Raw genomic sequence first — 121,896 nt, forward strand, 5'->3', positions numbered from 1 at the left:
AACTGTAAACACACCTCAGTAATAAATAAGGAAGATGAAATTACCCAAAAAAAAAAAAAGACACAAACAAATCATTCTTGGAAGTAGCAGCAAAAGCAAGTAAACATGGATCTCCCACATTCAGTCCCTGCCCCTAATAAGCCATCTCAACAACTCCCACTAGCTGGATTTCCAGTTTCATATAGGGGGGCACTCACAAGAAGGATCAACTTTGTGGTTTGAACTTATGTGTTCTGGCAATTTTGGTGGTCTGCTGGGGGGAGCAGCATTGGGACTGGTGACACCAACTGTCATGTATCAGCTGTGGCAGGTGGGTTTAGGACCCCGGTGCAGGACTGAACTTAAGCATCAGCTTTATTGCTGGAAAACACAGGAGTGACAGGGCTGGATGGGAGCCAGCAGATCATACTAAGAAACTCACTCAAACAGGAACACAGAGATGGGGGAGCGCATGGCGGACAGGAAGCCTTGGACGACAAACGATGCAACAGAGAACTGAAGAAAACGGAGACAATATAAATACCAAGAAATCGGGGAGAAGGGACACAGCAGGGAATCACAGCTGAGCTGAATCTAACTAACAGGAGAAAGGAAGTAAAATACCAGCAGACAAAACTAAAGCAGGCACACTGAGGGAACACAACAATGCAGGGAGAGACTGACCTGGACATGGAATTAAAGACAAATGAACAATAACTCAGAACAGAAAATGAAACTTAGAAAGCCTGAGTAACAAAATCCCAAACAGAAAGTCAAACCTTAGAAAATTATCCCAGACACAGCATATAAACAGAGCCAGAGTTCAAAAGTCCAAAGCTAGAAAACACCGGGTCCTAGACCCAGGACCACGGCACCAACTCACTGAATAAACTGCATCCAGGGATTTGTGTTGCTTCACTGAGGCAAGCAGATGGTAAGTGTAATGCATAACTGTACACAGCAGCATTACCGAGATTGGTTATGTTTGCTGTGATAAACAGCCTTGCATTAGAGAGAACTACAAAAAAAAAGATGGAGGTGGGCAAGAATCAAATCTGTTTGTTTTTCCAAGGAGAAAAGACAAACATCATATATGTCATAAAAGTGCCAAAATCTTTAATTTCAAAAGATCTTACTTTTCGTTGTTACGCGTTCTTCCAGATTCATACAGATCCTATCAAGGTGTGGGAATGTTACACCTATTAATGTCAAATACCGTGAGTGGCTGTTTCTCCAGGAGGAAGGTCACTGTGTTAGCCAGGTGATGGTGTCAGTGTTTCTCTAGTAAATGTTTCACTTCCTATCAGGACCTTATTTTTAAAAGTGGTTTGATGTAAAGAGTTTGATGATGTAAACTGGAGGTACACGTTTAAGGGTGAGGTGGTTTCAGGCTTTGAGTCATTAATGGCTTTTTTTCTCTTCATAACTCAGTATTAAAAGGTTAATAAATAAAATCCCAGTAAATGAATTTGTAAGTCATTCAGTGCACCAACAATATTAAAAACATGTATAAATTTATAAAGTGTGACATTGCTATTTGTAATTATAAAACTTTGCCCCGTGTTCTTTTCCTGGAATGTATTTTCCTCAAACTTTAATGAATTTTTTTCTCCATATGCAAATTAGGGAACGAGTGTTCAGCTAATCCAGCTGAAAATGAAGCAGTGAGCTATGACTACTGCTTTGGATGTATAAGGTGAGTACTCATACAATGTCTCAAGAAAGCTTGCTAATGAAATACAAAAATATTCATTAAAGGAGCTTCAACAAAATGCAAAGTTATTTTTTGAGTTTATATTTTAAATAAGTAAATAAAAAGAAATCAAAGAGGAGCAGGTGATCAAAACCAAACAAAGCAGAACACAAGAGTGGAAAAAACTCAAGATTTATTTGACAAACACTTTGAACAAAACACCCTACAAACAAATTAGAGCAACTAATAATACACATCAAATGTTTGCTACCAATAAATAAAATCTCTACAGGTTAGTGTCCCCATCAGCTCTAAACGATGGCTGCAGTGTTAAAAGACTCTAACTCTAACATACACATGACCCCACCTGCATCCACCGCCGCCACACTAACGTTTACTTTTGGTCCTTTTGGCAGGAAGAGAGGGTGGACATTATTAATACAGCTCTACGGTTTTCTCTTTTAGCTGTCACTGTGTGTAAATAAAAGACAAGGATGAAAAATAAACTCATACTGTGATTTGAAAACGTGCTCCTTCTGAACTTCAGCCGCCTCTCCCGACCCGTGAAAAAAAAAAAAAAAGCCTGACTGAAGCTCCTCTGTGACCGTCCAGCCTCCACCCGCGTCTTTAGGGATCCCGAGAATGGAACGAGTGTAAAAAAGAGTGAAAAGTTTACGTGGAATAATTTAGAGGGGGATGTTTAAGCTTCATCTGTCTGCGTCTGTTAACCAACCCCCTTTAACAATCACACACTCACACGCATATATCCCACACAACACTCACAACATACACACACGCGCGACACAGACATCCACTACAGTAAAATATTTAGCATCAGGTTTGTCTCCGTCCCTCTGCTCTAACCTGGTGCTGTGAGTGTTACACGTCAGAAACACTGTGTCATAAACGCTTTGTGACGGAGTAAGAGCGGCGCTCCCGGAGCCAGGCTCGGTTATCCAACATATTGATCCCCAGAGTGAACATCACTGACGTCGCTGACCCGAAACAAAAAACACAAACACAACAGCAGAAATGTCGCACATTTTGACCCACTTTTCAGAAAATACTATTTCCCATGTGGACCTCTGTCAACTTTAACCACATGAGGATTAAAAAGACACAGAAATCCTATGAGACACCAGTAGACTGCACATTTTTATGCTCAGAAACGTTTAGAAGAAGTCGGGCTTTAGGTTAGCCAGACAAACTTATTAAGTAAGCTTAAGCTGCTGTAGGTTTAATATCACCTGCGTGACATTAAACCTACAGCAGCAGGTCTACAGGTGAGCAGCCTGATTGCTTCTAAAAACGTTCAACGTTCTTTGTTCAACTTCACACGCAGACGCACGGCGTGCCAGCGAGAGGCAGACAGACACTGACTGCCGACCAACATACAGCAGCACAGACGAGACTCAAACTGTAAAAAGTGCAGGACCAAAACGGAGCGTTCGCCGACATCCAACTCCAACTTCTGGGAAGGAAAAGTTGCATCATTGCCAGTGCAAACAACAGCTGCGGTCATCTTCATCTGCCGCATCAAGGCACCACTTCCTAAATACAACAGGTTTCTGGAGACAGCAAATATTACATATTCATAGAACTAGTGAAATAAAGCCTGGAGTGGTGGCCTAGGGGAGAAGAAGAGGGTTTGTCACTGAGAGGACCCTGGTTCAAATCCTTGGGCTGGCATCACTGTGGGTCCCTGAGCAAGCCCACCCCCCCAGGTTGCTCCCCGGGCGCCCTTTGGCTGCCCCCTGCTCCATGCTGTGCTGTGTGTACTACATACTCCATGTGTGTGATGGGTTAAATGCAGAGAATGAATTTCACTGCATGTAAATGTATGTGACAAATAAAAGCTCTTTCTTCTTCTTCTTCTAAAAAAAAAAAACAGTTCTTGTTAAAAAACAAAAAACAAAACAACAACAATGCATAAGAAACACTAAAACAGTCAAATAATCCCACATTATCAGTAACATAAACAAAAGAAACAGTTGATGACTCAACAGCTTCAGACGTCTTCATATGATGTGTGTGTGTGTGCGTGTGTGTCATAGAGAAACAGAGAGTGAAAAGGGTCAATGATATCTTAGCCCAGAGGTCACTGTTATTGCAATCTGATCGGCCGCTGGCTGGAGTAATGGCGACTCCTTTTAGGACTCCTGAGGCACAACCTCCATCACCTTCTGACACAGGACTGTGCTCGAGTCTGCAAAACACACACCGGACACTGTTAGCCATCACGTAGCTTAAGTTTCCACCCAAACAGAAGTCAGATACAAGGACTGGACCCCAAGTCTCGCATCCCATCATTTTTCTGTTCTGGAAGGACATCTCAATGCTCTTACCTTTGCTCAGAAGAGCTATGAGTGAGGAAAACATAAGCTCACCACTAAAAGGCTTTAACAGGGCCCTCTTTCAGGAAGCAGGTTTAACAAACTGAGTCTAACCTTGAACCCTGAAATGATTAACTCTGAACAGGGAAAACTGAGTCCTCGGTTCCAGAACAGCGGAGCTCACATGGAGTTAGGCATGTGATCATCACTGGAGTTTGAATACCGGTATTCACCATGACAACAGGTAAATGAAGAGCAAAGCTCACATTTTAATGAAGTGAAGCTGAACTATGGAAGTCCATCAATGTACACCAGATCATAAATCTGAAGTCCTACCAAATTTTAAGTTGATAAGACATACCTCACATACGGACCTAAGATACTAATCGGCAGAAGAACAGAGGGCAATACAAAAACATGTGAAAAAGCCAAACTTGAAGAAAACATTTTTATTTTATTTTTATTAAACCTAGCATTAAAACTTTGTTATTATTTTATATTTTCATGGGTAAAAACTCAACTGACGGGTTTATTTTAATGCACAAATTAAAACTACATGTAAAAACTGGTGGAAGAAAATGTTCCAAGTAACAGATTCAGAGACTTTTTAGTCTTTTTAGGAGAGACGCGTGTTTTACTTACGGATTCCACTGAGCAGCCACTTGGGTTTGTTCTGCCACCACACACCGATAAAGTAGACCGGCAGTCCGGTGGCGATGATCCCGAAGCCAATGGCACATTCTTTTGGAGTCTTCCAGAAGGAGACGATGATTAGGAAGAGGCAGGCTAGCACGAAGCTCACTGGTAGCAGGATGTTCACCTGGAGGGAGAGGTACAACAACTCTTAACTGAGAAATAAAGTCATTGGGAAACTGTTTACTGAGAAACAATGCAGCTGTAAGGCACATCTTCCTGTTTCATTTTGCCAGCCCTCTGTTTCATGTGTTGTGTTTAGTTTTGCTTACCTGGTCTCGTTAGTCTCATTCTGTTCACCTGAGTTTCCTGGTATTTCCACTCCACCCTCGTTACCCTTTGTGTATTGTCCATGTCCCCTCCTGCTCTTTGCTGTGTCCCCACCCTCTAGTGGCTCCCCACCCTCTAGTGGTTGTGCGTCTTGCCTGAGGCATCTTGTTTTTTTTGGCTTTACTACTTTTAGGAGAAATTACCTATTTGCTCTGGAACCAAGTATTCAAGTCAAATCAAGTTCATGTACATCTTCTGAGTCCTGCATTGGGGTCCACACTCTGCCTGCCATACAGCCTGTTTCATTGACAGTCTATGCACAGAACCTACAGCCATCTTTTATATACAGTCTCTGTGATACCCCAATAGACAAATTGGTCCATGAAGACAAAACAGTTTCCCAATTAGGTATACTAGATAAACTCAGATAACCACTGTGTGCCCGCAAAATGGGGCCTGAAAGAGCAAGCGGTAGAATCTTTAAATGTGCACAGCCATAGAAAACTGCAGACACAGATGGCGAATGAGGATATCTTCTGTGTTTATATCCCCAAATACAAACTGCTGCAGCGAGTGTGACTGTGCTATCAGGTGCACAAAAAGCAGATTACTTTTGGCTTCACACATATTTTTGTATAATTCCTGCACAGAACTTGGCAATCCCTGTAGCCAGGTTCACCAATCTAACAGAAAGTAAAAATGTTATTGCAGAGGCCTCCAGATACTTTTGACCATGTAGATTCAAGGTGAACGGATGCTGTCAATAGCCTCGCTGTTCCTGAAGCACAATGCAGTCTCTGACAAAAAGGACTCATTAATATATCTGTGTGATTCTCTAATACCCATCAGTTGAACTGGAGGAATGTGACAGGCAAAGAAAGGAGAAGGAAAAAGAGTGGGAGAGTGAGGTCAGCAGAGACAGTGCTGCCACTGTCCCCACCACTCGCTCTCACACAGGGCCGGACCAATACATCCATTTCCCTCTTTTGCTTCGCTGCCTCTGACCAACATGAAACGCAGTCCCAGCAGGAGAATCAGAGTGCATGCGCATTCACGCACACGCACCTAGGACCACATGACGGCCCTAACTGTGAAACCTTTCAACTGAGAATGTATTATTTTACTCAAAGACACAGATTCAAGTCCCCACAACACAGACAATAAAAGTGCACACACGTAACTACCCAGCCAGCCTCAGCACCAGCTGACTAGCATCCAGCTTCCCTTCTCTCCTTTAATCTGTGATCACTCTCTCTGAATGGATCTTTGTCTGTCGCCTGAGACAATGAAGAAACATTTCCTGTTGCCAAAGCTAACTTGAGTGGGAGTCAATGATGGCAAAGACCAAGAGAAGATCTAACGTCCACTCTGACTGCCTGACTGGCTATTTCTCCCTATTATCATCCAGTTTTTGTTTTGTTTTTTTTAAAACAGCTGTTCCTGAGACTGCGTGGAGGCTGACTCACCTTGATTGGCCGCTCCATCTCGGGTTTCTTATAGCGGAGCCACATCATTCCTACGATTGCCATGGCAATGCAGAGCCAGTTGAAGAAGCTGAAGAAGTTTATCACGGAGAAGATGTCATTGGAGAAGGCGTAGAGCAGCGTCATCAAACACTGGACAGAAGGCGAGAGAGCAAGAGGCAGATTACCTCTCTGATTCAGCCATAGCTGCACAGCAGCATCCTGCAAAGTCTGGATAACTGCCTCCATCTTTGATGCTAAGTATGAGATTTTCTGGTTGCAATACTAGAATAAAGTTCTGTTTAATAGCAACAACTCATTAAAGTTTGAGTGAGTAGGTTGACAAGTTAGTTGGTATAGTTTGAATCCCAAAATAGATACTTTTGATAAAAAAGATTACTGTTACTTAATATCATAACCCATCATGTAGTGGAGTGGAGTGGAGTGAAGTGAAGTGGGACCTCACATATCAAAATACTTAAAAGAAAATGTGGACAATTTTTTTAGCTAATAGTTTAGAAGATGCTTTCTAGTGTGTAGCAAATCAGAAAATAAGAAAACATACAGTGAATATAAGTGAGGGGAGTGGGGTCAGTAGAGTGGGGTGGATCATTGACAGCAGACTGGGCAGGTGACCCTCCCGAGAACCCACAAAGAATAACCTGAGACAGATGGAAAAACATGGATACGTGATTAATCATTGTGGGGAAAAAATGAAAAGGCTCTGGGTATTTTTGCAGGTGTGAATTCTTCTTTTTCTAATCCTCACTCTTAACATTTGTTAATTATGTGTGTTTGTGTGAGTGTTACCTGGATGATGTGAACAGTGAGCCGTTGACTGATCCGAAGCAGGACAGGCCGACAAACACCGGGATGATCCATGCCATGGGACCCAGGTAGCAGTTACCAAAATCCTGCAGGCAACACGCACGTAGGAATTTGTGGCAAAGTTTAGCGAGGACTTGCATTCAGCATTCAGAAGTATTCATATATTTTACCTGTTATGCATTTCTGTCTGATATACAGTATTTGAGTCTTGAGCAAATTTTTTTTATTTCTTTAAAAAAAATTACAAGAAGGTCTGGCTCCTCAGAAGCAAAATACGTCTACAGTGTAACCTACATAAGTGACCAGCGACTAGCGGTGGGCGGCTCGATGCAAATATTGATAATATCGATACCAACGTTGGTATTGATATTGCTCAATACCAGTGTAATGAGATCGATACTTTAGCTTCAGTTTCTCTCCTGTAGGCAGTGCTGCAGTTTCATCAAAGATGTGAGCTGACTGTTTAAGTGCTGCTCCTGTCACAGCACAGAGCAGGTACACTTTGCTTCTCCTCTCCCCGCAGTGTTTTGACGTTATACATCACCTGACATGTAACATATTTTCCTAGCGGTCTCAAACTCCCGGCTCGCAGGCCACTTCCAGCCCCCCCCCCTACTTCCGGCCCACGATTTGATGTCAAAAATATAAGACAATTTAGCCCTTTAAGTTACTTTTTTGACATTTTGCTTTCCTCTCCAATTAAGGGGGATTAGCGAAATGTCAAAAAAGCAACTTAAAGAGCCAACCTGTCTTATATTTTTGACATCAAATCATGGGCTGGAAGTAGGGGGCGGGGCCGGAAGCGTAAATGTTGTGTACAGCTTGTTTATTTAAGAAAAAAATTAGTAAATGAAGGGATATTATTTTATTACATTTTATATTATACTTTCTGAACACTCTACCTGAAAAAAACATTTTAATTTGTTCTTGAGTGATCATTTTGTATACTTTATTTAAGAAAAAAATCCAGACATCAATGTATGGGGAAAATTGTTTTGTTACTGTTCTAATGTTTCAGAACAAGAACTTTTATTTTGATAAAGTATTTTCTATTTACCTATAAACTTTGCCCAATTCTGTCCTGGGTTTTAACTAATTAGTGATCCAAAGGGAAAAAAAAAAAAAAAAAAAAAAAAAAAATCACACTTCAACTTCATGAAAACTCTTCATAATTATTAAAAAGTATTGATATCGGCATCGGTATCGGCGATACTGGCCTTGTCTTTACTTGGTATTGGATCGATACCAAATCTTGTAGTATCGTACACCACTACCAGCGACCTTGCCAATTACCAGACCTCCTGAGAAATGTAACTATGTGTCGGTGCAACGTAGTCCACAGCAATCATGATTGGCCAATTCAGCACCATCGTCTCCTCCCATGTATTTCCGGCTACTTTTATGTTTTAGTTTTTTTTAATTTATCAGCGAGAGAACAACAATCATCATCTCAATATGAGTAATAATAATCATAGCATCAATAAGGACTCACAGATATCAGCAAATTCAATTTCTATTCAATGAACAAAGAAGTAGAAAAACTAGAAGGACAAATATGTTCACACCCGAAAAAAAAAAAAAAAAACAGACCCAGGAGAGAAAAAAGAGCCCTGTCATCTTATTTGTTTCTGTCGGCCGCACCGCAGGTAAAACACCAGGACACGACCGCAAGGTAATAAACACGGATTTGTGGCACGGTGGTGTCTGCACCATCCACAACACAACCAATCTGTTCAACCAGCTGAAGCTCAAACTCAGCAGCCCTGCCAGTGTAACCAGTATAACTAGTATTTGTTGTGTCGGCTTGAATAATTCTGACTTAGTCTGAAGCTGAGCATGTTTTCTGTTTGCTCTGTATTCAGCCGGCCAGACTGAAATCAGGTGCGTAGGATTAGGCGGTGGAGATGTCCCTACCAATATTTGCTCTGTGGGTGTAATCAGCACCGCACCCCAATTCATCACTATTTTTGCCTTATATACTGCATTGCCCTTTTATGTCTGCACACAATTCAATAAGTTGCTGCACCTATTTCCCATTTTCCTAGCAAAATCTAAAGAAAGGAGTGGTGGCTCAAGACTTTTGCACAGTACAGTAGCTCAAAGCACTCACCACAGCCACAGCCTCTGAGTTGAGCATCTGATCGGGCGAGAGCGTGGTGAAGTAAGCCAAGTTGGTGAGAACGTACACTACTGTCACTATGGGCAGGGAGATGATGATGGCTCGAGGAAGGTTTCTGAGGAAGACGCACAAACAACAGCAGCCTGATTACAACACAGATCACAACTTTGGACTTTAACCCACTCCACAAGAATGTCAAACAGTTTAAAATCTTAATGGTGGTCAACTCACTTGTAAGGTTCAATCATCTCCTCTGTAACGAAATTCAAATAGTTCCTGGAAACAGAAGAGGCAGCAATCAGGTGTTGAACTGTAACAAAGCAATGAAGATGTACCACATCTTCATTTGCCTAATATGAATTATAACAAAGAAAAAAACATTAATAAGGACTGTATTATAAAAAGCAGGGTTAGTTCAATATTATTTGTAATGAGCAGTTCGTGGAATCTTATAAGATGATTTGTTCCTGACAAAAGTTTGACCCATTTCCTGCCTCCAAGCACCAGGTTTAACATTTGAATGGAAGGAATCCAGATACAGAGTAACCTGATCACACAGCTAAGTCGATGTGAGAACTCACCAGCCGCCGTAGGCAAACAGACCGCTGTAGAGCGCCAGGCCGATGCTGCCGAACTCGTATTTGGACCCCTTGAAGGAGTTTTCTGGAAGAAGTCCATCTGTACCACCTGGAGAAGACAAAAAGATTAGGATTTTTTTTTTTTTTTAAATGCCCCAATCCCCTGTCTGCAGTATTGGTCTGGGGCAGGTTTACCAGCCATTCTGACACAACACATATAACAATGAGCAGTAAATGCACAAGCCAAAGGAAGGAGGAAGACTAATATTCTGCTTAAATCCGTCCCACTATCGGATCAGTGGAGAACTCCAGAATTGCCGGAGTTAAGACTGAGACAGTCAATAGGTGACCCAGACTGTGACGAGGCTCTGCGGGTCAACCTGAGGCTCACGCAACCCATAAAGAGACGGAGCTAAAGGACGAGGGAGAGGGGCAGATAAAAGACTGTAGTTAAAGGATGGTTCCACTTTATTTCAGCCTGCTGTTCTTTCTAATTTATGTGGCTATTATAACATATACTGTATAATTTTTACACAAATCATTTTATATGTGCATTTTTAGCTACTGAGATGCTAATGCTGACACGATGTAACTTGGGGCAGCATTCGTATTTCTCTTTAATTCCTCAGCCGGATTTCCCACATTCTGACTGCCTCTTTTCCCTGACCTTCGGGTTTTCTGCTGGTTGGAGGGGGATCCGTGTCCACATTCCTGCTCTCCATGACATGCACGCGCATTCTCAGACATGGCGACGGTTGCTAAACCAACAGCCCCCTGGCAGTGTTGGTACTGGGAGGGTTAGCCCCGAGCCAATTCGCAGCGTGGGAAACGCCCGATTACTGTGCAGCCTGGTCTGACAGAGGTCTGCTCGGCCTGTGATGAGACAGGAAGTGACCGTGTCGCTCCACCTGATCAGTTCTGCTAACTAAGCACTTTTACTCCAGTAGAAGTTTGAGATGTGATTTAGAGGGTATAATAACATTTAACAGCTGCTTATGCATTCATAACTCAGCAATGTTAATATTACATGGCATGGCAACACTGACATATGTATATCCTGGTTTGCTGCCAATGTTTCTGTACCTTTACTGTATTTTTATGTATTTATAGTGGACCTGTTATGTTTTTCTTTTATTTTCTGTCATATACTACTGTTCCAGAGGTGGATGGTCATAGTAGCCCCTTAACTGGCAAGGGCCCGGTGACGGGCCGTTTGTAGTCCCTTTTATATGGCAGGCTAGACCCTCCCATTTTTATTGACACGTCATTCGGCCAATCATGTAACTGGCTGCACCAAATCACCTGACAAAGCTACGTGACGCCCTCTGAGTATTATTGGCTCTGGGAAACCCATTTCTTAACATGATTGGCCGAATGAGGTGTCAGTCAAAATGGGCGGGTCTAGCCTGCCATATAAATGCACTTCATTCGGCCCGCGGACCAGACGCAGCCGATTAATAGGCTATGAAATGGGTTGTTCAGAGCCAATAATAACCAGAGGGTGTTATGTAGTTGTTTCAGGTGATTTTATTTGCTGCCAGTTAAGGGGTTAAACATGGCAAAGTTTCACAAACATGACACCTGCTGTTCTTGTTCTCTTCAGGAGGGGCAGCCAATCAGAAGAAAATTGGCTTAAAGGGAGTGTTGCTCTAAAGGGCGAGGACCTAAATCAGTGAAACACCCAGTTTGTTCGTAACCTTTATGGCTTTTTATGATGGTGAAGTCTGACTCATCACAGCTCCTTTTATTCTTCTCTTCTGTGATATTTGGTTTTTACATGAAAAAAAAAAAGACATGGCATTTGATGATGAGCTCTGATATTTAAAAAAACAAAACTATCTTTAAGAGGGAAACCAAATCGAAGCACATTTGTGTTGGATCATATCATTCAGGCGAAAGGATTAACAGCAACCAAGCAGGCCTCTTTTCATAGCTAGATGATGTATTTTATTTCAGCTGATAACGCTCAGACCTCCTACTTTCAGGTGAAAGCTTTGAATCTTTGGGCGACCTCTTGTTACCTTCCACCACACCGGTCTGGACCCACTGACCTGCCATCAGCTGGTCACATGATATGGGTACCAGGCAGTGAAAGTGACACACAGTGAAAATTAAATATGCATGAGCGATAACGAACACACACACACACACACACACAACACACGGCTGATAACTTGCCAGCAACGGCTGAATGAACTCAGTTCCTGCCTCTGGTTTATTTGGCTGCTTGGATCTGGGCACAAAGTATTAACTGGATTTCACCTCAGTAGTATAAAATATTTTGGGGAAAAAATGTTTCCTTTTATTTATGCAAAGTTAAATGAAAAGATTAACACCACTCATGTCATACCCATTTCTTAAAGTTCCTATTATTAAAGACATGATGGGTCTGTGACACACGGAGCAGTTAATGGGAAAGGTAACACATGGATTAGCCATGCTGTTGGGAATGACATGGAATGAAGTATTCCCATGGGTATTTGTGTAGTGGGAGGTAACCACCTCTGAATCAGACACTGTAAACAGGCTTTCTAGCAAACACACCTTTCATTTACGGACACCTCGGGGCAGGGAGAGCTGTGCTGGTATGTGAACGATCTGCCGCTTCACCGTATCCGCCATGGATTTGTACAAGAGGTCAGGAAATGCTGGTGCATGAGTGTAACTTTGGGTGTGAGCGCCTGTATTGAATATCTCCTTTTACAATCAAGTAGGTGAAGATGATGACAGAGAGAACCTGTTGCCTCAGATAGCAGGTCAACCGTCTCTCCAAACAGCGTGGGCGTCTGTCAGACTGAGAAAGCGGGACTTAATTGGAGCTAATCAGATTGAACTGCTCTCTAATCTGACACTCCAGCAGGCCTCATGAACAGGCCTCGTGCATAAGGCTTCAGAAGGCGTGGTTTAATCATTCCCATGCAGTCACTAAACGCTTCAATAAAGCTAGAAATACTCGGAGTTGTTGAATCTGAAGGTGCTTTCGAGGTGCACTCAACCAGTCATGAGCCAGGGAGAGCTTTGTTGATATAATCGCAGGCACATGCCTAGTCTTTGTACAAGTCTGCTTTCTGTGAGGCGTCCCAGGTAAACGGTTATTAGAAGCTGAGTGACGATTAAAGATTTAAGAACAGCATCAGAGTGGATCCCAAACCAGAAGTGACACTTAGGAAAAGGCCTATAATAACAAATGAGCAGAATTATTCTAAATGTTAAACTTAATCAAACCAAAACAGCTACAAGGCAGGTGAAGCTGGCACTGAGCTTACAGGGATCAGGAAAGGCGGGAAAAAATAAACTCCCGGTTCTATTAAGGAAAGATGAAGTTTACAGCTCCTTTCAGAAGTATTAATGGGAATATTGTAAGTAACTGAGGTCATTCATTTAAAAAGAAGATTGGAATGTTTTCAACAAATTATTATTTGTCTTAAATTTTATTGTGAAAGCTGCCAAAGGTACATAGGTCAGAGGATGCTTCCTGCAGCTGCTCATATTACAGCGTTTGTTCCAATATGGAATTCCCCAAAGTTAAAAGGCAGCACTGCCACAAGGCTTCATCGGAGCACAGTCACTGGGCCAAATCAGGTTTGCTGACATGGGTACAACAGATAGCAGTAATTTATATTTTTGTCAATTTTTATTGAAAGTTTTGTGTCAGTGCTACCTTTTTACCTTTGGATAATCAATATTGGATCGATACTGTGTGATTTAACGAGCACTGCACAGTGTGTTAGTTTACAAAGATACTGGTTTAAACCTGCACCGCAATCTTTAGATAAGCCGGTGACCCACAAATCCATCTGACCATCAGCTCTGATTAACGCATTCACTCACTCGCATCTGTAATATTTACTAAAGTGCTTGTTTGACAAGGACACGCTCCACACATGTCGCACCAGGTACAGCTAAAGCACTTAAATTTGAGCTCTGCATTGATTCTAATCAACCACCAGTCAGGTGATGCGAGACCTATGACCTCTGACCTGTACACAAACAGACAGTCTGTCATTTTACCAATAAGTCCGTGTGTGTCTGTGTCTCCAGTGGCTGTGGGTGCACCTCTCAGCTCCAGCCAAACTTGTTAAAACCGATTCCAGTTTGGTTCTGATTAATTAATATAAGATGATTCTTTAAAACGGTTTCACGCTCAATTAAAAATTGCTTGTGTATTTAAACAGAACACATTACCAGATGCACTTTCTGCATGCAGCTGTCAAAGTTCTGCACCAACAATTTAGCAGCAGCAGCAGCAACTATTAAGGGATCTTAACACATACAGTGTCCTTAAGAGGGAAGTAAAACCAAAGAGCAGCTGCAGCAGTTCCAGGTAAACTGACACTTCCGCAAAAAAAATGATGAATTTCAAAAGGCAGAGTCAGTGTAAGGTGTTCGGTCAAAGGGTAAGTGTTTCTATGAGTTCTTATGGAGAGAACACCCAGGTTATGATTGTGTGTACCTCACCTAAGCCATGTGAGTTACATAGTTTTCTTTCAAACGCATCTCTCATTAAACAGCAGATTATGTTGTAGCTGAGCAAAAAAAAAAAAAAAAAGAAGGCGATGGCCAAAACAGACCCTGCAATCATTCTCCTTATACTCAGTCGCACCAGCTCATCCACATTCAGCACACAGGCTTGTTGACTTCCCTTTTATTGGATTTCCTTTCTGACCGTTTCTGTCCAGCAGAGCTACTCTGATCTAATGCTAATGATCTAATGCACCCCCGTTTTCTATTTTCCTCCGTCTCTCTCAGAGGAATACGACGGCCGACGTTTCACTGCTGGGAGGAAGAGAGTCGGCCGGGAGAGAGCGCGGTTGGGCTTTAGGAGCCAGCACGGGCAGCAGAGGGAGTAAACTCTTTTAACTCACTGGAAGGGAAGCAGAAGGGTCTCATGCCACCTTTGATATGCAGGCATGCACACCACTATGACACGCTATGTAACTTCCAGTCAGTCTTGGCCGAGAGTGGCACAACCCTCCTCTAACCCTCACTTCCTGTCTGATTCAAACCACGTTAGATTATAGCGAGCAGGGCACATGTTCCTGCTTGTTCAAAGAGACTGCCTAAGCATGAGTGTGACTCAGACTTTTATCTGTTTATGAGTACACGCCCAAATATGTCCTACATGAGAGCCATTATGTGGTTTCTCTGTCCTATATTTACACACCACCGTATCCTTTTAGTTTGTAATCAGAAGCTCGACTCCAAGAAGCCACATTTCTACAAATCACACGTGTGAGGATTAACTCGAGATGGGAACGCGGCAGTTTGATTAGATACAGTGAAAGAGAAGCAAGCGAGAAGGATGAAAGATTTATGTCTTGGCCATCATGACTTTCTTTATAACACGATTATCTTCAGTCACAGCCAGTTTGCCAGTTTTCATTTTAGACTGACTCTGAGGAAATGTGCGCACGAGATGAGACAAAAAAATAGAAATCAGTCCTTCAGATCTTTTTGTGAGGTAGACACAGATCCATTAAGTTAAATAATCCAATTTAAGTATTTCCCCATCAAAATGAGATTATCTGCTTATGTAAGAGGTGATGCTGAGCACGCGCCAGCAGGCGAGCTACTATCTGAATGGAATACACAGCTGGAGTAAATGCAGCCACTTCCCGTTTCGGGTCACGTGACACACAAACTGCTCCGTCAGCTTCCTGAAGGAAGCACTGAATCGACTGCTGTGGCTAGGATGTGAACTCAACATGTAAATGTTTTCTGTCATCTAAATTAATCTTTCACTGTGGCAGTTTCACTTTACGTTGAGCTGGTGTGTAAACCCCAAAGATTTTTTTACAGCTCTTAAAGGAGACCTATGATGCTTTTAATTATTCTCTGTCACACTGTCGCAATGGTGTATGCTCGTATTAAACATGGATAATGTTTCAAATTATGAAGTTAGTGTATGTGTAAGTAATACCCGTGAGCCAGAGAGTTTTTTCTACTAATGTCAATGAGAGCGGATACCCCTAATATGGTCACCTGGGACTGCGGGTATTAAAGCCACACCCACCTGATGTTCAAACCTGGCTTAAGGTGATGGAAAAGGGAGGAAAAACTATGTGACTCATATAGAGCATGAACTGAGGGGCCTGAATTTATGTTTTGAACTATGAATCATGGAGTTGGGAACAATAATGGTCCCCTTTAAAGACACTATGGCAATTTTTAACCTGCACCTGCCCAAACAGGACGGTAGTCAGCGTGTGTGTGTATTTGCATATTTGTGCGCATGCAGTCATAGTTGTGCTGACTACCTTAGCCAGACTTCAACATGTCGGTCATTTGCATTTTAATTCATGGAGGATTTGTAAAGGATCTGCAAAAGGAGGGGGGGGGGGGTGCATTTGTGTGCTTGTGCGTGATACCTTGCCCAATCTTGACAAAACCGATGATTATGATGAGCGCGAGAGCGAGAAGCTTGGCTGCAGCGAAGAAGTCCTGCACCCTGGTGGCCGCCTTCACACTGTAGCAGTTCACAAAGGTTAACAACACTGCAAGAGAAGGAGAGACAGAGAATTAAAACCTCCTCACACTATCTGACTCAAATCCCACAAATCTTAGAGGTATGTTATGTATATTAGAGCTGCTGTACAACTTTACCCTTTTAACCTGTTTTCCCCTCTTCCACCTTTGGGACCTAACACTGAGTGTCTGTGGGTGTGGGTTTCATTTGCATTCACTTCTCTCTACACAATATGAGCTTGATGCAAATTCACAGGAGCGGCAAATTCTTGAGAGAATAAAATCTTTTCTGCTGCTCACATCTGTCTTTTAAATACCCATGTACAGAGCTGGTGACCACCCTCTCCTGCACACACACACACACACACACACGCACTCACAGAGTTGCTGAAGTGGTCCTTTAACCCCCATTAAAAGTGATTAACAAAAGGAGCAAGTCTGCTCAAAGCACCTAAATCAGGTCAGAGCCACAACAGAAAGATGAGACGGCACAATGAGGCTCTGTGTTGGAGGGACCAGGACAAAGGAGAGGGAGGCCGAATACAGTACAAGGCTAGACACACTTTGGCATCCAAACCTACTAACACACACTAATGGCCAATTACTTGTGCATGTAGAGTACATGTGTATTCACAAACTGAAGGGCGCAGACACACACTAATCTGAATTATACAAAGTCCTCCAAACATGAGTCAAACAGAACAATACCAGCGACCCTGACCACCCCGCCACCTACATCACAGGCACGCACACACACACACACACACACACACACACACACACACACACACACACACACACACACACACAACTGAGCCTCTTGGTGCAGGGTTTTATCATGTGGTCTCAGTCAGGATTTAGCCTTCGGTGAACCTCGAGATTATGCACCAAGCTGAGTTACGAACTGGTACCACACACACACACACACACACACACACACACACACACACACACACACACACACACACACATAAACATATGGCACATTTCTAATCTCATGTTCAGGCAGAGATGAAGTGTGTGAGCAGAAAAGTGGCGGGACAGGTGATAAAACAGGTCATAATCCTTTTAAGACTCAAAGAAAAAAAGGGTGTAAAACAGCCCAATACATATTTTATTTTTATCACTGTATTCAACTATCATTAATTCGTGGCTTTTTAATTATCATAGACATGCAACAAATTACTGATGATAAATTACATTTTTTAAAATAATTAAACGAGTGATGTTTATTTTTGCTTGCATTCAGTAAAACCTGTTCATTTTAATTATGCCATTTTTTTTAAACCTGTCTTACTGGTCAAGTCACAGAAAAATGTATTATAAATATTAGGATTTATTGCAAAGCAAATAAATAAATATGTCTATAAAATATAAATTACTTTTAAAAGTCATGTAACCCTGTGCGCATCCTTCTCCATCCCCGCAGCTGATGTAATAACGCGGCATTTTTTTTCCAGCGCGGAAGCGGATTCGCGCGCGTGCGCGTTGACAGTATCACACGTGCTCCATAGGATAACCCTTTGTGTCTCGCGTGTGTGACCCAAGTCGGTTAGTATCTGTCGAGATACCCACGCTGCACAGGTGTTTTTATATTAACGTACAGAAAGTGCACCTACAACCGTCTGCATACACACACACGCACGCACACGCACACTACACTTGAAGTTGCATCATCTCGGCCGGTGGCCGGTGTTTCAGCCCGGTTCGGATACTTACGGATGCAGAGGCAAGCCACTAGTTTGGCCCCGTTCTCCGGCACCGGGCACACGGGGAACAGGGGTTTCAGGAGGTAGGTGGCGAAAACGTAGGCGACGATGTACTGGGAGGACGGCCGGATGATAAGCAACTCGATCCAGAGTTTCAGGAATGCCAGCAGGGAGCCGTACACTTCCAAGATGTAGGCATAGTCCCCGCCGGACTTAGTGATGGTGGTCCCCAGCTCCGCGTAGCAGAGAGCGCCCACTGTGGAGAAGATCCCGCACACCGTCCACACTATGAGGGACAGACCCACAGAGCCAGCCTCCCTCACTACGCCGGTCGGTGTGACGAAGATGCCGGAGCCGATGATGGTGCCCACGATGATGGCCACGCCGTTCACCAGAGTGATGGTTCTCTTCAGGACTACCCCTTCCTCCGCTCCGTCTCCCACAGCGCCGTTCTTGGGGCTCTTGAAGTCGCTTTCTCCATCCTGACCGTAGCCACCGCTGTCACTGCCCGGGGACAGCATCCTCTCGGTGACCTGCCTCTCTTCTTCTCTGTCAACCGACGAATTAGAGTTTCTCTTCTTGACCCCTGACATCTCTGGTTCCTTGTTCTTTCTGCCTCACACAGCTTCCCGTATTGCGGACTCTTGTCCCTCTGTCGCCGGTCTGATGTTCCCCTCACTGTCCGCTGAGAGGTCTGATGCTCAGGCCGGCCTCAGCCACGAGGACTCCACGGAGTGTCTGTTGGTGAGAGTCAGATCAGCGTGTTCTCCACTCTGGCTGTATAAAGGAACCGTAAATTACGACGATCCTCTTACGTCAGGGCCGCCCCCTCACGCCCTGTAGCTGTCTCCGCCCTCTAGCGGCTGAGATCGGTTACTACTCCCGCCCCCGAATCCCTCAGCACCCGCGGCTTCGACGGGCCAGATCACGGAGAGATCATGAGACATTCCCCCTGCGCAAGTGTCCTGCAGGGAAGCAACACAACCGAGCTAAAGGGGACACAAAACAATGGCAAACCATGCTGTGTTTCCAGTCTTTCTGTTCCTTAGCTGTTGTTTTATCTTTGTTCTCAATGGTTTTTCATTTATTCATGTTCATTTTGCAGCTTTTCGTCTCTGAGCATTTTAATTGTATTTTTGGTTTAGTTTTATTTACATTTTTTTTATCTCTTTGTGGACATTATTTTCTTTTAGTTGTTGATGCGAATCTTTTGCATCTGTTGCAGCCTTTTTTTTTTTTTTTAACATCGGGTGCATTTACTTATCAGTGATTTTGCCTTGATTTGTATCTACTCGTGTTCAGTTTTCATCTATTTTGGGTGGTTCTGAGTGTCGGTGTAATCGTCTTACCTCAGACACTAGTCCTCTTATGTCTCATTGCTGGCCTTTTGCACCTCATAGCTGTCATTTTGTGTGTGTTTGCACAGGATTTCAGTTTTGCTGAAGACACCACTTCTATTCAGCTGTGATGCTGTTCTGCCACATGTGCTCAGAGTTATAAATTACCCCAAGCATCTTTTTTTATGTTGGTCATTTTGGACAGCTTATTTGAGGGGGAGTGGTGGCCTAGGGGAGAAGAAGAGGGTTCATCACTGAGAGGACCCTGGTTCAAATTCTTAGGCTGGCATCACTGTAGGTCCCCGAGCAAGGGCCCCCACCCCACCAGGTTGCTGCGCCGTGTGTGTGCTACACACTCCATGTGTGATGGGTTAAATGCAGAGACTGAATTTCACTATATGTATGGGACAAATAAAGCTCTTTATTTGCCACTAATGTTACATTTGTGATAAGTAACTCTTTCTGGTTTTCTTTGTTGTTATTTTGTATCTTTTGTCTACTTAGCAACAGGAAATATTAACTGCAGTTTGAAACAGGAGTTGGTCCGTTCACCCTTTGGGTCCTTGTGCCTGTCCTTTATCAATGACCCATATAACCCTAACTTGTTATGTGTACTCGATGTGTACACACAACAAGGAAACTCAAGTAGTAACCACCTGGCACTTTGATATTATGTTCCTTTCCCAGCAAACCAGCTGGACTGGTTTTATGGTTTTACAGTGCTGTAATTATATATAGAGAAACCAGAACAAGTAGAGTTGTGTATTCACTGGAATGAGGATAGTCATAGCCTAGAGATGAGGAACATCCACATATGCCAGTTTGCATCTCTGTAAGAGTGTATGCACGAGTAAAATACCAGCGCATTTTAATAGTGTTTCCTAGTTATTAATAAAAACTAGTACCCATGTCTTTTTTTTAAGTGCCATCACCTTCTCGATGGGGTGGTTATTAAGTGGCTGTTTGAAGCAAGAGTGAATGGGGTCAGTGTGTACAGTCTAGCAGTCATACAATAGATTAACCTCCAATTTCATAGTTTGCTTTCCAAACACACCAGTTAGGATTCTGTGAATGTGTTTATAATTTACACCCGGCTCCATTTGGGGAACATCGTGGGTGACGTCGTGAAAACGCACTTCTGAATCATCTTCAGCAAACCTGTCTGCCATCAGTCTGCCATGTGGTTTATGATCCAGGATATAAGTGGCATTTGATTGCCAGTAAAGGCATTTTTTTTGGTGTGTGTGTCAAATACAAGCTAAATACCTACACCCATTAAATCCTTCACATATTTAATAAGAAGAAGAACCATAAGTCAGGGCGAGACGTGTGGACGTGCCAAGAATTTGATCTATTTTTTCTCAAGTGCTAGAGAAGAACTGCTGAGGTGGACCTGATGGGCTTTCAAGGTTGGTTGCATACAAGCATGTGGAGAATGAACTCGGCCTGCTGGAGGACTTTTATAAGTACTGGGAGTACATCCAGGCAGGACGACACAGCCCCTGAAATTAGACTTTGCAGCTGACTGTTGTACCTACTGTGTTGCACACACACACACACAAACCAGTTTCATCTCTGCCAGCGCTGTGGTTAAACAAGACACTCAGCTGTGTTTTTAATGATACAAAGAGACACACAAACACAGGCAGCAGACAGACAATTTCCTGTGTTTTAGAGGAAATTCCACATTTATTGGCCAAATCAATCCTAAAGGTGCACTTGCGCATTTGTCTCAGTCCGTCTGCTCGAAGCCTGAAGAATGCCACATCACAGATGCACCATAATCCATGTCTGCTTCATCTGTCTGCTGTAACTGTGGCTGTCTGTCTCAGTTACCCTGAATAACAGCTCCCACAGACCCCCTAGAGACCTGGGAACAAGTGCAGGAGCATCCTACGGTCTTTGCGGGAGGCTGATATTCAGCTAAAAAACCTCTGAGTTGCTTTTTCCCTTGATAGTGATGGGTGAGTTATAATCAACAATATTGTGATCTGTGAACAGGTACGACTCCTTTACTCATTTTGTCTTTAGCTATTTCTTAATTTTATAGTTGATCAGTGAATAATCTTTCTTTAAAACGTCTGGAAAGTTTTCATTGGAAATGGAAAAAATACAAAATGACCGTTGGTCGCTTACGGTCTGGAGCACCGTGTGAGATTGTGATCATGGGGTGAGGATGAGCATGAGAAAGGCGGCGGATCACCCAAAATGCTTTTGTGTGTCCTGAAGATCAGTTCATTCCCACTACTGATAATTCTTTCCCATGTTTTGGTTCATTTGTGGGCACAGAATAAAAATCCTTCCAATGTTTGCATTTATTTGCGTGGTCAGGGTAAAGGTCGGTGTAAAGACAGACAACAGTCCAGCCTTTTTCCCCAAAGTGTTAGAAGTTGTCAAAATATCATTATCACATGAAAAACTGCCTCAACCTGATTTCATGATGCCCGTTTCCTCCTCAGAACGTATTTCCCACAACAAAAAGCACCCATTCTCTGTCAGCAGGTTTCCATCTACATCTGACCTTTTGACTTATTATGAATAGTGTCTCGAAATGAATTTAGAGGTTACTTATTCATGGTGAAATTCTTCACATGGCACAAAGTTGGCTTACAGCGCTGACCACGCATCACAATTATGAAAACAGATTCTGTCCCAGACAGAAATCTCATCGCCCACTTCAAAGGAGTAAAAGGATTTTTTTGTCTGGGAACATAAAGTTGTCCCTTCAAGAGGGAGCACGTCACCGATGGGAAAAGGTTTGGGAAGCAAAGATGTGACAGAGGGCTGCGGGCGGGTGCCTGCTTGGCGGCTGTTTCCTGCTTCTTTTCAAGGGAATCACATGGTGTTCCTGAATTAACATTCAGGAGTTCTATAAAATTAAATCAATGCTTTTAAAAAGTTAGAGTTTAAGTAGTGGCATCCCCCAGGAGCTAGAAGGACATCAAATGCTGAGGTTAACGTGCACATTTTAAACCACCGAGTCTGAAGCGCAGGTCAAAATTGAGTTTGTCTTTGAGCGTGTGCACCGAGCACAAATAATTACCATCTAATTTATAAATGCAGGCTGATTGCCAGCATGTTGCAATCACTCTGCATCAGTCTGCAACTCACCTGTGACACGTCTCTCTGCAACAGGGAACTCGACCCAACAGGTTTCCAGCTGGTTGTATTCCTATACAGCAGCAAAACTGCTGAGCACCTATCTCATTTTGTTAGATTGTAATCATGCAGCAACTACATCACCATTTGTGGAGGAATCCCTGTTTCAGAGCTGGGAGGTTTTGGCTTCACTCTGAATGTAAATAATTAATGTGAATTTTTATGTATGTGGACAGCAACAGTTTTGCAGCAGATTTTTGATTTTCACCAGTTTGGTACAATTAAATGCCATATTATCACAAGCAGACTGCATGTAATTGTCAGCTTGATGCCATTCGATCACAAACTGATAGCAGACCGATGGCAGGAAGGCTGTCGTATCTCTGTTTTGTTGGTGCTTGAGCCACCAGAGTGACTGCGAGTGGTTGCAGACCTGCTGCCTGTCTTCAAATGCAGGTGGTGGTGCATCTGTGATGCGGCACAATTAACAATAGAGGTTACAGCAGGACAGGGGCGGGACATTAACCCAGTGCATCATTAAAATATAACTCCCCAGTTGCAGGAGTCCGGTCTACACTGTTTTCACTTATCTACAAATGCAGCAGTGCATTAGCAGATGCACCAATAAAGAAGACTGCTACCAAAGTAAACAGCAAGTTTTTTTGTTTTGTTTTTTAAATGAGCATCTACATTAGGGGATATACACTGCTCAAAAAAAATTAAAGAAAAACTTTTTAATCAGTTTAGCATCGAGTCAGTGAAACTTCTGGGATATTGATGTGGTCAGGTAAGCAGCAGAGGGTGTTGGTAATCAGTTTCAGCTGCTTTGGTGTTAATGAGATTAACAACAGGTGCACTAGAGGAGCAACAATGAGACAAACTCCCAAATAGGAAAGGTTTTACAGGTGGAGGCCACTGACATTTTTCCTCCTCATCTTTTGTGACTATGTTTTCACAAGTTCTGCATTTGGCTAGGGTCAGTGTCACTGCTGGTAGCATGAGGCCATACCTGGATCCTACAGAGGCTGCACAGGTAGTCCAACTCCTCCAGGATGGCACATCAATATGTGCCAGTGCCAGAAGATTTGCTGTGTCTCCAGCACAGTCTCAAGAGCATGGAGGAGATTCCAGGAGATGGGCAGTTACACTAGGAGAGCTGGACAGGGCCGTAGAAGGTCCTTAACCCATCAGCAGGACCGGTATCTGCTCCTTTGTGCAAGGAGGAACAGAATGAGCACTGCAGAGCTACAACATGACCTCCAGCAGCCACTGGTGTGAACGTCTCAGAGCAAACCATCAGAAACAGACTTGATGAGGGGGGCCTGAGGGCCCAACGTGGGTCCTGTGCTCACTGCCTGGCACTGTGTTTGTTGTTGAACAGTATATTATAGTAACAACTGAAAAATAGCAGGGATGATATTTATGGCACAGACTAAGAAACAAACATCGATCGGTATGATGGATGTTTTATCTGTCTTCTGATTGTTCATTGGGTGTGTGGTTAAAGCAAGACACATGAAACATTTCATTTTTTACCTACATTTTGATGGCAGGTTCATCTTCTTGTTGTCAAAGCATTTTTCTAATCTATTCATCGTTTAACACTTGCAAATGTCTGTGAAGAAACAACAATGGTTTTCAGAGTTTGGCAGGATGTGCATCAATATTTATTTATTTTGACACATTCTCTTTTCACCTTGTGAAATTTAAATTTTGGTACTAAAATAGTTCAAACTATTGTACAGAACATGCAAATAAAAGCCATAAGCTACATTCATGGGTTTAAAAATATGATTGTAGTAAAATTATTTTTTTGACAGAATCACAGCTACTAGATGAGGCTGGTATCAAAATGTAGGTGAAATTAGATCCTTCGTGTGCTGTAACTGAAGTTGGATGCAGCTGTTTGCAAAGCGTTAAAGTGGTTTTCAGCCCAAATTTCCTGTGGTGAGCTGAAGAACTGGAAAGGTTACAAGTGTTGCATGACTTCATTACATTTGCTGAGGTTACTGCACTAAAACAGCTGATTCTGGGAGTATCAGGTAGGAGGCACTGACTATTCATGAAATATCTCTGTTCACTTTTATCAGGCTTCACATCTTCATGCTGCTGAGCTCTTGCAGAGCTGAAACAAAATACCAAAACCCAACAAACCAGTTTAGACCGCACTCAGATCCAAACAAGATCGACGCCCTTTGTCTCAAATATTTGAAACACCAAACAGACACATCAGAGAGGCTGAGGAGCACGCAGGAGGAAGATGAGGAGGAAAAGCAGCTGGCCTGGAGTTCAGAGAGAGAAAGGGGCTCTGGATGCGGGTTCCTGTTTATATCTGCTTCTGTAAGGAAAACTGGAGGGGATTCTGGGTGAAACGATTCCCCTCGAGCAGAGAACAGAAGAACGACAGGAAGAAGAGGCCTTCGACTGCTTCGTTTCGCCCTAAACAGGTCGCTGTGGAGCAAAGTAAACCTGCATTTCTTAGAAGTCGGCCCTCAAGGTTCATTTCAAACTTGGACAGCAAAAGAGGCATTTTTAAAACGTACAATAGATGAATCTTGAACAAATACTACACGTGTGGCGCAGTAAAATATTGTAAAACAACTCATCACCCGTTTAATGTTTCTTCCTGTTTCCTGATTTTGGGCATTTCTTTCATTAGAGGATCCAAAAACGAGCACAAAACCAGATTTTTGGTGAGATTGAACCTGCTTTGTCGTCAGGTCGTCTCAAACTGAGCAGCAGATGCTCTGGTGAAAACTGGCTCTGAGTTTATATATATATGGTGTATAAATGTTCATCATTTATATCACATAAAGAAAATCCTTGCTGTGTGTGCTTTCAAAGTTCTAAAATTAGTCAAGTTCATTCAGAGGTTATGAAATATTTCCACTTCAAAGACACATCCATGCTTACAGTACACACACACATTGTACAGTTCAAAGCAGAGGGGTCTCCAGTCAGTCTGTCCACATTCAAACAATTGTGGGAAGCCCACTTTCAGACTGACTGGTTTGTCCCTGCAGACACAGGCCTCTGCCCCCAGCAGCTAAGCACAATAAACACTTCCAGAGGTTGTCTTTAATCGCCTCCCCTGAAGTTTGACTCAGGTGGAGAAGCTGAGCACACCCACCCATGGTAACAACGTAAACAACCCGCCCTGAGGACCCCAGGCATCTGGGTGGGGGCCAGCAAACATCCCCTCTCTGTATCAGGAGGGCTTCAAAGGCAGACTGAGCCAGTTAGAAGTGGTTTTCACTTGACAAAGGTGCTTCAGACCTGGTTTGGGTTTTTTTTTTTTTTTTGGGGGGGGGGGGTCAAGGAACAGAGGGGGTTGTGTAAATGTATCAAAGACTGCAGCTGTAGATACAAAGCAGAATTTCCAGGAAAGTTGTCAAAATGTGATCTGTGTCGACCATCCAGCCATTCTTTTCCACTTATCCTGTTCAGGGTCGGGGGGGGGGGGGGGGGGGGGGGGGGGGGGGGCAGCTGTCACAGGGCAAAAAGCAGGGTACACCCTGTACAGGTTGCCAGCCTGTCGCAGGGTCAACACAGAGAGACAGACTACCGTTCACACCTATGGGCAATTTAGAGTGACCAATTAACCTAACCTCGGTAACTGCATGTCTTTGGACTGTGGGAGGAAACCGGAGCACCCGGGGAGAACCCACGCAGACACGGGGAGAACATGCAAACTCCACACAGAAAGGCCCGGGGCCGAGGTGCAATCAAAACCAGCAACAGTGCTAACCACCCTGATCCATGTTTAATTGCACTGAATCAAAACAGATTGTTTTTCTCCATTTTTTTAACAAACATACACTCATAGCAGATACACGCAGATGAGACAAAAAAATAATGATTCAGATGAGAGTCAGTATATATTAACCATGTAGAGTCAACACAGCATTAAAAAAAGATATCTAACATTAACACCAGACAATATTGGATTTGATAGTATATCAGGCAATACAATGGTAGTTATTGATTCTGGAGGCTGATATTTCAGTTATTTTGTCATATACATCACAAAACACAGTGGTTACAAGGAGCAATGAAATAAATAAATAAATGACAAAGCAAGTATAATAAATGCAGATGAAGGGTAGAGTATGGTCAGAATTTAAAGTGTAATTATGCGTACTATTAGAATCAATGGTTAGAGAATTCAGAATTTATGAGTTTTAAAATATGGGATTGGATTATATTGGGCGTAAGATAAAGTTTGTATTCTACTGTGTGCAAAATTGCAGGTGTACAGCTTCGTTTTGTAGATTACGCCAGTTCGTTAATTAATTGATCTGCTCTGTCACACCAGTTTTACGCTGGCTGAATGTTCAACATGTGATGAAGAGCTGAAACTTTAAAGCTGTTTAATGAATTTTCATAATGATAATTTGTTTCCTTGAAACAATAAAGGATGTGAATCGGTTACTTTGCTGATCATTTCTATCTGCTGGTTCTCAGTCCATCCTGTATTGTAACGGTTCTTTTTATTGTTAGTCCCTTTTTTTTTTTCTGTATCAGTGTTTTTTCCTCAAAGACAAATCAGCTGTGGCTACAAGCCCTACATGCACCAGTTGCATTTCACAACATGTAACCATGTGTGTGTGTGTTCTTCTTAAATAGATAACTGTGGCGTGAACACAAACTTGCTCATATCAGCACTCAAGCAGAGCCCCACCCGCGTTAAACCAGAAAATAACACCAAGAAAAGATACTGCATCTGAAACGAGAAGCACTCTGAGAGCAAAATCTTCCGCCCATGCAGCTCACTCTCTGGGCAGTACTTACATCTAAGGGGATAATAGTGTATTTTGTATATATTCATTTTCTTTCCTCTTTTTTAAACATATTTTAAGAAGTTTGTAGTGCAGTAAAAACAAGTGCACAGTGCAGGCTTTTGTTGTTTGAACTGCTGAAACCCATTTTTTTATGTGCATGTAGTGCATGCGAAGCATTCATTTCATTGTTTTTTAAGATTTATTTGAATGTTTATTAATAAATATCAAGTAAAAAAAAGGGTTTTGATCACCTGTTTATTTGGTTTTCCAAAAAAAAAAAAAAAACTTATCCAGGAACATTGTATGTATTCAAATTACGACCTGTTAATGTTGATGTACATATCATAATAAAAATAAATTACTCTTGTCTGAAAACCTATTTTAATTTTAAATGTCTCTGTATAGCATTATCATCACTTTGACCTTCAATCTACTGACCTTGAAGGAGAGGTCAGAGGTCATGTGTGACATTTTATATCTTTGTATGGTGCCTTCTATATGTTGACAGTACACCCCACAGCTGGAAGAATCAGTTTCTGTTCTAAGGCTTTCTGGCACTTTTCGACCAAACACTGGTGGATGTAAGCCAAATTTTATCGTTAACATGACCTCACTCTTCTGAGCCGGAGGTGACCAGAGTCTAAATATATGATAAATTATCAGCTACGAGTAGCAAGCTGTACCCACGGTACTTGTGGCTGTTCTCTTATTCCCTGACGGTTGGCTACAGTGGATAGATCCGTATATTTGATTCGGCAGTTTTTATGCCGGATTCTCTTCCTGATACAAACATCCCAGATAAACGTGAACGGTCCTGATGCAGCCTTCCAGTTTATCCGGGCTTGGGGCCAGCATTAGGAGTATACTAACTCATGACCCCGTGAGACTTTGTTTACATCTCCTTAAACTTTCTCAAACTAAAAAAAAAAAAAACACATAGCACAGAAATCCTTATTACATCATATTACACTTTATTGTTTTACAATATTTATTAATGTCAGTTTATTTAAAATCATATTTCCATCGATGCTAGGTGGCTTACAGCATCACCCCGAGTAACAGGAGGGTCTTCCAGCGTGCACTGCTGGACGGCCTAGCAGGTCCCCGCAGGGCAGGAATGTGGGCTACACACACTCAGCAAATAAACAGCTAAAATACGTACTGCACACAGTGTGTAAACTATACACATACACCTGCTAAAACATCACAGGGAGCTACAGAAGAACAGGAAAGTACAACAGGATCTGTAGTACATCTATGATTAGAAAAGCATGTAATGATATGGGGGAAAAATGCAAGGAGAGGAAGACTTTATATGCCTTTAGATGCAATTGATGCAAAAATGTATCATTTTTACCCATCAATGAAAAAAAGCACCGTAAACGGATTTCTAGTGCCCCAAATTTTGATGGAACAATCCATTTAAATAATCCGTTTTCCACTGACTGAACATGTGCATTACAATATGTTAATATTAATAGCACTGTAATTAAAAAAAAGGCTACAACATGAGTAAAAAAAAAGCCATGAAAAACAAAGGCAGATGATGATGAACAATTCAAATACATCTGTACAAGATGAAGGCAGCACTGGGTCCCTTGTCTCCATGTTAGTACAATACATTGAACACAGAAGAAGAAAAAAAACCCAAGAACACAACCTCATCAAATTCCATTTCAACTTCACTTCAGCTTTCTGCGGCCCCTCCAGTGTTTATCCAGCCAGCCTGCAGCCTTCACAACCAGTTAACGTCACCCAGTGCACATCGCATCCTTTCAATGCACATCCACTGAAGCAGTCACTCTGCAGCTTCATGCTCGGCCTCAACCGGGGAGCCGACGGAGGACCCGCTGGGGAGATGGAGCGGTGCGTTTATGCCTCATGTGAGCGTCGCTGCCGGGAGGAGGCCCAGTTTGGACAGTTGCATTGTTACAGAGGGATTATTAAGACAACCGTGACCTCTCGTCTCGCTTCAGCGCAACTGTAGGTCACTGGGGAACAAAACCTTTACACGCAGATGACGCTAAAAGTGGCCAGATATGGTGTAATGTTCGAGCTTCTAATGCAGCATTTGCAGTCCTGAAGTACAACCGATCTCAGAGCCAGACAAGTCTTTGCATGCATGTTTCCTTCTGCCAGAGCCCTCCTTCTAGCTCGTCTTTACCTCAAACTTTCTAACAGTGCTGCACTGTCCGATTCTGCCAGCGTACCGCAGCAGTGGGACATGAGCCAAAGCAGAACTACTGCCAAACCTTTCTTGATGATGCAATGTTGCATTAAGCTCACACCTGATTTCAAAACCCTCAGCCCTGCAGTGAGTCTGTGTAGTTTAGAGCTTTAAAGCTGCTATGCTTTTACTCATATTCTGTCATATTAATGCTACAATAATGAATGCTCATATTCAACATGGCCAGAAACTTACTTCTGGGTCTGGACGATGTCACAGGTGATGGGGCACACAGCTCTCAGAGTGCAGAAGCCCCACCAACCTTCTGGGCAGCCAGTCAGAAGAAAGTTAAGCCCTAAAGCTCTTAAGCAACCTGGCCTGGTACAAGATAAGTATCAATCTGCACCATGAATCACCCAAAGTTGCCCAAGAATTAAAATATGTTGCTGGAAACACCCATAACAGGTCCCCTCTGGATAGAGTACATCAGGTTAAACTCAAATAGTGGAACCTAGATATAGAAAAACAGAAGCATGTTGCAACACTGTAGCCAATATGTTCCCCTGTGGCCAATCCAAACAGCACAGTTTAGAGATTCTGCGTTACATTTCATTGCAAATATAATTGTAACTTTAAACCTGTTCCCCTCTGAAAACAACAAACTGATTTGTTCTATCACTTTAACACAATTAATCCTGTTACAATACAACAAAGTGCACTAGAAGGACCCCCCCACACACACATACACAATGACAGCCTGATTCAGTCAGGAGTGTACGATGAAGCAAGTTTAACCTATCCAGGCTTTTTTGTGTGTTAGCTGGCTCAAAGCATAAAACTCCTGTCAAAGATAGCAGGTATCACAACGGTGATTATAAATTTGTGTTAACCCGGGACGCCTCCTTCAGCTCCTGCGCAGTCACATAAAAAGAGCTGCTTGATGTGTCACTTGACCCTTTTTTTCCAGACAAAATGGATCAATGGAGTGCCAGCCTGCTTTATTTAGAGATCAATAAAAGCAACAGTAATGTTGGCAGTAAGGCCAGAGCCCAATGCTGAAGAAAATCGTTCATTTGAATTCATATGCAAATATATCTTCACGCTAACGTGGCAGCTGCACTTTAGAGCTCTGAAACTTTAAAGCTTTTACACCTGTGCGTTCAGGCCTGACGCCGGCCCACAGCGCAATGAAAGAGACGTGGAGATTTCTGACTGAATATACTTTGACAGACTTGGCAGCTGAATAGGATCAATAATAAGAATATTTATTTTTGTACAACCAACTGAATGCAAGTAAATTCCTGTGACTATGTGGAGCATTTTGCGGCAGACCAGGAGTTCACCGTAAGTTGCAACAGTGACTTAAAGAGCGCTACCTCTCTGAAAACTGACTTCTTGCTTCATAGTACACCTGTCTGAAAGACAAACGAGGTGAGGATCACAGCCTCCACCATTTCTGTGAGTGACCACCAACCACTGTACAATGTGAGAGGTGGGGGTGATGCTCAAAAGAGCAGTGAGTCATAGAGAGAACGTTAAAAGGCACTGTGGTTATGGTGTCCAAGAACAATGTAAGACAGAGTAATGGAAGAGAACTGGGTGCACCAGGCTTGGGACCAGTGCGTGCACCCTGGGTCGATCAGGGTGCACGCATGTGCTTTAGTAACCAGGCATGATTGTGCGTATCAGCAACACAAGTTCTATGTAGAAGAACGAAGGCTTAGAGAGAGTTTTCAAGCTCTCTTGAAATTATAAGATCTCTGAATCAAACACAGGTTTCTAGATGTCAGATGTTCTGTATATAGTATAATCTCTTTGTAACAGCTGAAGACAGCAACCGTTTTAAAGTGTGTAGATGGCAAAAAATAAAGAAATGAACAACAGTAAATCCAACAAATGATGCACAAGAATTTTTAAAAAGTGACATTGTGGTACAAACGGTAAAACACTGATGTTTTACCGTTTTACTGGGGAGGCCCATTCCCCTGACAGTTCGGTAAAATCTCCTGGGCATTGTGTTGTAAACGTACCACAGCTCCAGGCTCCTTATATGGATAAAAACATCACAGCGAGGAGATCTGAGCACTCTCTGCTGTAGTTACGACTGTGGACAGCACACACTGCTGTGGAGTTATTACCTGCAGCTCAGTGTGACTCTCCACACTGAGCTGCAGTAACTGGGGGGAACTGTAACTATATGATAAATACCATTCAGCAAGCATCCCTTATTGGTTAATGGTCTGAAAATGTCAAACCAAAAATCTGAAAGAAAATAAAAACTTTCTGCTAATCAGAAACAGTCTGCCTGCATACTTCCAAACCTGCTTCCAGCATCAGATGCTGATGAGCAGCAACACATTCTGATGGACTGAAGAGAAAAAAAAAAAAAAACAGTGGTCACTGTGTGCGTTACTCTAAGAGAAGACGAAAGGATCCAGCAGCGTCAGTGGTGGCGCTTGTCGCTTTCAGCTTATGGCGCCTCCTGCAGGAAGGGTGTGAAGGAGGAGCGGACGGCGCGCCCCCGGAGAGGCTGCTGCACACGGAAGTTGTTCACCATGCTCTTCTGCGCATCTTCCTCGGCTGAGGTGAACAGAAGGCTCCGGAAGACAGCCAGCTGAAGGGGCGAGAGAGTCAGAGACAGAGACAGAAACTTGTTGAAAGCTGCCTTGAAAGACAAACTGGTGCTGAAACACAAAAACACATCTTCAGAGGTTGGTGTGCAACTGAACTTAAGTTGCACCAATGATTTTTGTCCTCTATGGGGCAGCATTAACTCTCATAGTATTCACAGTATATTTGGAATTGTGTTTCTCCTTAAGATTTAAAGAAGTCCAGTCGCTTTTTTCAAGCTCCAGAGACTACCATGTTTCTCTACAGTGTTCATTTACTTTTCTGTACTTATTTGTGTGACGTCTGGTTCTCGGCTGGATGATGTTTGATGTGAGGTTTAACAGAGGAGGACGGCTCAGAAACACTAAAAAAAAACATATACATGAAAATGTTCCTTTTTCATGTATTGAATATGAAAAACCTGATTAGTGCAGCTTTAATGACATTTTTTACTTTTTATTGATATAACTGTTAAAAACACTGTACTTACCTGGTCATGGCTGACTTCTATGTGCTGTTTCATAATGATCCAGGTGACGGACTCTGTCAGAGGAGGTGTGGTCAGAGAGCCGTGGTACGTCCAGTAGTCTTCAGTGTTGGAGGGTAACAGACAGCCAGGGTCGAACCGGGTAAACTCTACCACACTGCCCTGCAGAAGTCCAATGAAACAATATTCAGCTAAAGGGGACCAATTATCTTAATTTCTGGCTCCACGGTTTCATTTTTGGACTCTACTGGAGTAGCTTTGCATGATTGACAGTTCAGAATAATCACTGAATATAGTTGGCCTTGTGCTCACACCACCAGCAGCTTGAACTGTTAACACCAGTTCCCGTGAATCCATGGACTCTTCTCAGTATCTAACACGACAACCAAAAATTCATAATTAAAGCTGTGTGGGTGTGACGAGCGTGTGCCCAGTGCAGCCTCAGTTTCCTGTTCTTAGTTGGCAGAGTGCAATCTGATGCAATCTTCTGCTGCTCTTACTGCTGCTTGTTTTTTATTTTCTGCACCGTTCTCTGAACTACATTGTTGCAACACTAGAAACACTTCTACATGCCACCTTCATTTAAGTACTGGCTGAAGTGTAATTTGCCTCATCTTCACGGCTCTGGAGACGCAGTGAACACACAGCTATGGATTTAGTCTGACTTCAGCTCTTCTGACTGCTTGGTGAAAAAGGCTTTGACACTTGCGGTATGAATGAAGCCTGAATCACTAGAGGGCACCACCTTCCTATAAACTGGCAACTTTAGAACTGACAGAAATATTTTGTCACAAGAGCAGAGAAAAACAATCGATCACATGTGTGTGTGACTAACCTTGTGTCTGATTGCAGGCAGAGCATCTACCAGTTTCTGCAGCCCCTCGTGTCTCTTTCCTACCTACGCAAAGATTACACGTTAGTCTGGATCACAGTGCAAATCAGCTGGAGGGCCAATGAAATTACACAGCACTCTCTCACATTAACAGGCATCAACCTGCTGCAAGCAGGTAATGTAAAATAAAGGTAGACTAACAGGTGATTTTGAGTAATTATTTCAAGGAATTAAGAGTGTGTGTGTGTGTGTGTGTGTGTGTGTGTGTGTGTGTGTGTGTGTGTGTGTGTGTGTGTGTGTGTGTGTGTGTGTGTGTGTGTGTGTGTGTGTTGTACCTTTAGAAAAACTCCAATGACAGCCAGCCCGTTATCCTCCATCACTGCCTCCTCAAACAGACTGTACTTATCAGAGTTCCAGTGGACCAAGTGGAGCTAAAGAGGCACAGCAAACAAAGACATCATGAGTTTGTCTGCATGTTATTAAAAATGTAACAGCTATAATCTTTCCATCTGTTTTCTGAATGAAAAGATTTTTACAATTTTTAGAATGGTTTTGCTAACTAAAATATGTTGAAATAAAAAAGATGCTACTATGCTATGAATCATAACTGTAACCTGATCCTCTGCGCACACACACACACACACGCACACACACACACACACGCAAAGACTGCTGAGTGATGAGAACCATGACACAGATATATTCCCAACACCACTAACTAGAGCCTGGTGGAGGCCATGCACACACACACACACACACACACACACACACACACACACACACACACACACACACACACACACACACACACACACACACACACACACAGGAACTTCTTGTTACATAAGTGTGCTTGAAGGTAATGGAACAACATGAAAATAGATGCAGGACATCTGTGCCAGTCTGTAAACCCGGCTGCTGAGAGACAAACACACCCTTTATGTTTGCTGCACGCCTCGAACATGATATGCAATATAATACAGACAGGAACCTCCAAAACCAGTTCTGTACAACACTTTAACATTTCAAGAACAAACAATTCCAGCAGGAACACGAGGGCATGTAGAAGGACCACAACTTAAGTTAATATTTGTTCTAACAGCACTGTGGTTGTTCCCTTCCTTCTTTCTCTTTCTGACATTAAACATGTTAGTGACTCAGACTGAAGGCGGCACATATGAGATTACATTAATAAGAATACCTACATGATTAATCTCCATGTGGCCACTTTAAGCTACGAGCGGGGGTGGGCTCAGCCCATCCAAACGGGGGCATCGCCCACTCGATAAAAAAAGTTATGAATATTTTTTTCTACTACTGTGTTAAATGTGCTCTGTAGGCGTGTCGGCTCCTTTTTCGACTTAGTATTTTTAATTTAATCAGCAAGAAAACAATAATCATCAGCTCAATATGAGGACTCAGGATATTCCTGGAAGTAGGTTGCGGAATGTACAAAGTGGAAAAACTCGTGGGACAAATATGGGAAAAAAGTAACCAGAGCAAAGCGTGGGGCCCCGGGAGGATAAAAATCCCACAATTTTATTTGTTTCCATTGTCGCCGCCTGCCCATAAAAAACTGGGACATGACCAGAAGGTAATTAACACCATTCAAAAGCATAAATGCTGCTAACGTCAGCCACCTGTATAGGTTACATTGTAGCCTCTATAAAGATTCACCGCGTAAGTCTGAATGCACTGGCGACCCTCATAACGGGTGTTAGAGGTCCAGCAGAGAAGACTGCCGTAATTTTCAGGTGTGCAGACATCAATTAACTCAAAACACGATAATAAAAACACAGTAACAATAAAAACCTGCTAAAGTTTAATGTAACATTTTTTACTTTGCTCAGGAAAAAAACCCTGTTATTTCTGTTAAACACAGAGGAGACTGTTGCATCTTATTGGCTGCAGGTCACTGCAAGAGGGGTTTCTACTGTGAGTGCATTAACATGTGGGTCATGGAGTTCATTCCTGTGTAGCAGCCTAACAACATAAAAATAAGCTCCACATCTACTAAGCACTTCACTCTGAAAAGAAGTAGAGGTAAACTGAAGTCACTGCACTTTGTTTCAGCAGATATCAATTTTACCCTTTGATTATTTTAATCTTGGCTTCACTACAACTTCTTTAAGGGCATGAATTATAGTTTTAAGTATTAACATTCACAAATAAACTGGGTGAGCTTTTGTTCTGTGTGCATTAAGCCGGCTACAGCGAGAACGTTTGGATTCCTGCACCGGCTCCAGGCTTCATTTTACAGCTAACACACATGAACTGGGAAAAGATCTCTTCTATATCGGTATCTCAGAGATGTCAGCGTCTCTGAGATGGCTCTATTTGGGATTTCAGGGATTCGAACCAGAAACCTTCAGGTTACTGGAGAGCTGCTCTAACTGCCAGTTCTGGTCTTGCTGTTGCCCACCCCAACACGGCAGACTACAATAAGGTCTGATCTCCTTTGTGAATGAACAGCTGTTTCTGTTTTTATATGAACTGATTAATATATTATTAATAATAAAGCACTTTTTTCTATCTATAAGCTTGTGTAATCATATTCTCCAAAAAGTTGGGACACTTTGTAAAAATGTAAATAAAATCGGAGCGCAGTGATTTGCAAATCTCATAAACACATATTTTATTCACAACACACCTGAAAAAATTAATATATTTAAAAAAAAAAAAAAGGTTATTTTGAATTTGATGGCAGCGACACATCACAAAAAAAGTTGGGACAGGACCGTGTTTCCCACTGTGTAGCATCCCCCTCTTCTTTTAACTCGTCTCCTCAGTTCCCAGATGTTTGCCAGATGTTTTCACCTGGTTAAAGGTCGGGACTGCAGGTAGGCCAATTCAGCCCCTGGACTTTTCTACTACGACAACGTGGTGCTGTAACAGATGCAGAAACAGACGTCTGGATGGGAAGATGTTGCTCTAAAGCCTGTATCTCCCTTTCAGCATTGATGGTGTTTTTCCAGATGTGCAAGCTGCCACTTCCACAGGGACTGATGCACCACCATCAGAGATGCAGGTTTTCATCTGAGCGCTGATAAAAAGCCGGATCAGCCTCCTCCTCTTTACTCTGCGGTATCTGTGTTCTCAAAAAAAACATTTCAGATTTGGATTCGTCTGACTACAGAACAGGTTTTCCCACTTTGCTTCAGTCCATTAAGCTTTGGTGGCATTTCGGGATCATGTTCGCATATGGCTTTTTATTTGCATTATGGAGCTTTAACTTGCATTTGTGGATGGCACGGTGAACTCTGTTCCCACATTGATTTCTGGAAGCGTTCCGGAGTCCATGCAGTGATTTCCGTAGCAGAATCACACCTGTTTTTAATGCAGTGCTGCCAAAGAGCCTGAAGATCATGGGTATAAGGATTTTCACAAGAGAGACGATATTTTGTACTGCAGATGATGACTTTACACTGGGGAACATTATTCTGAAATTCTTCCACAATTTGTAGATGCATTTTTTTCCAGACTGGTGAACCTCTGCTCAAGTTTACAAACTCTGCATCTCTAAGATGCTCTTTTTTTATTTTTTATATCCAATCATGTTACTGACCTGTTGCTAAATTAACCTAATTAGCTGCAAAATGTTCCTCCAGCTCATTTTAGCATCACTGACCTTTTCAGCCTTTTGCTGTCCCGTCCCACAGCTCTTTTTGGTAGACATTAATGTTAACCACAGGTTTGTTTTGTTTTTTTTAAAGACCTGCATTCGTCCGACATGATCCTTAATTTTGATTAATGAGCAACTTGTTACACATCAACAAACTGTACATGCTGGCATCAGTGCAGCCGTGGATGCAGTGAGGGGTTACATAAAGATGTGATCATGTAGAAAGTAATTGCAGAGGGTGTGAATTAAGCTCCCCTCTCTCACACAATTACCTGCTTCCTAAGTAATACCTATGTGAGTTTCCAGTCAGCAGCTCAGTTACACAATAACATACACAGTGTGCAGTGTTTCTGCACTTTGCATGCTACATTAATCCAGCAGCTGCAAGCTCAGGGCTTTTTAAGCATGAACAGAGCGTGTGAATGAGAGAACATCGCTGTTACAGGTATGAACAGGCTCATGTACTCGGTGGCGTTTGTGTCTCAGGTGATGCTAATTTAGTGACTACACTGATGCAAGACAAAAAAAAAGAAGCCAATCAAACACAATGGGCGACTTATCAAAAAGTCTTAGCTGCACTGATGCTGAGGCGCATTCATGCTCTCAGTCAGTGTCGACTGATAGATGTGGTTACAAAGTCAACACACTTTTAATTAGAGAGAACTGCAGCCTGAAGTTTGAAGGTAAAGAAGTGGAATATTCTGCGGTGGCTGAGTTAGTTCCTGAGAACAGCTACAGTGACAGACAAACATAACAGCACAAAGGAGGAAACCCGATCTTTGGTGACATCCATGGATTGCCTGCAAAGGATTCTAATCAAAGACTTAAAATTAAGCGACTTCTCTATTAATGTGTTCATTTGGCCCTGTGACATTTAAGCCACTGAAAATAGGGAACTGTGTATAAAAATCTGTAATTTTCCAGCTGTCTGTTAAACCTGCAAGTCTACATTTAACCCCGTCTTTGCTACAGAACAGTAACTTCTATACATTCAGTATAAATAACAATTTCCACGACAGTAACCAAGAGAGCTGCAGTGCACGTACATTTTCTAGATGTGCAAAAAGATTTGCGTTGCAGATTATTAGCACTGACTCTCATGCAGCTTAACTGCACTTTTCTGATTCACGTCGCTGATGTCATCGAGAGCAGGGTCTCTGTGTTTATGTGGTACACAGCAGCCCTCGCACACAGGTTCAGAGACGGAAAATGCACGAACACTTTAAACTAACTGCAAACAAAGTTACTGAGTTAAAATGTTGTTGTTAAAATGTTAAAATTGTGTCTTTTGGTGAGCTGAGCAACTCTTGTGTGTGTATGCTGGTTTGAATTAATATACAAATGTTACTAGTTCCTACTATCCAACAATGGAAATTACTGCAAGTAAGAAGGGGATTTAAATAAATCCATGCTAAAAGTGATGGCTGTGCAGATTTACGTGACCCTGGTTTATGTTTTCCACGTGCCCGTGTTAGTGTACGCAGGTGGCAACACTGAGGTACCTCAGCGGGGAACAGCCTCTTGTCCACAGTGTGCTCAGAGCCCCAGCCGTTGGTCTCACCCCAGTGGAAGTGGAACTGGCAAAGCCTAAATTTGTCTTGCAGGGGGCCCCCTTGTAGCGCTGCACCAGAAAAATCAAAGATCAGTGAATAATAATTTCATTTTTTTTTTTTTTACAGATTTTAGATGTTTGATGAATAAAACACAGGTCCTCCAGAGGAAGCAGCTCATGTGTCAGGAAAGTTTTTTTTTCCTCCTTCAAAAGGTTGGAAATAATCAGACAAAGTTCAGGAACAGGTTGTTCAGGGAGTACCACTGACCTAAAACCATCCAGGAAACATTACAGGGAGAGAGGCTATGAAGTAATGATGTTTTATTGCCCCCGCAGTATCTGAACACTGATAGGATCCCTCTTTATCTATACACCGCAGCATAAATGTTTCTGCGCGTCAAAAATAAATAAAGGCTGAAGCTAATAAAATCCCACTTTATAAAACTGTTACTGTTCTCCTTAAAGCTTTTAATACAAAGCCTGGGAGCATGTGACACCCTTTAAAGTGTGGGCGTTTCTTTTGTTTGGTTTTTTCTTGGCTGCTTTGAACATTTATAATTTCACTAAAATTTTAAGATTTATATTTAGCGTCTCAGTGGTTTGGAAAGTCGGTGTTTTGGCGCGGCCCAGTAATTACACTAAAGCGACACTTTAAAGACAGACTGTGCTGCAGTCGTAGAGGTCAGCAGAAACATGTCGAGTCACATGACAATCCACGCAGCACTTTTAGATGTAGGATTGCTCACTGGATTTTCCTACATACAGAGAGCTCTTAAAGGGGCAGCGCAGGAGAAGATAATCCTCTTGTGTGGACCAAAACATGCATTCCTACAGCTGAGATTTGCCTGTTCCCATCTGAGTAGCAATAACACATGGTACAAACTATAATCTTACTTTCTGCATTTCTATGGTGTAATTATCTGACAAAAATGAAAGGAGTACTTACTGGACTTGTCTGTAGTGTCGTCATACTCGACCAGAAAGGAGTAACCGTTGTTCCAGATTTGCTGGCAGGTCTGTGGGTCGTATTTGGTAACCAGAGGCTTCAGCTCCGAATCGAAGATGCTCTTTCGTACGACAATATCAATCGGAGACTGACGATCCCCTCCTGGTACCGCAAGGGGTCCCTGCCACATGGGATGCACTGGAGAAGAGATTTAAGAGGAGGAGAAGATGAAGAAGAAGCAGTGGCAGGAACTCAAAGAAAAGTTGGTGAGATTTAAGTTGTTTTTTTTTATAGCCAGAGTTAAAATAACAGTTCTCGACTTTGTGTCAAAATTTAAGGGACAGGAAAAAGTGACCAACGAAAAAAAAAGACCAAATCTGAAACTTACTTTTGAAGTTGTACTCTGCTGCTTCCTGCATTTTTATAAAATCCATTTTTTTATATTAAAAATGCTTCACAAAAGATGGTTCAAAGAGTGATAGTATTAGAAAGCCGAGCACAATCCTTCCTCCTCGAACCCTTAAAAGGAACTGAATGAAAGAGGAGCAAGTGAGCAATCATACTTCCTTTTAGTCCCCTTACTTCTTTTTTTTTTCCTAAAGGAAATTACTAAATAAGAGGGAAGTGGGCTGGCTGTACAGAAAGTGACACGGGGAATGTCTTGGCACGCCCCCAGCTCCCCTCCACAGCGGGAGAACCCGACCGGGACCTCTGGCCAGTCAGACTGCACGCTCGGTCCAACGTCTGTCAACAGAGCTGATGTCTAATTACCCAAAGCTCTGCTCACTTTGTCTGGCTCCCTCATTCTGCTTTATGCCTTCTCCCTTGAAATCCATCCAAAACCATTAAAAAAAAACAAAAAACTTTCTACTTAAAGAAAAGAAAAACACACAGTTTAAAAGATGGCTTCCCTCTCTATCTGAACCCAGCTCAACAAGAAAAAGAAAATGTGCAGTTGTCACAGGGCACAAAGGCAGCTCAGTCTATTGTTTTCCTCATCATTCATCCAGCACGGAGCTTAAGGTTTCCACTGAGAGCTGAGCAAGTCCGACTGGGACGTGACCTTCAGCTTCATCGGATTTCAGCAGCTCCTCCCAGGGGACTTGGCCGCCTGACTCTGTTATTTCAATAACAGATAATAACCGCTCGCAAAGCCATTGACGCTCATGCACTGTAATCGTCAGCTGTAACGTTATTCGATGCTCCTGAAACTGCCTCAAGATGATCAGATGTCTAGAATTAGTAAAAGAGGTTCATGTCACCAACAGCCTGAAATTCCTGAACCTCACACTCGAGTCTCTGTTGGTCTAATGTCCTGCTTTTTGTACCACAATTCACTTTTATCGCTTTAAAATCAGGGTGGAGGTACCAAGCAATCATTCAGGTTTTCCTGCTATGCTGACAAAGCACTTCATTTCCTGTAGACGCATCATAATAAAAGCCTCTGACTGTGTCCTGGATGTGAAGCAGCACTGAGACTTGAACCTTTTCAAAGACTTTCAAAACAGTCTTGAGTAACCAGCCTAACACCGTGCTCTGGGCCAATTAGTTTGGTGCAACACGCAGGGGGACCATCACAGCTGAGCCCCCGTCACGCCCGCCATCAAACAGAACTGTTAATTAGCAAACCCTCACTGATAGAAATGAGATAGTAAAGATAATAGAAACTACACAAAATAACCAAATGTGATAATTCATTACATAAATTATAAATTGCGCTCCTCACTGACTGATGGAAGAACCAGTTTCAACAAAAACAGTAAGAAAATACTGAGTATACAGAGAAAACGATATCTCCAAACCTCTGCAGAGAAAACTTTCTGCACAAGGTTCCCTTAGAGCGAGAGCCTCAAAGGAGCTCTGAGCTGAGGCTTTCAGGTGTGCCATCTCTTTAGGTTTAGGTTAACATTAATGTCTACCAAACCAACTGAACCCACCGAGGAGGAATTTTTACCTGACAGGCTCAACTGAGAGAACAGAGAGCACCATTGTCCTGAAGCTGGCATGCTGCAAATGTATCAGTATGCTTCCCTGCTACTCTGAGTCTCTTTTTAAGAGTCTACAAAGAATGAATGCGTCTTTGCACAGAAAAGTGGACAGATGTCAAAGAGGAGGCCGATGTGCTGGCACAAAAACAAATAAAAATCCAGCTGAAAATCCAGCTTCAAAAACAAGCCAAAGAAATGCTTTGGACAGACACAGACGGACACAACAGGCTAGTTAAAGTTAAATATAAACTTTGTTTATTGTCATGGTTGAACTTAAAAGCTCTGCTGGAACAGAAGTTTCCCTGAGCAGCAGCTCCTCGTTTAAGTCTGACCAACTACTTTATTTTTCTCCCAATAAGGAACAGGCTGGCTTTTTTTATTTTACGACCAACAGACGAATAACCACGGCTTTCTTTTTCTTTTCTTCTTCTTAAATTAAAATTCTTATTTATCATTGCTGTAAGTCATTTTTTACATTCTCCAATTTAAAAAAAAGTGTAGCATGCACACAGGATTAACCTGGGACTTTATCCTTTTAATTTTGCCTAACCTCAAACGCAGTGGCTAAACAGACAAACATAAATGGCTACTCACAATGGATTTTTTAAATTTATTTTTTAACCATTTTGAAGCTATTAGGTTGTTACATGCTTTATTTAAATGTGTCTGTCAGATCTGTCCCTCAGATTAATTGACTACTTTGAAGCAGATATGAGAAAATTAAACTCTTGTCCAGCTGTAAGCTAACTAGACCAGATATGCCAGTGTTTTCTCACCACACTTTAAAGGAGCGGCCCTGTGACAGGCTGGCGACCTGTTCAGGGTGTACCCTGCCTCTCGCCCTATGACAGCTGGGATAGGCTCCAGCCCCCCCCCGCGACCCTGACCAGGATAAGCGGAAGTGAATGGATGGATGGATGGACTTTAAAGGAGCTTTCTGGTGAGTGATAGGTCCTTAGAGGCCATCTGTGTCTTCATGACAAGCCTTAAAAATGCATTTAAAATCCTTCGGTTATTAATGTATTATCAGCTTATCTCTTCCTCAGAGATCATCATCTTACGGCGGCTGTAGGTCGCCATTTTTTTTTCCTGAAGAGCTAATTACAGAGCAGGCTCTTTCTCAGGCTGTGTGGATAAACTTGACAATTATGTTCTAAACTGTCACATTTATTTGTGATTACAGCCTCTTTTAGTTGATGACAAACTTTACAAACATCTCCACAGGGATATTGGCCCACTCCTCTTTGCCGGACTTCTCCAGGCGCTCCTCACCATGACCTTGGTCTTTAGTGCTCTCCACAGACTCTTGAAGGGTCAGTGTTGGCTCGACCAACATTCACTTTGTTGTTCACAAACCACTTCCTGCCTGATGCATGTTTGGGATCATTATCTTGTTGGAAGTTCTGTTGCTGCCCAAGATCAAGCTTTTCAGTAGACTGCATGATTTGTTTGTCGAGAATCTTGACATACTGGTCATGTTTCATGATTTCATTAACTTTTACAAGGTTTCTGGGTCCATTTGCTGAAAAACAATCCCAAAGCACTGGATTCCTGCCTCCATATTTGACCTCTGGGGTCATGTTTTTTTGGATCGTGTGATGTTTGCTGCAGTGTTGATCTTAAAATCTGTGTTCTGGAGTGGCTCAGATTCTGTAGAATACTCTTGACTGTGATGCATGGATTGGCCTCCTGAAATCCTAATCTTGGGAGCTTGGATGTCACCTTGGGCTTTTTACCCCATCCCTTCACAGTGGAATACCTTGTACAGGAACCTGGAATCACCTGGATATGACTTTGCAGCTCATCCATGTGAACATTCAGACTATGTGACCCGGGTCCCCATAGATGCTCTACTGCTGACCACGAATTGCCAGTGCTTTACCAACTCCTCACAATTTATAGCCCCCACGAATGTTCTAGAAGGAAACATAGTTTGGACATGTTGTGTACCATTACAGAGACTTCTGTCTGCCTGCCTTTTAAAATACCTGCACTGTGAAAAACTGCATTAATACCAAGGCAGGTATTTATAGTATTTGTATCGTTATGCTAATGATGTTATACTAATGATGGAGTATGACTATTATGGGCATAATTATATATCAGTTATCAATCTTTCATAGATGTATCCATATTGTCATTCATGTCCAACATGTGCTGATATGTCTACCAATGATAAACTGCATAGAAGGGCTTGGTTTGTCACAGTACTACTTCTTCCTCCTCAACACAGTGTGTGGTTTGCTGCCTGGGGCACTTTTATAACAGTTCATGTCGTCTTTTCAGGAGAGTTCCTCGTTTCTTTGTGGATCGTAACGCTAATTAAACCTTACCCATAGAAACCTCTGTGGATTGTGAGTTTGCATGGCATTTATCGCCTCCTGTGGTCAGTTGACGACTGCCAGGGGATGCATGTTGATGACTTGGGAGTTAGTCCTACTATTGAGCTGGCTCCTCAGCATCTGTCTTATCCTCTAGAGGCTGTTTTCTGTGGCTGACCTCCTTAAATACATCCTCAGCATGGTTCCCAATGCGTTGTAAGATACCCAGGTTAAGCCTAAGCCTGCCATCCTGGTGTCTGGTAATTTCACCTTCTTTTTGCCACTATGTGACCACATATTGTCAACCTCTTAAAATTTTTATGGAGTTATTACTCATTCTTAAATCATACCTGCTTACTACTCATGTTTTAATAATAGTTACTTAGTTACTACCAGATTGAGCTAGCACATAAAGCTAAATTCTCCTTTATAAAATTTACTCCATGCATAGCATCTATAACCCGTTCATATTGGAAAGCTCTACTCCACACATATTTTTTGCAAGTTGACTCTTGTCCTTGTTTGGAGACAGCGAACAAGGGAACACTGATGTTACCAGGGCATGGTGAGGAAATTATTAGGCCTCCGCAGACAAGCCTGGCGACATGAAAACAAAGAGAAATGACTCACAACTCTCACAGTTGTGTAACACGCAAAAGGTGCAAACAAATGCTGTCAAAGTTGCACGTGACACATTTGCCAGGGCCATGGGTGGAGCACGTGATATTTTTAAGACTTTTATGAGACCTCAACAGGGATATGCACAGTGGAAATGAGATGAAAGCTCTAACAGGCACAAAATAATCAACAGCGTTTATAGCGAAATTCCTTTCATAAGTAACGAAGTGCATGAAGGTATGTAGGTCAAAGGGCTTCAGAGGGCCCCTGTGTGGGGCACACCGATCAGAGAGATCAATAGGTGTTTGGAAAACCTGGAGTCTGAACACTGCCGAGTCACCAGAGAGGCGACTGATCGAAATCCAGGGACGGTCAGAGTCCGGCTCGAGCTTTACACTGACCCCTCTCTGCACGCGATTGTCAGATGAATAACAAAAGCGACCCACAACCGGTGCTGTGTGAGCCACAATGAATGAAACAAGCCGCCCACTGCCGCGCTGACACACACTCACTGACACTGTGAGGGGTGCATACATGATCACTGTGTGACGACGAGCAGCTCCCCAGCTAACATTACCGCACATGCTTTATAAATACAGGTACTCACTCTGAGACAGCACATATTTGCTTGAGCACGCAGTCAGGTTACATCTTCTGACAGGCGTTATCCGGTGACTCTTGGCTTGCCTGACGAGCTGTCGGTGAAGATGCGAAACCAGAGGTCTAACCAGGGCCGAGAGAGTCACCATTTTAACCGAGTTGGTGTTACCAGCTTCACTTCAAAGGGTTATGAAACGACCAGTATGGCGATTAAACTCTGCAAAAGTTAGCTAGCCTGCTCAAAACAATGTGTCGGCTGGCTGCTCGCTCCGCTCCGTCTGCGCCCTCCTACCGTTTGTCGGGGAAACAACACACATTCAGTGTGACCTCAGAAAGCAAACAACACGCTGTTACGCTTGCAGTGTTGCAATAACGCCAGGACAACACGGCTAAACGCACTTGCTGTCGCCGCAGACCCTCGATAACCGATTACAGGGTCGTTGTTTGCGCCGGAGGGGTGGGAGGGAGGAGGTGGTGCAGAGTGGACCAATCAGCGGCCGTCCTCTGATGGGCGTTAACGAGCACGATGACGTCGAGAGGAAATAACATTGAATCAAGCGGCCGATGTTTTGTATGTGAAGACATGTGAGAGGTTTATGTTGAATAATATTACTTATAGCTTTGAAAATCTATTCTTTTAGTTTCTTAAGATCCAGGACTTGAAAAGTGATACTTTTAATCAACCTCGTGATACATGAAAGTTTTATATCCACAAAACAACTATATACTATTTAATATATTTATTCTCATTTTCTGTTGGGAAACAGTGACGTTTGATCTAATCATACTACATTTTCTTAAGCTTGTTTATAGTAAAGTCTAGTCTCAGTTTTGCATCACAGGGGCTTGTGTCAGGTGCATCACATTTTCTAAAACATTATGAATAAGTGAAAAGTGTTCCAGTCTCTTTTTGTGTATTAGAACACCTGAAATAATACATTTCCAAGTCTTGAACCATAAAATAACCATGCGAAATGCTCTCACGATGATGGCTGTGAATCAAAACGTGCTCACACAAAAAATGACAACACCAGCACGAACTGCTGCTCCCTAACTCACAGGGGATCACCTGGGCAGGTAGCTCCACGTTTGCAGCTCTTCCTGACACAACCCCATAAGGGTTTATGTCTCTACCCAGGGTTATTAGGCAAATGTGTAACCCATTAACCTACAGAGTCAGAATACACCACTACCTTCACAGTAGATGGTCTCACAGATGAGTGCTATTCTACATAATTTCCTGGCACACCCCACAATCTGAATGATAGCAGAAATATAGTGCTTTTTGTATTTTCTTTCATCAAAACTTTTACCAGATATCTGTTGCTCTATATCTAAAGGACACATATGACAGAACACTCAATGTTTACTTTCCTCTCACAAAATTTGCTTTTGCAAAATCAATTTAAATATTTAAAGTTCCCTTTAAAATATATCAAAATGATACCTAAAATATAATCAAATTAAATTAAAAAAAAAAAATCATATTTTCATTCACTGAAATTTTGATTTTGGGACTGCCATCTCCCAAAATAGGATATTATATATATATATATATATATATATATATATATATATATATATATATATTTAATTTAGTACTATTTGAAATAAAACTTTTAAATATATAATAATTAAATCACAATGTGCCATTAATAAATAACAAGGGTCCAAATATTTGTTTTTTAAAAACTGGTACATATTCAGTGTTAACACGGCCAAAATTTCAATCTGGACAGAATATGTACCAGCCATCCCTGAGTTTTCTTCTCCTACTCTTGGCTCTGTATGATGTCATTGAGCTGATATCACCAATATGGCCATCTCAGACATGTCTTGGCTCTGAGTGTGAGAACCTACAGTTCAAACATGTTTGTGGGGTACAGCCGATCAGAAGAAAGCTGGCTTAAAGGGAGGGGGAGGGAAGCTAAAACTGCTCATTTCAGACAGACAAACTAATGAGCTGCACCAAGGCCCTTAATACAGTGAAGCCTATTCTGAACTGTAAATCATGTAACTATAAGAAAGAGGTGGCAGTAAGTATAATCTGTCCCCTTTAAAAAAAAAAAAAAAAAGGATTTAATCATTTGTTTATAGCTCAGTATACATGTTTAACCACAGAAAATCTCCTGATCTGTTTCAGATACGTGTTCATGTCTTTTCCCTCGTACAGGGTTTCCATTAACAGAATGTAATATATTCAAACACAAGACAAAAATAAGAAGCATCTACAATTGTTGAGTTTATTGTCTTCATCAAATTGGTCCAAAGGGCTCTCATAGCTTTTCAACAAGTCAGATCACAATGAAATATGAAATGATGGACAGCGACACAGGGGTCAGACCGGAGAAGACAGCAGGACACAAAGTGCCCGTAGCTTTTATGTTATTCAAGTGCAGGACTTCACTGCTGCCAGGTGATCTGGTTTAAACCTCTGCAGCATCAAACGGGACAAACCGACCAAACCGCTGCTGCGCCCGCTCCGTTTTTAACCATCTCTAGACTTCACTGCTCAAACAGAACCAAGAAAAATAAAGAAACTGTAACATGTTTTACATGAAACTACTACTGCCTTTTAAAGCGCACGGTTCAGTCATTGCCATTTTCCCCAGGGAGCCGTGTTAGCGCCTCTCTGTGGCTGTTTGAGTAACTGATTCTGGATTAAGATTAAGAGCTGGATGTCTCGCTGTGGTAAAGTTACGGAGGGCATGGTTACTTTCTTGCAGCCTGAACATGTCAGTTCTAGAAAAGAGGTAGCAAACTAACACCCCTTGGCACAAACTCTGCAGCAGCGCCTCTGTGCTTTACTGACCCGCACACACACATTAACAGCACCTATAGGCCAGGGCCCCCACCCTCTTCACAACAACTGAGATCAATATTACAACCAAAGAAAAAGTGTTTTGGTTTTTTTTTAACCTTTTTTTTTTTTTAAACTCGACATCAAAGCACAAAAACACCCTGACTTGTGTAGCATGAGAAATACAGTACGTTTATAAAAAAATACAAAAAAAGCACTTGTTTATTTAACCAACAAGAGAAGCAGTTCTTAAAGGACCAGAAGTGACATAACAAAGAGAAGTTTGTGTATTTTTCAAAACCTCTTTTCCGTTTGTTTTTTAATCTAGAATCTATTTACAGCATCATGTTGGAGAGTGGAGGGAGTACGAAAGCACAAACACGTCTGAGGGGGAAACTGTTGAAAGAGAAGCCCGGGTAGTAAACGGTTCTTCATTAAGGAGGTGTTTTATTTAAACCTACTGACTGTCTCGAGTCAAAATGTCGAGCGTTCAAAGAGTTCGCAGTCCCGTAGGAGAAAGGGGAGGGGAGTTAGTCCAGAGCGATTATGTCATCATCATCGTCAGCTGCTGATTGGTCTGTCCGTGGGCGCTTGGTGGAGGTCTCGCCAGTTTCCACGTCTGAGTGCTTCCTCTTCGTGCCGCTGGTCGCTGCTGCTGAGCTGGAAGGCGCCCCTTCCTCCTCGTCGGAGTCCACTATCATGAGGTCATCATCCTTTGAAGGAGCTGAGGTCGAAGAGAAGAAGATACAGATTTGTTTGCACAACAGACAACAGGCCTGAAAACAAACAAACGACTGCCCTTTTAGACTATAGTGCTCAAAAATGTTCCAAATATAATCAGTTTTTTTATGATGAGACAATGAGAGCCCTGACTGCTTATTGAGCAGGTGACCCATATGTCGTAAGGCTAATGCGGAGGCTGGGGTTCAAATCTGCCCCGAGGCCACGTCCCCCTGCCCGTTCTCCACGTTTCTTGTCTTTTCTCCACTGCCCTATCCCAATAAAGCCTGAAAAGCTCAAAAAAGTCTTCAACCCTTCCAGTCACTGTGTACGCAACTGTGTACATCACTTTCTATAGTTATATATTGTAATATTCAATTTCTGACATATCCTACCTAAAAAGATTATGGTGACAGAAGATCAATTTTTTTCCCCACAAAATTTCCCGTATCCTGCCTGAAGGGGTTATACAAAGAAATGCATCTTTGAATTCTGTGCAGGTCATGAGAGGGATGCTTATTGTTAGTGCTGCTTTTTATCCCCAACTGAATAAAAAAAAAAGTATTATATCATCACAATTATAATATCTGTGCCGTCTGATTATTTTAAAGTAGAAAGAGTCCATCATACATTCGCAGTATGATAGTGATAGCCTTAACAGTCCAAAAAGAACATGAGTGGAAAACAGCAGTTTGTATATGGGCAAAGATCAGGTCTAATGTGCTCTGGATGAAGAAACAGAGTTGTTTGGCCACAATAGTTGTAGACTGAGTGCAGACCAGAGGCAGGTTTCAAGGAAAACGCCCTCATTCCAACTATGAGTCATGGTGATGGAAATGTTACTGTTTGGGGTTGCTTAGCTGCATCACTGTGAATCAAATGCCCCAAGTGGACCTTTTTAAATGAATAATGATCCTAAGCAAAAATCCCCACAAAGAACTGAATTAAAAAAAGAAAAAGGTAAGGTTATGGAATAAACTAGTCAAATGTGAGAATCTCAAACCCTAAAACATCTTCAAACTGAAGGAATTTTTCATAAAAAGTGGGCAAAATTTTTCAATTATTATGTTCTCGCTTCAGGTCGTTACACTAACTATGATGCTGACCTTGGGAGGATGTTGACGGCTGGGCGGAGTCCTTGTTGCCGTTGGTGATGCTGTTAACCTCCTCTTGGTTAGTCTGAGGAGGCGGAGCCTTATCCGGGGCCTCACCTACTACCTCGAACTCCACATCCCGCTCTAGGTCCTCACTGCCAACGAGGACAGATAACCACATTTTTCAGCGTTGAGCGCTTAAGAGGCTGACCATAAACTGAATTATATTCACGCACAGAGGTACATATGAGGTACATACGTGTGCAGGACATTAATGAGGAGCGTGTAGTCTTGGAGGAAGTCGTCAGCTTGGAGTCGGCTGCCGTTACGGATCCCAAAGTCGGAAACCAATTTGTTATTGTTGGCTGTGAAGAGAAAGGACAAGTATACTTATAAATGTAAGCAGAATCCATTCACTGATTCACGTTCCTTGAAACCCTAAGATGGTAAACAATACAATTTCTTTTTTTTTTTTAAAATCACCATCTTTTGCATGTCTCTGGAGCTTGAAAAAGGCGACTGGACTTCTTTTTGACCCACGCCCCCTTCACACCTGGGCACATGTGTTCACGCACATGATCAATAGAGGGTCATAACCACCTCCAGGGGACTACGCCCACAGGGGTTTAAATACCTGGGTCTCTCCACCATTTGGTTGAGAACTGAAGAAGCCTTTCGGATGAGAGGTGAAACGTCTTCAAGAAACAAAAAGAAGTCCAGTCGCCTTTTTCAAGCTCCAGAGACTACTATGACCTGGATGACTGAGAATCTACACAGACATTTTGCATGAAATTATTTTAAACTATAATAATGTGCATGACACTCGAGTCATTTCAAATAATATATCAGTTTTATGCTTAAAGAGCTTACAAATTAAAAAGGAGACCCAGCTTGCTAACTGAAATGCTCTTTTACCTATAGACATCCTAACAAATGCTGTTAGAGCGCCCTCTTCTGTCCACATGTAGAGGCACTGATTTTTCATTTGCATTTAAGGAAAAAAATAACGCAAATGAGCTACGTCTCTATAGGCACAGATTATTTTTAGCATTATTCTCCTTCGGTCAAAGCATAAAGTGAAAATTTGTTTCACAAAGAGCAAAAAAAAAAAAAAATATATATATATATATATATATATTAGGGGTGGGACTCAATTAAAAAAATTAATCTAATTAATTAGGAGCTTTGTAATTAATTAATCGAAATTAATCACATTTTAATCACATTTCAATATTTAACATGATAAACATTATTTAAGTTTGGTTGATGAATGAATCAATATACATAAGCTTAAACTTCAAAATTTTGTTTATTTTCCCACCAGTCTACTAATGAAGGGTGGAAGTGCTCCTGTGATAAGCAAACTCCTGAAATTAAAGTTAAGCATCATAACTGGATAGTTTTATTCACTTGTTATAGTTGGAAATTAATCATTCTCTCAGCTGTATTCCTTGATGTTGAAATGTGTTATGCTTGTTTTAACAGCTTATTTTGAATTAAAGATTTAAAATTAAACCACAAAAAGGAGAAAAAGTTCGTTCTCCGTTTAACAGCTGATTTTACACAGCTGTGCTTCGCACTCACTGTTGCTAGGCGACATGAGCTACGCAGAGGTGAGGGCAGGTGACGCTGATATGAAGGCTAGCCGCTCACTTCCGGCCTTTGTGGTGTTCGTGGGCTGCGAAGGACGGGCCGGGTCCTTCGCAGGATGCGGCCGCTGAATTTGTACATTGTGCGTTGATATAATCTGTATGCCGGGAACTCGTGCACTGAGAAACGTTCCACAGTGCAAAGTGCGATTAAAATGCGTTAAAATTTTTAATTCGTTATTTTCCCTGTAATTAATTAATTGAAATTAACGCGTTAAAGTCCCACCCCTAATATATATATATAAAAATAAAAATGATGAATTGCACTGCTCCTTCCTCCTTACCCTCCGTCTCTCCTTCCTCTGAGGAAATGAGGATGGTTCCTTTTCCATCTTCTATCTGAACATCTGGAGCCACCATACCAAACCTCTCCTTCAGAATCTGAAAAGAAACATAAAAAACACAAAGACAACAGACACATTTAAACAGCATCCAGTCATGTCAAAAAGAAGTTTTGACAGGACACTCAGCAGTCCTGTGAAAACCCCAAGAGCTCCATCTCAGACTCTACAGGCCTCAGTTAGCATGTTAAAGTTCATGACAGCACAATTTAAAAAAAAAACAAACAAACTTCCAAACAAGCTCGGCTTGCACATGGCAGCACAGCTTAGATTTGCCAAGTTGCATCCGACCTGACCACAAGACTTCTGGGACAATGTCCTTTGGACAGACGAGATCAAAGTGGACATATTACACAGCACCGCGCTTGGAGAAAACCAAACACAGCAGAGCAGCACAATTTGACCATGACCACCTCTGTACACCAAAGTATTCTAGAGTCAAATGTGAGGCCATCAACAGCTAAAGCTCGGCTGAAATTGGGTCATGAACCAGGACAATGACCCCAAATAAAACAGCAAATCTGCAACAGATGACTGAAAAAGAAAAGATTCAAGGTGCTGCAGTGGTCCAGACCTCCACCTGACTGAACTCTTTTAAGGTCCGGCTACAGCATTTCAGTCAGGTGGAGGTCCAGTCAAAGTCCAGACCTCCACCTGACTGAAATGCTGTATCCAGACCTTAAAAGAGTTCATAAACAAATACCCGCAAACATCACTGAACTGAAGCAACACTGTAAAACTATGTTAGACTGAAAATCATATACCAATGATTACTTCAATTATTGCTGCTGAAGGTGACTCTACAAGCTACTGAATTATGTGGCGTAGTTGATTTTTCATAGGAGTCTTGCTCAGCACATTTATTTTGTCGTGTGTATCCCAATCAATGCCAGTGGCGGATGCTGGTCTTTCAAGGAGGGGAAGCTCAATTTCGGCCTACATCATAAAATGTGTCGTTTTATTTATACGTAAATTCTACCCTCCGTTCCTTTTCAAGAAAATGATCTGTGACCCTGTCGTACCAACAATGAGTCTTTTCCAGGGACTTGACTAGCGTCCTCTCAATGACCAGCAGAGCTAGGCTGCTTAAACGGCCTTGGCCCATGGTGTTGCGGGTGTAAGACTTGAGCCGCTTTAAACAGGAGAAGCTCCTCTCTACACCTGCAGATGTAGCTCCAGTCATTGCCACTAATGACAATAGTTTGTACACCTGAAGCATTGCACTGTCCAACGCTCAGCGTCCACACTGTTTAAAGCGCTGTGAAGCTGCGGGAATGAGTGAGAGGAAAGCCGCGTCGTTACCAGTGACAAGAAGCTGATTCTGAACAAAAGTTGAGCGCGTTGTAGCGCATATTTAGTCAATGACATGTACACACAACAGTATATATTTGATCACTTATTTTTTGACATTTAAGGGGAAGCTGAGCTTCCCTTGCAGTCTTAGAGCAATTGCCTCTGATCAATGCAATAACCTTGGATGTGCCAACATAAAACCTGACACATTAACTTCTGTGAGGTTAACACGTATGACTACACAGCGCTCTGCCAGCCGTTGAGTTCCAAACACTGGCTTAGTGGTGAAGCTGGCAACCACATACGTATGTTGCAGTGCGGGCGGCATGGGTTCGAGTCCCAGCCCTTCGCCAATTTGCCCGCGTGTCTTCCCCTGAATTTTTCCCCCATTTCCTGTCTCTCTCCACTGCCGATAAAAGCTGCTGTGGCCAAAAATGCAAGCAAAAAAAAAAATCATGCTGATATCTGCACCAAACCGGTTGTGCTGAACAATGTTACAGGCAGCATTATGTTCTCCACGGCTTCTCCAGACCCTTCACGTGCTCAGGATTAACCTGCTCTCATCTGTGACAAGCACAGGGCTCCAGTGATGGACCTGCCAATTCTGGTATTCTATGGCAAATGCCAACCAGGCTCCATGGTGCCAGGCAGTGAACACAGCGCCCACTAGAGCAGAGGTCTCCAGAGGTCCGTAATCCACGTACTGATGTGCCATCCTGCAGGAGTTGGACTACCTGTGCCAACGTCTGTAGGGGCAAAGTATTGCCTCATGCTACCACTAATGGCACTGACCCCAGCCAAACGCAAAACTAGTGACAAAACAGTCAGGAATGGTTTTATAGGTGGAGGACACTAACATTTGTTTCCCAACCTCACCTTTTCTGTCTGGGGGGGGGGGGGGGGGGGGGGGGGGGGGGGGGGGGTTGTCCCATTGTTGCTCATCTAGTGCACCTGTTGTTAATTAAACTGAGTCCAGCTTCATCTATTCAGAAAATTTTAAACTTTGTTACTGACTGACTAAGAAACTGGTTTTTAAGATATCATGGTCTACATTTAACAGATTTCATATTCCCATAAGCCAGTGAATTAAAACGAAGGCTACACTCTTTGTTTGCCTGTTACCACAGTAAATAAAGGTACTGGAGCACTTTAGTGTAATCAGATATGATCTATTGGTGGGTCTTTGCAAGATTTTATGACTCTACAAAGGCCTAATCTGACACAACGACCATTGTAAACTGTGTAAACTCTGAATAAGACAAAGATAGGTGCCTGAAAGGATAATAGATGCTCTAGATTTTTATGAATTACACTGACATCACTGTCTTCCATCCTGGATGTGCGGTAACATTACCCTGTCCTGCAGAGAGATGACCGTGGTTTTGTGAACGTTGAGTTTGACTGTGACTTCAGGTTTGCTGGCGCAGACGTAACAGTTAGCGCTGGGCGGGTCCAGGATGCATGGGACCAGCAACTTCTTCCTGAGATTGGGACACTTGTTCAGGAAGATCTGAAGAAAGGTAAAATAAGATGAATGTGGAACGAGGTGACAGGAAAGATTAATTTTCTCTACTGAAGTGGCCGCCAGCGTAAGCTTGACGCAACCAAGGTTGTGCTCCAGTTATGACAAACCTGTGAAATATGCTCCCTCACACTAGGCTACTTCAGCAAATCATACAACAGTAAACAAACGTGCTGCTGGTAAATGGTCTTCACACCTTATAAGAGGCCTATTGCTGTGGCACACCCCCGTTTCTGCAAACACCTGTGGGTGGACAACATGCTGGAAAACTTTTCCATCTAACTGTTCCCTCTTGCATTAAATCTGGCATGTCTAGCCAACCAAAACATGTGATATAAATTTGGATTTCAACACACAAAAATAACACTGAACTAACCGTGCGACAGGATTCCAGTTCCCCAGACAGGATCTTGAGTCCCTCCAGCACGATGAGTCCGGCGATAACGGCATTGGTTGTGGCAATAGCTGGGATGATGTTGCCCGCCATTGCTGAAAGAAACCAACCAACAAATTAAAACTTTTGACAGATTTCTGAAAACCTAACTTCATTTATGAATAAAACTGCTGACATGACGGTTTGTTCCCAAAGAAATCTGCTTCCTTCCCGACTTCATAACTTACACTTGACATCAAAGCGACTCTTCATGTTCATGCTGAAGATGTGCATACGCAGGTTGGCTGCTGCAGTAACAAAGTCCATGGCTGGAGGGTCATCCTGACAAGAAGAGGATGGAGAGAAAGGATTAAACTCAGGCAGGTATTACAGCTGCAGAAACCTTCTACTGGAGCACATTAAACTGCTTGTGAAACAGAAGCTTTATTTTTAAGATGTTCTCTCCGACTTCGTCTCTACCTACGTTTGGCCTCATCATACCGTGTTCTGATTTTGAACCAATCAGAACAAAGTGTTGATTTTTTTTTTTTTTTAAATTGTCACAATCATTGGTTTGCTCGCCGATGAGTTGTGTGTGAAAGCACTAATATGGTGAAGCACATATTAAATGTGTAGCTAAATCAGCAGTCAACTGTTCTCACAGTCAGCTGCTCTGAGCTTTCAATAATGCGTTGTGGCGCTGCAGTTGGGTCTGTTGGGTGTTAGGTTGCGAAGCTACAGTATTCAGATGCATGTAGCCTTACTGTTGTAACATACCAAATGCAGCAGCGAGTCAAGCTCAGCAGCCAGGGTTGGCTATTACAATGTGTACTCATTCTGGCAGCCAGTAGAGGGCAGCTCTGCACTTAGAATGCACACTCCAGAGTTTCACCTCCACATATGCCAATGATCATTCACTGTCTAAAAAGGTCTTTACAAATGACACAATGCAGAGAAAACTTAAAGAAGGCATTTACAATCTCATATTTTAATTCTTGGACTCTAGAGTCCAAGAATTAAAATATGAGATCTTCACGGTCTAAAAAAACAGGCCACTTTAGCTCCTCTCCCTTCAAGCCAACTTCCTTCTGACTAGCTTCAACTTGAAAAAATAGATCTAAACAGCAACTGTGCGCACTTCCAGAACTGTGTTCCTAAAATGACCATATTAGGGAAATCCACTCTCACTGACATCACATAGAGCCAAGAGCTGGAAAAAAATTAAAGAATATCCAGAGCAATCTGAGCCTTTGTAATACAATCATCCACTATTGTACTATGGAAAATTAAAGGAATTAGCTTCCCTTAAAGCAGTGGTTCTCAAATCCAGGCCTCGTGGCCCAGTGTCTTGCAGGTTTTAGATGTGTCCCTGATCCAACCCACCTGAATCAAATGGCTGAATTACCTCCTCAGTATGCAGTCAAGTTCTCCATAGTCCTGCTAATGACTTCTATATTTGACTCAGGTGTATTGAAGCAGAGACACATCTAAAACCTGCAGGACAGTGGGCCACGAGGCCTGGATTTGAGAACCACTGCCTTAAAGCAATGGTCCTCAAACGTTTTCCATCATTCCCACTTTGGGAATGATGCCTTCACTGCCTTAAAGTTACATTTGTGATTTTTATTCTGAATAAAAGTCAGAAGACTTTGTCTCCCCCTCACATTTCCTTCCTTTAAATTCAGTTTAGTCGAGAACGTCTTGTCTTTACCTTGTCCCAGACCAGCTCAGCACCCTCGCCCTTCTCCTGCAGCTGTGAGCGGAGTGTCTCCACGCTGTGCTGAAACAGCTGGCAGTAACCCCAAACACCCAGAACCTGCTGGTCCTTCAGACCTGAAGCTGGACTCTCCTCCTTAGTACACTCTGAATCACAAAAGACACACACACACACAAACTATTGTGGTTAATAAAGCCTTTAAACTAGTGACCCTTTTGTAATTAACGTGCATCTGACATCTTACAGTTATATTTCATGTGTAAGTGAACTATAAACACGAGTAAATTCCTCCACTGGCTGCACGCTGTGCAAACAGCTGTTCTTTTTCACACGTGTCACCTGGTTGTGTTGACACAAAGAATAATTGTTTATGCTCAACTTACAGCTAATGTGGAGCTCAGTATTATCCTGACAATGACAACTTAGACATGTTTGGTTATTCTGAAGAAAAACTGATACACAAGTAATACATTTGTAGCTAATATTAGGAGTTGTTTTCTGTGTCTCCCTGACTAAAACATGTTTTAAATATGGCCCCTAAATATCAGTGCACCAGCACAGGTAATGTCAGGTGATGCTGAAAGCCTACAAGGAGTTAAACTCTCCGTGTGTTTAAAAGACATACCGCTGTTCTCCAGCTGCTGCCAGTCCAGAGGTGTAGGAGCTTTCCTCTTCTTCCACAGCTTGTCCATGGTCAGAAGGTACATGATGTCATCTTTGAACAGCTGGAAAGAAGACCCAATCACAATCAAGCCTGTTAGTGTATGTATGTGGTGATACTATGCTAAATGACTACACTTGGGGGGGGTTCTCAAAATTTTCGTGCAGCCCACATAAGGAAAGAATGCTCAACTTCATTCACTCTGCTTGTTTACAACTTCATTCACAGAGATTATTTTCTTAATAAAGTAAGAATAATATGTTAACCGAACTAATAATTCTGGTCCCGACTCAACAAACTAACAACACTGAAAATTTTACTCAACTACTCATGCACATCCTTATTGCACTTTTGTCTAATTAGTACCTTGTTGAAGAGTTTGGCGGGGTCGTACCCGGTGGAGCGGGCCCATTCCTTGGTGGAGACACGCTTGATGTCTCCATCCTTTTCTGAGGCAGTGGCGCGAGCCGCCGTCTCTTCAGGATTCCCTGTTAACAGCATTCACAGCTTTCACACACACCACTTTTCTTCTTTGTTTTTTTTTTTTTATTTAAACCTATGTCAGTATTCATCTTGCTTTGTGTATCAACAATTAAAAATGCCGCGCTCTCACTTACACGCAGCCTCTGGGTCTGCCGTGTCTGGCGACACCTCTTGATCTGCATCTTCCTCTCCAAACAGCTGACTAAATTACAACATACGAACACGAGAAGACGGACATTATAACACAGCCTAGTGTCCTCTAATGTTTCTGAAGGACTGTATAGTAATTCCTGCTGTTTTAGTAACATCACATCTAATCCCAAAATCCAGCTTTAAAATTTAAGCTCCATATACACTGTAATACACTTGGAGAATTCTTGAACTCAGTTATTAATAAGAACAAGCCTTACTTGAAGAGATATTTGGCCCAGACGATGCAGTGAATGGGCTCAGACGGCGTGTTTCTTATGGTGCATCCCGGAAAGGTCTTCTGTGCTGGTTTCGGCTGGCACTCGTAGCACTCCGTCATTCCCTGGGGAACAAAGATAGAAGAGACACAGATGTTCACTGCCCACACAGATGTTCACTGTGGTCTGCAAAGCAACATGAAATCATGCACAGTATCTGAAAGCTAACAAGCTACCCAACATACAAAGAAAGAAAAAGGAAAGCTGATATTTCAACAAAGATGTGATGTCAAATTTGTGGTTTTCGGCGTGGAGAGACAGATCTGTGTGCTACCTTCTTGATGACCGTGACCTGTCCCAGGTATCCAGCAGTGCCACTCTCTATCAGAGGGATATCAGCTGCCAAACACATCCTGTTCACGTGGTTACGGGCAGCTGGGGAGACAACAAATGTTGTTATTTACCTAATTTGAAGGTGTTGGCTGTAAAAGAAGATACCTCAGTAATGCTGTCAGGTGAGGATACCTCTGTTATCCAGAGCGTTCATCACGAGCATGAACTTTCTGAAGAACTCCACGTTGTATTCAGGGCTGTTAAGGAAGAAACGAACCACGATCAGTCCCATATCTGCACATTCCTGATTAAGCTAACCTCAGTATGATAAAACTGCACCAAAAAAAAAATAAAAAATTAAGAAAAAAAAACTTGCTTCATGATGCTGTCATGGTATGCGGTGATGTTGGCACTGGGGCAAAACTGCAAGGCGCTCTCCTTGGCCACCTGCAAGGCAGAATGTTTAACGTAAGAGCTCAGACAGAACTTAGCAGCCTACAGGACCAGAGGTGAGTTCCATACATGGTGTTACATACCTGTGCTTTAGACTTGCCTACATGCTTCTTCTGAAAGAGGAACTGACGGTTCAGGTTGCTGACATCAATTGTGTCCAAGTCAATCTGCCAAAATTAACAGGGTTGTAAAGTCAGTTGATTTCAGTCTTTTCTATTTGTTTGAACAGAAATGTTTTCTAGGTCACAACAAACAGGAGTGAGTCGCTGCAGCAATCACACAAACTATTTAAAAAGGGGCAAAGACAAGTCTTAAAGTCTTCTGGTTATCTTTTATTTTACTGTCAACATCTCGGTACTCTAGGTTTTGCTTAAGATAACACTGTAAAACTGTTTCTGGTCACCAAGTGAATTAGTAATGTAACAGTGGAAGGGAGGGAGAAACATGTCTGCTCCCTTTAGGGGCCAACGCAGTGGATGATCATCTGCCTCCATCTCACCCTATCCCTGGCGTCCTCCTCTGTCACACCAACCCTTCACTACATCCATGAATCTTCTGAGGTCTTCCTAATTTGTGTCCTGCCTGGCAGCTCCATACACAGCATCCTCTCAGTCTTGCCTCTCTAACTTCCAAACACCTAACATGTAAAATGCATCAGTGCAACTCTAAAATACTTAAAATGTAGTATAAAAGACAAAGACACATTCAGCAGAGAACTAGTTCTCCCTCCTAAACTGATGGAAGTCTGCGGAGGATGTCAGATGACAGAAAATGAAAACTTCTGAAGATAGGATGGACTCTGCCATCTTTAATAAAATGCTGCAGTGCCAGTTATTTTGCTGCAGACATTAACTACTGTACTTTAATGAGCAGATTTTCATGTTTGACTTTGGGAGACTGATATTCGCAGATAAGAGAGAAAACAAGCACAGGCTCAAACAATGTCATCCAGAGTTTCCTGAGACAAAATAGACACTCATGGCTTTTCTAGTGTACCATGTCAATGTCACTCTCAAATGTCTCCAAAATACCCCAAATGTAGGCGCATTTTGTCCGATAGCTAGGGGGCCGTATCTATCCAGATGGATTTTAGATCTACCAGTGTGGGTCAAATCCAGGAAAATGGCAGTTTTATGGAATCATGAAACTGTTCATAACACGTCTGTGTGTATTTTTTAATGGGACAGTGGTGGCACAGATCAAGGGAGACCTTGACACTGTCACAAGAAATGTCTGTGTTCCCACCACATCTATCAGATTCCTGCACAGAAAGGCACTTGCCGTGGCCATGGGGGAAATCTCAAAACAATAAACAGTAATTTTTAGTTTCTCCTTTGGGCTTGCAACAGTGGGAAGCTCCACATCATTTGATCTGACCAAACTGGGGATCAATTGCTTATTAGGCAAATGTTCAAAACACTACACTATGGAGTCACTGGGGAATCTTTAAACCGTAAAAGAGTATAGGAGTAATAATACATTGTGCACATAAGTGCACTATGCACCTCAGCATCCACTGACCTATTATATTATATTACGTGGCTGTGTTGCTGTTGTTTCCAATCACTTCCTCTTTGTTATAATACCACTAACAGTTGACTGTGGAATATTTAGTAGCATAACAGGACTTGCTACACAGGTAGTATCCTATAGCGCTACCACGCTGTAATTCACTCAGCTCCTGAGAGCGACCCATTCTTTCACAAACGCTTGTACAAGCAGTCCACATGCCTAGGTGCTTGGTTTTATACACCTGTGGCTGTGGAAGTGATTTTAAAGTGTGACTTGGACTTGCAAGCAAAATCACTTAATCCTAATCAAACTAAAATTAAAAAGGGACCTGTGCTGTCATTTCATGTTCAAATCCCAAACATACAAAGTCTCCTACCACTGTTTTGAATGCACAGACTAGTTTGGAATGAGTAACGTTTGTGCTCTCATTGTTAATTAATATTGCCTTAATAATTCTTAATTATAAATGGGTGTTGTGAGGATTTCTATGATATAGCAGTGAGTTGCAATGGTTATACATGACTAAATAATAAATCCCAACAGTTCCAGATTGTTTTTGCCATTTCCACTTTCAATAAAATATATTTCAATCATTATGGCTGTTATGTTTTCATGGCTTAGGTAAAACAGGACATGATACTGTGATGGGTGCAAAAACAAGTGCTGTCAAACCTAAAAAAGAAAAATATCCTTCTCCCTGCTCTTTGAAAAATTAATTAAGGATTAATGCTCCATTTATTGATGTCACGTACGCCATTTATGCATTCTGTAGTTCAAAAACTGGTATAGACATTTTTAAGGGGCTTCTTGGCCTGGGTCAAAAATAACCTGGATGAACAGCATGTAGGGTTTAATTTAAAAGCACTTTTCTAGCACTCGTGAACTCCTCACGCTCAGCTCCTAACGGGCTTACGCACATCAGCGAATAAACGAGTGAACACACTGAGTCAATATTCACAGTGATGATGTTTCTCACAACAATATAACCTGCACAGCTAAACAGGGGGATGTCCAAGTGTCTCCCTGGGGGCATACAACCAGCGGCGCCCTTACAAAGAAGCTGACAGGCTAACTTAGCAGCGATAATGGCGCCAACCGTCCCGGCTACATCGCTACGACCTCGTTCACGTTTTTTACAGCTATACATCCGGGACAGTCCACTTAACCATGTTAAGGACTAAGAAACAACCACCAATATACCAATATTCTAATAAACTAATTTGAACGCCACGTCTCAGTCATCAGCCCGAGTCCGCACGCCTCCTCCTGATACGCTCAGTGCAGCACAAAGACCCAGCTAGTATGCTAGCCGGCTAGCTAAGAGGCACAGCCACACAAACAAACAGCGGGAACGGGACGGACCACTTCGATGTTCTTGAAGCCGGTGAGCACGAGGTTCTTCAGCAGCTCGCAGCCGATCCCTCCCGCTCCCACCACCAGGACCTTGCAGGTGGAGATGGAGTCAGCCAGCTCTTTTCGGAGGGAACCCACCAGTTGGACCATGTTGATGGCTATAGAGACGGACCCTGCAGCTCCTGGAGGCTAGCGGCTAGCTTCTTCTTCTGTCCCACCTACTTCCGGGTCACGCCGCTTCTTCCTTCGTGAGACTCTGAGGCGTAGCGACCTCTTCCTCACGGCCCCTAAATTCACCGAAATACTTACTTTGAACATTTCTTTCAGTTTTCATTTGTACACACTGACTTTACACTGAAAAATGTGCTTCATTTTTATTGGATTTTTTTCCTTTGAATAGCGCGGTATAAACCTAATTTCTTATTTCTTCATTGTTTACAATTAGCAACTAAAATGTGCAGCCTAAACTATCGGAATATAATTCTACACCCATGTGTAAAAAAAAAAAAAAAAAAAAAAAAAAAAAAGGAAGAAGAAGAGGAAGGTATAACAATATAGACTCATTTTTTGGTCTCAGATCAAGAACTGAATCCATTAAAATGAATACTTCAGCTGACAGGAGTATCTAAAAAAGGTGGTGTGGCTGTTTTCAGATGCACAATAAGGAGCCACTTGAAGATAAATTGGCTGCACGGTCGAGTCACCAGAAGAAAGCCATGACTGCGCCAATGCCGCAAAGTAGTCCGCTTACAATAAGCCAGACAGCAGAGAGACAAACCTCCATACTTCTGGAACAAAGTTATTTGGAGTGATGAGACCAAAATTGAAGCTTTTGGCCACAACCATAGACCCTACAGTTGGAGAGGAGTCAAAAAGGCCTATGATGAGAAGTACACCATCCCTGCTGTGAAACACGGAGGTGGATTGCTGATGTTTTTGGGGATGTGTGAGCTGCACACCCACAGGAACTTGGTCAAACTTGATGGCAAAATGAATGCAACATTTTATTAGAAAATACTTGAGGAACATTTGCACTCAGCCTGGAAGTTGTGCATGGGACGCACTTGGACGCTCCAACATGATCCAAAAACACAGGGCCAAGTCAACCTGTCATTGGTTACAACAGGCTCTGGAGTGGCCATCTCAGTGTCCTGACCTCAATATCATTGAGCCGCTTTGGAGAGAATTTACAGGAACTGGAGGCACTGAAGCTCTGGGCATGACCAAATAAAGGATCTCATCCATCAGCTACCACAAAAGACTTCCAAGTTGTCATTGATGTTAAAGGAGGCAATACACGGATTAAGAGCTAGGGTTATGTAAACTTTTGGTCAGGGTCATTTTGGTAGTTTCTGATGTCGTTATGACTTTAACAAGGCAAACACAATTGTATACAACAGTTTAATAATCTTTTTTTTTGGCATACTGTTATTAATAATTTGTTGATCTATAATCTGTCAAACATCTCTTATGAATGATATAAAACCATTTTGAGCCTTTTTAAAAATCTCTGTGCGCAGACTCACAGCTGGACTGTGAAGTGGAAGTAAATAAGTTCACTCCTGCAGACTTCACGTCTGCTTTAATCATTTTCATTTGAAAAAATTTAGATTTAAGAACATTTTAATTAAATCAGATTCTTTCTTCTCTCTTCCCCCCACTTAGAAGAAAACGCATCTTTGTCAATCATTTACTTTCTGCTGCGTAAATAAACACACACAGGAGGAATCAATAGGGCAGTGTACCCGCACTGTACACGTTTCATTTGTCCCCGCATGCCACTAAGCGGCCAAACAAACGTGCTTTTCCCAGCACTGAGCAGCCCAGGACGAGTAGGTGTACTTTTTACTTAGGATATGGTAAACACAAGGTTTCCTCTGGTGTGACCTCGCGTGTTTTCTGTCCGGCTGGCCCGCCTCTGCGTCCTCCTCCAGCTGCAGCGCACAAGCCGAGGCAGAGCTCCGTCCCAAGCGCCGCAGCTGCCCGAAGGGAAAGATGGGATCCGCAGGATACGTGAGCTCGGTGCTGCTGCTTGTTTTTCTGCTGGGGCTTCATCACTCCTCAGGTTTCTGGATCGTCAACGTTGTCTTTCCTCCCCCAGCCAAACCTAAAGTACCAAACAACAGCACTCCTCCACTCATTATCGGTAAGTACAGGGTGGGCCGAGTTTCATTTAGTCCATATAAGTATGGAAGATTAAACTGTATCATTTTGACAAAGCCTTTTTGATTGTGCATCAATTTGTGAACATGCAGGGCAAAAGCACAGTGCAGTGAGTGGGGCTGTGGGGAGGATAAGCTGTATGTGTGTTTTGAGGCCATGAGTGAGCCCACACACTGCACTCTGTACATTTGACCCTGCAGGCTATTTGACTGTGTACCTAATCAGGGGCTTACACAAAGCCTTAGAGTTGTGGTTCAGTGACTGGGCTTTGCATAACTCTCTATGCTCCAGCTCAAAGGCCATTAATTCTCTACTTATAATTTAGGATATACATCCTTCCTCGCTACCTCCAGAAATCCCCATCCCTTTTAATTTTCATGAAAAAATTCTCAGTTTCCAGTCAGATATAGATAGTTAGATGCGGAGGTTATGTTTTCGGTCACGTTCATCTGTTTGTCTGTTAGCAGGAAAATTAAGAACGGATTTTGATTAAAATTTCTGGAGTTGTTAGGGTTGGCAGAAGGAACGATTGTTTACATTTTGGTGATGATCCGGATCACCATCTGGATCCAGGAATTTTTAGTAAGCTTCTTTACCATTGTGAGATAGGGACAATATTCACATATTTGTGCTATCGCGAGAATTCGCTCATGTCGTTGAATGTTGTGTTCTCCAAATATGCAACCGTTCAATCTTCAGAAATTTTTACACCCAGTTCTCTTTCCAATTTCAGTTTGCAAATTTGATATAAGGTCCACAAGCACAACTAGGTGCCCAATTTTGAGATCATTAGAGTGTAAATAACAATGAAACTGTTTTAAAATTGCTTGGAGCCAACAGGAAAAAAAACATAAAGCAATAAAGTTTTGTCTAAGAATGTAGATTTGTTACCTGTGCTCATTGGGGAAAACCACTTCAGACACTCTTAAAGACCCTCCTGCTATCCATGAACAGAAGTCTGAGGGATCTTCTAGGGCACTGATTGGCTCATAGACAGCGATTTCATACCTGTTGGTCTATATTTTAGAATGTAATCTGCTCCAGAGCAGGTTGGGCCTGCAGGACAAGTTACCATAGCAGTGTACCCTGGTACAGAAAACCCAGGGTTAACCCTGCAGCTACCTGGATGAGACAGCGTCCTGCTCTGGAGTGTGGGGCTCTGGGGTTTTCACTCAGGGTGTTTTCACATTTGTCTTTAAGAGAGCAATCCCAGCCTTCCAATAATCCACAACACAAAAAGGATGCAGTTCAAAAAGGAAAAGAGGGCTTTTGATCCCTCTTTATGGCCCACTTCACTCCTCTTTTTGCTCACACTGTTAGATTATGACTTCAATTATGACTTGCATTGGCATTTCTCAGTATTTCCTACATTTTTCCAAACCAAATAATCAATTGTTGTGGAAAATTCTCAGTAAATTAATGATGAATTTACAGGAGAGGGTCTGGCGGGCCGTCCATGACCTGAAAATTCAGTGAGGCCAGGTGATGTAATGAGATGATTTTACAAAACCACAAAAGTTAATCAGCAACAGAGTGGCTGAAAAAATATTTTGGGATGGGGCCAAGTCTGAGTCTGTAGGGCCGTTCAATCAAGTCATCCCAGAAATGTGGAAACTATCCAAATTCCTTTCCCATCATTATGAGAGTAATGATGGGGGAGCTGCAGGTGCCGTCTGATGGAGGCTGTTGCTTGCTGTCCTTGTTTTAAGATGCAAAGTGGGGGTTCAGACACAGGCAGACATTTCATGAAGCGAACAAGACAGCAAGGTGCAGACAAAGGCATAGTCCTCAAAAACAAAATTCCCACAGTAGAAACAGGGATTAGGCAAATGCAGTAATCAAAGGAAAACCTGGGAAAACACTAAAATTATCACCAGAATCAGAATCAGAATCAGAAGGTTTTTATTGCCATATGGGTGAACAGGTTCACAGCATTAGGAAATTGCTGCGGTACTTCGTGCTTACAGAAAGAAACAAATAAGTATAAAAACTATAAGACAATATACAAGTATACAAATTGCAAATATACAGAGATATTAGAGCTATAACTATAGCACAATATTACAAAATTACAAAATATACAGTGCAGAGACTAATTAAAAGATAGAAGAATGTAGACTATATTCCACTAATATGTACATCAGTGCAGTCAGACAGGTGCATAGACATAGGGTCATCAGCGTTTGTGGAGGGTGGTAGTAACAGTCTTAGGGTAATTGTTCATGAGTCCAACAGCAGAGGGGAAGAAACTGTTCTTATGGCGGGAGGTTCTGGTCCGTATGGACCGTAGCCTCCTGCCTGAGGGGAGAGGGTCAAAAAGTCTGTGCCCAGGGTGAGAGTGGTCGGCTGTGATCCGACCTGCACGCCCCAGTGTCCTGGAGGTGTACAGGTCCTGGAGAGATGGGAGGTTACAGCCAATCACCTTCTCAGCAGAGTGCACAACGCGCTGTAGTCTCTGTTTGTCCCTAGTGGTGGCTCCAGCGTACCACACAGTGATGGAGGAGGTGAGGATGGACTCAATGATGGCAGTATAGAACTGCACCATGGTCCTTACTGGCAAGTTGAATTTCTTCAACTGCCGCAGGAAGTACATCCTCTGCTGGGCCTTTTTGATGACAGAGGTGATGGTGGGCTCCCACTTGAGGTCCTGGGTGATGGTAGTTCCCAGGAAGCGAGAAGAGTCCACTGTGGTGATGGGGGTGTCAGTCAGGATGATGGAGGGTAGAGGGGCTGTGTGCTTCCTAAAGTCCACTATAATCTCCACTGTCTTCTGGGCGTTCAGTACCAGGTTATTGTGGCTGCACCAGGACACCAGACGTTTGACCTCCATCCTGTAGGCCGACTCGTCCCCGTCTGAGATGAGTCCGATGAGAGTCATGTCGTCTGCAAACTTAATAAGCTTGACAGACTGGTGGTCAGAGGTGCAGCAGTTGGTATACAGGGAGAAGAGCAGAGGAGAGAGGACACAGCCCTGAGGAGTGCCAGTGCTGATGGTCCGGGAGTCCGAGACATTCTTCCCCAGCCTCACGTGCTGCTTCCTGTTCGTCAGGAAGTCAGTGATCCACCTGCAGATGGGATCAGGCACGTTCATCTGGGACAGCTTTTCTTGGAGGAGATCAGGGATGATGGTGTTGAAGGCAGAGCTGAAGTCCACAAACAGGATCCTGGCGTAGGTTCCCTGGGAGTCCAGATGCTGTAGGATGAAGTGCAGAGTCAGGTTGATGGCGTCGTCCACAGACCTGTTGGCTCTGTAGGCAAACTGCAGGGGGTCCAGAAGGGGGGCTGTGAGGGACTTGAGGTGGGACAGCACCAGACGCTCAAATGACTTCATGACCACAGAAGTCAGTGCCACAGGTCTGTAGTCTGTAGTCACCAGGAAAATTAGCTTATTAACAATAGTTGATGGGACACAGGGGTGCCAGAAAATTGGTGGAAACTGAAACAATGGGAAGTCCACAAAAGATCAGACCCTGTTTAAATATGAGTAATCAATGCAGAACTCCTGTTTTCATAGGTAGGATAAAAAGTGGACATATGCTCTGGATCTGATAAGGAATGCCAACATGGAAGTGCCTTCTTTTTAGTGACTCCTGTGGCTACAGGGAAAACAGCCCTCAGGTCCCCTTGCACTGTGACATTAATAAACACTTTCCTGATGGCTTTACCCTCAGCTGCTAGTTTCAGGCCAATTTAGAATATGCCAATTAACCCCAGTTAATTGGCCTGTCTTTGGACTGCGGGAGGAAACCGGAGAACGGGGAGAACGTGCAAACTCCACACATCGTACATTTTTATATAATTTTTTCCAAACTGCAAAGCCATCCAGAACTATTTTGTGACCAAAAAATAGACCTTCCCAACTTGTGCAGAGGTTTCCCACTTTAGGTGCAAATGAGACCATTTATATGACAGCATTAGATAAACTCTTGTTAGTTTTTATGTCCAGACTAAATTATAATACTCAGTAATGTGGCAGGAAAGGATCTCATCAACATCTAATCTGAGCCCCCCCCCCCCCCCCCATAGCAAGGCAGCTCTATTAAGGGGAGAGCAACTGTGATCAATATGATGACAGAAATGGTATCATTTTTTTTTAAAGTATATATTAAAAGAAAAAATAAAAGGGTAAGAGGGTGTATGTGTATGGATAATTCTTACATGGTATTATGGCTGCAGCAGCTGTAATAAATAAAACACAAAACCTAACAAAATAAAATAAAGTTAGTAAGATTTCAGCAAAAAGAACATACATATTCATGCACACAAACACACAAATTGTTGAGCTTTCATCACGTGATAAAATCTAGTACTCTAGGTTTAGAAATATTTATTTTGGGACCTTAATGGCCCCTTCATACAACCCGTTGTTACAGCTTTAAATAATGAACAAGCTCCATGACTCCCTGGAGAGGCTCTGTCTCCCTCTACTGACCTGTAAAAACATGATTTACATCACTGAGTCATGACAGTTGTTTAAAGTCTGTGAAGTCCACATTTTCCTGCAGCATAATTAATATTTTGATCCACTGATCTGTTTTCATGCGTCCATGCTCTCAGTACCCGGGAGCTTGGGGAACCGTCTGGAAGCCAAAATAGACAAGCCGTCGCTGGTCCACTGGTTGTGCTACAAGAAAAGCGAGCACTGGTTCCCGCTGTGGATCAACCTCAACATGTTCATGCCCATCGGTGTGAACTGCTGGATCGATAACATCAGGTAACACTGCCCTCATCATCCGCTTTCAAGCAGCCTAACAACACCTTTGAGCCTTTACTTCACTGTAGGAGAGCCAAGGGAAACACTTTACCCTACTGATTACACTGTTTATGCTTTCTCCTCCCCCCCAGACTCATTTACAACAGGACAACTCGGCAGTCAACCAACTCACTGGGGGTGCAGGTGCGAGTGCCTGGATTTGGGCAGACCTATTCCATTGAATATCTTGACTATAACAGGCTGGCTGGTGAGAAAAACAAATCTGTATTGGTAAATTTGGGGGATCAGATTCTGTCATCTTCATGCATTTCTACACTGAGTAACAGAGAAATGCTTAATGATTTCACGAAGGCAAAAATATAAAGCAGTTTACCAAAGATGCTCACTACATGCTTTGGATTGGGACTCTTAAATTGATTGTGTTGCCATTCTTTGAAGGTTACTTTTACACCATGGTAGAACAGTTGGTCAGCGTGGGCTACATCCGAAATGAGACCATTCGTGGAGCACCGTACGATTGGAGATTAGCTCCGAGTAAGTCTGGAAACTACACATTCACAGTGTCACGGGTTAATTATAAAGCTTTCTGCAGTTTATAGCCAGCATACATTTAATAGCTGTATTATTTTTATGTTAAGAGAAGCAGCCTGGTGCCTTGCATGTGTTTGCTTAGAAGTATAAAAAAGGTTCAGATGGTAAAAGGCAGAGTCCTGTGTGGGCTTAAATTATATAAAAAAAAAACTTGCTTTACTAAACAAGATCAATTGATGTTTTTATAGAATTATAAATTAAAGTCACATTACTTGAGATGTGCTTCCTCGTACCTTACAGATAACTAGCTTATCTAGTTTATATAAATAAAAAGACGATGCAATGGGAACATATGCATATGTATGTTTACAGTCATGTGAGGTTTTCTCAGGAACCTATGCAGTTCTGTTTAAAACTAAGCACCCCCCATGATTCAGTATCTTGTAGCAGCAATAACTTGAAGTATGAGTCTCTCACATCATCGTGGAGGAATTTTGACCCACTCTTCTTTATTCTTTACAACGCTGCTTCAGTTCATTGAGGTTTGCAGGTGTTTGTTTATGCACAGCTCTTATAAGGTCCCAGCCTTTTAATCAGGTTGAGGTCTGGACTTTGACGGGTCTTTGACATTTGACTCTAGGATACTTTGGCATACAGAAAAGTTCATGGTCGACTCAAAGACTGCAAGGTGCCCAGGTCCTGTGGCTGCAAAACAACCCCAAATTACCCCCCCCCCCCCCCAAACAACACCACCACCACTGTTACTGACAGCCTAGTGTGAGGAGTTTGTGCTGATATGCTGTGTTTGGTTTTAGCCAAATTTGGTGCTGTACATTATGGCCAAACATTACCACTATCATCTTGTCTGTCCAAAGGACATTGTTCCAGAGGTCTTGTGCTTTGAACAAATGCAGTTTTACAAATCTAAGCTGTGCTGCCAAGAAGCAGCTTTTTCGACCCAACTCTTCCAATCAAGCCCTAGGTGTTCAGAGTTTTTCTGAACATGCTAACTGAGACCTGTAGAGTCTGTGATGTAGCTCTTAGGGTGAAAAGATTGGCAGTGGTCCTGAATGTTTTCCATTGTAGAATGATGGACTTCAAACTGTTTGGAACTGTTTATTAACCTTCCTAGACTGAGAGGCAGCAACAGTTGCTTCTCTGAGATCGTTGCTGATGTCTTCCTTCCTTGATGTTGTGTTAACACAAACCTGAATGCTCCGGACAAGCAAACTGTCTAAACATCTGCATGTATTAAGGTGCTCACACTTGCTGATGGTCCATCCATCCATCCATCCATCCATTCTCTTCCACTTATCCGGGGCCGGGTTGTGGGGGCAGGAGCCTAAGCAGAGAAGCCCAGGCTTCCCTCTCCCCAGCCACCTCCTCCAGCTCATCCAGGGGGACCCCAAGGCGTTCCCAGACCAGCCGAGAGATATAATCTCTCCAGCGTGTCCTGGGTCTACCACGGGGCCTCCTCCCGGTGGGACATGCCCGGAACACCTCACCCAAGAGGCGGCCAGGATGCATCCTAATCAGATGCCCGAGCCACTTCAACTGGCTGTGGTGTGGAGGAGCAGCCGCTCTACTCTGAGCCTCTCCCGGATGGCCGCACTCCTCACCTTATCTCTAAGGGAGAGGCCAGCCACCCTTCGAAGGAAACTCATTTCTGCCGCTTGTATTCGTGATGTTATTCTTTCGGTCACTACCCAAAGCTCGTGACCATAGGTGAGGGTAGGAACTTAGATTGACCAGTAAATCAAGAGCCTCGCTTTTACACTAAGCTCCCTCTTCACCACGACAGACCGGTGCAGCGTCCGCATCACTGCAGAAGCAGCCCCGATCCGTCTGTCGATCTCCCGCTCCCTTCTCCCATCACTCGTGAGCAAGACCCCGAGATACTTGAACTCCTCCTCCGTTCCTGAGCCGGAGAGGGCACTCCACCCTTTTCTGGCTGAGGACCATGGCCTCAGACTTAGAGGTGCTGATTCTCATGCTGGCCACTTCACACTTGGCTGCGAACCGTTCCACTGCGAGCTGGAGGCCACCCCCTGATGAAGCCAGCAGGACCGCATCATCTGCAAAAAGCAGAGATGAGACTCTGAGGCCACCAAGGAAGAAGCCTTCCGCCACCTGGCTACGCCTAGAAATTCTGTCCATAAAAATTATGAACAGAATCGGTGACAAAGGGCAGCCTGACGGAGTCCAATACCCACAGGAAACGAATCCGACTTATTACCGGCTATATGGACCAAGCTCTCACTGCGGTTGTACAGAGGTTGAATGGCCCGCAACAACAGGCCAGACACCCCATACTCCCGCAGGACCTCCCAAAGGATACCCCGAGGGACACGGTCGAATGCCTTCTCCAAGTCCACAAAGCACATGTAGACTGGTTGGGCAAACTCCCACGCACACTAGAATGTCCTTGAGAGGATAAACAGCTGGTCCAGCGTTCCGCAACCAGGACGAAAACCGCATTGTTCCTCCTGAATCCGAGGTTCGACTAACAGATGGACCCTCCTTTCCAGCACCCTGGCATAGACCTTACCAGGGAGGCTGAGGAGTGTGATCCCCGAAAGTTGGAGCACACCCTCCGGTCTCCCTTCTTAAAGATGGGGACCACCACCCCGGTCTGCCAATCCAATGGCACTGACCCAGATCTCCACGCAATGTTGCAGAGGCATGTCAACCAAGACGGCCCTACAACATCCAGAGCCTTCAGGAACTCAGGGCGAATCTCATCCACCCCAGGGGCCCTGCCACCAAGGAGTTGTTTAACCACCTCAGTGACCTCACCCCCAGTGATGTTCAAGTCATCTCCCTCGTCCCCAGACTCTGCTTCCACTACAGAAGGCGTGTCAGTGGGATTCAGGAGGTCCTCGAAGTATTCTTTCCACCGTCCGACTATAGCCTCAGTTGAAGTCAGCAGCACCCCACCCGCACTATAAACCGTGTGAGTGGAGCACTGCTTTCCCCTCCTGAGTCGCCTGATGGTTTGCCAGAATCGCTTCAATGCCATCCGAAAGTCTTTTTCCATAGCCTCACCGAACTCCTCCCACACCCGAGTTTTTGCTTCGGCCACTGCCCGAGCTGCATTCTGCTTGGCCTGCCGATACCTGTCAGCTGCCTCTGGAGTCCCACAGGCTAACCAAGCCCGATAGGACTCTTTCTTCAGCTTGATGGCTCCCTTCACCTCCGGTGACCGCCATCTGGTTCGGGGGTTACCACCACTACAGGCGCCAACCACCTTGCAACCACAGCTCTGAGCAGCAGCCTCAACAATGGAGGTGCGGAACATGGTCCATTCGGACTCAATGTCCTCAGCCTCCCTCGGAATGTTGTCGAAGTTCTGCCGGAGGTGGGAGTTGAAGATCTCCCGGACTGGGGCTTCTGCCAGACGTTCCCAGCGCACCCTCACAATACGACGGTCACTTAATCAAATGCGTTTGATTATCAGCACCTTTCTGCTAATTGTCCTCTGAATTCCTCTGGAAGCAGGAAGGGTGTACTTAGTTTTCCACACACTGCGTCTGCATTTTGGCTTCATTTTTTTATTATGTCCTTATATATAAAATCTTAATTGGCAGAGGGTATAAATTGGAGTTAATTTTGCCAACCAAACTGTTCACAGCCTCAAAGTAGAACCAGCTATGTCTTGCTGAGTGAAGAATTAACCCTAGAGGGGGGCATGGATTTGCTTTTAGAGCACCTAAAAACTCTAAAATGACCTCTGTAGTTTCAATGAACATAATGCCTGTGAGTAAATCTGGTGCTGCCAAATTCTAATTACACTACATAATGACTTATACGTACACTCGTTAAAGTTCTTGCCATGAGCCTGCAGCCTTTTTGTTTTCCCTCATCCCTCCACACAGATGAGAATGCAGAGTACTTAACAAAGCTGCAAAACCTGGTCGAGGAGATGTACAACCAGTACCAGGAGCCCGTTTACCTGCTGGGGCACAGCATGGGATGCCACTACGTCCTCTACTTCCTCAACCACCAACCTCAAGCCTGGAAAGACAAATACATCAGGGGCTTCATTTCTCTTGGAGCACCATGGGGAGGTGCAGTAAAAGTACTCAGAGTCCTGGCTTCAGGTAATGATAAAAGTGTGCAGAACAGAATAGAATATCAGGGGCAAGAAGCGGACATGAACCTGAAACTCGTTACAGGTGTAAATGACGGCATCTCAATGATTTCGAACCTCAATATTCGCGAGTTGCAGAGGATGGTAATGACCAATCTCTGGATGCTGCCAGTAGAGGATGTCTGGCCAAGTGATCACGTATTCATCTCCACGCCGACCTTTAACTACACTAAAAAGGACTACCAACAGTTTTTCAAAGACATCGATAGTGAGGACGGATGGTAAGAAACAGCTTTGTTGTTTGTTTTACAGTCTTGATTACCAAAAGCTGCTGAATGCCCTCTTGTTGTTTCCAGGTACATGTGGGAGGACACCAAGAACCTCACCAGTGATCTCCACCCACCTGGCGTTGAGGTGTGGTGCATGTATGGCATGGGCCTTCCAACTGCTGTAACAAACATTTATAACGAGGAATTTCCCAACGGGGACCCAGTGGACTTTGTTTATGCCGATGGAGACGGCACAGTGGACACAATGAGCATGAGTCTATGCAAACGCTGGGTGGGGAAGCAGGAGAAGCCCGTTCACGTCACAGAGTTCAGAGGCCTGTTACATCTCGATATGGTGTTCCATGAAAAGGTGCTCAACCAAATCCAGGACATCCTGGATGGCAAATCAGACACGCCCAACGAAGTTAATGTCAAATTTGACACTTAATTGAGGCATTTAAGAGTTTGGTTTGAAACCACACAGAGTGCTGTATTCTTATGCAGATGACTTTTGAGCCAGTTCAAATATCAAGCTTAAAACAAATATCAATACAGTATCTCCTGTTATCTCAAGTAGGTGCAACAGCTCCAAACCAATATGGACTTGGGGGGAGAATCTATCCATGACTCCCTCTAGCAAATAGCCGTGACCACTTTATCTAAACTCAACGCTGCTGACTCGACAGTGTGGGTTTTTAACCCTGACCTGATTATTTCTGCTCTGAAGCTGCGTATTTAGTTACCTTACATCTGACGATGATTATAGTGACAATTTGTGGTAATTGTGGAAATGCAGTAATCACAGTAATTACAAATGTAGTAACAGATTTATTTTAATGATGTTTTATTTTGTTGTTGTCATCTGTGTGGTCCTGTTACATCATCATTATTATTTTCAAAGTTCATGCATAAAGATCCAATAAATATGAGCCATTTTATTGTGTGGTATTATTGCATTATTTCCTTTGAGACTGAGATGTTTTTTTTTTAATCAGTAATGATCATTGTGTAAGCACGTATTCGAATTTTTCACCTTAAAATTACAGCATTTAGGGTTACTAAGGGCCACCTGTGCGGATCACATGTTTGGTTCCAGAACAAAAGTCAGACTTTATCTCACCACTAGACAACATCTGCTGATGATGACTTCTGACTAGCTGAAGTGCAGGGCAAAACTGTTACCCCTGTCAGAAAGTGTGTTCCGTCCTCAAGAGCACGCAGAGGAGGAGGAGCCAGATACGGTGCCTCGCAGGGAGCGCGCTGTGTTTGATGGAACTCACGGCTGCTCTTTCAAAGTAAATGCTTTCATTACTCTGCAAGCTTCATGTTACTGATCTTCATTCATCGCAATAAACTGAGAATGCTGGAGAAAGGTAATCATATTGTTCTGGAAGTAAATTTATTTTAATAATTTCAGGATGTTACAGTGTAGCGCGTAGACATTTGGTGTGTTCTACAGTAATCTTAAACATTATTCTCCAGTGAATTCTACTAAAATTTTAATCCAGTGAATTCTAGCTGCAAGAAACAGATTATTTATGTAGTTCCAAGTTATCAGTGCAAATGATAGAAGATTTGTCTTTTCTAACATAGGTTAGCTTGTATCAGCAGCAGTTACAAGGGAAATATTTGGATGTCAGAACACTGAATGGTGGAAAATGAGTTACCTGTCTGCAGGAAGAGAGTGATGGTGATTTGCACCCTGAGTGTGTGTGTGTGTTTATGGCCTCTTTTGTTGATGAAAAATCTATAAAATTAAGTAACAAAGAGGCTACGTGTCTGTCTTTCACATATATATGTGCTGAGTGGATAATATTCTTTTTTCAATTAACATTTTTATGAAACTATTGTTCCATTACAGTTATACACTTGCATGTATTGGGGTGAGGACACATGTTTTTAATGCAAAGGCTCCACATGAGGTAGCACCCATTTGTTTAGGACGTCTGTGTTTCTGGAGCTTGAAAAAAGGACTTCTTTCAGTTTTTTGAAGATATTTCAGCTGTTATTCAGGAGGCTTCTTCAGTTCTAAAACCAAAAGGTGGAGAGTCCCAGGTATTTAAACCCTAGTGGGGGTTGTCCACTTGGAGGTGGTCATTGACTCACTATTGTTCATGTGTATCATCACATGAGCCAAGGTTTGTAAAAAAGGTGCAGGATATTACCATCAGAGGTTTTGGGTGAAACCACTGAAACCTTAGCCCATCCTATCAAGTGACCTATTGAGGTCACCTGGTTTAAGATGTATGTGTCACAAAGACCATTTTGAGACATTTCTGCTGGATCCATTCTCACATGGTGTTGGTCTGTAGTCAAAACCGATTAGAAGAGCAAACTGCAGGCTTTCTATACTTCAGCTAACTTGCATACCTGACAGATACAACCACGTGATCTAAGAGGCTGGAGTTGGACTGACTCACAAGAACATGAAAGCCTCTGTTACTGAGGAAGATCTTCATGTTCATCTGTAGTTTTTAGTTTTGTTAAATAAAACATGGCAGAACAGCAAGTGCGCATTATAGAATGGGGGCATGCCTTTTGGTAGTGTATAGTTTAAGCTAAGTAATCATCCACATGGTATAATGTAACCTGAAATTATTAAAATGGATTTACTTGACATGCAGAACGAAAAGAAAGCCTTGTAGCTAGCTCAGAGGGGCGAAAGCTCTTACTTTGAAAGAGGAGCGCCGTGGCCCCTCCTCCTCTGCGCGCTCCTGAGGATGGGCGGGGACACGCTTTCTGACCGGGTAACTATTTATGGCAGGACCACGCTCGCTGTTAAAATCCCGAGCTCGTGATTATTTTTGTTGAGTGATCGTGGACGGAGGTAGTTTATCCTGACTTGTGGGGTTTAACGGCAAACTAGAGAAAGCACGCAGGCGGTCTGCACACACCGAGGAAGGGACTATGCTCTTCAGGTTATGAGATATCAGGAGCCATGGCGGGTTGGCACCGGGTAGCTGCCTTCTGTGTCGGGCTTTTATTGTTGCTGTTGTCGGCTCGTAGCAGCGGGAGACCGGCGGGGAAATGTGTCGGCGACAAGTCCTGTCCTCCTGCGAAACCCCCGGTCGTCCTCAGTAAGTATTTTCTCCAGAGTTTACTCTTCAGTCTGTCTTCTGTTGTCAAATAATTACACAACTTGCTGTCATCGTCAGCTAGCTCATCAGCAGCAGGCGATTTCGAAAGCCGACCAAAGGCTATTTTAAAAAGGAACAAATTTCCATTTTTCTTATGTGTATCAACGATTATGTTTAACTACAAACCAAACTCTACATTTTACATTTCACTGTTTGGTTAGTCTTTAATTCGGCTACAACATATTACAGGTGATTCGATTAATTTTCAACTTTTGTGACTGTTTGGCCTGTCCGTCTGATTGTCATCATTAACCAAAACGGAAAAATATTTGCGGGTGTTTACGACATTATTATCAAAGAATATTTTATTTCAGTATTAAATCTGTGCTGTATCAAAATAAACTCGAACACATTTTCCGACAGCAAATGCTGAGTTTAATTTCGCCTTCAAGGGAGGCGTCCTTAAACTGTTGGATTCTTGAACGAAGCTCGGTCGGATGATAACGAAAAAAAAGCGGGTATCTGCATATATCTGAAAACACAGTTAACCAATTACGTTGATTGTGTAAAGATTGAAACCTACCGTGTGTGTGTGTGTGTGTGTGTGTGTGTGTTAAGGGTAATTGTTTACAGCCCAGTCCTCTGGTCATATGACAGAACTTTGACGCTTAACGCAGCAGCCAATCAGCTCCTCCAGACGCTGAGGGAGTCTCTCCTCAGACCTTTCCGGGTCGTGAAACCTTTAACTGTACTTTAAAAAAAAAAAATCAAATGGGTTTTAGTTGTCAAATTCTAATTTTCCATTTCATGTTTTGTACTTGTTGTTAGACTGTACTGTAGTCCTCCTTACAGCTGACAGTAATGAAGGCATAGGTGTAATCACTACCAGTACTGACTTCAGTTTATTAGGCTGAAACCTTTCCAGGGTTCTGAGCATGGCCCTCTGTCATCAAACTCGATAATGAGGGTGAGAGCCAGAGAAGCTACAACAATGCCCCCAGAGAGCCAGAGGCAAACGGAGAAAAGCACTGGAGCCCGGAGGCCACATGCCCCGATGATGACTGCATGCCCACCCCAGCAGAAAGAAGAGGGAGGCCCCAGACAGAGGCCCGCCATCCTGTCACGAGCTGAGGACTGGGCTCCAGGACAAGAGCTTTAAGAGATATTTGTAGCCACTATCATCTCAGCAGCAGTTCTTGTTTTGGGTTTTATTTTTGTCAGAAGGGGATTTTTGCCTCCTTTCCCTTCCTTACTACAGTTTCACACAAATGGTCTTACTGTTTCTAGTTCAGATCAGTGCTCTCAAGTCTTTATCTGCCATATCACATTAGCATTTTGGAGACTCCTCCTGGTCTTCGATGATGGCAGCTGACATCTGGCTGAAGCTATAAGATTTTTCGCGATGCTGTGACAGGGTTTTTTTTTTTTTTTTTTTGTCTTTTTTCTCCCCTCATTTAACTGGTGGGTCATCTGCTGTGGCGGTCACTCATGGTTTGCCTCAGTTTTCAGATGTTTCCTCCCTTAACATTCACCATGTCAGTTATGAACTATGTGTGATGGTCCCATAATGGCCACAATCTGGCGTGTGTGAATAAACTGGGCTTCCTTTTAACAGAATGGTGTATTTATTTATTTATTTTAATTATTTGTATTATAGTTAATGGAATAGCCATAAATTAGAAACACATGTACTGTTGCCGTGATGGCCACATAGAGTTTTGATTAAAATGTCACAGGAAGGGAAGGTTTGAGAGCATGGGAACAATACTTGTATTCTAGTTGATGGCTCATCCACCAACTAAAATACTCTCCAAACCTTCCCTGAACAGGCCACCGTGATGTTGTATGAAAACTCTGACAGCAGCAGCCCGAAGGCTGAACTGTAGCAGCTGAACATCTAAAAATATTTGTAAAATTTAAGGGCAGCCAGTAAATTACTGCATGTCAGATGTGCTACAAGCATAATGCAACTGACTGCTCTGCTGGGCTTGCTAACTGACACCTATTACCGGATTGCATTTCAGCAGTCCATCCTTTCCTCCACTGAATGAGGTCTTGGGATTTAGGAGAGTAATTTCCGCTGCCTCTGACTGGTTCCATAAGTGCATGATAGCGGTCTCTGTAAAGGCTAAGTGGTGATCAGTGTTGCTAATATGTGAGTCATTGTTAATGTTGCTCATTGCAGTTCCCGGGGATCTGGGAAACCAGCTGGAGGCGAAGCTGAATAAATCCACTGTGGTCCATTACATCTGCTACAAGAAGACTGAGACCTTTTTCACACTGTGGCTCAACCTGGAGCTGCTGGTGCCTGTAGCCATAGACTGCTGGATAGACAACATTAGGTGGGTATCAGTGTCGGAGTTATTGATTCCTGTTTATTGGTGTCATATTTTTTTTTTTTTTTTTTTTGTATTCTTCATTGACCATAAAGACCTTTATTTGTCTATCCAAAGTAATGCTTGGTGTGTTCTTTTGTGGAGAAATGCTGACATGCAGATACCTGGAGGTTCTGTAAGTTAAAGGAGGAAGATGGGTTTGATGGCCAGGTTGACTATCAGTCTTCTTTAGATAAGATAATATTTTATTCTTTTTAAATCAGCAAGTTCTAGAGGCCAGCAAAGGGTGATTAATGCATCTTTGTGCATTGAGATTGACTGATAGTCAGAACCGGGGGTACCAGAAGCTTGAAACAAGAGTCAGTACCAGAATAAGCTATTCGGCACTGGCAGAGAAGATTTGGCAAGTTTTTCACAGCCACAACTCTCATACTAAACTCTGCTTCTCAGCCCCTTACTAATGCCCCCCCCCCCCCCCCCCCCAAACTTTCCTGTTTATCTTCAATACTCTATCCAATAAAGGCAAAGATTAAATTAAATTCGTTGTTGTTGCATATGTCACACAGTACAGTGCAACAAAATGCAGATTGCTTCTAACCAGAAGTGCATGACTAATGATTTAGGAAAAAGAGCATATGATAACAGGAGCAGTATATGTACAGAAGTGCAATAACACATATTATAGAAGTGCAATAAAATACTTAGTCCAGGGTGGGGTTGAGTAGTGCAGAGTATCATTTAAAGGAAACAAGGGTACAATGAGCCAGTTTGGGTTACAGCATAGTACCTTGACTCATTACCTCTATAGTAAACTGTAAGGGTCACTAATAGCAGGTTTGAACCAAGTAAGGGGGAAGAGGTATCACTTGCACAGTTTCAGAACATAACTGAATCTAGCTGTAGTGTTTATAGCTCGGCATATTTCCAGATACTCACTTCTGCTTGTCAAACCAAACCTTTACTCACATTTGATTTCTACAAACCTCACACGTAAATAAGGACGTCAGATGAGGGAGACCTAAAATGAGGTGTGTGTGTGTGTGTGTGTGTGTGTGTGTGTGTGTGTGTGTGTGTGTGTGTGTGTGTGTGTGTGTGTGTGTGTGTGTGTGTGTCTGTGTGTGTGGGGTGGGGGGGGGGTTAACCGCAGATGCAGAACTGAGGCAAATTGAATATTGTGCACGGTTTGTGTGTGCAGGTTGATCTACAACAGGACCACACACACCACCTCTTCCCCGCCAGGTGTAGACATCCGCGTCCCGGGGTTCGGAGATACTTTTTCAGTGGAGTACCTGGATCCCAGCAAACACAGTGTGGGTGAGTTTAACACCCACATTATCAACAGAACGGAAGTAGCTGATGTCCTCACGCTGAATGTCCAAATGCTTCCTCTCTAAGATAAATGGAGCAGCTGCTGCTGAGATGCTGTATTTAATACTGAATGTTTCTGTGTGTGTTGCAGGCATGTATTTCTTCAGCATAGTGCAGGCTCTAGTAGACTGGGGCTACACGAGGGGTGACGATGTCAAAGGAGCCCCCTATGACTGGAGGAAAGCACCCAGTAAGCTACCACACCCACAAAACTAAGCAGAGACGGCGAAAAGTGGTGCACATTAAAAAATATCTCACAACTGATGAGTGCTGTGATAGTGCAATAAAAGCACCATTTTAATTATCATAATTGGGATTGCACTTACCGACCAATTTGGCAGCTGCAGTGTGCTATTTTACTATTTAAAAATAGTGGTGTCTTGAGTAACACTTAAATTCTTGGAAGTGATATTTGAACTACTTTAAGGCCAACAATAAAAACTTGTTACAGCTGTGGTCACAGGATCATGAAGGTGAGCATTTAGCAATCTGAGCTCGTGACCGCAGTGTTGGAAACATCTGTGTGCAGTCAGGATGATCTGCAGTTATCTGCTGATCTTACAGTGGTCAATAAGTGATGACTCGCATATTTGGTTTTCATTGGTGGGAAGTTTCCTTATTTTTCTCATGAGGTGATTTCATAACAACTCTTGTCATGTGTCTGGATCATGTGCCTCTTTATTGGAATAAAAAAACATAAAGCACAGTAGCCGGTATTTTTGAAGAACCATTTTTTTTTTTTTTTTTTTAAAGCAGCTGACACATTTGTCATGCACTGCATTTCTGCTTTCATGCCCTGAATATGACCAAAGTTTTGGGGTGTTTGGTTTGGTTTCCAAAAAAGTAGACTTGGGTAGAAATTGATGTGAGAACCCTTTGGAACCTGAGGAGTACCATATTTTAACCATCAGTCTACATCTTCTCATACTAAAGCTTCTTCTGTCTAAATAAAACAGGAAGCATTTTAGTTGCCTAACAGACTGGGAATTGCATCAGCATGGAGGAATTTTTGTAGTAATCTGCTCCATTCTCTCTTCAGATGAGAATAAAGAGTATTTCTCAAGGCTGCAGCAAATGATTGAGGAGATGGCCGAGAAGGCTGGTGGGCCCGTGGTGCTCATTGCTCACAGCATGGGCAACCTGTACACTCTGTACTTCCTGAACCAGCAGCCACAGGCATGGAAAGACCGATACATCAAATCTTTCATTGCTCTCGGCGCTCCGTGGGCCGGCGTGGTGAAGACCTTACGTGTTGTCCTCTCCGGTAAGAGACTAACCAGCATTACAAAGACATGTGCATGTTTGTGGGTCAGACTAAACACCAACTCTGTGCCTGATATCCTGACCCAAAATGGTACGAACAGCCAAAGATGCAGACCAAGAATCCCAGCTGTGCAAAAAAAGTCGGCCCAGCAATGACGCAACCAAGAGCAGCCGGACCTTTGAATATCATAACTTCAGTCTGCAAATATTTTTCAAAACATAGAAGTTGAAGTTTTACAAAGGATATTTGGTATTTCCAGGGCAATGTATTGATGATTAAGCTCTCTTCCACTCTTTGCTCCTCTGCTCCATTACTTCAGAAATGTGTTCACCAAATTTGCACCGCACACAGCTGCAGCAGACTCTGTAAATGTATCCTACAAAAAAAATAACCTGAAACTGTGTTTAAGCAGTTCTGTGATTTTAAGTACCCATGATAATATGACTGAGACTTTAAGTCTATCCCTTATTTTCTGTTCTACCTTCTTTTTTTTTTTTTTTCTTTTTTTTTTTTTTTAAAGGTGATAATGACCACATCCCCGTGATCAGCTCACTCAGGATTCGCTCGCAGCAGCGTTCGGCAGTCTCCACCAACTGGCTGTTTCCCTTTCCCAGCTCTTGGCCCAAAGATCAGGTTTGTGTTTGTAAATGGACATTAATTTTTCTTTCCTCTGAGACGGACATAAATGCATCCCTGTCTGTCCCGTCTTTACAGTAACAGTTGGCAAAGCAGCTTTAAATTTGAGAAAAATGTACAACTGTTGAACATTATGTAGAGCTGCGTCTGTGTGTGTGGTCCATCTAGAACCACACCTTCCTTTGCTAATGGAGGATGGAAGGGTGGCCTTACAGGAAGAGGAGTTAAAATGACTTGTTTCAGTGCATCAACTGAGGGCTGCACAAAGGCCCAGTATCAATGAGGATCACTGAATCGTGCAAAGCTTCTTTAGCCGAGTCTAAGAACAAAAATATGAAGGTAGAAATGAACCAGTGGGTCCACTTTAGACACAAGAATTTGTTAGTGAGACGATGGGTCGCAGTTGACGTATGATGACTTTGTAGGAATAAGGGTTTATCAAAGGTCACCAAACTGAACAAGTGCATCCACTTCCAGGTCTTGGTCCAGACCCCCACCACCAACTACACTGTGCAGGACTACCATCGCCTCTACACTGACATTGATTTTGAAGACGGCTGGATGATGCAGCAGGACACAGAGTCGCTGGTGCGGGACTTCACACCCCCCGGCGTGCCCGTCCACTGTCTGTACGGCATAGGTGTTCCCACACCCGAAGCATTTCAGTACTCTGATAAGTTCCCAGACGTGGATCCCACAGTGACATTAGGCTCGGGGGACGGGACGGTAAACCTGCACAGCGCCCTCCAGTGTAAACGGTGGGTAGGAAAGCAGAAGCACCCTGTGACACTGATGGAACTTCCAGGTAACGAGCACGTTAACATGCTGCTCAATGTGACAACTGTGGACTACATCAAGAAAGTGCTGTTCTCACCATGATGCCGGCTGGCAGGGAGACTGCTTTGCTCTGACGGTGTAATTAAAGTTTACACTGGCACACAGGAACTGACTTCTCACCTGTCTGAATGCTGACTGCCAAATATATATATTTTTTTTTTACCACAATGTTCAAGGAAAAGTTAGTTTTTTAGGACGAATGCATTATTGAATTTTTAAATTTATTTAACAGTAAAACTATTGAAGTTTATTGTTGAGCCTCAAAGACTTTAACTAAATCCATGTGTCCTTTCATTAAAATATTGAGATTTCTAAACTACTTCGACTGTATTGTAGCTAGCTAACTGCTAAAGCACACACTGTATTCATATCCTCCCCAGTCTCTGGTTTTTAAAAACAAATTCTGCCTTTTTAATTTCATCTAAAGCTGTACGTCTCAGATGGTGGTTGGGTATTTAAAAAATTTGTATTTGATCAGTTTCGCTGATCAAGTAGGTCTCATGATGACAATTTTATTGGCTTACAAAACTCCCGCAAAATGGCAAAAGCACCAGAAAATCTACCAAGCGCACCCTAAGGGTTGGATTTACTAAGCAAGGAAAATCTTTGGGAGGCTCAAAGAGGCAGAAAGGCAATTTCAAGAATGTCAGACTGCGTTCCTCAAACAAGCAGAAAAGCCCATTGAATCCCATACATGCCCACAGGACACATGGTGCCTCTTGTCACCCTGTTAGTAGGTGGTTATCACCTCATTTAGAGGTGGCTCCTCCCGCCTAAATCTGGAATACTGCATTTTTCCAGTCAAACGTCAATTTCATACGTATCACAACAATGGTCAACTCGAGGCACTTTATATTATAAAGCCACTACAATATTATAAAAATAATACATTTTATTTGTAAGCGCCTTTCAAACACCCAAGGACACTTTATAGACTTTAAAATGCCAATCAGACAATCCCTGAAGAAAAAGGTACTGGGCGATGGTGGGGAGGAAGAATTCCCTTTTTAACAGGAAGAAACATCTGGATCAAACGGGTAAAGGGAGAGACGGCAATCTGCTGCAAACACCCCCCCCCCCACCCCCCGCAGCTGGAGCCTGTAGTAATATAACTAGGAGATGGTTCAGGATCACCTTTTTAAAGCCTAAACTTTTTTTTTTTTTTCCTCTGGTTTATAGAAATTAACTCTCCAGTTTGCATCAGAAAGTAGCAAAAACTATTGGAATTTGTATTTATGTATACATAAAATCTCTTTTTGTGTTTTTTTTTGGGTGCACATCAGGACTGCGTACATCCTACAGTATGTCCAGTGAATCACAGGAACATCTTTCTTTCCTACATGATTCAGTAAGTTCATGATACCGGGTTTGGTGCTTGGAGAGGCTGAATTACAGGCACAGAAGAGTGAACTCCTTTCCTCTTTCTCTTGGATGTAAATTTTTGTCTTTATACAGATATGATACAGTTGCAAAGTTAAGTGTGTTTAAAAATCTGACACACTGACCTGGAAATGCAGCCAGAATTGTTCTGACCTGAGTGATTGTATTGTGCCATGCTGCCCATCACTGGGCCAGCCCGACATGATCTACTATTCACTGCTGTGAACTATTGTGTCAAACATGCCGTCTAGTTATTAAACTTTAAAATATGATTCAGTTTTCTATCATGCAGTGAGTCTTTCTTATACACCTTAATTTGAAGGCGTCTGTTTGTTTCTCATTTTCTATATGTATGCCAGATTTGGGATGTGGTGTCATCTCAGTGGCACTCAGCCTTGGCTCTGACTGCAGAAGCACCATTTCTTCTGTTTGCCAGGAGCAGCCAATCAGAACGTGCTTCTAAAGGGAGAGGTGCTAAAATGGCTTGTTTCAGTAGATGGACTGAGGGGCTGCTCCATGGCTCAGTATGAAATGAATACGGCTTATTTTTGAACTGTCACTCATGCAAAGCTACTGTAGAGTCCCAGCATAAAAACACGGAGCTGAAAAAGTGGCTCAACTTTAAAAGCTGAACACTGAGAACCTCATTTTGTCTGACTTCTAGATTATTTATTTTATTTTTTTGGCATTTAAAAACCAAAAAGTGAAGAGTGAAACCAGGTAGTGATAAATTCCTTCCACTGTTCTTGTAAAAAGTAATGCTGTGATAATGAGGGTTTCTATGCTGACTAAATGCACAACTTCCCTGTAGTGATGCGGTTGCAGCTTCTCACGCACATGCTGTAATTCTTCGGAGCTGTCACCACTTGTTACTCACGGCTCCATACCAAAAGGAAAAGTACAAAACAAGTGGCTTTATTTAAATACAGTACTAAAGACGCATAGAGATCAGTAACACCTCCTTTCATTATTAGCTGTGATCCCCTTCATTGGGGCATTCCAGCAGTTCTTAAATGGGCTTTGCAGATGACTATCACTCAACACTGGAGTCCTCCACTTAGCTGTGCAACAAAGCCGTCGACTCGACATGGTCTAGGATTCCAGAGGGAAGCGGAAAGTCTTGTTTCCCGTCCTGCAGCGAAGCTCTGAACAGTCCAACCTCAACACAAATGGTCCATCTTCATGGTTGTCTACTAGACTCTACAACAGTCCAGAAAAGAAACAAATTCAGTTAAACCTGCTGCAGCTGGGTGGAGGCACCTAAACAAAATTCAGTAACCCCCAAAATGAAGGAAGCTCTAGGTTTTCTGCTCCAGAAAGTGGTTAACTTTAACTTAAACTCAGTAAACCTGGGATTTTGTCAACCTAACCTGCTCGCTGTCAGGTTTTCTTCAACAAGCCCCAAGTTTCTCTGCCCCCCCTCCTGTTGAGCCTGAAGCAGCAAACACTTTCATTTCCTTGCACATTAATATCAAACCACATATTGGAACAATTTACTCCACACAAGTTTGTGTTATTTTAAAAAAAACAAAAAAAACAAAAAACAAAAAAAAAAACACAAAGGAGTCTGGATTGCATATTAGTTCATGACCTAAGGAAACCTTTAACCTGCTTTCTGAAATGGCCACTGTAGCAGGAAGTTCAAAGGATCCGATCAAAACCTGACCGAAGCAAGCTGCCTGACCAATCCCTGATCAGTGAAAACAGACTCAACACCCCTGCAAGATCCTCACAGTGAACGATAATGAGCTGGCAATAAAGTACCAAAAAACAAAGCAACAGACTTGTGTAACTATTGCTTTGCCATTCCAGGTTTTCATTTCCCTGTCTGGTTCTAAAGTCCAGTTTCTGACAAACAGGAAATGAATACAGTATCACCACTGCAGTGTGAAACATATACCCACTGTTTTCTTATTTTAAAAATAATAGTTTATCTGAGATATGCTAATACTGTGAAATATAGACCTTTAATTTTTGTAACCGTGTCATGGCAGGAAGAGCACAGATGTGTTAATCGCATTAATGACGGCCTTCATTCCACTCGGATGAAATCTAGGTATTGTATATGCTGCCTCGCTGGAGCAGCTTATGGACCTGAGCCTTGATCACACCAGGGCTCTGCCTGCTATGACAAGTGGATGTAGAAATGTGGAAAAGGTCTCAGTCTGGTTCTTTAAAAATGGATTAAAGAACTACAAAAGACTGACTTTAGAATAATCTAACAAATTAGAAGGGACAAAAAAAAAAAAATCCTAGAAAAAGAGCATAGACATCAATGGTGGGATTTAGGATGGAAAAAGATGAAATCACAGGTTGTCCCAGTACCTGCAGCTCCTGTATGCACTCCTCCATCTGCACTGTCAGGTCTCCAACACACCAGGCCAGACTCACATGAAAAGATGGATCCTACGAAACACATCAAAACATGTTAATGTGCACTACTCCACAGTCTTTGAATGCTTTGGTCTGAAGACAAGACAACGATTAAAAAACTGGCATTAATTGGCTGTTTTTGTTCTATGACGTGTCACAGTGCCAGGTAATTTACTGTAACAACACACCTGTCTTAAAATCAAAATTTAAAAAGTTAGTGCAACACAGAAAAATATGTCATTCACTAATCGGGGCACTGCAGATGTACTCCGTTTCATTTGTTAATGTAAACGGGGAGTCGTCTTCACACACTAAGGTTAATTATGGAGTTCCACAGGGTTCTGTGCTGAGACCAATTCTGTTTACATCAGATGACACATCTGCAGGAATGCCTTAAAGATATGAAGGCCTGGATGGCCTCTAATTTCCTGCTTTGAAATTTGGATAAAACTGAAGTTATTGTAGAAATATGGTGTCTAACAAGATACTGACTCTGGATGGCCTTACCTTGGCCTCCAGTAACACTGTGATGCCTCACAGTCATTTTTGACCAAGATATGTCCTTCAATGCACATATTTAACTAATATATAGGACAGCTTTTTTTGCATTTGTGCAATATTTCTAATCACCCTGTATCAGAGTGATGCTGACAAGCTAATTCTAGGGCTGAGAATTTCCGCTGTTAGCTACCGGAATGGATCCCTATCGTCACAGTTAGCTAGCGGCTAACTGTCACCAAGTGCTGCTCATAGGGGGTCATTTTGACTGTTGGGTTTTCTCTGTAATCATTGTGGGGTCTTTACCTACAATATAAAGTGCTTTCAGGTGATTGTTTGTTGTGATTTGGTATATATAAATAAACTTCACTACATTCTAAAAGAAGACAGTCACACAAGCTGGTGAAGCTGCAGATTTCTGAGGTAAAACTGTGTGTGTGTGTGTGTGTGTGTGTGTGTGTGTGTGTGTGTGTGTGTGTGTGTGTGTGTGTTATGGCTTAATGACTACTGACCTTATAGAAAGTCTCCAGGTGAAACTCTGTCATCGTCCTGTCAACAACTTGGACCAGGTCTAACAACTGAGCATGCCCAGTTGACACTTCCATCCCCAGGAATGTCCTGCATTCACACACACACACACACAGGTTTTCTGACCAAGTACATAGAAATTGGCACAACAATGACAAGTATGAGGACAGTTACGGTGTCTTTTCTGTGCTCCACCTGCTCACCCTGAGATGTTTGGGATCCCTGCTGGGCTCTTTTATGGTTGGCTGATTTGGGGGAGGTTTTTCTTTTTTATTGCCTGTATTTGCAGCTGTAACTATCAGCAAAAGCGTCGCTAACTAAGGCACATATTTTGGCCTGACTTTGAGCTGTCAGATTTGGTGAATAAACGCTTCTTGGGAAATTTATTTTACTGCACTTACAGTAACAAACTGTCATCAACTCTGTTTCTCCTCTGCTCCACTCAGTGACAAGCACAGGGTCAAACTGAGAGCAGAGGAGGAAAGCTGGCTGCAAAGACAGTAAAATGCAGCAATGCATGGAATTAAATAAGGTAATTAAAAAGGTGGGGTACACTACCCTAGCTTTCCAGGTGTTCGAATCCTCTGAGGATCTGGAGATGAAAGGATGTCTGCCTACATGCTGGAAATCATTTGTTCTGTGTAGTCATAAAGAGCTCCTTTGCTCTCTTTTTCAAAATATACCCGACTATAATCTTCTTTACTTGCTAGGCCGGCTCTTCTAATGTTCACAGACATCTGAACCTCAAGCTAAAGGGCAACTCACAGTCAACACTGAACCACATGGGAGCTCTTCTGCGCAATTTTGTGGCTTCATCTAGAACACAGATGGACCTACATGCAAACACATGTACTGTGTATTATCTGAGGACCAGACATGAGCGTCAGTGAGCTGGTGTTCTTTTCACCTTGTTAGTCTGTGTTTGTTACTTTATTTCAAAGTGAATGTGCTGAAAAACTCAAACTGTACCTCGTCTTCTCCGCATTACAATAGACCTGCAGCCTCCCTGCTGAGCACACAAACCTGGCAATGAGAAACACAACCGGAATGAGAACATCACTAATCAATGCGTCATATCAGCTTCATATCTTTTCCTAATTTATTTTTGCTGTATGAGCTCTTGTGCAAATGACTTTCCACTTCACATGCATTCTTTCAGCAGGTGGTCTTTATTGTTTTTTCTTTGTCTGCTGTCTGGGCTTCTGATTTTAGCTTTTTAACTCTTTGAGTTCTTTTGTGCCTTCTTTTTTTGTCACTTGTGCAAAAAAGATATTGCCACCTTACATTAGTGTGTTGTCACTGTAATGGAAAATTTGTTTCTGAACTGGAATAACCTCTGTGTACTTTTTCTCTGTAATTGTAATTTTCTAGCACAAAGACCGAGTGTGTGAAGATGGGAAAAACAACTTGACTGTAGGCTGTGTCCAAGCCCATAGCGCATTTTGTTATCATGCAGGTGCTACATGGTGGGGGGAACCTGAACTCCCCATGGCTAGTGGAACAAGATTGTATCAACACAATAGTATAAAGGAATGGGTGTTATTCTGTGCTTTGTTCAATGCTGGTGCGAAGGCTGTTCGTGCTGTATTGACCCCTTTGCAAAGGTTATATTCTTACTTTCAATAAATCATCAAAAAATCAGTTTGGTTTAAGAGCTCAGCTTATTTTTTCCACCACAGTCACAACACCAGAACTTCTCACTTTGACAGAAGAGCTTGAAAATGCAATGCCGCCGAGGGCATGAAACTTTTGATTTTTATTAAAATAGAAATATAACAAGGGTGTAACATGTTAGCACCTTCTACACTAATAATTTGAACCACCAGCACAACAAAATGCTATTAAGCTAAAGACTCGTCAATCACAAGTCATTAGCCAATGAGCGTGCGGTTTCACACAAGGGATATTTCTACATTTTGAAACACAGAATGACCTAGATTTACAAAACAGACTAATTTTTTTCCCCAATCTGACCCAAAATGAGTGCCAAACTCAGCAGGGAAGTGTTTACGGACTTAAAGACAGAAAGCTGTTTTCCTAGTGACTTCTACAGGAGCCGAGTCTATCGCCATCTAATGGCCTTCAGATTGAATGCAGGTTTTTAGGCATTTCCGCACTGGCTTTAGTTTTCCAGCCCAGAGGCTACGTCCATTTATTTTGAACTCTCACACAGCAGCTTCTTGGGGATGATAAATGAAGCCAAAAGACGAGCCAAAAGCTGCAGTTCCTCCGATGGCCACTTGAGGCTGGTTACAAAAGCAAGTCAATGCCCACTAGTTTAAAATGACCAGCTTCAAAGATGAAATCAACACGTTTACAGTCTGGTACAAAAAATAAGTTTGTTTCTATAATTTATTTCCCCCCTCCATAACAACTGTACATGTGATAACTTATTTTAAAAGTTGCTGATTTGGGTTTTGCTAAGGGTGTCGTGGCTTTGATTGTCAGGCCAAAAAGCTAACCTCGAGACTCTAAGAAAAAGTGCAGCAGGACTGTACTGAAACTGTTTGAGATATTCAGAATCTATATGCATTTAAAAAAATCGTTTTTGATATTAGTGCAGTATATAATGTTTGGAAAACATTAAGAAGTAAACAAACCTTTTGTAGCGTGCAAGACTTGTCTTGAGGCTCTGTGTGAATGGCTGGATCCAGTGGTGTCTGAGCACCACCGTCTGAGACAGGCTGAGGTGGAACTCTTCCTGCGGAGTCAAAACCACACCCCGGGCGCCTGCTGCCGAGAGCAGCCCATCCAACAGCTCCCCAAACTCATCCTCGGGAGGATCTGAGGAGACAGAGAGCAAAGGTGAGAAATCGGGAGGTCATCTTCATTGATAAGTCATCTGCTGTACACAGTGATCGGCTTACATGGGAAATAAATGTAGGTAGCCCAGTTTCCTCTTTCATGCTTGAAGGAGCGGATGCGTCCACCATGAAGAGAGCCGTCTTCAGTCTGAGGGTCCACCTCATCTGTAAACATGGCCGACAGACATCCCGGGAGAGGCAGTCTGCAGGAAGCAGGAGTGATTCTTTTTACCTGACACCTTTTAATACATAGTTTATTCAGCTGTGATGTTGTGAGTCCTGCGAAATGAGGCACTCAACAGTCAATTTTGTTATTGTTTGATCTAACAATAATATTCTCCATTATTAGTTGTTTTATCTAAAAATTGTGAAAATGCCCCAGTTTTTGCCACTTGGTTTTTCTGATACATTCGACCATTGTTTTCCGCGTTGCAACATGATTCAGTATCGTATTGGATCTTGAAATCAATACATTTAACCGGGCGCGGGTGAAGCTGCTGAACGACAGGCGTGATGTGGCTAATGGAGGGTGATGATGCGAGCAGTTAGAGCTCTGGACCAGCTGAAGTCGAGAGGAAGACCAAAGAGAAGGGCGCTACAGTAATCAATGCAGTATGTGACCACAAACACAGAGGTGGGGGTAGGTTTGGTGAACAGGTAGAGCTGGGTGTCATCAACATAACAGTGGAAACTAATATTAAATTTATGGAGGAAGAATGAATGAACAAAGGAATAAATAAACAGGGAAAAAATAATAAATTAAAAAAATAGACAAATAAATAGGAAATGTAAACAGAAAAGCAAAAGAAATTGAGGAAATAATCAAATTAATGAAGAAAATCAAACCAGAAATTTAACTTCATAACTCATAGCTTACCCGTTGCCTGTATTGATTTATTGCGTTATCAAAGATTAGCCATGTCACCCGTGCTAACACCCGAGAGAGGGTTACGCAGCCACGAAACACACCTCGATTTAGGGGCCTCTTCCTCAGTTTTGGGTTTCTTCCTCGCTGGGAAACCATCATCTTCCTCTTGGTACTTTCGGCAGGTAGTTTCACTTTGATTGGTCGCTCCTGGCGCTTCACCGCCAGCCTCACTGTCCTCCTCTTCCTCCGAGCTGCTGCTGTAGCCAACCAACATTTTAAACTACCTGATATTCCACCACATTATTTATAATAAGAGACCAACTCAGCAGGGTTCACTAAACCTTTTAAACTATGCACACACGCCTGGTGTCTGCTTTCCAGTGCTTCTGCCCTTCACTTCCGATGTAAACAACCTGTTGTTACAATAAATTAGGTCCCGGTGTAAAATAGCGCCTACTATAACACAGTTCCCCTTTTCGGTGGTTTGTGTGGGAAAAGCGTGTAGTGCATGGATAGAGAACCTGTGTGCATTAAATGTATTAATGCTGAGCGATCTACTCGGAACAAAAGATACCCCATTTACAAGAGCTCACAGAAACTACAATCATTTTAAATATTGTTTTGGAACAGACATTAACACGTATTATTCTTTAAGAGACCGGGCACAGGTGTGGAATAATAAAAATAAAGGGACATTAAAGCCTTCACACACCAGGCTCTGTGTGTGTCTGTGTGTTGTGAGCGTGCCAATTAACTCTTGCGTTATTCATGTTCCCGTGCGCGGGCAGGGGTTCTGTAGCTAGTCGATAGCAGGCTAGCATGTTATAACAAAATGCGCGTCTTTTCGCGAGCCGAGAGGATGCCGTAGCAGTCGGACACACGTTTACGTGAAACGATGCTGTTTGCGGGGCTGATAAGGAAATCGCGGGAGAATTTCCGCGTGTTTTAGTGACCTGCTAATCCCAATTTTTCGGCCCCCTCCGGAGCCACAGCGCTTGAACGAGAGAGCATCCGAGCACGGTTTGCGGATGTGAGGAAGGGACCCAACGTTATTTATAGGGAGTAGCTAACCTACGGCAGTATTGAGAATACACATCAATCCTGACTGGACACTCCGGGTATGTAAAACTGGCATTTCCCCTCGTTGTTTACACGCAGCGCTCATATAACAAGCGTGTCGCTGCTGCTGATGCTGCCTGACTGTTATTTTCCCGTAGCTAGCCTCCTAACCTCCACCGTAAGCTTCTGTGGCTGCGTTAGCAAGTGGCTAGGCTAGGCTAGGTAGCTAAGCTATCCTGGTTACAGTGATCTTTGCTTGGAGACGAAAAACATTATGATGCGCAGACGCTGCTTTCCACTTTCTTTTACCGCGAATCGTTGGGCTTTTAGAGTCGTACATACAGAAGGGAGGGACCACGCCACCGGTATAATACGGTTTAAATATAAGCCGGCGTTAATCTTTGGGATCTAAGTGTGTATGTTAATGAGTTCACTTGCTCCTGCCTTCCCGGACGTTGCACGCCGTTGTGCATCCTCACTGTTTACAGCCTAATTGTTTTGGGTCTTCCCCTCTCACCCCAGTATCACTGATCTCATAGTTATGCCCATGAGTATATGCTTTTTGAAGAATGAATATGACTGATGGTCTGATGATGACTGCTATGAAAAAGTGCCCAGATGTTTTGTTTAGAGGTCTGTTTGCATAGTAGTGGCTTTGTTTCTATCAAACTCACAGCAGATGTTGTCCCATAACAGATTGACCCATGCAAGGCTCATTTTAATCTCAGATCATCACATTTTTAAAAAAACATTTCCTCCTCGAGCATCTCCGATTTACCTAAAAATTTTATGCTCCAAAGTTTGGATATTTCGTAATGGTTGTTGTGAGTTTTTTGCTTCATCTATCACACTTTTACCATAAAAGTAAATCAGGAATAGTAATTTTGGACAAGTGCATAAAAACATGTCTCAGTATTGGCTAGTTTAAAATATGAAAAAAAAAACAAACAAAAGCTGTAAAGTCCCATATTTGAGAACTTCTATATGATAAACATTTGCAGCTGTAACAACAGAAATTTCCCTCTGGGATCAATAAAGTATTTCTGATTCTGCTTCTTTTGGCTGCTTCCTTTAGGGGGGGTCACCACAGCAGATCATCTACCTCCATCTCACCCTATCCCCAGCATCTTCCTCTGTCCTCCTTTACTACATCCATGAAACTCCTCTGAGGTCTTCTGGTTTTTTTCTTCCTCGTGCCTGTCAGCTCCATATTCAACAGCCTTTGTCCAATAAATCCACAATCCCATCACATGTCCAAACCATCTCAGCCTCACCTCTCTAACTTTGTCTCCAAATCGCTCAACCTGAGCTGTCCCTCTGATGTACTTATTTCTAATCTTGTCACCTCCAACGCAGCCTCCTGTCTTTTTGTTAGTGCTACCGTCTCCAAACTGTACATCATAGCAGGTCTCACTTTTGCAGCCATCTTTTTGTTCTTGTATTGCAGCAGATCATGTAGAAAATGATGAATTGGGTTCTGTAGAAAGTAGTTGGTCCAGGAGAATATCTGCTGATATATTGTATTTTTTTTTTAATTCTCTAACCGTATCTGAATTGAACCCCTAACATTCAGTGTAGGTTTAGCTCTAAATTTTGGTCAAATATGCATAAAAAGATTGTTCAGCCTGGGTGTAGTATGCTGGACCACAGGATACAGAGATGGAAACATAGGGCTGGAGTCAGTAGCTTAAATGCACTATTTTTATTACTGAATGTCAGTTTGACTGTTTTTCTACAGATACCACCTGAAGGCAAAGGATAAAGTGAAAGCAGCTGGTTTACTTTGACTTCTTTACGCACGTCTGGTCACCTGTTCCCCCTCTGCACCTGCCTCTTCACCAAACAGCCTTTGCAGTTCCTCAGTGCCGGTTGAAGACATGGAGTAAGTTGTTTGGTTTCTTTTTTTTTTTATTTCTCATTTACAAACACAGAAAATTGTAGCCTACAATTTGAAATACCTGCTGCTCTCCCTGTCTTGCTGCAGTTGGGCGACACCAGCTGCCAAACTGAATCCTTACACTCGAGCTCGCATGACAGAGGCCTGGCAGCAGCATGCGGTTGCACCACCTCAGGTTGTCCACACCATCCCTCCAGGAGCTGAGAACGCACTGGGCTGTGCTGTGTATGGTATTGTACTGCAGCCAGATGCTGCGTCTTTACAACAGCAGCAGCAACAGACCCAGCATGGACAGCACAGCCAGCATGGACAGCAACACGGTGGGAGCCAGCAGCATGGAGGTGGGCAGCACAGTCAGCAGCAGCAGCACCCTGCCCAGGCCCAGCAGACCTCCCTTCAGGTCGGGACAGAGGGAGGACACAAATGTGGGGCTTGTGGACATGATATCTCCCACCTGGCAAACCCTCATGAACATCAGTGCATGGTGACTCAGGACAGGTCATTCCAGTGCACCCAGTGCATGAAGATTTTCCATCAGGCGACAGACTTGCTGGAGCACCAGTGTGTTCAGGTGGAGCAGAAGCCGTTTGTGTGCGGGGTGTGTAAGATGGGCTTCTCCTTACTCACTTCTCTCGCCCAGCACCACACATCGCACAACAGCACCAACCCAATGAAGTGTTCAATATGCGAGAAGACCTACCGACCCGGCTCTTCTGGCAGCGTTACACCCAACTCCTCAAGCAATTCCCAGCAGCCCAGCAGTGATGGGGCATCAGCCAGCAGCAGCTCGTCCATTCTGCCGTTCCCCTCAGCCCGAGACCGGCCCTACAAATGTTCCGTTTGCCAGAAAGGCTTCAAACACCTGTCGGAACTCACGCGGCATGAGAGGGTTCACACGGGGGAGAAACCCTTCAAATGTGACACGTGTGACAAGGCTTTCAGCCAGTCGTCACACCTGCAGCACCACCAGCGAACACACAGCAACGAACGTCCATTCAAGTGTGCCGTCTGTGAAAAGAGCTTCAAGCACCGCTCCCACCTAGTGCGCCACATGTACGTGCACTCTGGCGAGCACTTGTTCAAATGCAACTTATGTGAACTGCACTTCAAAGAGTCTTCAGAGCTTCTTCACCACCCCTGCCACCCGCAGGGTTCTCGGCCGTTTCGCTGTGCCACCTGCGGTAAGGGTTTTAAGCGGCCGTCTGACCTTCGCCAACACGAGCGCACACACTCAGAGGAGCGTCCCTTCCACTGTGACGAGTGTCAGATGAGCTTTAAGCAGCAGTATGCACTGGTGCGCCACAGCCGCACACACAAAGACCCTACTGACCGGCCATTCAAATGCAATCTGTGCGACAAGGGCTTCATGCAGCCCTCTCACCTCCTCTACCACCAGCACGTCCACGGCATGGACAACCTGTTCAAGTGCGCCTCATGCCAGAAGGAGTTCAGTCAGTCAGGAGAGCTGCTCAGGCACAAGTGTGGGGAGTCATCCAACAACTCACCCGACAAGCCATACAAGTGTGACGTTTGCGGCAAAGGCTACAAGAAAAGTTCCACGTTACAGCGTCATCAAAACTCGCACTGCCAAGAGAAGCCCCTTAAGTGCTCGCTCTGTGACCGGCGCTTCCTGTCCTCTTCAGAGTTTGTGCAGCATCGTTGTGACCCATCGCGGGAAAAGCCACTGAAGTGCCCTGACTGTGAGAAACGTTTCAAGTACTCATCGGACCTGAACCGGCACCGGCGCGTGCATACGGGCGAGAAACCGTACAAGTGCGGTCACTGCAACAAGGGCTTCAAACAGCGCGAGCACTTGACCAAACACCAGAGCACGCACTCCAGAGAGGGCCAGTTCAAATGTGTTTGGTGTGGAGAGCGTTTCAGTGACTTGGGTTCCTTGCAGGATCACACGGTGCAGCACACAGCTGATGGAGGCGGTTACCCTGTGTCCCAGTGCATATAAACCTTTGACTTCTTATTTTGAACAGGCAGAACTTCTTTCTGTCCCTTTTGGGCTATTTATTCAGCCCAACATTAACCACGCTTTCAGGATAGTTCTGGGTTATTGTTTTCATTCCAACATTGCTCCATCAGGTTTTTGTTGCTCTGCTAACCCGCCCAGTTAACGTTACTCCAAGTTTGTCATTCCATAAAAATGAACATTTTCTGTCTTTTCTTAAGCCTGGTTCCTTCTTTTTCTAAACCCAACACTCATACAGTGACTACAGCATAGAGACCACTTAACTCCCAGAAACAAGTGCCATAATGCAGGTTGATCTAGCAGATACTCAGATCCACCCTAATTTCCTCCCTTCAGAAATAAGTCAAAAAAAGAAACGTCCCCACTTCACAGTTAAAAAAATCAGACAGCCTTTGTTGTTTTTAAAGCAGTTTGGCACTGTGTTTGAAAGAGTATTGAATGAATCATTCAGGGACGCCACCTTAAGTATCCAGTAGAGTGGAGTTGTCCTCTTTTTGTTTGCGCCCCCCTTCTATAGCCCTTTTCAGACATGGGTTACATAGCATTTCATTAGGTTGATAAAGTGACAGCAGACTATCGTTCAGGCAAAAGGTCACATTCACATTATTGCTGCCCATGGCCTCATTCAGACATACATCAGACCCATGGTACTCATGCAAAAGAAATTTTCATACCTGTGGGGAAAAAAAAAAAAAAACTTGAGTATTATCAGTATTGACTCCAGACTTTTGATTGGTCTCTTTGTATGTATGTGCTGCAGCACAGAGATGTCTCTGCTCAACTGTCTGTCCTGAGTTTCTGAACACTATTGTAGAAACTCTGAGCTAAAATGTTTTGTTCACAATTACCTGAACAAATAAAGAAAATGCATGAGAGACTTTCACATTTGTAATCTTGTGTGTGCCTATCGGTTAACGTGACGGCACTCGTTCACTTGTCCCATATTGAAAGTGATACGTAAAAATTTACTCGGTCTGATCTTGTAGGATTTCCGTTGCGACCTTTACAGAAAAGTGACCCAAGTGCTCGTTTAGACAAACTTGACCCATTTAGAGGATGTCAGTTTAATGGAAAAAATTGCATGTCTGAAAGGGGTTTTTTTTTTTTTTTTAGGCCTCCCTTCAGTTTCTCCCTCCATCATTGTCCCCCCCACATCTTTCCACTGCTCCCTCCACTTCCTGACTTAGCCTGTCACTGTTTAGTATCAGAAGTTTGCAAAGTTTCCGACCCCCCAAAGACGCACGTGTACTGAGGTTAATGTCTTTGGCTGGGTGAAGGGTGACCTGATATGCTTTTTGTATCCTTTTGTTTTATTTTTACTCTTCTTTCTTATTTAAGAAATAGCCAGTAAGATTCTCATCTTATGCCAATTTGCAATAACATAGCAGCCAAAGGTGTTGACTCAGTGTGTTGGAACAACTTCAATTCACAGAGGCCCCCAAAGATCTGCTGCCGACGTCAGAGCTTTTTTTGGCAGCACGAGGGGCTCCAACACGATATCAGGCTGGTGGGTTTTAATGTTATGGCTGATTGGTGTATGTGAAGTCAAACAGCATTGGGGATTTGGGAATGTATTGTCCTACGGTGAAAGGAGTCTCACGATAAAGTGTCAGAGTGCATGTGCGGTCTATGATTTTCACGGTAACTCCCGTTTACACCACAATGACAGTATGAAGCTACACCCTGTGGTATGTAGACTAATCCACCAGCCCAAATTAACAGCCAGTAAAAGCTCCAGCAGTTCTCACCACCTTCCAATGCAGACACATAGAAATAATTATTACACACTAATATACTCATCATATTCCTGCAGAGGTCAGTGCTGTTAGACTTGTGTATCAAAAACATCGAAGTCTAAACATTAACGCTTCCTCTCTCATCCTCATCCTGTATATAACTCTGGATGTGTGGGTGTACGTAGCCAGCTGAGTTGGAAATGTCTTTCTTAAGAAAATAGGTATTGACAAACTGTTTTTGTATTCTTGCTACTTTTTTGAAAGGTTTTGCCAGATTGTTTTTTTTTTGTTTGTTTGGATTTTTTTGTATTTTGTTGTCATTTTTGTAGTCATGTAGTGATTGTGCCAGTATGTGGCGAGGAGTCTCAAAGAGAAAGCCGTGTGCGAGTTTGAATGTGTGAATGTAAACGGTGTTCTGTCAAACAGGGAAATTCAGACTGAAGAGAATTGTAGTAGAACTGTTTTCAACCAACCTGCCTTTTTTCCTTTTTTTAAAAAAAATTTAATATTAATATTATTATTATAACTAACTGTGCTGGTCTGTATGAGAGACATTTCTGCCGGACGACCCTGCACCCTGTGTTGAATAATTTCCACGGTTTGAAATAGGGCTGCAACTATCGATTTATTTTAGTAATCGAGTATTCTATCAATTATTCCATTGAGTAATCGGTTAAGAAACACTTTTGTTTCATTCAGTTCATCTGCATATTTTACCTTCTGTAGATTTATTGCAGTTTTTCGCTGTGTGAAACAAACAGCGGTGGATGGAGCAGCTACAAAGTTCTCTTTTCTTCACTTGCTGATCAGGTGGTTGATGAAGGACCTCCAGCTGTTTCCCAGTAAAGGTTTTAAGGTGGTTACAGGAAAACACGCTGCTGCTTTGGACGCTAGAAAAACGTTTCCTTTCGCTCCACCTGAGCTCACCGTCTCAGTAACGGCTCCGCCTCTTTGCCCTTGTGCTGCTGTTATCAGTGTTTTTGCTGAAAAACTGGGGGCTGCATGCGCTTATTGTAATGCTTTGTATTCACACCCCTCCTCCTAAATACGTTTCTATTGCAGGTCTATTTTTAGTCGCTAATCAGGGATTAAAGCATAAAAAATATTTTGACGCAGCCCCTCAGTACCCCCCTCAATCTGTTCAGCCTAGCAAGCACAACACATACACACACACACGCGAGTGCAGAGCACAATGGAGGCATGGAAAAACGTGTCAGCGATGATACTCTCGGTGTTAAAGGGTCGTTTTTCCAAATGACGGAAATCCGCTGCAGCGACGGAGAACTTTAATGCTGCTAACGTGGGTGAAACGCTCCACTGACACGGAGACGCTTGAGCTGCAAAGTTTAAATGAAGCATCTAAGCAACAAATTTGTGTTGAGGGTTTTTTATAATGGAATTATTCTTGTTCCTCGAGGAATCGTTGCAGCCCTAGTTTGAAAGCGTCTTTAAATCTGTTGTCCTGCTTCATGTTGCGTTCACGTCGTGTCTGTCAGGGTGGGTTTATGACCAGAGTGAATGATGCCCTTCCTCTCTGAATGCTGTGAGATTGTAGTTGCGCTTAAGAATCCCGGAACAGCAGTTAGTTTACGCCGTGACTCCTCGATTCATGGTTTGAGTGCAGTATTGAAAAGAACTGAGTACAAAGTGAGGAGACAGAAGTAATGTTTTTATTTAAATCCTAGCTTGCAGTTCTTTTTGTTTTTGCCTTAAACGTGGGGCCACGGTGCCTCTCTGCCGCCTCTTCTGCTTTCTGTTTCTATCCATCATCATAATCATGTTGAGGTCAAGTGATCAGCCAGCCATCTTTTGCTTTTTAATTTTTACAAACCTGGAACGCTTCAGAACAAGGTGGATTTGGGGTTTTAAAAAAGTACTGTAATTGTTTTAATGGTTTTGCATTTGTTTTTTTAAATTGATGTAATTCCAATTGATATGAATACCTGTATATCTGGAGGGAGAGACCAGGGCCTTGGGGTGGGTGTGCCACAGTTGAATACAGCTTTGGAAACGTAGAGGCAGTGAATAACTGCAACACACAAACATCAGGAATCACTGGGCCTCAGTTCATATTTTGCCAAGAAATGCAAGTGCGCAAGGACTTGTTAATCGGTGCTGACACGTCATCAGATGTGTATAATAGAAAATAGACACTCAAGTTGCAGAATAAGGAGCTCACATGTATTAATAATAATAATAATAATAATAATAATAGTAATAATAATATACAATTGTATGTTCAAAGCCAAAGATTAACCTAATGCCATCCAAGCAGCACTGAAACAGTGATTAGTATTGCTGATTGTGGCTGCCTGGCCATGCATTTTTTCCCTGTGTTGTAGGATACTGTTATGGTTGGACCAATCTGAAGTTACAGTGAGGAAACCTGCAAAATCAAAGGTGGTCATTTAAAAAAAAAAAAAAATCTCTCATATCTGACGAGCAATCAAGACAACAAGAGGAAAACTTGTATAAGCACAAATGATTCCACCTCCCCTCCAGTAAAGGCAGCAGTTTTCCCACCCGTTGTTTTCTGTTTCCTTTTCAGTTCTGATAAATAACCCCGTCAGACCCTGGTGTCTCTCGCTCTCTGCATGCTTGCCGTGTTAGTTCCTGTGTTTCTGTCCTTGGGGGCCGGTGTTACCTACCCCTTCCTCCTCACAGCGCCGCTCTTTCCAATAGCATTTCTTTTTTTTTTTTTTTTCCCTCCCCCCACTCCCCCCCAAATTGTACTGTAGTTTATGTGAACGATGTTGAAAACAAACCTTTGAAAAGAAAAAACTTTGTGGCGACGTACAGTACGTGTACATTCATGCTAAGATTATCTGTATGTATGTAGCATTCAAGTACGCACAGCACTAACAAATAAAACTTTTTTCATTTATAAATTTATACGATTAATGAAGTTATTTAATTGACTTTGGGGAAACTACGGTGGTTGCACTGATACATGGGCATTTTTCTTTGCAGTTGTTGAAGTGGAATGATAAATATGGAAGATTTGGAATTATTTTGATTGTCTTGCATAACAAAGCCCACCGAGCTTTCCCAGAATTGGCGCGAGTCACCTCGCTCGATGCTGAGAAGGCCTTCAACCGTGTTAGATGACCTTATCTGTTCTACATTCAGCATACATGTAATCTTTTAAAACTGATGAGTCAAAACTTGTGCATCGCAAAAATATTGTGAAAAAGTTAATTTTTTTTCTTAATTCAAAAAGATAAACCTTCTGTAGTCATTTAATTTCAGTTACCATTCAGACATTATAAATATATCATTCTCAGTTTAGTTCAGTTCACGCAGCCACAGTCATGGGGAAGACTGCTGACTTGATGATCACTGACGTGCTCCACAACAAGGATAAACCACAGAAGGCTACCTGCCTGAAGAGCGCTGTATGGAAGCGTATTAATGGAAGGTTGACTGGAAAGAAAAAGTGTGGTATGAAAAGGTGCACAAGCAACAGGGACGGGCGCAGTCTTGAGAGGATTGTTATGAAAACTTGATTCAAGAACTTGGGAGAGCTTCACAAGAAGTGGACTGAGGCTGGATTCAGTGTGTGAAGAGCCACCAATCACAGATGTCTTCAGGGATGGAGCTACACCGGCCGCAATCCTGATATCAAGACACTCCTGATTCAGGAACCCCAGAAGCGTCTTACCTGGGCTAAGGAGAACGAGGACTGGACATGGAAATGGTCCAAAGACCTTTTTTTTCCAGATGAAAGGTCCTAGAGTCTGGAGGAAGAGTGGAGAGGTGCAGAAGGCGTTTGAAGTCCACTGTGAAGTCTGTGATGATTGGTTTGCCATGTCATATGCTGGTGTTGCTGATGGTTGGTCCACTGTGTTTTATCAAGGCCAACGTCAACACAGCATCTACCAGAGGATTTTAGAGTGCGTCATGCTTCCATCTGCTGACACCAATTTCCTTTTCCTGCAGGACTTTGCGCCTGCTCACAGCACCAAAACTACTACCAAATTATTTGCTGACCATGTTATAACTGTGCTTGATTGGCAGCCAACTCGCCTGACCTGAACCCCACAGAGAATCCGTGGAGTATTTTCAGGAGGAAGATGAGAAACACCCGACTCAAAAATAGAGATGAGCCAAAGGCTTCTATCAAAGCAACCTTGGCTTCAATAACACCTCAGCAGTGCCACAGATACAAATCCCTTAACATGAAAGAGTCCTTAAGTTACCCCTTAATTAGGTTAAATCTCTTAAATCTAAGCATTAAAAAATTATGCAGCCACAACCCCTTCATTTCCCACCAGTTTGACCCAGCAAACAAGGGAACGTTCAGGCAATGCTCCCTGAACGTCACGTCTGAAAGTTTACTTGACATCCCCCCGAAGGTTACTTTTCTAGAATATTCTCCAAAATGACACCTTCAGGGAACCTTTAAGGAACGTTTCCTGAAGGTTAGTTTTGTACAAACTAGGCTGCTGTTTGCCGGGTGAAACTGTCAAACATCAACCCTCCCTAAAAGTGTCCTATAAGGAAAACTTTCAAAACTAAAAGTGGACTTGGAGAGCATATCTAGTTTTTAGGGAAGTGACCTGAGCACCAAAAATCGAATGGGTTCCTCGTTTTTTTTCAAAAATATTAATGAGATTAGGTGGTTTTTGCACCTTGCTGACAGACAAACAGAGGACACCTGTTACATACCGGAGTCAGCTGATTTTCCCTTATTTTTGCACGTTTTGACAGATTTGAGAAATCCGTCACATCCTCATCACCAGGGGGCGCTGTGGCCCGGCTGCCCACTCGAAGGTCTCATTTCTTATTCTCACCCCGGCAGCCAGTGGCTTTCACATCCGGGCGGCGCTCTTGCTCCTCTTCAGTCGCAATCCGTTTCCTTTCCCTGCGCTCTCGACCAGGGGAGGTCCGCAGCTGCAGAAGAAACCCCTTGAATCGAGGGGTCTCCGTGGGCGTGTGGCACCGGGCCTTTGAGGCGCTGCTTTCCCCGCACAGCCGATAGCACATGACGCTAGCTCCGCTGATGGTGGTGCACGGCGCCGAGCGCTCCCCGTCGGTGCGACATCCCCGCGCTCAAGTAGCATCACTGGCTAACGTTAGCTAACATCATCGATCTCTCTGCTACTCCACCCCCCCTCTCTCCCGGAGATCGATCCCCGCTGCCGAACCGTCACATCAGCTGTCGAGTGATAGCGAACACCAGACCACGGTGGGCATCCCCGACCAGCGCAGGAAGTCCGCCTGTTTCCTCTCGGATTTGGGGCCCGCAAAGAGAGGAACGTTAGCCTCGGAGTTTAAACCCGTATTTAGACCACCGACCTCCTTTCCAGCCTCCCTCTGTGGCCTTTCAGGGGTCCGGTTCTTCTCTACCTCAGCACCCTGATGCCTCCCCGTCCCTGTGTGTAACCTCAGCTGCTCATCATTCCGACATTATCAGCACACTCAGAGCTCCACCGCCCCCGTCTCTGCTGCTTCTGTCAACCCCACCAAGGAACGGTGTTCGGCGTGCACTCACTGCGGCTTTTCCCGGCGGTCATCCCTGGGTTTTCTCGTCATCCCTGTCTCCCCTTTTTTCACTCTGGTTGTTTTTCTCTACACGCTAGCTGGCTGGCCAGCTCCGCTTCACACCCACACACGTTATCCCCTTCATACATCCCCCTCCCCCCAGTTAGTTTGCCATCCACATCCCAGCAGATCCCCGTGACACGCGCCGCACGGCACCCGAGCCACGGGTCTCGCCATGCCGGGTCCGGTGGCCGGTAGCAAAGCCCGTGTGTACGCAGATGTCAACACGCTGAAGACCCGGGAGTACTGGGACTACGAGGCCCACGTACCCAACTGGAAGTGAGGAAATTTCTGATTACTGCAATGTGCTTTAATTGCATGATAATGGATTTCTGTGGAGGGATAATGTGGCAGATGGGCGTCTATTATTATACATTTAGCTGTGAGGGTGTGATGACACCATGTCTCCCAACCTTCAAGCCTGCTGTTCTTCACTGTCTGACACTTTCCTCCCCCTTACCTCCATCTCTGTCCCATAACCAACCTGTCTGCTCACTTGTATAACATTTTGGCTTGGTATCAGAGCCAGAAGTCAGTGGGTAGAACATTTAGAAACAAAGTATAGACTGATTTAATTGCATGCTGAAGCTGAAAATATTTTCCTCTACTCACATTCCTGCTCCATTTTTCTGTTTGTCCCTATAGCAACCAGGAAGATTACCAGCTGGTTAGAAAGCTGGGCAGAGGGAAGTACAGCGAGGTGTTCGAGGCTATCAACATCACCAACAATGAGAAGGTGGTGGTCAAGATCCTGAAGGTGAGCAGTTGGAGCTTCCCAAGAGTTCATTGCCATTGCTACTTTTTTTTTTTTTTTGGTCTTATGCATTGATAAACTGTGTATTTCAGCAAGCAAGTTGAAGACACCTCTTTGGAATCAGCATTGTCATCATGGGCAGTAATAGAATCACTACCAATAATTTAATTAGTAATAATAGTTTACTATCAAAAACCTTTGCAAACACTGTTACAAATCCTTACAATTACACCCAATACCACCAATTATGAAAAGCTATTGGATAAACACACTGTATACAATAGGTGGAGGAATTCTGCTGGTTTCTGGCTCCATAGCGTAGTGGTGTACACATTCGCCTAAGAAGAGACTTTTTTTTCCCCCCCAGGTGAAACCCAAATCTCTTGGGTGGGTTGCACTAAATCAAATATGTGGAGCTACCTCCTTTGGTGACCCCTTGTGACAAGGGAGCAGCTGAAGATGGCATTAGTAGTATCAAGAAAGCTAAAGGAGAAACTTGTTGGACTGGCTATATCAGACTTAAATCCATATTATTTGTCAGATAAAGCCATTCAAAATGCTCCTAAAGGCATCAACAGCACAAATGAACCTGAAGCAGCTGTTGGATACAGCTCACTGTTTTGGTGCACCTGTTAATTAAAGTGGCCGAACCCCCAGATTTAAGCGTACATATTCGCTTAACAAACCCCGGGTCAGTCCCAGGAGGAGACACAAATCCCCTTTGGTGTTGTGTCAGGAAGGGTATCCTGTGTAATAAATCTCCCAGATCAAACATGGGAAGCTACCTGCTGTGGCGACCCCTTGTGAATAAGGGAGCAGCCAAAAGTAGCATAATTTGGAATAATGGGATTGACTGAAATTTGGAACCAGCCTCAAGTGGCCGTTTGAGGAACTGCAGTTGTTGGCTTCGTTTTTCAGCCCTGCAGATTACCGTTCCGGTTATAGTGCATTTTCAGAAAACTTCAAAGCAGACGGTGATTTTGGCAGCTGATGAGGTATAACCACACAGATAATGTGCAGATTGACCAGTAATGAAAATATGGTTAGTTGCAGACCTTAATATTTCTTGAATGATTAAGTGAACAGACATTCTTCCACTTATCAGACATGGGGTCGCTCTGTTAGGCTAAGCAGGATATTCGTGATGTCCCTTTCCTCAGATACATTTTCCACATTTTCCTGGAGGATCCTGAGGTGCTCCCAGACCAGATGAGTTTCTCCAGCAAGCTATTAGTCTACCTGGGCGACTCCTCCATTTGGGTGTACCCTCAAAACCTCCAAAGGGAGGTGCTGACCACACTTGAGCCAACAACTCTTCTGGCATCATTTTCCAGCAGAGAACTATGGCCTCAGGCTTAGAGTTGCTGACTCTCATCCCAGCTGCTTAGAGGAACCTGAAAAGATTCTTAAAATTTTCAGTTTGAAAGGGAAAAACAAATTGTTTCAAACTTTGCTAACATGCAGTGACCGTGTAAGCTTACAATAGGTGCACCTTAGTTTTCCAGTTTTCCTGCATTTGTCAGGTAATAGATTACATGTCTGTGACAGGCTGGCGACCTGTCCAGGGTGTACCCGGCCTCTCGCCTTATGACAGCTGGGATAGCCCCCCCCCCCCCCCGGCGACTCTGAATAGGATAAGAGGAAGAAAATGGATGTCTGTTGAATTAGTGCTGAAACAAAACATCCAATTTGGAAGAGTCCAAAGTGAGATGTGTTATTTTATCTGACAGAACAGTCCAGGTTAGAACAAATGTTAAATTTTCTATTTTACCAGATGAAAGAGAGGAACAAATTCCCACACTTAGGCCACTCTCTGGTGGCCCAAACAGTGATTGCAGCTCTAGGTCAGTCAGTCAGTGCTGATCTGGAGCTAATTGCAGCTCTGCCGTTAAGCCAGTGAGCAAAGCCCCCTGCTGCTTTTGGAAATCCCAGAGGAAGATTTAAAAAATTGGTGCCAGCAGGATGACAGCGTGTGGTTACTGTGCTCAGAACGGCCGAACATTTGCATCACATCAGGAATAAACAAATATATAACTGATCATAAAGGCAAAGCTCTATTCATTTGTAGGAAGTAGGCGGTGCTAACAGTAAACCTGGCTTTGATTGGCTGGCACTATTACCATTGCGTCTTTAGCAGTGGATTAAAGTAATTGAGCACGCAAGCTTCTGCCTGCACACATTTACATATCCAAGTCATTTGAACCCTTCTTAAGAACAAAGTAGAGTCTCTGCTCAGAGCACCTCATAAGATTTGTAGTTGTAGATCGTTTGGACTTTGCAGAGAATTCTGCAGAAGAATCAATTCGCTGTTTGATTTGTTCCTGTCTCCCCGAAGTCATAGTTAACATGACCACTAAACATCTCCGTGACTTGGTGCTAAAGGTCCAACCCCTAAAAGAAAAAAAAATGAGTGATGCCTGTGACAGATAAGGATTAGCTGACAGCCACTTAAATGGAAACCTCAGACTGAGCGATGCTAAGGGATGCTGAAGAATGCAGCAGCAGCGACGGGGCGAGCAGAGTCAGCAGATACGAAGTCAGGAGTGAGAAGAAGCAGCACAGACGCAAACCTTTCTGCTTTTACAGCCTTTGTTGTCTTCTTCTACTCTGAGACTGTTCAATCTGATTTTTATTTTATTTATTTATTTATTTTTATAATGCTTTTTTTTTTTTTTTAGCCGGTCAAGAAGAAGAAGATCAAGCGAGAAATCAAGATCCTGGAGAACTTGAGAGGAGGGACCAATATCATCCGCCTGGTGGACACAGTCAAAGACCCAGTGGTAAGAAAATAAATCAAGGTGTAAAATTAGAGCCAGGCTGTGAGACATGAGCCAGAGAGGCAGTTATTAGATTAAGTCCTCTTTGGTGCCCTCGTTTTCTCAAAGAAACAAACTGGCTCTAAGACAGCTGTACTGTGAATAATTAAGTTTGCATAACTTCTTTGCTTGAATGTCATTCAAATAAGAGATGCACCATTCTGACTGTTTTGTATCCTGACGTGATTCCAGCACCTAAAATCAGGTTTTCCTGAATATTTTTCACAGATTAAAATGAGTGAAAGTGTCTGAATTCAGAGTTGAGCGACTCACTTTTATGGCCTCAAGTGGCCATTTGTGGAACTGCAGCTTTTGATTGCGGCGCTGTGTGCTCACCTGAACGCTTGTCTCTTCACATGACAAATACAGCAGGGAGCCACTCATGACAGCATTTTCCATTAGTGCTGCTAACAGTTTATAATAAGTCCATAGGGTGCCTGTAATGTTGGGTGAAAGCTGTGAGCTGCTGTGTGTAGCAGCCTGTGGAAATTAGAAGCACAAGTAAGATCACAGATGTTGCAAATGATACACTCGGTGTGCTTGCTGTTGACATGAGAAACAAAGTAATCTTATAATTCCAGTTTTGCTGTATTTACCGTGTGATTGTTTTGGCTCACAGCTTCCCATCAGGCCTGAAATGTGTGGCTCTATCATTTTTGTTTTACAGTCAACGGTAGTAACAACAGTTTCATAGTTTGACCACTTTTATGTTTCTATATTCTGTGTTTCCAATCTGAAATCTACTCGGACAACCAGACTGGATATCTCGCTTTACAATTTTCTGAGCTGGGACACATCAACCGACCAGGAAGGAAGGATATTTATAGGCAGTGGAAATGCTCTGACTAAGCCAGGAGGCCTTGTTCCAGTGCAGCGGTGGGAACCCTGCAGGGTCCTTTGTGTTTGTTTGTTCCTGTGAACTTTATTGGGTTAGAAAATGATCGTTGTATCCACAGCTTTTTGAGTATCAAGCATGATCCAAATGGTTGTATCGTGCGTCCTGTTTGGGTCTTGATCACACAGTGGGGCTGCCAAATCACTGATTAATCAGGTGATTGAATCAAGAATGAGTGTTCTCCTGATCTTTTTTTCTGTGGTGTTAATTATTTTTTTTCCCCCCTCTTGACATCCTTCCCACCCTCTTCTCGTTCTCTCTGTGGTGGCTGTATAGTCCAGAACGCCAGCGCTCGTCTTTGAATGCATCAATAACACAGACTTCAAGGTACAATTATCACCTGTTTCCTAGATTGATAGGTGCCACATTGAATGCTTGCCACTTTCGTGCCTCTCATAGCTGTGCTGTAATCAGTAAGCTTGAAAGAGCAGTAAATCCTGATGCTGATTTTTTTTCTTTTTCTTTTTGGCAGGAGTTGTACCAGAAGTTGACAGATTATGATATCCGTTTCTATATGTATGAACTACTGAAGGTGAGACCTCTTAACTCAACCTTTTTAATCTGATGCATTTGCACACAAAAGCTTCTCAGACTCCTTCAGACCCCTCCCAAATTTGTGTTTTTGTCTGTGTTCATGTTTTTTGTGTGTGTGTGTGTGTGTGTGTGTGTGTGTGTGTGTGTGTGTGTGTGTGTGTGTGTGTGTGTGTGTGTGTGTGTGGCAGGCTCTGGACTACTGTCACAGCATGGGAATTATGCACCGTGATGTCAAACCTCACAATGTGATGATCGACCACCAGTTGAGAAAGGTAGGCAGTGCCTTGTGCAGTCTTATTTTGTTCTCCCCTCACTCCCCCACGCTCTCTTTTCGGTCCCGCCCCCTCCCTCTTGCTGCGTCTCGCTGGTTATTTTCACCGCGGCTTTTCATTCCCCTCTTTTGTTATTTTTTTCTTCCCATTTTGAAAAGGAGTTGTTATTGCATTAGCGTGGGCTTTCAAACACGCAGAGTCCCTGCATGAGTGCATTAGGCATGAGATCCTTAAAATAAACACAGATATAATTTCCATTTACATAAATGTGAGGCTCACTGCACCTTGTTGGTGCATGCTACAGGGCCCAGCTAATGAAAGCGTTTATGGTCATCAGTCTGTGATTACCTGTATGTCACTTTTTATTGCCAATGTCTGAACAGATTATGATATTACTTAAAAAAACGAGACTGTCCCAACTCCCCTGGTTGCTTCTAACAGCATGTAGTGTGACTTAAACGTGAAGGACTCAGGATCTGTTTTCTGTTAAGAGTCCAGAAGATGTGATCCTTATGCTCGCTCTCGAGTGCTTTGCCTCGAGTCCTCTCTTCTATTTCCAGCATCAGTAGTGAGCAACACTAACAGCAGGTTAGAAAGGAAGTCCACTAATCACTGAAAAAAAACTACAGGCTGCCAGCACAACACCGACACCGCGTACAGAAAACGAATCAAAAACTGGTTTGGCTTTAGACGGACAGATGAGCATCTTTCTTCTATTTCTTCAAAATGCTCTAATGAAATCTGCCTGTGAAAAACTAATTACACCATTGGGGTGGCTCAGGAGGTAGAGCAGGTCCTCTACTAATCAGAAGGTTGGTGGTTCGATTCCTGTATTTGTAGAAGGAAGTGCTTGTATGGATGGGTGTGAATGGGTAAACGTGTTGTTTGGAAGGGTTGCCCCTTGTTTCTAAAAAGAACATGGCAACACTGGTTAGGTTTGCAAAGTTGAACAAATAGCAAGACTTCTGGAACAATAAGACCAAAGTGGAAATGTTTGGCCATCACGTACAGCACCACATTTGGTGAAACCATATCAGCACGCACACCTCATACCAACTGTCAGCACAGTGGTGACGATTTGAGCTTGTTTTGCAGCCACAGGTCCTGGACTGAGTCACTGAGTTGACCTTGAACTCCTCTGTATACCAAAGTATTCAAGAGTCAAATGTGAGGCCATCTGTCCAACAGCTAAAGCTTGACTCAAAGTGGGTCATGCAACAGGACAATGATCTCAAACACAGCAATAAATCTCCAACAGAATGCCTGAAGAGGAAAAGAATCAAGGCATTCAAATGCTGCAGCAGGACCTTCAGAGGGCTGAGCACAAATGAGTGCCTGCAAACCTCAGTGACCTGAAGCCACGCTGTAAAGCAGAGTGGGCCAAAATTCTACCAAAACAGTGTGAAAGACTGATCAAGTCCTCCATACGTTAAAATGCCTGCATGCTCATAGCACAGTGATATTTAACTGTGATACATTTAGCATTTACAAGCCTTCATCAGGGAGTTAAATACATTCAATGCCCCAAAAAGCCTGTTATCTAATGATGTTCCAACAATAGAGATCATTCAGTAGCTTTACCTTTTTCTTTTAAGTCAGTAATTGTTAAACTTGATAAATAATTGCAGGCTTTATTTGTTTCCCATCATGCTTTTAATGAAAGCAGTAGCAGATCCTATTTCCTGATTGAAAATGTAGGTTGAACCAAAATCTTGAGTAGACTCAGAAACAACAGTGTCACAGGAATGAAAGTGGCTGGTAGGCAGCCTCGCTTAAAGGGGAGGAGAAAAAAAAAAAAAGGTTGCTGCAGAAGTGACAGTTTCATCAAAAAGTCTTTCCAGCTGTTAGCATAACAACAAGACCTGAAGGTTGTCATCCTGCATCAGTATGGCCTCTCACAGGCGCACAGGGGTTTCCAGCAGTACCAGCTCGTCTGCAGGAGCACAAGCAAACGAGGAACGCTGTGAAGCTGAAATGCAGAAATCTGAGTGCAGCAGACAAAATACACTTCCCTTTGAAATGTGGAGATGCTCGGCCATGAGCTCAGAACATGCAGCCAAAAAGCCTTTTCTCTGAACTGGCAACAAAGTGCAACTCACTGAACCTCGAGTGCCGAAAAATGGCAGCGGAGGCTCAAAATTTGAAGTATTTGGTTTGAACAGAACACCGTCTGTTCAGTGAGCTGGAGGGCACTGCAAGGACACATTTCTCCAGGCAACGGTGAAGCTTAGTGGAGGCTGAGCTGGGCAGAATCGGTGCTCTGTGGAAGGAAGTGCAGGCAGCAGTGAGATGCAGCAGTGGAAATGAGATTTACCTTTAGTCTAAAGAAAGAAAGAAAAACCTACTATATAATGTCCAGCAGGGGGCAGCAGGCTCATACAGATGTGAATTCACCCTACTTTACCCTATAGTGCACTAACAGGATGTGTCTCTGCTGTGTGTTTTTTAGCTACGCCTTATAGACTGGGGCTTGGCAGAGTTTTACCACCCGTCCCAGGAGTACAACGTCAGAGTGGCCTCGCGATACTTTAAGGGCCCTGAACTCCTCGTGGACTACCAGGTAATACAGACACACACACAGCCTCACACAGACACACACACACGGTTTGCCAGTCAAGTTAAACCCATTAATTCTCACTTATTCTCACATGTGGATAATTAAGATGTCTGTTTTCTCATCATCGGCAGTGCTGTTTGATGATTGTGTGTTCCAGATGTATGACTACAGCCTAGACATGTGGAGCCTGGGCTGCATGCTGGCCAGTATGATCTTTCAGAAAGAGCCCTTCTTCCATGGACAAGATAACTACGATCAGGTGCCTTTCACACACATTTTTTACGAGACAAAACAAAAGAGTAAAGATAACCGATTTCATAAACACGTGCATTGAGAAACTCAGAGGGTCCGCCTCGGCTCATGGCACAGACACACAGCTGTTTGTGGCATCCTGTTTCTCAGTTAGAGGTACTTTTTGTAATTATTCTTTGTAAACCGTAACTAAAACTTTCACTATCAGAGGACCAGTGCAGGTGCTCGCTCCTAAGAAACAGGTAAATGCTGTATTTATTGTGAGATTTCCCCCAGTTTTGTAGCATAGACTGTATATTCAAAGATGGACATGTAAGCTTTTGAAGCTTGAAAAGTACAGCCCAGCCTCAATTCAACTTCAGCTGATATCTCCTCAACACGATACACAGATGCTTTGGACATAAAGTCCAAGAAAACGTTTCTTGACATGCTTCTGATAGCTTTAATTAATTCTGAAGTGTTGACATTAGTGACAGGAAGAAGTCGCTTTTGCTGCAGCGCACACACAGAATTCCTAACAAGAGACTGGAAGGTGTTAAAAGCCTGATCTGAAGTTTATGCTCTTTCACTGTTGTGCTTCCCAGCTGGTGCGAATTGCCAAAGTCCTGGGGACAGACGAGCTTTTCGGCTACCTGCGTAAATACCACATTGAACTGGACCCACGCTTCAAGGACCTCCTGGGACAGTAAGTCTCACTCTGACTCAGCCTCTGGGATTCCCTCCACTAGAGAAACATTGTGATATGCAGCAGCTGTTGTCAAGCTGAATGTGTCGTAGAAATGAAAGCCAAATACAGACTGAAAATATCCCGAATTAACAATTTCAATTTTATTAGTGCTGCACAGCTGTCTACCTTTTTCCACTCCACCTGTAGAAAAATCTCATAATGATAAAATAACACACCTGTGGCAAATGGAGCTCTCCTGGGGGGAGGTTTGGAAATAAGGAATGTGTTTTTGTCTGCAGGCAGAGCAGGAAGCGCTGGGAACAGTTTGTGCAGACGGAGAATCAGCACTTGGTGAGTCCTGAAGCTCTGGACCTGCTGGACAAGCTGCTACGATACGACCACCAACAGAGACTGACTGCCACAGAGGCCATGGAGCACCCCTACTTCTGTAAGTGTAACCTGTGATTTAAATTATTAAAATGAGAGGACCCTAAATCTAAAGGAAATCTATTGTTCTCAGAGATATTCTGGAGTTTAAGGTCATTTAAACGTGGTTCCTTTTCCCCCTCTCGCTCCTGCAGACCCTGTAGTGAAGGAGCAATCTTTGTCGAACTCTGACAGCAACATGGTTTCCAGTGGCAACACTACAGCGCGATGAAACACAGGTAACAGTTTAAAAACATTCATCCGTCAGTGATGAGTTCAGAGCATACACAGGATTCCAAACCAGCAGGGATTTTAGAGCCAGATGCAGTTTTTTAAAAACTCATTTAGATGCTCTCACTTCTGCCAAACTTTAAAGAGAACCTGTTGTGCTTTCACTGCATATCTGAAAGTGGTTGTGTCTGTGAGGACAGAGGCCCCACCCATCTGCTGTTTGTGAGGGGCAGCCAATCTGAAAAAAGCTGAGTAAAACAACTTGTGTGGGACAGAGTGCAACCTGAGGGGCTGCAGCAGGGAGCAGTATGAGATAAATATGGACTATTTTAAATTAGCAGAGTAGCTTTGCGTGAGTCACAGAATCCAAGATCCAAAACGTGGAGCTGGGAATGACAAGAATGGGTCCCTTATTTGAAGGAAACTTGCAAACTAACTCATTTCCTGTTGCTTGTGCACCTGTTTTGTTTTTGTTTGTTTTGTTTTTTTTTGCAAAAGGCAATCAGTTTGAAATATTTTACAGCTCTTAGAGGATTTTTTTTTATTGCTGCATTTACAACTTGCAATATACTACATATATCCCATGATATGTGGCAGATAGTCCCACCCTGTTCTTATGAACATATTTTTTGGGTGCATGGAGAGAATTTCTTTGAATCTGGTGCAAATGCTCACTTGGACTCAAGGATGAATTCATTAGGAGAATAATTCAGATTCTGATTATATATTCACCCAATTGTCTACAAGAATGAATTTGCGTTTGAAAAGTCCACGGTGAAGTTGGTTATTAATAACGGGCATATCGTGACTAATTTGGCAAACAAGTAAGCCCCCAAAATCCTGATTTTCCTACAACCCTTATCTGCCCTTACAACATTTATCTGACCATTAATTAACAGCATAACTAAGGAACAGAGAGGAATTTATGGCTGTATGTCAGAAAATCTTGTCAAAAATCTTGTGCACGAGCAGCAGATATGAAAACATGCAAACAAGTTTCTTCACTGAAAATGAATTTAGCAGAACCAGGAGTTTCAGAAGTTGCACCAAAACCGTATAAAGCACGTCCCAGCAGTTGGTCAGTGTTTTTCTTTTTTTTGTTGTTGTTGTTGTGCTTTTTTTAAAATCACGTCGTCTGCACCAAATCTGATTAGGCAAGTGCTCACGCTGTCCCGACAAAGCAGGTCAGTCGAGTTTTGGCTTTCAGGAGCCGTTAAGTGAAGTGTCTGCGAGTTGCTGTAATTGTGTCGACGCTTCTAATCGATCCTCGCTCTCTCTCGCTCTCTCTCTCTCTCTCTCTCTCTCTCTCTCTCTCTCTCTCTCTCTCTCCCCCCTCCCCCCCCCCCTCTCTCTCTCCACAGAAGCAGAAAAAAGAAGTTTGTTACCTCAACTTTGTACCCAGTTGTGACAGTAACTTTGACAAGTGTACAGTGACAATGGATCAAAGTAACTCTGACCAGTTACACACTCACAGATACGTGCATACGGATACACACACATCAGTGCAAGCACACCTCTACATGTACAAACACAGATGCAGACGTGTATACATAAACCCTCCTCCTCTGTATCAGTCTGTGATTGGCTTGTCCTGGTTCCCTGTCCAGCAGCCTGACCAGTGAGCTTGAAGCTGCCCCCACCCACACCCCCACTGTCCCCTCAACTGGTCTCTGTTCTCCCAGCTCAGTTTCACGTAGGCCAGTGAAGACAATTACTGCTTTTAAGGACAATTCAGTACCACCTCCTCCTTCTGTCAAGCCCTCCTTTATAGAACCTCCCCTCTTTGTTTGCATCAGCATGGAGAATGAACAGAAGCGTGAACCTGTACAAGTCCCGAACTGCCCCAACCCTGATCCGTCTGTCTGCTCCGTTTCTTTTCCTCCCCGTCCTCTTCCCTGACAGACAGACAGGCATCTTAGCACTACTCCAGATCTGAAAGTGGCATGGTGGACTCTCTAGGTAGGATGATGATGATGATGATAATAATATTAATATTAATGAAAAATAAATGATTTTTATTTAGTTGAAATACCCGTGTTGTGAGTGAATTTACTGCACATTTGTTTTGAGTTGGGGTGCTTTTTATTACAGTATATATCTTTTATATATAGTTTTATATTTTGTTCAATCGAGGGAAACAGGTTGAGTTAAAGAGTTTGAATTTACCTCAAATAAGCAAAATTGAAAAAGATATTTGGGGGTTAAAACACTGTTTAATTTTGCTGGATACTGTTCTGCACATTGCCCCATGTGTTTTCACAAAGTGACAAAATCAACCAATATTAAGGTATTTTTAAGTTGCTTTATGCCATCATGTCTTAGAAAAATCATTACACAGGTACAGCCATCCGTTCATAGATTTTTGTAATGCTTATCTGGGGCCCAGGTACAAGGCAGCAGTTTTTTTTGCAAAGATGTCCCCCCCCCAATCTCTCCAGCCACCTCCTCCAGCTCTTCTTGGGGGACACGGAAGCATTCCCGACCCAGCTGGGAGACGATCTCTTCAGCATATCATCGGTGCATTAAATTCTGCTAAAATGCTGTAAAGAAATGTAAACCTGCATTCATGTTATAACAGGACACGTGCTTGTATACATGCCTGCCAGCGCTGGGGCTCCTAATGAGGTGGTGGATGGTGTCCTGGGGGACCAGGGCATCATTGAGCTCCTGGACAGTGAGGTGCAACCTGGCTGGGTCAGATGGACCGAAACATAATCTCCCAGAGGTGTTCTGTTGGATTTAGGTCAGGTGAGCGTGGGGGGCAGTCAATGGTATCAGTTCCTTCATCCTCCAGGAGCTACCTGCATACTCTGACCACATGAGGCCGGGCACTGTCGTGCACCTGGTGGACCCACTGCACCAGTGTAGGGTCTGACAGTGAGTCTAAGGATTTCATCCTGATACCTGATGGCAGTCAGGGTGCCGTTGCCTAGCCTGTAGAGGTCTGTGCATCCCTCCATGGATATGCCTCCCCAGACCTTCACTGACCCATCAAACTGGTCATGTTTAATGATGTTACAGGCAGCATAACGTCCTCCACGGCTTCTCCAGACCCTTTCACATCCATCAAATGTGCTCAGGGTGAACCTGCGCTCATCTGTGAAAAGTACAGGGTGCCGGTGGTGACCTGCCAGTTCTGCTCTTCTATGGCAAATGCCACTCAGACTCCACGGTGCTGGGAAGTGAGCACAGCACCCTCTAGAGAACGTCTGGCCCTCAGGCCACCCTCATCAAGTCTGTTTCTGATTGTTTGCTCAGAGACGTTCACACCAGTGGCTGCTGGACGTCATTTTGGAGATCTGCAGTGCTCATCCTGTTCCTCCTTGCACAAAGGAGCAGATCCCGGTCCTGCTGATGGGTTAAGGATCTTCTACGGCCCTGTCCAGCTCTCCTAGAGTAACTGCCTGCCTCCTGGAATCTCCTCCATGCTCTTGAGTCTGAGCTGGGAGACACAGCAAACCTTCTGGCAATGGCATGTATTGATGTGCCATCCTGGAGGAGTTGGTCTACCTGTGTAACTTTTGTAGGATCCAGGTGTCACTTCATGCTACCAGTAGTGACTCTGAGCCTAGCCAAATGCAAAAGTGGTGAAAAAAGTCAGAAAACATGAGCAAGGAAAAATGTGAGTGGCCTCCTCCTGTAAAACCATTCCTGTTTTGGGAGGTTGTCTCATTGTTGCCCCTCTAGTGCACCTGTTGGTAATTTCATGAACACCAAAGCAGCTGAAACTGAAAGTTTGCTACTTAACTTTCTCTGTATTGCTGTAGGGTCTTTACCTTACAATATAGAGTGCATTGAGGCAGCTATTGTGATTTGGCACTATAGAAATAAAATGGAATTGAAATATTGCAGACGTTAACTGACTTGATGCTATACTCTGATTAAAAAGTGTTTCTATAATTTTTTTTTTTAATTTTTGAGCAGTGTGTATTGGTTTGATTAGCCAGTGGGATCATCGTTATCCACCAGACTTAGACTAGTTAAAACCCATTCTCTCTGAACATTTCTGCTGCCTGTATCTGCAGCAGTTATGACTTGCAAATTATGCAAATCTCAATTTGGTGCCCAAAACGGGAAACGCCATGTTTTCGTGCATCTTTCAAGATAACAAGGAGGCGACTCGTAAAAGCTTCCTTCTTTAACGAGTCGTGAAATTGCTGGAAAAGTAAGTGGAACTAAAAAGAAACAGCTGGAGGAACATTTTGCAACTAATTAGGTTAATTGATATGCAGGTTAAAGCTCTATTATGCAAAGAAGAAACTATATGTGAGCATGATCCAGAAACTCCATCATCTTCTCCGGGCCAAAGCTCATTTAAAGTGGACTGAAGCAAAGCTGACAACGAACCAAAATTTGAAATTCTTTTTGGAAAACTTAAACATTTGATGTATTTCTTTGTTCTATTGCGATTAATATGAGCTCATGAGATTTGCAAATCAATGCATTCTCCTGCATGTCACACTCAAAAGTATGACAGTTAGCAGGGCTGAAATACTTGATAATCTCATCCCCCTTCCAGCACAGTTAGGGGAAACTAGTCCACTTGACCTGTTGTTTATTTAAACCTGTACAATGAATGATTAATCATAATTTATAGCTTACAGGCCACCGGCATCTGCTGCCGCTGTTGTTGTTGTGTGCAGGTCTGACGTGTCGGCTTCCTTCATATACTGAAAGAAGGAAGGCTTCCCTTCTACAACCTGACTCCTCGCTCATGTTCAGTTACTCTGACACCAACACACACACATGAAACTTTTAGCAGTAGTGTTGTGTGATCAGCAGTGAGCAGTGTCTGGTCTCTCTGTTCACACACACACACTCACACACCTGGTCAGCTCTCTGTACATGCGAATGTACAGGTGACCTGTAGTTTCCACATTATTTAGCCAGCAAATGAATAATTCTGGGCTGTAAACAAACAGCAAGTTCTGAACTTTGTGATCCTTTTACGGTGAGTACTTTTCCATCTGACTGCCTTTCTTTTGTTCACATGATACCCACTCTTACAGAGAATCTGGGTCTTTTTTTCATTGGAGAATAATAAAAGCTGTTCTTTAGCCTCTTTAGCTCACTCCTCAGACTGTACTGTATTATACAGCACCGGGAGCCTGGTTAAAAACATGCTGTGACGACCCTCTCTGTAACAGGTCTCCTGCAGGCACTAGAGGGCTGTGGCTCAGTTCCAATCGGTGACACTGGCAACACATGGGCCTAATGTGTGCCTGTGCTCTATATAGGTGCTCTATAAGTATCAAAGAATCAATTTTAACCTGACAAAAGTGCATAACTTGTTCCCATTTATTTAGTTGAATCTACTACAAATGCTGAAGATAAGACAGATTGACAGACATAAAATAGTGTTTTTAAACCAGCATTATGATTCCCAAAGAGCTATTAGCCAAAAACGTGGCATATCTCGGGGTGGTGTGCAATGTGTCCTTTAAAAATTGAGGAATTTTTAAGTAGAGGACAAAAGAAGGAAGTGCCAGGCCTAAAAAACGATCTACAACAGATGAAATTGAAAGTCATTTATTTAAGAAATGGGAAAAAAATCCAACAAAGACCCAAAACAGGACCTGAGAGATGCATCTGGCCCTTCAGCTGATCCATCTCCTGTTCACTGATGTCTCAGTGGAAGGGTGGCTGTCAAGAAGCCATTCTTGAGGAAGGGAAACAAGGAGAAAAGGCTGATATATACCAAATTACACAAGAAGTGGACTGAAAAAAATCAGTGGCAACAGGTCTGATGGAGAGATGAATCCAAATTTTATATTTTTGGCTTCAAATCATCAACATGTAAATTGCAGTGAAGGCTCTCATGGTTTGGGGTTGCATTTCAGCCAGTGGTTTTGGAGATCTTGTCAGAATTGATGGAATTACAAATGCAGAGAAATGGTCAGATTTTGATCTGACTGTATGACAGTTTGATCTGGAAATTATCTGATTGGCAGTGGTTTCATTTTTCAAAATGATCCCAAACACACTGCCAATGCAGTCAAATCACACCTGGATAGACAAACACACAATGGAACACTAACATGCCATGTATGTTTGCACATTTGCATGTTTCCCATTTTTCTAGTAGCTCACTCTGAAAGTGGTTACCACGTTCAGCAGTTACACTCAGCGATCGCTTCAAATCCCAAACAATGCTGCTTTTATTAGCTCAGCTTTCTTTAATTTCCACAAAACATTTGTGTCTACCATCAGAAATGATCCAGCATGAACCAACCAGGTTCTGAAAAAAATCAGTGGCAACAGGTCTGATGGAGAGATGAATCCAAATTTTATATTTATATGTAAATTGCAGTGAATGATGATGAAATGATCCAGCATGAACCAACCAGCATCATTACCTTTACTGGATTAGCTAAAGTTGTCTGGCTGCAAGGATACGTTCTTCAGTCTTTTGCATAACCTGGTCGAGTATACAGGACAATGTGAGCAGTGTGCTGGGAACTATAAATGTGGGGGAAACCTAACTTAACTTACTGTTTCATTTATTGACAACCTGTGCTTTGATAGGATTGAAAGAGGTCAGAATCAGACTATATTAAAAAAATTCTGAGCAGCACTAATTTCTCTACACCAGCTCTCTATGGACTGGTTTCCACTCTAATCTAAGGGCTTTATACAAGCCACATTCATCCTTTATTCTTTGCATTCTGTCACTCTCACATTTACACTGATGTAAATGATTGAGAACAATTTGAGGTTCACTATTTTGCCCAAGGACACTGGTATGTAAAGTAGAGGAGCTGGGAATTGAACAACTGACCTTCCACTTGGAAGGCGACCCACTCTCATCCCCAGTGTAGCTGCTCACTTCCCACCCATCAGCAAGCCCAACAGTCTTCCTACAGGTGGACATCCCTGCAAATTCACCCCAAGGCCAAACTGTGTAAGAGTTGCATCTCAGATGTTACAGGCCTCGGTCAGCATGTAAAATGTTAAAGTTCATGACAATAAAATTAGCATAAGATTGAACAGTTATGGATTGATTGGAAGGTTATCAGGAGAAAATCTCTTCTCTCTAAAAAGAACCTGGCAGCACAGCTTAGGTTTGCAAAGCTGCATCTGAACAATCCCCAAGACTTCTGGAACAACGTCCTTGGGACAGACGAGACCAAAGTTGAGATGTTCGGCCAAAATGCAAAGTCAGATTTGGCTAAAACCAAACATAGAATATCAAAACAACCTGTCAGCACGGTGGTGATGGAGGGCTGATGGTTTGGGCTTGTTTTGCAGCCACAGGACCTGGGCACCTTGCAGTCACTGAGTCAACCATGACTGTTGTGAACGTGTTCACATGCTGTGAAACTTGGCATAGTTAATATTAAGAGAAAACTTTGCTTTAATTTTAATCTTTTTATTTCTTTTGGCAGCTTTGAGTCAAAGCTTTGACTGCCATAGGGTGAGAGGCAGGGTGCAGGCCAGCCTATTTTTTCAAGTTGTCTTGAGCAATAGTAACATCCAGGCTTTCTGAAGGGCTTTCAAATTTTTTAAAGCATTTGCTGCTTTTTCACTCATTTGCAATCCAGGAATTTCATAAATAACTCATTTTAAATGGTCTGTGTAGGCAATTTGTTACTAGCAACCTACCACAAAAAACACATCATTTGTTTCCGTTTCTGTAGTTTAATCCATGAAAACAATGTCAAAGATAACACAGTAACATAGAAGAAAATGGCATTCTTTTCAGTAGCATTCATCAACAAAATGATTCCCAAAGAATTATTAGCTGAAAACTTGGTACATCTCAGCATGGTGTGCAGTGTGTCTTTAAAATGTTTGCTTCAAATCAGCACGGTGGCGCGGTGGTTAGCACTGCTGCCTCACAGTCAGAATACCATCTGGGAGTCCTGGGTTTGATTCTGCCTGGGCCTCTCTCTCTCTCTCTGTGTGGAGTTTGCATGTTCTCCCTGTGTCTGTGTGGCTTTTCTCCAGGTACTCCGGTTTCCTTCCAAAGTCATATCAGATTCTTCTAGTTTCAGTGGCAGAAAATTTCCTGTATTTTTAAACACAAAACAGCACAGGTATGACCTCCACCGTTAGCCAGGGTTTGAGACCACTGTTACCAGCCGGCACCGCGAGGAGGTGGTGGTAGGGTTTTGCACAGCCAAAATTTAGAGTGTCCAATTAAGTTAAATTTCAGAGAAGGAGGGAGAGAGAAGAAAGAAAGAAAGAAAGAAAGAAAGGCACAGAGGAGAGGTCAAAGTGAAGGAGATGGATTCAAGGTGGTGGCAGACGAGGTGAGCTGTGTTTAAGGTGAAGAAGAGTTCCTCCGGAAAAACTTGAAGCCTTTTTTCTTTTTTAAGCAGCGCTCTTGCAGCTCTTTATGCTGCAGTATGATTGTATGGAGATCTCTGACACTTTTTGCGTTCAGCTCTTCAAGTTTCTCACACCGTATTTTGAGTTCTTCAACTATTTCATGCTTTTCTGCATCACTTTCTTTCAGCTCTTTAAATTTCTGTTCCACCAATCTCTGTGCTTCCTGCATGTCTTTGAGCATCTTCTCCTGTTGGTTTGCTTTGTGCTGGGCATTCTTATGGAGCTCTTCCAGTTCTGCGTTTTTGTGCATCATAACTTCGATGCCTGCACACATTTTCTCTGCACAGATTTTCTCCATCGCTTCTTTGTATTGCTGCAGTTCTTTGATTTTCTCCCTGAGTTCTCCATTGCTCCTTTCAGAAGTTTGGAGAACATCTCGCAGCTGTTTCTGTGATGTGGAGAGCTCT

General features: G+C 43.1%; 8 protein-coding genes across 9 annotated transcripts; 4 read left to right on the forward strand and 4 right to left on the reverse strand.

Moving 5' to 3' along the window:
- Positions 1-3,496: 3,496 nt before the first annotated feature.
- On the reverse strand, positions 3,497-18,913 carry slc7a5 (solute carrier family 7 member 5). Its single transcript, XM_030730856.1, has 10 exons — positions 18,141-18,913; positions 16,325-16,450; positions 9,960-10,065; positions 9,610-9,654; positions 9,370-9,493; positions 7,242-7,345; positions 6,997-7,093; positions 6,435-6,584; positions 4,648-4,825; positions 3,497-3,878 (listed from the first exon to the last, which is right to left on the reverse strand). Exons 1-10 carry the CDS (start codon positions 18,721-18,723, stop codon positions 3,823-3,825), a joined length of 1,569 nt encoding a protein of 522 aa, XP_030586716.1. The 5' UTR covers positions 18,724-18,913; the 3' UTR covers positions 3,497-3,822.
- A 9,389-nt stretch (positions 18,914-28,302) lies between these two features.
- Positions 28,303-45,552, reverse strand: ca5a (carbonic anhydrase Va). Of its 2 annotated transcripts, none has more exons than XM_030730887.1 (7): positions 45,098-45,552; positions 39,564-39,761; positions 38,568-38,686; positions 33,779-33,874; positions 33,447-33,509; positions 32,615-32,773; positions 28,303-32,128 (listed from the first exon to the last, which is right to left on the reverse strand). In XM_030730887.1, the coding sequence occupies exons 1-7, from the start codon at positions 45,237-45,239 to the stop codon at positions 31,985-31,987; spliced, it is 921 nt and encodes a 306-aa protein (XP_030586747.1). In that variant the 5' UTR covers positions 45,240-45,552; the 3' UTR covers positions 28,303-31,984. The 2 variants fall into 2 exon arrangements, with proteins under 2 accessions (XP_030586747.1, XP_030586748.1); XM_030730888.1 differs by lacking the exon at positions 28,303-32,128 and adding an exon at positions 32,148-32,488.
- A 2,542-nt stretch (positions 45,553-48,094) lies between these two features.
- uba2 (ubiquitin-like modifier activating enzyme 2) lies at positions 48,095-61,951 on the reverse strand. Its single transcript, XM_030732333.1, has 17 exons — positions 61,811-61,951; positions 59,020-59,103; positions 58,860-58,930; positions 58,676-58,740; positions 58,485-58,585; positions 58,154-58,275; positions 57,878-57,945; positions 57,627-57,748; positions 57,225-57,324; positions 56,594-56,745; positions 55,131-55,224; positions 54,886-54,998; positions 54,342-54,497; positions 51,638-51,734; positions 49,964-50,069; positions 49,717-49,859; positions 48,095-48,614 (listed from the first exon to the last, which is right to left on the reverse strand). The coding sequence occupies exons 1-17, from the start codon at positions 61,949-61,951 to the stop codon at positions 48,421-48,423; spliced, it is 1,929 nt and encodes a 642-aa protein (XP_030588193.1). The 3' UTR covers positions 48,095-48,420.
- Positions 61,952-63,556: 1,605 nt separating this feature from the next.
- On the forward strand, positions 63,557-74,504 carry lcat (lecithin-cholesterol acyltransferase). The gene is made up of 7 exons (XM_030731789.1): positions 63,557-63,947; positions 68,522-68,678; positions 68,810-68,925; positions 69,117-69,212; positions 73,085-73,309; positions 73,385-73,580; positions 73,656-74,504. The coding sequence occupies exons 1-7, from the start codon at positions 63,797-63,799 to the stop codon at positions 74,014-74,016; spliced, it is 1,302 nt and encodes a 433-aa protein (XP_030587649.1). The 5' UTR covers positions 63,557-63,796; the 3' UTR covers positions 74,017-74,504.
- A 1,799-nt stretch (positions 74,505-76,303) lies between these two features.
- On the forward strand, positions 76,304-84,738 carry pla2g15 (phospholipase A2, group XV). Its single transcript, XM_030732119.1, has 7 exons — positions 76,304-76,645; positions 78,831-78,987; positions 80,177-80,295; positions 80,441-80,539; positions 81,389-81,613; positions 82,134-82,246; positions 82,727-84,738. Exons 1-7 carry the CDS (start codon positions 76,507-76,509, stop codon positions 83,126-83,128), a joined length of 1,254 nt encoding a protein of 417 aa, XP_030587979.1. The 5' UTR covers positions 76,304-76,506; the 3' UTR covers positions 83,129-84,738.
- Positions 84,739-85,360: 622 nt separating this feature from the next.
- On the reverse strand, positions 85,361-92,351 carry usb1 (U6 snRNA biogenesis 1). The gene is made up of 7 exons (XM_030732299.1): positions 91,639-92,351; positions 90,733-90,872; positions 90,466-90,649; positions 88,835-88,888; positions 87,850-87,955; positions 86,792-86,872; positions 85,361-85,666 (listed from the first exon to the last, which is right to left on the reverse strand). The coding sequence occupies exons 1-7, from the start codon at positions 91,809-91,811 to the stop codon at positions 85,559-85,561; spliced, it is 846 nt and encodes a 281-aa protein (XP_030588159.1). The 5' UTR covers positions 91,812-92,351; the 3' UTR covers positions 85,361-85,558.
- Positions 92,352-92,359: 8 nt separating this feature from the next.
- znf319b (zinc finger protein 319b) lies at positions 92,360-99,046 on the forward strand. The gene is made up of 3 exons (XM_030732298.1): positions 92,360-92,655; positions 94,335-94,478; positions 94,581-99,046. Exons 2-3 carry the CDS (start codon positions 94,474-94,476, stop codon positions 96,454-96,456), a joined length of 1,881 nt encoding a protein of 626 aa, XP_030588158.1. The 5' UTR covers positions 92,360-92,655; positions 94,335-94,473; the 3' UTR covers positions 96,457-99,046.
- Positions 99,047-103,006: 3,960 nt separating this feature from the next.
- csnk2a2b (casein kinase 2, alpha prime polypeptide b) lies at positions 103,007-115,187 on the forward strand. Its single transcript, XM_030731886.1, has 12 exons — positions 103,007-104,033; positions 104,400-104,511; positions 107,187-107,288; positions 108,496-108,546; positions 108,692-108,751; positions 108,942-109,025; positions 111,475-111,585; positions 111,740-111,841; positions 112,419-112,519; positions 112,801-112,949; positions 113,083-113,166; positions 114,520-115,187. Exons 1-11 carry the CDS (start codon positions 103,930-103,932, stop codon positions 113,157-113,159), a joined length of 1,053 nt encoding a protein of 350 aa, XP_030587746.1. The 5' UTR covers positions 103,007-103,929; the 3' UTR covers positions 113,160-113,166; positions 114,520-115,187.
- The last annotated feature ends 6,709 nt before the right edge of the window (positions 115,188-121,896 follow it).

This window comes from Archocentrus centrarchus, chromosome 6 (genome assembly GCF_007364275.1).
Source record: "Archocentrus centrarchus isolate MPI-CPG fArcCen1 chromosome 6, fArcCen1, whole genome shotgun sequence".
Classification (NCBI taxonomy): Eukaryota; Metazoa; Chordata; class Actinopteri; order Cichliformes; family Cichlidae; genus Archocentrus; species Archocentrus centrarchus.

What these genes read in the sequence shown, in the direction of transcription:
- slc7a5 (XM_030730856.1), bottom strand. Translation starts at nt 18,723, where the DNA reads ATGTCAGGGGTCAAGAAGAGAAACTCTAATTCGTCGGTTGACAGAGAA. An exon ending in AGTGGCTTGCCTCTGCATCC is followed by an intron (nt 16,451 to 18,140) that starts GTAAGTATCCGA and finishes CTTCTCTTGCAG; the next exon opens with TGTTGTTAACCTTTGTGAAC. An exon ending in TCACTGTTCACATCATCCAG is followed by an intron (nt 7,094 to 7,241) that starts GTAACACTCACA and finishes CATCTGTCTCAG; the next exon opens with GTTATTCTTTGTGGGTTCTC.
- ca5a (XM_030730887.1), bottom strand. Translation starts at nt 45,239, where the DNA reads ATGGTGACTCTCTCGGCCCTGGTTAGACCTCTGGTTTCGCATCTTCAC. An exon ending in TCATTGGAGTTTTTCTAAAG is followed by an intron (nt 33,510 to 33,778) that starts GTACAACACACA and finishes ATCTTTGCGTAG; the next exon opens with GTAGGAAAGAGACACGAGGG. An exon ending in TGCCTGCAATCAGACACAAG is followed by an intron (nt 32,774 to 33,446) that starts GTTAGTCACACA and finishes GGACTTCTGCAG; the next exon opens with GGCAGTGTGGTAGAGTTTAC.
- uba2 (XM_030732333.1), bottom strand. Translation starts at nt 61,951, where the DNA reads ATGGTCCAACTGGTGGGTTCCCTCCGAAAAGAGCTGGCTGACTCCATC. An exon ending in GCAGCAGCTGGAGAACAGCG is followed by an intron (nt 56,746 to 57,224) that starts GTATGTCTTTTA and finishes TTTGTGATTCAG; the next exon opens with AGTGTACTAAGGAGGAGAGT. An exon ending in AACTGGAATCCTGTCGCACG is followed by an intron (nt 54,498 to 54,885) that starts GTTAGTTCAGTG and finishes ACCTTTCTTCAG; the next exon opens with ATCTTCCTGAACAAGTGTCC.
- lcat (XM_030731789.1), top strand. Translation starts at nt 63,797, where the DNA reads ATGGGATCCGCAGGATACGTGAGCTCGGTGCTGCTGCTTGTTTTTCTG. An exon ending in TGCTGGATCGATAACATCAG is followed by an intron (nt 68,679 to 68,809) that starts GTAACACTGCCC and finishes CCTCCCCCCCAG; the next exon opens with ACTCATTTACAACAGGACAA. An exon ending in TGACTATAACAGGCTGGCTG is followed by an intron (nt 68,926 to 69,116) that starts GTGAGAAAAACA and finishes CATTCTTTGAAG; the next exon opens with GTTACTTTTACACCATGGTA.
- pla2g15 (XM_030732119.1), top strand. Translation starts at nt 76,507, where the DNA reads ATGGCGGGTTGGCACCGGGTAGCTGCCTTCTGTGTCGGGCTTTTATTG. An exon ending in TCCCAGCAAACACAGTGTGG is followed by an intron (nt 80,296 to 80,440) that starts GTGAGTTTAACA and finishes TGTGTGTTGCAG; the next exon opens with GCATGTATTTCTTCAGCATA. An exon ending in GCTCTTGGCCCAAAGATCAG is followed by an intron (nt 82,247 to 82,726) that starts GTTTGTGTTTGT and finishes ATCCACTTCCAG; the next exon opens with GTCTTGGTCCAGACCCCCAC.
- usb1 (XM_030732299.1), bottom strand. Translation starts at nt 91,811, where the DNA reads ATGTTGGTTGGCTACAGCAGCAGCTCGGAGGAAGAGGAGGACAGTGAG. An exon ending in TACCTACATTTATTTCCCAT is followed by an intron (nt 90,650 to 90,732) that starts GTAAGCCGATCA and finishes CTGTCTCCTCAG; the next exon opens with ATCCTCCCGAGGATGAGTTT. An exon ending in TGTAATGCGGAGAAGACGAG is followed by an intron (nt 87,956 to 88,834) that starts GTACAGTTTGAG and finishes GTGTGAATGCAG; the next exon opens with GACATTCCTGGGGATGGAAG.
- csnk2a2b (XM_030731886.1), top strand. Translation starts at nt 103,930, where the DNA reads ATGCCGGGTCCGGTGGCCGGTAGCAAAGCCCGTGTGTACGCAGATGTC. An exon ending in ACACAGTCAAAGACCCAGTG is followed by an intron (nt 107,289 to 108,495) that starts GTAAGAAAATAA and finishes GTGGCTGTATAG; the next exon opens with TCCAGAACGCCAGCGCTCGT. An exon ending in TCAATAACACAGACTTCAAG is followed by an intron (nt 108,547 to 108,691) that starts GTACAATTATCA and finishes TCTTTTTGGCAG; the next exon opens with GAGTTGTACCAGAAGTTGAC.